Source organism: Hydractinia symbiolongicarpus, chromosome 3, assembly GCF_029227915.1.
Source record: "Hydractinia symbiolongicarpus strain clone_291-10 chromosome 3, HSymV2.1, whole genome shotgun sequence".
NCBI lineage: Eukaryota > Metazoa > Cnidaria > Hydrozoa > Anthoathecata > Hydractiniidae > Hydractinia > Hydractinia symbiolongicarpus.
In genome coordinates this window covers 21519874-21630603 of record NC_079877.1, presented here as the reverse complement: position 1 = coordinate 21630603, position 110730 = coordinate 21519874, and the positions used below count along the sequence as shown (strand labels likewise).

The 110730-nt window shown below is 35.9% G+C and overlaps 5 protein-coding genes across 5 annotated transcripts; 4 read left to right on the top strand and 1 right to left on the bottom strand.

Annotated features, from left to right (window-relative positions):
* Window positions 1–3135: 3135 nt before the first annotated feature.
* Window positions 3136–25024, bottom strand: LOC130636189 (coatomer subunit delta-like). The gene is made up of 12 exons (XM_057445829.1): window positions 24860–25024; window positions 9433–9472; window positions 8784–9007; window positions 7078–7257; window positions 6774–6991; window positions 6455–6543; window positions 6219–6282; window positions 5927–6092; window positions 5670–5817; window positions 5459–5567; window positions 4491–4695; window positions 3136–3658 (listed from the first exon to the last, which is right to left on the bottom strand). The coding sequence occupies exons 1-12, from the start codon at window positions 24860–24862 to the stop codon at window positions 3569–3571; spliced, it is 1536 nt and encodes a 511-aa protein (XP_057301812.1). The 5' UTR covers window positions 24863–25024; the 3' UTR covers window positions 3136–3568.
* Window positions 25025–25541: 517 nt separating this feature from the next.
* On the top strand, window positions 25542–68614 carry LOC130636188 (ribosomal RNA processing protein 1 homolog B-like). The gene is made up of 14 exons (XM_057445828.1): window positions 25542–25711; window positions 35511–35590; window positions 43730–43790; window positions 43927–44012; window positions 50262–50323; window positions 50409–50460; window positions 50536–50613; window positions 50687–50754; window positions 50870–50969; window positions 54050–54147; window positions 54221–54249; window positions 66794–67419; window positions 67956–68031; window positions 68411–68614. The coding sequence occupies exons 1-14, from the start codon at window positions 25570–25572 to the stop codon at window positions 68524–68526; spliced, it is 1674 nt and encodes a 557-aa protein (XP_057301811.1). The 5' UTR covers window positions 25542–25569; the 3' UTR covers window positions 68527–68614.
* Window positions 54268–64047, top strand: LOC130636186 (uncharacterized). Its single transcript, XM_057445827.1, has 3 exons — window positions 54268–61462; window positions 61638–61772; window positions 62000–64047. Exons 1-3 carry the CDS (start codon window positions 61244–61246, stop codon window positions 63899–63901), a joined length of 2256 nt encoding a protein of 751 aa, XP_057301810.1. The 5' UTR covers window positions 54268–61243; the 3' UTR covers window positions 63902–64047.
* A 7331-nt stretch (window positions 68615–75945) lies between the features above and the next one.
* Window positions 75946–77316, top strand: LOC130636938 (uncharacterized protein K02A2.6-like). The gene has a single exon (XM_057446788.1). It carries the CDS (start codon window positions 75946–75948, stop codon window positions 77314–77316), a length of 1371 nt encoding a protein of 456 aa, XP_057302771.1.
* A 20930-nt stretch (window positions 77317–98246) lies between these two features.
* LOC130636937 (tigger transposable element-derived protein 4-like) lies at window positions 98247–99686 on the top strand. Its single transcript, XM_057446787.1, has 2 exons — window positions 98247–98290; window positions 98486–99686. The coding sequence occupies exons 1-2, from the start codon at window positions 98247–98249 to the stop codon at window positions 99684–99686; spliced, it is 1245 nt and encodes a 414-aa protein (XP_057302770.1).
* Window positions 99687–110730: the final 11044 nt, after the last annotated feature.

Below are 110730 nucleotides of genomic sequence, written 5' to 3'. Positions count from 1 at the left end.
TCGATAAGAGAAACCTGAACATTTGCAGAAATTTATTTATGAAATATAGGTTTCTTTTTTTCGTGACATATTTAACCAACATGCAATGCCTTGCATACCTACCTAGCTATATACTCAAGTCTTGACTGTTCACTGTTATGGGAGGTCCAAATTGCTAGCAGGTAGCTATCTTTATTTAAAATGATAGAATGCCTTGAAAAATCTTTTGTGTAGCTAGCTACATAAAAATAATATATTTAGCTCTTGTACTTTATCACTTAATTATTTAATAACAAATGTGCCCCGGGAGTGCTGGCATGTACTAGCTAGGTAGCTTAAAATCACAAAATAAATATTATCCAGATGTGACCATCTCTCATCATCAAACATCAGAAAGGCGTTTCTGTTCTTTACTTCTCATTGTGGGGTACCTCAAATTCTTGTAAATCCAATGAAAAAAATTACTTAAAACTTCCTCTTCTTTCCCTTTCAGCACTCTTGGCATTTCTTAGCATGTCTTCAGTTCGAAGCCACGATTCCTTAGCTTCCAACTGCGTCTCGCTCACAAGTTTCAGCGCTAGCCAATATGATGGACAACGTTGAGGAACCCTGGGTAATTTTACAAAAATGTGGTTCTGCCTTATGATTTTCAGATTTTTGCTGCTGTTATCAGCATATTTTAGTCCCTGAGTGCCACACCTCCGTATTTATAGGAGTTAATTATCTTTAATTTGAGCACATTAACAAGTCTCAGTCTGTACTGAAAGGTAAAAGTGCCCAGCAAAGTGGGTTATAAAAAATACTTCTTTTTCAAAATCATACTTTTAGCCAAAAATAAAATTGAAATAAAGACTTGAAACTTGGTATGACATGTTTTTAGGCTGTTTGAGGAAAAAAGAAACACAAGATAATCTCACTATTATCATAGTTCCTAAGTTCCCTTTTTTAATCATTTTCAGGCACACTGATCAATGATTTTTGACAGTTTATCAATTTCGACATTATATCAATTTTGACAAAGATACATGTACAAAAAACATTAAGATATATTTTCATAATTAAAATATGTCAGAGTGTTATGTTAGGTTCTAAATAAAATTTTGTGCCACGTTTGATTAGTGCAACCCGGTTTTATCTTTCTAATTTTTGAGCGCATTATCTCACAGATAGACAAAAAATAATCTTCCATAATCGTGTTGTAAGATTCTGTTGCAGAATGCCCATAATAAAAATCACCAAATGCCAGCAGCGGGTAGGTTGATTTTATCTGCCCCTGCAAGAATGCGGTTAAGGTAGTTATGAAATTCATGGATTTCTCAAAGACACAAGATCCCCCTCCCCTTCCCCCCCCTTTCCCCCATGCCGCCCCCTTTCCAAGTTTAATAATTACATTCTCCTTTCTTAAATAAATTCTTCAATTTTCGGTTAATATTTGATAAATTTTTGCACATAGGGTCCAAAAATATACGTATTATAGGGATTTATTCTTGCGAGTCTTTGGGAGAAATTTAATTAAGGAAGAAAGAAAAAAAGTTTCTAGTCCTCTCTAAATTTTTAAATTTTACTATGAAAAAGTAAACAAAATACCGAGTTAAAATATATAAAGCTAGCTGTCATCAACCATGCATCAACACACTTGCGTTTCTTACCTCAGAAGCCTAACTTTTTATGCCGCTATCTTTTTTCTTAATGTACAACGCGACACAATGAACTAGTCAGTGATATTTTAATAAATTTAACAAAGAAAAACCAAAGTTTTTTATAAGTTTAACTACCTATAGCTTTACAACAAAGTTTTACTGCTTACAAATATAATCGACCACGGCTCAATGCACCAATTTATTATGGACCTGCAAAAGTGGTGACTAAGGAAAAAATCGTAATAATCATGCGAAAATGTAAAAGCCAATAATATTTCAATATCCGGTCAACGATACCAGGGTATTTTTGCCGTCATCTCTTATATCAACAAGACAGAAAACCCTGAAACCCTGACGACGAGGGTGGATGGTCGATAAAAGGCTACTTACGCGCAGCAGTGCAGTCAGTTTATGGGGTAGGCCAACCTCGTTCCCAGGGAATTTTTTCATTTTGGTATTGGCCTACATCTACGCCACGCGCAATGTCCTGATCATTTTGATTTTCGGAATAAATTCAGTCTTGATAAACTATGGTGGAAACACTTTTACGTTCCTAGTCAAATAATGTTATTGAACCCTTATCTTAACACACGACTTCCCCGCTCGGTGCTCATATCTTCTCTTTATAAAAAACCGTCTAGCCCTCTCAATTTCAATAGACTACGACGTCCCAAGTTGTTTTCTTTGACCCCAGACCTTGAGAACATCGTCAACTACGTAGTGCACGTAATTGATATTTTGGCCCCAGGCCTTTACAACACCGCTAAATACGTGCACAGTCCTCTAAAATATTTAAAAAACCATTTTGACAGAGACCTTACACGTAAATCACGTTGTTGCAAGTGCAAAGGTAATAGTAAATCACGTGGTTCAACGCTATCAGGCTGGTGGCCATCGGTCTAATCTTTTTAATCGGAATGGACGACGTCCTAAGTTGTTTACCTCGGCTCTAGACCTTTACAACACCGTTAACTACGTGCACATGCCTCAACAGCCCGTAATATAGTATTTTGCTGTCTAGGAAGGGTTTTACGCGTAAATCACGTGGTTCGACGTACACATGCAAGTTCCCAGTCTCAACGGACTACGACGTCCAAGTCAGTTGCCTTAGCCCCAGGACCTTTACAACACCGTGAACTCTACGTGCACAGGCCTCTAAAGGCTGTAATATGGCCATTAGCAGCCTAATACGAGTCTTAGACGTAAATCATTTACCTTGACGGCATTGCATTAAAGCATTGTTGACTCTGAAGCCTGCAATGTGGTCTTTACAGCATAATGAAGGCCTTACGCGCAACTCAAGTGGTTCCAAGTGCCCAGATAGGCGACCATCAGTCTAGCCTTTCCTGTCTTATTCAAGCCCTTAGAACACCGTCAACGCTAACGAAAATAAACGTCGCCTACAAGCATAGTGTAATGAAAATGGTTAAGAAATTGATTTTTTGGTCGACGGTATACAAAATCTTATGCGAAAGTCATTGGCAATAGACGTTCTGAGGGGCGTAAAAAATATTGCTTCGGTCAAATGGATTTATTTGTACATAACAACTACCATAAAAATCTATATCGTATTGTACTTTGCGAGCGCGGCCACTTAAAAAAAGCTACACAAGGAACGGAAAATTTGAAGAATGAATACTACACGAGAATGTAACTTCATTATAAAGTAGAGTAACGATACTCTTGCTAGCAAAACTAAAAACTAACCAACTCTGGGAACAAAGAGGCGATAGCTTCTTTGTTGTGAAAACGGTTGTTAATATGACAAATTGACACAACAGTAGTTACATACACCACACCCAAAATCAGATATATACATAACTATATAACTTAAATTTCCAAAATAAAATGTGTTCTTTTCGTGTGATCTTTTTTCAACATGACACAAACTGACCATCTGGTCTAAAACATTAAATTGTTCAGAATTCTTTACATGATGTCATTCAAGCTTAAACAATCTCATAAGTGTCGACTAGTAGTGATCTTTCTTGCGAATATTTTACTAACGATTTCGTTTCAGCATGCTTGACTTCATTGATCTATGATATAAATTTGCAAAACAAATCGTGTTGATAATAAAAGGGAATGCTTAGAATAATTTCCAATAAGTGGAATCATTTTTCCTTGACATTTATGAATTTCCTATTTTTTCCAGATTATTTCCTTACTGAGTGGTCAACCATAGAAAACTTTTAAGAACTAACTGTTCTGTTAATCCTGATGAGAAAGCTTTCTTGCACATGTTAAGAATATGTTAAGAAAATTATAAGGCTTCGGGAAGCTTGAGTACCTATTCTTTCCCATAAAATAATACTGACTAGTCATTATATCTTCTTAGCTTTTTTCAAACAAAAAGTGATGACATAATATTTCTGATCTTTTTCCTAAGAGATATTATCTGCCAAGCTACAAGTAATTCTTAATTATTGTTGTAAGATTTTTCACGTGCTACACTCTTTGTAGCAATTATCAACGAAATAGCTGGAATAACAGATTTTAGAAGGTGAAAAAATGAGAAAAAAATTAAGGACATTTAAAGGCTTTCTTCAAGATGAACGTTCTTATAAAAAAAGATGTGTATCTTATATTTGTTCACGCATAAAGAGAAGAACCTATGTCATTTAAATTTAAAGTGACGTCACACATGTCTAAACAATTTTACAATAAATTCGAATTTCTTAAACATTATTGACACTACGGTAAATGAATAGAAAAAGCTGATTTTATTTAAAAAAAATTTAACGACTCATTGCGTTGAAATATGACGTCATATTTGTGCAAAAGTTTCTTATTTTAATAGCTTAATTACTTGCCAAACAAAAGGTAGGCCCAGCCAGAGAGGCTGCGGGCATTTTACGGTGCTCGGCTTACCTGTACATCACAAACAGTTTTGGTGCTATAAAAAGATACGTGGATAGGGAAAAAATCGTCAGGATGACCAGGGATCGTGAATTCTAAGCTACCGTTCGGATTTGACGCATCAATTGCAGCAAGTTGCCATTCAAGAACTGATTTTTTCGAATCGTAATGATAATCGCCATTAATGTCACCAATATTTGGTGCACCAACTCCAGACCTAAAATCCCCAATAAGTAGTAAATATAAATAACCATATCGTAATACACGAATTGGTGCCTCGCCAGAAGAGAAAAGAATCTACTTAAAAATTTTAGTTTACTCTTTTGTGCTTAATTGTAGGGGGGGGGGGTCGAATAAGCAGGGGGTGGGTACTCCGGGGAAAATTTCTTAAAGTGGGGGGTCATAATATAATGAAATTTTCTGTAAAATGGGGGGAGGGGGGATAAAACGACTAACTTTAAATAAACTAACAGTAGTGAAACAACTAAAAATAAAGATAACAATGCTTTTGACATGTATAAAGATTAAACTGTGCTGACCTTTTGTTGATATTTGTTATTTTTCACCTGTAAATAGTATTTGTTCTTGAGATTTGTTCCAAAGAGAGTTGTGTTTTGATTATAAGAAAAGATGCTGCTTTGTGATATCCAAAAAACTTATTATGGGGGGGGGGATTGATAATAAAATGAGGAGGTGGGTATCATTCTCAAATTTAAATAAAATGGGGGGGGGTCATTATAAAATGATTTTAGGGGTGAAAAGTTCGAAAAAGTGCAATTACACCCCCTGCCCTACAATTAAGCACAAAAGAGTAAGATCACACCTTCGCCTCTAAAGTCAATGTTGTAGATTGGTTATGCTTAGCTGATGCTAGTAGAAATATCCCAAGGACAAGGTGGTGAAGGGGAGGAGATTGCAACAAACGCATAGAAACAATTACCTTGTGAACATTGTTTACAGAAATCTAAATAAAAACTTACGGTACTGGTATAGAGATAGATACATCATTAATTTCTAAATCTTTCAGTTGTAGCTCATATTCTATCGTGACTTCACACTGACCGTCGTTCTCGTTGGGCCAGCAATTTACTAAACACGAGCAAAATCATGTAAGTCGAAGGCATATACATTTTTTTTAAAAAAAAATGACTTATTTCCTCTTTAAAATGAAAAACAATCATTTAGACTAACTTGTTAGCGGAATTAGATCTTCATCTTTCGTTTGAAGGCGCCATTTTAAGACACCGATTTCGCTGTTAAGTGGGAACCCCTTTCCGCCTTGTTTCAAGCCAATTATGGAGTTCTGGTTAAAGAGTTTTTTGTCAACATTTGGATGAGTCTAAAGGAAAACAGACAATAGACAAAATAGACTAAGTATTAAAAAGTGAGTGATTAGATTAAATATTAAGAAAGTAGAGATAAATTATAAGCGTTAATAAAATAGTTACCTGCATTTGGAAACCTCTACTGTCATTGTTTTCTAGCGCAATGCACAGTTTTACGAAATTAACATCTGATATACGTAAGAGAATTAAACCACGAACTTCCATATTTTGTAAGCCACCATGTCTGCCTGCAGTCAGTGATAGTTTTTCTTCTAATTTAATATGCACACTAGAAAACAAAACAAACAAAAATATAAATAACAATAAAAAACAAAGAAAAACGAGTAGCAAAAGTTATGATCACAATAAATACTGAAAAGATGTTAACCAAGAATTTCTTGTGTAGTATACTAACCTTGACATAGGAACAGCTGGTGTGGGAGGAGCCTTTGTAGCAGGCTTTGATGAGGAGACCACTTCTGTAAATAAATGAGACATGTCATGAGACAAAACAAGGTATTTCGCGTCACTATTTAAAAACGTAAGGATAAAACACGTCACAGCATTATAAAAATGTCTTTAATAGTTGCATGAGGTACAAAGGTAAAATTTTTATGGCTTTGTCGTTAAAATCCAATAGAAAATTCCAACCTGTTCCCTCTTCTCTCAATTTACTAACAAATGAATCCACGTCTTTCGTTTTCCCACCAAGTTTCATCGCTTTGCCTTTACCAGCAGGTCTAAAATTGAAGTTAGAAATGTAAATATCACGAGAAACTTCAAAGAAAAAAACATGGTTATTTTGTAACTCGTGTAATCAGAATTTTCCTTGAGAAAAACTTTGTGTCATGCTTGCAATCTTCCTCACATAGGAAGTATACAAAGTCACAATTAGCATGGCTGTGATCATCATGCTACACAAATAACAACAAATAGTTTACACAAATACACATGCACGAGAAAGTATTACCTGACGGGGTACGATTTTTGTGGTGATATGTCTTGTGTTTGAGCGTGATCGCCCACAGTTGGGTTGTAATCATTATGGGATGGTGCTGAACTTCCTGACCCACCCATCCCACCTGCAAACCCTTTTAATAAACTGCGACCTTTTCCAGCACTAATACGAGCTGCCTGCAATTCTTTTGCCTTACGTTTCATTGCTTCCTTAGCTTCAAGTTCTTGAGTCTACGTAAAAGCAAATATAGAGACATTCACACGAAAATGTTAACATGTTAATAACATAAATATCTTCCATATTAAAGAAACCACACCTTTCTAACAGCATTTATAACACGTTCTTCATGACTATCCATTTCAATAAATGTCCTTATTTGAGCAAGATTAACGTTTTCTCTATATCCAAGTGCTACTATTTCGTCAAACGCAAATATTAACTGAAAAGAGTTTTCTAATATATCGTTTTCTTCCAGCACTTTACAGTATTCAGGAACCTACACAGGAAAACAAATTTAGGCATTATACTATACATTAGACAATTTTCTTAGTTAAATAGTCATTTATTAGTAAATCTAATATCCTGGGGTCTTCGTTCTCAAATTGTAGGAAACACAAGAATATAAATCTTCATCTAAAGAACTTCAAAATTGCTGTTTTTATGTTTCCCACACATATGTAGTGTTGCTAAATAAACCTAGGAGGATAAGAGAAAGAGCATTTTTCAAATTTATTTTGCAACAAAATGGTCTTCCAACTGATCTTTCTTTTGTTCAAAACTAAAGACTTTGGCAGTTTAGCACATAAATTATGCTACATTAAAAAAAACGAAAATTGAATGGTTGTCATTTGATTTTCAAAAAACCTTCCAGCCATGGTTCGGGAAGAGGTTACTTTTAGCTCTTTTCTCCAAATATATGTTCCTGATTCTGGCATGTAGTCTTCTTTGTTTTTTAGTACTTTTCTTCTGAAGGATGTAATAAGATTGACTTTTTTTACAAAAGTAGAAAATAACGAGTTTCTGTGTCTTTCCTATGGAGTTTTACTGACGAAATCATGCCGCGAAATTTGAGGGTAACGATTATTCCTTCAACCTGTCGTTACCCTAACCTTCAATTAGCGTGAACGATTTTTCGTTGGCCAAGAATATTAATATTTTAATATTTAAATGTTTCGCAAATTTTAATTTCTCTTTTAATCAATCTGTGTTTCGCAACTCTTTCATTTTGTTTTCACCAGTCATGTGCCATCATGGAAGTTTTTCTTAACCATGATCACACATACCACAAATAATAAATGTTAGGCGCCATTAAAAAACAAAACAAGGCTGCGCATTTTAATAATGCCTACGTAGTCCTTTAACTAAGCCAGGAGTCAGTGAATTAGGTAGGATGGTCAGGTTGGCTATGAATAGGCTTGTTCACAGATTAAATGGACCACGACTATTCAATAGTTCTCAGGACTAAACAAATGGAAGTGTCAGACCAAGACAGAAATATATAAGACGTTTTGTTCAACAAAAGTTCAGAACGACAGGACATGTCTGTAGCTCGGAAACTATTTCGAGGGCTGTTACATTGTATTAAAAATAAAATTTCCTATTTCGAGAAAGAAAGAAAAAGAAAAAAAATTCTCATGTGGGCATTTTTCTACGAATACATGGAAAGAAAAATAATATTACAATTGCACTCAAGAATAATATTGGAAGTTGTAAAACCACAAGAAGAGACGAAATACACAAACCAAGCTTCAATAAAAAAACGTGTTGTGTTTAAATCGTTTAGATAAGAAGATAAATGTTCTAAAATAGCTTTGCAGATGACCATTGCAATTTTTAAGAGCGACATGCACTTTTTGCGTGTGAGATAGTGCACGTGCGCGTGTGCAATCGCATGTGTCTCATGAAATTATCTGTATTTAGCTCTCTAATTTAGATTATTCAATGTTAAAGCAGAGTGTCTTTTTTTCCATTTCGTTCCATTCAGTAATTTATTTCATTATAACTAAAGGCTTTAAAACTTACCACTCTTGAAAATAGTCGAAGTGTTTCTAAGTCTTCCAATATATTACTTGCTTTTGTTGTTATTAACAACATAAATAACTTGTCTAAAGGTTGGTACACATATCGGACACTTTCTGTTTCAACAAATGTATGCTGTTGGCCAGTGTTCATTAACTTTGGAAAAGCTGATAACAGACCTTCAATTCGAGAACGTGTCATTTCAACAAACTGTCTTGAGACCAATGCTACAATAATAAATGTAAAAACCAAGAATGAAAATAAAATTAATTTACATCAGGATTCCCACTCATTTTGGAACTAGCTTTTAAAGGATATTTCAGAGAATTCGGGAGGATTTTAGCTGTTTTTTATACAAAAATACAAAAATTTAGTGGAATTTGAATTAGTGATATTGTAATTTAGAACCACAAGAAGCAAAATATATCAAAAGAATAAAACATGAAAGACAAATTGGATTGATCGAAGTTTATTTTCCGCATTAGCTATTTGAGACATTCCCAAAAAACAATCCATTATGAAGATTAACAAATGGATGTTCTCTAAAAACATTTTTAGGAGTTTTCACAAGGATTATTAAAAAGGATTTTATATTTTTAGGATTTTTAGTTGTGGGAACCCTGTACATGCAAACGTGTCATACCAAATTTACCTTTGCCATTTTTTGTACATATTGCAGCAGCTAGAAGAACCTAAAAAAGGTAAAGGAATCTCAATAGTAATTTTGAAAGTTACCATGTTTTGCAATGCAAACAAAGTGAGAGAGAGAGAGAGTTGACTTTATTCCTAAGACTTTTAATATTCATTATTAATAAAAACAAGTTTAGCAAGTCGGAATGACTGCATGAATATGCAAGCGAAAACTAATAGTTTTAATAACCATTTTTTTAAATTAAGCAAAGACAATTCAATTAGTTATTCTATGTGCACAACCAACTGTATTTTTCCCGCAAAACTATATAATAATACAGTTTTTTTAAATTTATCCTCTCAAACTAGTGTCCTTTATCTTTAACTTACAAGGAATTTGGTCACATCGATGTTAGTTAATGTCAATCACTTCAAGGTCTTAAAAGATTCAGAATTATAATGTCAGTACAGAATTAAATTTAACTCAAGCTCTTTCCAGTGGTAAAAGTATTTTTTTGAGTATTTTTCAAAATGTCACTTGGCAAATAATTGCAGTTATAGTTCCTGCACTTATTAGAACACTGCATAAGTTTTGCAAGTCAGCAGATTTTTATTGACACATATATTCTCGATGTAGTCCTTTGGGAAATGGAGCTTTTCTATGTTAGCTACCCCTAAATTTAAAACAAAAACAGAAGTTAAATAGCTTTAAACTTTTTTAACTTTCAATGATTTTCTTATTTAGCAGAGTATTATTTATAATGTATAAGTAAAAACTATATAAAATAATATGTGATAAAAAAGAAGCACAATTTGCTGTGTAACTTTCAAAACAACACAAGTATATTCTGTATAATTTTCAAAACAATGCAAGAATAAGTCTTGCTATATAACTTTTAAAACAACACAAGAAAACGTTTTTCAGCATGCAAGTATTTTTACCTTTTCATCCTGACAGCTAGTTACAGTTCAAAACAAGGAAAAAAATTTATCCAAACATTTTTTTTAGCAAGACAAATTTATATTTTTTTCCTTTGCAACATAAAAATATTAACTGGGTGCGTGATGCGAAAACACAAGAACATATGCTTGTCGTAAGACCCTCCTCTGTTGTAGACACAGTTATTGAAGAATTAAAAATCTGACGCTTTGACACCATAGAAACAAGGCTAGGCTGAAAATAATGAAGGAAGCAACAATGCTTTCTTAGTGAGTATATACGTGAGTTAATGGCTTCGTAATCAACGTAATAAATACTTTTCTGTTGAAACTTCCACTATTTTTATTCTGTTAATTTTTTTGTAATAATGAATCAAAATGCGCCATTATTTTTGCTGATGATACAAATGCGGCGATTTACCATGTGCGAAGAATCAACTGCAAGTCGCCTAAACGGTTACCCATGACAACAAAAAGGCCTAAATAAACGTTCAACTGATCAGATACACTACCACCAATCATAGTGTGCATAATAAAATGAGTGGCAGTAATGGGGAGGTCAAAATTTCATGTGTCATATTAATTGCATTTTTAATCACATTTTTTGTGGGCACCTGTTGTTTGAATGTAGCAAATATAAGAAAGAAAAGAAAGAATGAATATCATTCAAACTAAAGTGTAACATTTTTTACTGTTTTTAACAGCCTTTATCAATTTAGTCCTGGGCCCACTGCCTTGTGAAATGTCAATAACACCTCAAAATGATACCTGCCATACTGCTTTATTACCAGAACCTAATCATTTCAACATGCTCAATGTGAATGCAAAGATATAAATACATTAGAACAACATTCAACACAAAAGAAAAATTGATCTCCAGAATTGTGTTTTAGAGAGAGTGAGGAAATTGTTATGGAGAAAAAAAAATAAAACAGATAAATGAAGTAAGTTCATATGTAACAAAAATTGAGAAAAATAACATTATTTTCTTCACATATTCCATTGAGCTTTCGGCTCTTCTAGAACCATCTTGAATGTGAAAAGAGAGAGTATTATCAGGCCATTTCTTGAATAAAACTATGTTAGAGCTACAAAAAGCACCCACTAAAAAAATTACGAGTGCTATGTAAGCAAAATTTACAAGTGCGATGTGAATATTTGCAAGTGTGATTCTCACTTAACTAATTTTTGTTTACCGCAACGTATGTTATTTAAGCTGTATAGAATTTTGTAAAACGTATTAACCACAAGTGCAAGGTTGAAACGTTGAACGCGATGATCAGGCCATAGAGATAGGAAAATGTTTCTGGGACAGTCAACGACGACAAGGGAAATTCCCTAAATTCCCGAAATCACCCCGAATCCCACAAATCTGACAATTCCGGGAAATCCGATAAAATCCCACGCATACGTAATAGCGACTAGATGGAATAATGCTGACATCAACAAAAATAGAGATTGCACAATTGAGTAGGGGAAAGTCCATAGAGTTATTACTGCTAGTTGTGGCTAGGATGTAATATAAATATGAGCCGACATCATGGTAATGTAACTCGCTATTATTTCAAAACCCAAGAAATGTGGACTCGGTCGGTTGAAGCAGCGTCTTTGATGCTCAAGGATGTTCCAGACCATTTCAAGACCCTGGAAATGTGTGCCGAGGCTGTACCCGCATATGCTCGAGTTTGTTCCAGATTATTTCAGATCCCAGGACGTGCCCCCTGGGGGTCCTCGTGGGATGTGTAAGGTATGGAGATCACCGACTATCTTACAACCCTGGGTTGTAAGATAAATGGAACAATGCGATGAGTGTGAACGAGTACTAGACACCTATGACAGATGCACCTGTGGACGGAGATTCTTCACAAAAGGTAAACTACTTTGCTGGTACTGCTACCAAGAGTATATCACGTATAATTGTGGTAGCTGTCCATGTGATGCTAGTTGAGGTTTTGTTTTCTACAATAAAATAAAATGTCTGACAAAATGAACAAAACACTAAACTTTTCTGGAATCGAAGTACCAACCACGAACATCTTATTTAATGTAGACTCGAAAATCATGAAACCTTCTGTAGTCGATGTGAACAAGGTCGTGATCTCATCGATGGTCGACTTTACAGTCCATAGCAACACAATCAAGTTTAAGCGCATCTATGTGGGATACAAGGAGTCGGATGACAAGATCACATCCCTCTGCATCCAGGCCCCCAAGCAGAACAGCTATGGTATCCAAAAATATAACGAGACCGCCAAGTGGAAAGTGTGCTTTATCATCGATCCTGAAAACCCAAAGCAGACCCATTATATCAAGTGCATGCAAAAGATCGACCCCCGGATCTGTGAGCCCGCCAAGAACTACAAGCACCCCATGATCAAGCACATCTCGGATAACTCCTCAATCAAGGAGACATCAATTCCCACCTTTTGCCAGCAGAGCACAAAGTACAAAGACGGTAAGCCAGTCAGGAAGATAACCACGCCATTCTTCTACAGGCACCGGCAGCAAGTGAATCCGGCGAATTATGAAGGGAAGAGGCTTTCTATGGTGGCAGCCATAACTTACAGAGATGTGTACCTTTCGTCTAACACCATCCCAGAAAGGAGCCTTGAGATTCGACAAGCAATCATCACCGGGGTTCACGATATACCAAAGCAGTCGCTGATGATCGATGTGGATGAAAGAGATTTTTCAGAAGATGAAGCCGACAACTTTCTACCATCTGACAACACCGTAGACCTCGAGTAAGAAACAGCCAATCAGGTAGTAGTAATCAGGTGAACCTTTGGGTTTACCTGATCAGCGCTCAGAGCGTCACTGAGTTGAGGTGGATGCAAAGGTTTGTATGGTTGGTATTCAGCCATAGAAACAAACATGAACGATGTTAAGGCACTGAAAAAGGAAGTCAAAGCACTAAAGGTTCGTATCTACTCAACTATGAATAAGGCCGACCTACTCAAAGCCATCCGCAAGGTCAAGTACAAGGACGCTTCAATACAGACAGATGGTCCTTATTGCGAACCCTGTTGCATTATTGCTTGGCAGAAAAATCTTGAGCACCTTCTGGAAGATCTCGCTCAAAGGCAGCAAACTATCATACACGATGGTGACTTGCTGATCGATGGTGATACAGGTGAAGTGGTTGGTATAGCCTAGTAGAGTTTTGTGGAAGCTTATGCAGAAGCTACCTCCAACAAAACGTACACTGAGTAGGCAGGTGGTTGTTCTAATTAGCACTTACATACTGTGCAGACTGAAGTTTTTTGAGAAGTTCCTCCCTAACCTCCTGTCTGTTTCTCTTGTATAATCATGGTGAACTTGCTGTCAGAGATCACACTATCTTGTATTGCTTTGGAGATCTTGTCGAACACGGTGTCCAGGTTGAACTCAGCTAGGAGTTTGATATATTCATGTTTGTGGACCTTAACACTTATGCGTTTTGACGCATTCTTCAAACCTCCTTGCCCCATGCCTACTGCAAGACCCGCTGCTTCCAGAGCTATGGCTATCTGAGCTCCAAACCCCGTTGCAAGTGTGGCAATACCAGCTGTGGCGGTTATCATAGTTACTGCGATCATTCCATGATCTGCATATCTCAACCCTATCCCCAAGACTTTGAACTTTTTGTACAGCGATTTACCCTTACTCCTCCTGTTACCTACATACGCAACAACAATACCTACGGCGGCAGCCATAGGCATGTATAAATGCTTGGCTGCAAATTCCACAATCTTAGCCACAACTCTGAAAAAGAACGACACCACGCTGCCAATGATGTCTGGAAGAGCTGCCCCTGCTTTGCCTGCTAGGTACTTCAGGAATTTTCCGAGTCCTTTAAGCTGTTTCCGTACAAAACCTTTCCCACCTGTACTACCTCCAGTTGCACCAGCTCCTCCACCACTTCCCACAGCGAGTACGATGGTGGATATGAGCAGACCGATAGCCGAGACGATACTCGCTATCGTCTAGCCTTGTTCCTTGAAGAGAATTTTGAGCTTTTCCACGAGTGACGTGTCATCCCCTGCGATCTTCATCAATGTCTCCTTGATGTGTAGCAGCTGGCTCTGAGTGTCGGATGATACTAAACCGTGCACTTTTGCCGTAGCCTCTTTTTGATCACATAGTCGTTCCAGGTCTTCCTTGGCCTTGGCTATATCCCTGTCCCACATAGCTAGCTGTTCCTCGGATTCTCTAGGCGTGATCTTTTTTCTCTCAAATCTCTTCAACTTGACTTCTGCTTTGTCAATTTCACTGTCGTAGAAGACCATCTTGCCTTTCATGTGCTTGAGGTTACCACGTAACGTTTGAAGCTCGCGGTTTAACCCTCTTCTTTCACGTTCCGTGATATCCCTGCCAAAGGAAGTATCTTCGATCAGACTCTCCGTCTCGTCTAGAACATTCTTGATTAGCAGCAGCATCTCAATGTCATCAGCCTTTTTATTGACATTATCCAATTCGTTCATAAGTTTCTGGGCCGCTGCCTTACTACCCTTGTGTGGTGTGCTATAGTCGGTGAAGCCTATGGCTACCATGCCTCCTTTACATAAACCTCTCGCTATTGCTGTAGCGGTTCTAAATTCACCCTCCTCCTTTTTCGTACTTTTTGTAAGCCTTATGTCCCCGTCTATGCCTTTGTAGAAGAGCTGATTACCTTGTAGTTCGAACCTGTCATAATGTCTCGCGTTAGGTTGCTGCCTCAGCCCCTCACTTAGGTGTTTGTAAAGCGAGTCGACCTTTCCTTATTCTCCCACCTATGATCCTCTGTGACGATGAAGGTCGGACTGACTTGTGGCATGGTTCCAAATGGTCTCCTGTCTTTCGTTTGAGTCTCAGTGTAATGCACTAGCCGAGCATAAGAGTGTCAGCATGAAGGAAAGGGGCCGACTTTAATGTTCTCTATACTTTTTAAACAAATCAATCACAAAGAAATGAATGTTATGTAATCAGCGTAATAGCATTTTTCATCGTTCTATAATATTTTAGAAAAAGAAAAAATTCAGGAGTGCGATAAAAATCACTTGTAAATCTTTTTACGAGTGTTGGGCGAGTGCACGTGTGATCACACTCGTCTCAAGGAATGGCCTGGATGATGTGTTGGCAGATCGCTATATGTTTTTGGCATTAAATATATTTCTAAACATTTTTGATTTCTCTTTCCCCTTTTAAAAAGATTTTTTAAACTTTATTCAATATGTTTTTTCTTTGGTATTACATCACGAAAACATTCGTCTGAAAGCTGTATTAAAGTACAGGACACCTAACCTCTACAATGTTCTGGTTATATTTAACTTGCATGGGTGCGTACTCTTCTCGAAGTATTCTCTGTGACGATGAAGGTCGGAGTGACTTGTGGCTTTCAAATGGTCTTCCGTCTTTCGTTCGAGTCTCAGTGTAATGCACCAGCCGAGCATAAGAGTGTCAGCATGAAGGAAAGGGGCCGACTTTAATGTTCTCTATACTTTTTAAACAAATCAATCACGAAGAAATGAATGTTATGTAATCAGCGTAATAGCTTTTTTCATCACTCTAGAATATCTTAGAAAAAGAAAAAATTCCACTCGTAAATCTTTGTGCAGGCGAGTGCGCGTGCGATCACACTCGTCTCAAGGAATGGCCTCTATTATAGTGACATTTCTTAAGAAGGTTTTGATGTAAAAGATAGATTTTTGAGGAACTTTTTTATTAACAAAATTGAGATTTGAGGGGAAAAACTTGCACTTGTAAAAATGAAGGAACCCACAGACTGGCATCTCAATATTTTCTTATATAAAAAAAAACAAGACGTATAATATACGTAAACTAGCTCGCCAACAAATTTTATAAAAAGCTGTCAATGAAATTGTGATTTCTGTTACGAAACTGGAGAGTATGCTGACTGACAGGAAGAAGAAAGACCACAAGCTCCACCTAAATTTTTATTTTTTAAACTTTATTCAATATGTTTTTTCTTTGGTATTACATCACGAAAACATTCGTCTGAAAGCTGTATTAAAGTACAGGACACCTAACCTCTACAATGTTCTGGTTATATTTAACTTGCATGGGTGCGTACTCTTCTCGAAGTATTCTCTGTGACGATGAAGGTTGGAGTGACTTGTGGCTTTCAAATGGTCTTCCGTCTTTCGTTCGAGTCTCAGTGTAATGCACCAGCCGAGCATAAGAGTGTCAGCATGAAGGAAAGGGGCCGACTTTAATGTTCTCTATACTTTTTAAACAAATCAATCACGAAGAAATGAATGTTATGTAATCAGCGTAATAGCTTTTTTCATCACTCTAGAATATCTTAGAAAAAGAAAAAATTCCACTCGTAAATCTTTGTGCAGGCGAGTGCGCGTGCGATCACACTCGTCTCAAGGAATGGCCTCTATTATAGTGACATTTCTTAAGAAGGTTTTGATGTAAAAGATAGATTTTTGAGGAACTTTTTTATTAACAAAATTGAGATTTGAGGGGAAAAACTTGCACTTGTAAAAATGAAGGAACCCACAGACTGGCATCTCAATATTTTCTTATATAAAAAAAAACAAGACGTATAATATACGTAAACTAGCTCGCCAACAAATTTTATAAAAAGCTGTCAATGAAATTGTGATTTCTGTTACGAAACTGGAGAGTATGCTGACTGACAGGAAGAAGAAAGACCACAAGCTCCACCTAAATTTTTTGAAATTCAGTAAACGCTACTTTTATTAGGGACCGTCTCAAAATGTTCGTACATAGTTCGTATAATTCGTATAAAAAACTTTGTATCGATTTATTAAATCCTTCGTATCATTTCATTTTTAATACGAACTTTTCCGTATCATCAAAATTACAAGTTCGTATAAAGTTCGTATCATTTACAATAAAGTTTGTATGTAGTTCAAAGAAAAATTTGCTTACACAAGGTTCGTTTATTATAATTGGACTATTATCTATAGTTTTATATTGAAATTTTTACAACAATTATAAAGTTAGTTTCGTTATACGAACTTCGTTTATTTTAATTGGATTTATTATCTAAGGTCTTTAGGGATCGTCTCCACGGCATCGTAGAAAGCAAAAACATCTCCGCAGATTGTTTAAAAATCATGAAAACAAGATCGTATAAAGCGAAAGGATCGCCGTAGATCGTTTAAAAATCATGAAAACAGGATTGTAGAAAACAAAAAGATCGCCGTAGATTGTTTAAAAATCATGAAAACGAGATCGTAGAAAGCGAAATGATCGCCGTAGATGGTTTAAAAATCATGAAAACGTCATCGTAAAAGCTAAGAGATCGTGGTAGATCGTTTAAAAATCATGAAAACAGTATCGTAGAAAACGGAAAGATCATCGTAGATCGTTTAAAAATCATGAAAACGGGATCGTATAAAGAGAAAAGATCGCCATAGATTGTGTAGATTGAACCTATGAATATGCAATTTTACTAGTCTTTTCAAAGAAGTCAACCTGGTATATTTTACTTTTTTTATTTCCGTTTTCGTTTAAAGTCCATATCATTTTTTTCGTCTTTTAAAAAAAATTGTTTATTTCTTTTGTTTCTAGTTTGGTATTGAAATCATTATGCACAATTACGCCGGTACTTTTAAAGTTCGTTTCAAGATCGTATAGCAATTTACTTTGTTCAAAGTTTGTATCATTTCATTTGGTACGCTAAAAAAACTTCGTTTAAGTTCGTATCATATATTAAAAAAGTTCGTATAAACTTCATTTACATTTTTTATTTTAAACGAAGCACTTAGTATGACATTCGTTTCATGAAAGGAAGTACTTTGTAGCGTTCATATAATTTTACGAAAAAAACAAACGAACATTTTGAGACGATCCCTTATTTTTATGACGAAAATGTATAGAAATTTATTAACTATATTAACTATTAACTTTATTAACTACACAAAATAAACTTAGTTGTAATAGATCATTTTCCTGATGACATAGTTGTTTTAATTTTATTTCGATAATGATTGGTGTGCATGCACTTTTGTAGGGTTAGACACAACAATTGTTTTTGCTGTGCGTATGATCGCACACCTAGAAAGTATTTTGGCAAGTTCTTAAAAGGTGGGGGCGATTTAACCAGTGAATCCTAAACACTGGAGACTGCAAAAGCCTTTAAACATAAAAACAAAATAAGCGCGTTTCTGTAGCTACATCTCCCCTATTATAACTTCAAAAATTAAAAATTGAAACATGCAAAATAACGAGATAATTCAAATATAATCTGTCTCTTTTAATCAACCTTCGTTCAGCATCTATTTTGTTTTGCTTTTATCTGCCATCATGGAAGTTTCATGATCATTGATAACACTTACCACAAGTAATAAATGTGTCAGGCGCTGTTAAAAAACAAAGTAAGGCTGCGCATTTTAATAAGCCAATTAAATTGCAAAAATGCCGTTGCTAAAGAAAACTTGAAACATATAAAACAAAATAATTTTTAAGTTTGTATTATTATTATTATTATTATTTGAAAAGTTATCACAAGTGAATAGGAAAAAATATGCTTATTATGTGTGTTTGTTCCGCCTGTAAGTGCAGTTTTGCAAACTTGCTTTATCCATGCTCCGGGGCTATGCAATAGAGATTCATGTCTACGTAGTTCTTTTAACAAAGTTGGGAGTCAGTTAATTACCTAGGATGGTCAGGTTGGCTATGAATAGGCTTACTCCTGGATTAAAAGGACCAGGACTATTCAATAAATCTGAGGTCTCACTTCCGTACAGTTTTTGAATGATACAAAAAAAATAAATGGACGCCAAGTATTAAGGTGTGTACAATGCACGCCTAACTTTACTTTATGGCGTGCGGTCTGTTGCACTCGCCAACAAGATTTTAGCGTGTGATGGACCGCATGCAAGAGATTTTAATCCTGTCCAGCCTGTAGGTAAAAAGGCAGGACTCTAACAGGGTAAAATGGCTATTAAAAAAAGTTCAGGCTTTTTTTAGTAGTACAAGATCCAAGAGGAACTCGAATTAAGTTTTACCTATATTTTTTAATTCTTCTAAAGAAAATTCTCTAATCTTAGGCGAATGTCTTTTTATGGATAGATTTCTTCGATTACTGTGGTCTGTTGTTGCAAGAAAACCACAAACCATTTAACTTTAGTAAACATTGGCAAGTCATCTATAATTTACTCTTCTTTTTCTGCTTTAAGACTCAATTAAAGGAAAACTAACGAAAAACACTATATACATATATGTTTTTAAGAATTAAACATTCTCACATATCACAAAAATATTGGTTAGAGCAAGAAGATTATTTTAATTTTTTTCATATCTGCTAATACACTCCATAGCGCTTCTTCCAACATCCATTCACTGATGTTGGAAGTTAAATGCTCTTTTATCCTTTTTTGAAGACATATTCTTAAATGACTCTAGTAATGTTTATTTTTCATAGAAACTCATATTTTCTAAATCTACATTTGAGGTACATATTTTAAACATTTTGATTGGTGAAAAACCTTTTATATAATCGAAAAAGTGATACAGGTCTGACTTTTTAAACATTGGCATGACCGAAGCATAAGATTTTTACATGATACATGATTCAATTTGTTTAATTTTACAAATTGAATTCAATTAATCGAATTGTGTATCACCACCTTCACAGGAGGCAGAGGTTAGCATCCCTTGCAGTGTTCGAATTATACATTTAAAGTGATCCGCAAAAATTACAATTATTTTTTTCACCTGTTGAATATTTCGCAACAATAAAGAAACACTGAAAATAAAATTTGTGCGCAACACACGTTTTAAATATTGAGTTTCGATCTGCAAATTTCTTGCTAATCAGGCAAATTTGATCTGTGAAAAAATAAATTACTTGTGATTTGAGATTCACGGCCTGTTAATTGGAACGCTGTCTCGTTCGTTCATTCAGAGTTCATTTGTTTACATTCCATGCGGACTTGTCACACCAGTTACTATTTTACTGAACAGAAAGTCCTATTCGCGACACCTGTCATGGCAACAACTGTAGGACTACTTTGACCCTAAATATGTGGAGAATCAAAGCTCAGAATTATCAATCCTTAGTTCTCCTTTCATGTGTTTAGCATGTTCAAGGGGCCTTTTTGTCATACGAGATAACACTAAACTAGGCTTAATCTGAAAAAAATAATATCTATATAATATCGACAGGAAAGCATGTTGTAAACACAAGAAAATAGAGCTTTATATTTGCTTTATTATTTCGAATTTCAGTTAATCATGATAACTTACAAACTCTTAACATAGTATAAACAAAGTAAGATAAACTTTTAACTTTTTTTTTAAGTAGGAGGTAAGCTTTAAACAAGCGAACAATTTGACAATAAAAAAAAAATTGGTTAGCGAAATTTTAAACAGTAATCAACGTGATCATTCAGTTGAAACGTGTAAACATGTGGAACCGATTAAACAGCATAATCAATGGAACAACGTAATCAAAGGTCCCTCAAGGTTTTCTACAAATAAAGTTAATAGAAATGAAGAATTACATCATAACAGATTTAACGACCTAAGAGTTGAAGTTAATGACGATTCTAATCAACAAAGTTGGGGTGATCAAGATTGTAATTTTACGAAGGAGAGTCAAAATACGCACCACGTAGATGTTAACAACCATATTCGTTCGTCAAATATCTTTAAAAATAATGTAACACACAGACGAAGACCCAACCCTGTTATCAATCCGTTTCCCGAAAGAGATCAATTAGCTACGAATCTTGAGCATCAAAATGTACACCATTCTAAGAAGATACGGATAATGACCGATAGTATACCAAAAGGTATTCGAGTGAAAGAATTTAATGAGCAAATAAAAAATGGAAATGTGAGATTTAAGATATTCCCAGGAGCAAGTGTCGAAAACTTAAATTATTACGTACAACCAACACTGGAACAAGAAAAACCTGATATTGTCGTTATCCATGTAGGAATCAACAATCTTTTATCAAGTCATCTAAATGCAGCGTCAGATAACAAAATTGCCGAACAGATCCTGGACATCGGGAAAAAATGTGTGCGTAACGGAGTAGAAAAAGTTTTTATCTCTGCCTTGGTTACGAGCAGACGTGTCGACTCTGATAGAATAAACAGTATTAACAAACTATTAAGAGAAGGATCCGATCTACACGGTTATGGCTACATCAGACACAACAATATCAGAGAAGAACACCTATGGAAAGATGGCATACATTTACGAGAGAATGGTAAGATAATGTTAGCACGAAATTTTATAGCTTTTATAAATAATTTTTTAGATCAGCAGGGGTATTCCATAGGCTTGGACTAGTTTGCGATGATAATAAATCTGATATTCCTGATGAATGTGTTGGGAGTCAATATAGAAATGATCAAAATCCGACACATAATTCTCACCAAAGTTCTTTAGATGAAATACATAAATTACGAATTAAGTACCCTTCCAATCCTCTTTTAGGCTATTTAAACATTAATAGTCTCAGAAACAAAATAATTGATGCAAGAGAAATTCTGACAAAATTTTCACCTGATTATTTTGTATTTGCTGAAACCAAACTAGATGAGAGTTTTCCAAACGAACAATTCTATATTAATAACTATGAAATTAGAACTAGAAAAGATAGGAACAAAAATGGAGGAGGGTTAATTGAATATGTTAAGAAAGGAGTAGCCTGTAGACATGTTAATGATTTGGGTATAACAAATAATGAAATCATTTGCTCAGAATTAACGATAAGAAATAAAAAATGGACAGTTATCAGTATTTATAGACCACCTCATTATTCAAACTTAAACAACTTTTTTGAGGAATTAGAGATAGCTTTAAATAAAGCTCTATCTAAAGTCGAAAACATAATAATTATGGGTGATATAAATATCGATTGCCATAACTCGAACGATTCTGGTTTCGAAACCTTAAATAATTTCTGTGATATTTTTAGTCTTGAAAATCTTGTCAAAAACAAAACCTGTTTTGCTAGTCCTAACGGAACAGCTATAGATGTCATTCTTACAAATAGACCCAGATGTTTTCAACACACACTAACATGTGAAACAGGATTAAGTGATCATCATCAAATGGTAACAACATTTTTAAAATCTCATTTAGCACGCTTAGCATCCAAGAAAATTATTTACAGAAGTTACAAAAATTTTAATGAAGCCAATTTTTTACGTGATGTTGAGAACGCAAATTTTATTTGTAATAGTAAAGATCCTGAACTGAATTATGAAAACCTCATCAATGTTTTCACATCTATCATAGAAAAGCATGCCCCACAAAAGCAAAAAACTCTGCGTGGAAACGAGGCACCATTTATGACAAAAGAGTTAAAAAAGGCAATATATACAAGGTCTAGGTTCAAAAATAAATACAATAAAAATCCTACTTCTGAAAACAAAATCACGTACAAGAAACAGAGAAACAAGTGTGTAAATTTACGCAAAAAGGCTATCAAAAACCATTTCAAAAGGGTAACAGAATCAGGTTTTATTTCCAAAAAAACGTTTTGGGAAACTGTTAAACCCTTGATATCAAATAAAAGTGGAATAAGCAAAGGAGATATAGCGATCGTTCAAAATGAAAGTTTAGTTACTGATAAAAAACAGTTAACCAAACTTTTCAACGAATACTACATCAATATTTTAGAAAATTCTTGTGGCATGAAACCAAATCCTATAAAATATAAGAATGTAAATGATAAGTCAAAAATGATTGAAGAAATTGTTGATAGTTTTGAAAATCATCCAAGTATCATTAAAATAAAGGAAATCAATGATTCTAACAACAATGAGAACTTCACATTCCAAGAAGTTGATGAAAATACAATTTCTAAACTGTTTAATGATTTAAACACCAAAGTATCAACAGGTGAAGATACAATACCATCAAAGCTGGTAAAATTAGCAAAAAGGCACCTAGTAACGCCACTAACAGATGCTATAAATAGTAGCATAGTTTCAAACAAATTTCCAAGCAAAGCTAAGCGAGCTGCTGTAACGCCATTGGATAAGGGAGGAAAAGATAAAACTAAAATATCAAACTACAGGCCTGTCAGTGTTTTAAATGTTTTTTCTAAATTTTACGAAAGGGTTATGAAAGAACAAATAACCGCTTATATGGAATCAAAATTGTCGATTTTTCTCTCCGCCTATAGGAAATGCTATAGTACCCAACAAGTACTAATTCGCTTAATAGAGGAATGGAAGAGTAAACTTGATAAGAATTATGTGGTGGGTGCGATCTTGATGGATCTTTCAAAAGCTTTTGACTGTGTACCACATGACTTACTAATTGCGAAACTAGCTGCTTATGGATTTGACAATAAGTCTCTTCAATTCATTCTATCTTATCTTACTGATAGAGAGCAAGCCACTCGAATAAATGGGATCTATAGTCTATTTCAAATTATCTTATCTGGTGTACCACAAGGTTCTATTTTGGGACCTATCATATTCAATATATTTATAAATGATTTGTTTCTTTTTATAGAAAAATATAAGCTACATAATTACGCTGATGATAACACAATATCCAACTTCTCAAATTCTATTCCTAATTTGATAAATACTTTAGAAAACGAAGCTAAAACTGCCCTCTCCTGGTTAAAAGAGAATAAAATGATTGCAAACCCTGAAAAGTTTCACTCGATAATTCTGACAAAGAATAAGGCAGATAATTTAGGTCTAAAATTTAATATAGGAAATAAAACTATTGAAAGTGAAAATAACGTGAAATTACTAGGTGTGACTATAGACAATAAATTAAATTTTGACAGACACGTTAGTGATTTGTGTCGCAAAGCATCAGCCCAACTAAATGCCTTATTTCGATCTAGAAGTTTCTTATCCTTTCAAGCAAAATATATTTTAGTTCAAAGTTTTATCTACGCAAATTTCAATTATTGTTCCATTATATGGCATTTTTCTTCTTCTAAATCTTTATCTAAAGTCGAAATGATACAAAAACGAGCATTAAGATTTCTGTATAATGATACGGTAAGTACATACGAAAATTTACTTAAAAATTCCAGCAAGAGTCACATGAATGTAAATCGCTTACGGTCATTGTGTATAGAAATCTCTAAAACTATAAATAACAGCAGCCCTCTTTTTATGAAAGATATATTTTGTTTAAATGATAACGGTAGGACAGTCAGAGAACAAAATACAAATAATTTGGTAGTCTCAAGGAAAAGGACCGCGACTTTTGGAACTAATAGCTTATCAGCCCTGGGACCAAAGATTTGGAATAACCTACCATCACATTTGAAACGATGTGACAACCTTAAAGTTTTTAAAAGCATGATTAAAATGTGGGACGGATCTAAATGTAACTGTGATGAATGTAAGGTCCTTTTATAGAACTTTGTTGTTATTATTGTTTATATATATAAAAAAAATGATTTTATTTAATTGTAAACATAAAAAAAAATTTAGTCGATTTAGATTAGTTTTCTTAATTACTTTTTTTTTGGAAACTATTGTAAATATGTGAATAATCGACTTTAAATAAATTGAAAAGAAAAGAAAGAAAGAAAGAAACAAAATATTTAACTTACCATATTGACGGCCAAAGGCCTTAGTACGTAAAACCTTCTCTCTTTCGTGCACAAATAATCTTATTGACACGATTATTGGACTAAAATGTTGGTCCCTTCATACTATACAAAGACGGTAACCTCCGCCACGTTTACAATACGAACTATGTTCACGGAGAAGAAATATGGATACTCGGCCCAGCCTGTGCAAATATGACGGCAACCGACAATATCGTTTATAATGGTCCGTACATACTGGGAGTTACCACTACATTTTAAACGCTTTGTTACCACCAGGTGTTTGCATTAAAATTCTCATATCATGTTTTTTTCTAAGCAATGAATTTTGAGCCAAAAATTGTGCTAAGATAAAGTTGAAACTGAAGGAATAGTTTAGCAAGATAAATTCTTTTTACCCATTTTGACAGATATATAATATTTATGATCAACATTATAGAAACCAGTCTATTCTTCTATTTTTTCTATTTTTTCTTCTATAGACTATGTAGAAACAGATCAGTAAAAAAATATGGCGTTGGACTATTTGGAAACTGTTTTACATGTGTTTTCTTTGACTATAGTGATCAGCAAGCATCCAATAGCAAACTCTGTGCTACAGGAGAATTTTTTATTTAATGAAGACATGTCGATAAAAGATTTATGAAATTTAAACAGGCCCTTAACCATCTTTCGCCATCGTTTTGCACATGTGAGTGGAATTAATATCCATAATGGCGCCGGGTGCACAAACTGAAATTGGCAGTGCAGAAATATACTTTGCTAAAAAGCTTGCGAACAACGATAAAAAAGTAAGAGATAAAGCCGTAAAAAGACTCAAAATATGGCTTAATGGCAAAGAAAAGTCGAAGAATGGTAAGGATATATAAACCGTAAAAACAACAAATTAGGCTACCGTAAAAACCCAAGGTAGGATAGCTAGCTATATAAGACAGGGACATAAGAATGGGGGGAAGTCACTTCTGGGTTTCTTGTCAGCATAACTTTTTTAATTCATGCAGAAATTTATTTATTTATATATTTATTAATTTGTTATAGTCATATAGCTAGCTATATACATCACTCTTTACTTTTGCTGTCAGTCCAGGGATAACCGCAAATTAGGCTATGGTAGTCTAATTAGTTTACAATAGCTTATTTAGATGATTTATCTCTCTTAATTAGGCTATCAACATGGTTTTTGCTGCCTATCGCTGTTCTGGTGCATAGTCACAATGATTTTATTAGCTAAAAACATTCTATAGAACCTCCTTTTGATGGTCCAAATATACTTTTCTTTGTTATTTGCGCTGTCAGAAGATATAGCGTTTAGTTTGTTTTGATTAAAGAAAAAGCTCTGTGTTACAGCTTCTTTGTTTTACGACCACGGTTGGTTCTGGAAAAAGACTAAATTTCCCGCGCGCATAATTTCAACATGGTGGCGCATAGCCTAAATAGACTATTTCTCGTCTAATTAGCCGGTCCAAAGACTTTTGACGTATAATTTTAGTCTAGTAAAGCAAACTATAAAAAATTTTGCTCGAATGAAGATGATGTAATGAGCAATAAAACAGCAAAAAAAAGATGGCGCGACAAGACGTGGTTGTCGAGATAATCATAAAAGAAGAAAACACATCTCCTAAATAGGAGATGATCTCCTAACTAGTCTATGGAAAATCTCCTAACTAAGCTACTATCTAATTTGGCATGATAGCCTAATTTGTGGTTATCCCTGACTGGCTGTTTGTCAGTACGGGATCTTTCCCCCGATCAGGTGAGTGTACCCCGATTGGGTAAACAACTTGACCGAGTGAGTTGGCACTGGCGGCAATTTCTCACAACCACTCGATTGAGTGAGTGAAGGAACACTTAGGCTGTCATTAAAAATATGTTGTGTCCTCCGACCGACCCACTTTTAGTAATAAAAACCTGAGTCGGTAAGTCGGGAAAAAAAAACGGAAAAAAATTTTGAGAGATATTTTTCAAAAGAAATTTTCACCAGAACTAATTTATGCGAAATTGACAAAAAATTAATTCCTTTAGGGCACTCCTGTGGCTACTGACAGTTTACAGGGTGGCGAAAAATGGTCTACAAACGATGTAATGTGGCACTATACTGTTTTGGCCCTGGGAACGCATTTGCTTGCTCCGATCTGAAAATCCCGAGAAAAAATACGCCTGACTGCTCGCCTGACTCATTTTTGGCAGGTCTTCAGGATGCGAACATTGCATTTTTTTGATGGTGGCCTTAAAGGGGACCTCCTACCTCAAAAAAAACTTTTCTCATATCATGGACCATTTTGAATGTTTATATTTTCTGCGGTAAGCCCTTCTGACTGTAACAACTGCGTGGGCAGAAAGATGTGGAAGCTTGCTAAAGAAAGGTCTTTTTCAGCCTTTTTGAAGCCTTAAAGTATTATTGAGTGTAGATTGATAACTTCTGATTTACATGTATTTATATAAAGTCGTAATGAAACCTTTGAGCGAAGAAACATACTAAAAAGGACCACACTTCACCTAGCGCTCGCATCTTCTTCTGAGCCTTGGCCATGTTCTTGTTCCAAATTTTGGCTGCACTCTATTCAGCTCTAGTTCCTTTACCTTGACCTTCTCAATTTCTCATTGGTATTGATGGCAATAATATTGATGGTAACATTAAAGTGCTTGCTATCCAGCACTTCAATGCTTTGCATTTTCAGGTTGAACACCCTGGTGCTCATGATCAGTAAATTATTTGCTGCCAAAGGAAGTCTCTGTCTTCACCATTTTAGAGTACGAGGGTGCCGACTCACTGGAAACGTCTCAAAAACCACAGAGGCTGTCGGACAACTTCTGGCGTTTTAAAAAAACTTAAAATTTTGCCCGGAGAAACCCGAAACAACATTTATTTAAACATTTATTACCATGTATAATCTATTCTTTTAATGTCGACCAGTGGTAGTGGAAGAGTTCTGAAAAAAACTGTTTTTTACATTATTTATTCAATAAATAGCTGTAATAAAATCCCACAAATAATAACCTGAGAGTACAATGACAAAATAGCACCTTCCTTCTTCTTGACAAATTTTAAATAACTACAAAATGAGCTTGTGTGCGTTGCATTTCGGGCACAATTTGGGCGGTTTTGGACGGGTCCAGGCGGTTACAGATGAAAGCCTTGAAAAAACCGTAAAATGCCCGTGGCCGCTCTCACATATACAGCGCTTTTGGCGAGTCGGCACCCTCATTGTAGATTCCTTGGCAAAAAATTAAACTTCTTTAACCTGTCGTCCCAGGCTGGGTATGATGCTTAAGTGAGTATTGCCAACCTTGTTCTCAACAATCCGTGGGGACGATGTTGCCTAAGTTACTCAGTAGATGGATATATTTTTTATTAAAAAATATTAAAAAATCAACAGAAAAAGCTACTACTTTAATTCATCCCACGATACAAAAAGAGCTAGAATTTACTGTCTAATTAAACTTTGTTTTCCTGATATTATTTTTAATATTCTTAATGTGTAGCGCAAACATCAACGTAGTCTAGTAAACTAAACTCATCATTTTTCCCTTCTGCGATAGCGCGCAAAATAAGTAGAGTTACAAAAGCAGGACAGACATCTAATCGCGAAAGCAGAAAAGAGAGACAGGTATTCTGTCTAACATCAACGCTGCTCTTAAATTTTGCCGATCTTAAGCAAAAAATAGGTCGGCAAACCGATCTGACAGGTCGGCACAAGCAAGCCTATTTATAGCCAACCTGACCATCCTAGCTAATTCACTGACTCGTGACTTAGTTAAAAGAACTACGTAGACATGAATCTCTATTGCCTGGCCCCTTCGTCGTTCGTAACCAGGTCTTACACAAGAAATCCAGCCATGCGGTTCTTAACTAATGCGGAGGTGAACGCCGACGGAGCACGGATGAAGCAAGTCTGCAAAACTGCACTTACAGGCGGAACAAGAATTATATCATGGATTTAATTGTAGATAAAACCTGTCGCGGGGGATTTCTGTCACGGGGGCTCAATAAAGGGGATTTCACTTGTTAGGTAGATCATTTAGGCACCGTCTCAAAATGTTTGTACGTAGTTCGTATAATTCGTATAAAAAACTTCGTATCGATTTATTAAATCCTTCGTATCATTTCATTTTTAATACGAACTTTTCCGTATCATCAAAATTTCCAGTTCGTATAAAGTTTGTATCATTTACAATAAAGTTTGTATGTAGTTCGAATAAAGTTTTATATTGAAATTTTTTCAACAATTATAAAGTTTGTTTTGTTATACGAACTTCATTTATTTTAATTAGATTTATTATCTAAGGTCTTTAGGGATCGTCTCCATGGCATTGTAGAAGGCAAAAACATCTCACAGATCGTTTAAAAATCATGAAAACGGGATCGTAAAAACCAAAATATCACCGTAGATCGTTTAAAAATCATAAAAACAAGATCGTAGAAAGCGAAAAGATCGCCGTAGATCGTTTAAAATCCATGAACACGGGTTCGTATAAAACCAAAAGATCGCCGTAGATCGTTTAAAAATCATAAAATCAAGATCGTAGAAATCAAAAAGATCGCCGTAGATCGTTTAAAAATCATGAAAACGGGATCGTAGAAAACGAAACGATCGCTGTAGATCGTTTCAAATCTTAAAAACAGGAACGTAGAAAGCGAAAAGATCGCTGTGGAACTTTTAAAATTCTTGAAAACAGGATCATAGAAAGCGAAAAGATCGCCGTAGATCGTTTAAAAATCATGAAAACGGGATCGTAGAAAACGAAAAGATCGCTGTAGATTGTTTCAAATCATGAAAACAGGAACGTAGAAAACGAAAAGATTGCTGTGGAACGTTTAAAATTCATGAAAACAGGATCGTAGAAAACAAAAAGATCGCCATAGATCGTTTAAAATCCATGAACACGGGTTCGTATAAAACCAAAAGATCGCCGTAGATCGTTTAAAAATCATAAAATCAAGATTGTAGAAATCGAAAAGATCGCCGTAGATCGTTTAAAAATCATGAAAACGGGATCGTAGAAAACGAAACGATCGCTGTAGATCGTTTCAAATCTTAAAAACAGGAACGTAGAAAGCGAAAAGATCGCTGTGGAACTTTTAAAATTCTTGAAAACAGGATCATAGAAAGCGAAAAGATCGCCGTAGATTGTTTAAAAATCATGAAAACGGGATCGTAGAAAACGAAAAGATCGCTGTAGATTGTTTCAAATCATGAAAACAGGAACGTAGAAAGCGAAAAGATTGCTGTGGAACGTTTAAAATTCATGAAAACAGGATCGTAGAAAACAAAAGGATCGCCATAGATCGTTTAAAAATCATGAAAACGGCATCGTAAAAGCTAAGAGATCGCGGTAGATTGTTTAAAAATCATGAAAACAGAATCGTAGAAAACGGAAAGATTGTCGTAGATCGTTTAAAAATCATGAAAACGGGATCGTAGAAAACGAAAAGATCGCCGTAGATCGTTTAAAATCATGAAAACGGGATCGTATAAAGCGAAAAGATCGCCGTAGATTGTGTAGATTGAACCTATGAATATGCAATTATACTAGTCTTTTCAAAGAAGTCAACCTCATATATTTTACTTTTTTTATTTCTGGTTTCGTTTAAAGTGCGTATCATTTCTTTTCATCTTTTTTTTTAAAAAAATCGTTTAATTCTTTTGTTTCTGGTTTCGTATTGAAATAATTATGCGCAATTACGCCGGTACTTTTGAAGTTCGTTTCAAGATCGTATAGCAATTTACTTTGTTCAAAGTTCGTATCATTTTATTTTGTATGATAAAAACTTTGTTTAAGTTCGTATCGTATATTAAAAAAGTTCGTATAAACTTCATTTACATTTCACGAAACGAACTACTTCTAGCGTTCCTATAATTATACAAAAAAAACATACAAACATTTTGAGGCGATCCCTTAGGACCACCATTGGTAAGGCCCCTGGAAGTTAATTCTTTGTTCATGGTAATTTGTTGCAATAAAACTAAAATGCGTGGTGCGCTAATTTTGTAATCACAAAAAAAGTTACGTGGTTTAACAGAAGTTTAAATTTTTATGTGATTTATATAAAAAATTAGCTACTTTCGCTAAAATAGTTGATGAATCGCACGCCTAAACAAATATGCGCGTGTGTGGGGGCGTGCGCGTGCGATCGCACGCCCCTCACGAAATGGCCTGTTTAATATCCTTTGTTTTTGTACTCTCGAGCATAGTTACAGTATAAAACAAAGCAGGTAATTAAATTTCTATTATAATGACTTGTTTTTGCACTCCCGAGTACAATGAGAGTAAGAAACAAAAAAAGCTGAAAACTAGCTATAAAAGAGTTTACTTCTTTAGGAATTCATTATAAGTGTCTTCGTTTATCTGAGTTCACTATGGCATCATCATTTTTCAGTCAAACAAGAGTTAAAACATCAAATATGCATGCGTCTTCTTCGATGAAGATAAATGTATTGGTTCTGTCAAAACTAAAGATTTTGTAAATAGGGAAGAAAAGTTACTTAGCGTTGACGGCAATGTATTTGTGCGATGGGGTAACAGAAAGAATGTACAAAATCACAAAGCTACAATTTTATTTCTAAACAGTAAGTATAGTTTTGTAAACCTACAGTTTTTTTTATAAAAAAAATCCCTCACATTTTTTTTGTTGCTTCGATCTTTAAACATCCCCACAAACACAAAAAGATAACAGGCTTTGTGAGGTCCTGTTTCTACGGCGATATTTTAAAATTATACAGATTGTTGTCTGAGTTATAAAGCAATGTTTGTTGAAAAATATTCAGAAAGCAAAGTCTGCATGTGGCAATTGCATGCCTATCAATAAGAAAATAACACCAGAGCTATAAATCGCTCTCCCAAGGTTACATTAATTTAAACTGGGCGAGCAATCTGAATAAATGGAATAAGATTATAAACGCATATTTTATCACAGTCTTTTTATTTTTTTTATTTTATCTTTTTTATATTTTTTTACTGTAAATAATAAGAAAGAGAACATTGATTTCCATGTGAGATAATTAATATTGCTCAGCCAGAAAAACTCCTTTGGAATTGGGGGAGCAATTAATGGCTCCACTAGTTTCTCATTTTTCAGAATTGGGCGAGCCTTTGCGTTAGCAAGAGCAAGAGCAATTGCTCTCCCCTTATTGATAGGCCTGCAATTGACCACCATAATTATAACTAGATATCATGCTGACTCTGTCCTTGTGAAAGAACATGGTGGAAGTGATTTTACATAACGAAAATAGCGAAAGCATTTAAAGAAGTAAGAGATGGAAAAGTTGAACTTTAAAATTTATTTTTTAATTTTAAACTAAATTAAAAAAAATTAAATGGTGAATTAAAATTAATGTCTTATGTTTTCCTTTAATATAACTCGTGAGTAATACGATATATATTTTTTAAAGATTTACTCGCGAGTAGTTTAATTATTGCATACTTGCGTTATTACAAAGATTACTCTCATTTATTTCACTCGCACTCGCATTGTACTCTCACTCTGAACTATTTTACACGCATTTATTTGTACTGGCACTCTCAAAGATGTGTAGCTTTACTCGCGATCAGCACTGTAGTCGCCTAGATCTTTCTGCACAACTCCAATCTCAGTCATTATATAATGCCCTTGACCTTAGTCACCTTACTTGGAGTAGTAGTATATTTTATAAAGCCTATCGTGTGTAAGCGCCCAGCTTTGGCTTCGTCTTTATTGCACTGACTGATTGGAATCCACCAGTGGACTCTTTATACACAAGATTGGTTATATCTTCATGTTTAAGAAATGCTGATCTCCTAGTAGCTCAAAATCGACATATCACTTGCATTTGCAAGTCCTGGATCCTCGTTGAGAATATTGACCTTCAACCTCTTTTTGCTCCCTGTGTCAGGCCTTTCTTCTGCATCTCTTTCTCTTTCAGTGTCGATTGCCATGACAAAGTAAACCACAATCTTGCTAGTGTCATGGTATTGCAGTATAGGCACTTTGTACTGGTATTCGAAAGAGTACAGTACAGTCCGGATGCGTACGCTCAAGTTTCACAACTTTTTCTCGGAGGCGGTAGTTGTTTGTCTTTTGTTCTTATTAATTATTTTGCCAGTCTTGTAAGTCATTAACTTGCGCGTAATAAACAAAAGATTCTTGAAGAAAAAATAGCTTATTATAACTGCATGTAACTATTGTTAAATAGTGTTAACATTACAGTTAACTATTCCCAATAGCATAATTGCAAATTTTATCAACTCTATCAATGTGACACAAAGAGCCATTGTTTAATAGTTTTATTAAATAAAAGTTTTGCATGGAAACTAAATAAACTAGCGAGAAGGCTTGTGCGGATTAAATAAAGCTTTTAAGCGATAGAAATAATTATATTTTAACAAAGATTGAAACTTATTGTAGTTCTACAGCGAGATGTAGACCTCCAGCTTGCGATGTTTCCATCATATTTTTCATGACATCGTTCAGGTACTTTTCACAGACAATTCTCTATCTTTTTCTTCTTCATCTACCTACTTCACATCTTCTTTCCTCTTGGACAACTGAGTGTGGTTTAAGGTGTGTGTCTCAATAATTGCGTCTTCCTCGATTTCTTTCTCAAAGCTTTTAGGCTATCTAATTAAACAACACTCCCTACAGCATTTGCATACATAGAGATAGCATGCAAAGAGAGCGCTCGAGCCGTCTTTTTGCCATTCTTGTGCTGCTCCCATGAAACAAACTCTGATACGTCTTTTCTATCGCTTTATCAGGCGCTCTCCCTTTTCGCAGAGCTTCCATTGTGATTTGACATTTGTCCAAAGGCTTTGTTGATGCAATACTTCCACAGGAGTATCCACAATACTATACTTGCAGTCACATGAAGTTTTAACAAAAAGTGAACATATCATGTAGAATTTCTCATGCAAATCTTTTAGGCAAATCTAACTTGTAATATTTATGTGAAATCGAAATCAGATTCTACCAAATTAAATGTTTAAAAATAATAACATAAGGCAGTCTCTGCAAAATTAAAAGATAAGAGTGAACAATTGATATTTTTTTATTAGAAATAGGGGTGAATGCATTATTAAAAATGCTTGTGTTCTGAAACATCGTCAATGATGCTATCTGGAACTATCTGTGTCAATATCTGATGCTGCAAATTAATACTTTGTACAGTTGTGCACAACTCTTGGGGATTGTCTGCAAATTCATTTTATTTTTAAAACTAATTGAAACAATTTTCATGGTATGAAATGTCAATATCATGAAACAATGTTATTTTATTTTATAGGTTTTATTTTTTATTTACGAAATAATTTTGTTTAAACTACATAAAGGAAAACGATTTTAAAGCAAATTTTGAAACAGTGAAAATGATTTAAAAAATATCTAGAATAATTTAATATAATTGTCAAGATACTAATTGTAAAAAGATGAAAAGAAAATTTCCTAGCAAAGCTTAAAAGTCACGTTTTGCCGGCTTTGCCATAAAAGCATAGGCTTACACACGCAAAACCTCTAAGGCCAGCCATTAAGCACATGCATAAAATCGTATCAAATATATAGCTAGCATAATTTCTTTCTTTATGTTAATTTTAAACCCACTACAAAACAGGGCTTCGTAAATTGCGTGCACAGTGACGAACGTGTACCCAACGTGCACGTAACAGTTCAACAGCGTACACAAATTTTCGTGCACAACCTCAATATTGATGAATACATCTTGTTATAAAAATTTTAGAAGAAAATAAACAGCAAAAAAACTATGAGCAATCTATCGTCATGATACCATTACGAAATTACAAATTTACGAGACCGATTTCAAGATGATTTCTAAAGTTGCCTTCAAATTCTGAAAGTTGCATGCACGATTACGCGCACAGCGGCAAAATCACGTGCACGAAAATTGTTGTGCACAATCGTGTACGTAATTTCATGTCGCATACATAACTCTGTGTGCATTAAATCAAAATTTACAAAGCCCTGCAAAAAGATAATTTAGATATGAAAAATTTATTTAGAACAGAGTAGCTAGTCAATTAGCAGGGTAGCTAATCAATTCCCTTCTCAAATCGAGAATCGGTAGCAATTTATAAAGAAAGAGCATAATACAAATTTTTTTAACACCCTTTTTATTTCAGGAAACTTAAGGCCTTATGTAAATGATGCCTTTTTTAAAGGTGCTTTAACGTGAAAATATTCCAGTGAATAAATTATAAGGTGTAACCGAAGACTTACTTAACCCATTTTCCGTATTAACAGAAATTGTGTAACGTCTTAATATATAATTATCATTTATATAGTAAACCAGGGGGAGATATTATATAACGCTGAATTAACCCAGTAACTTTTCATGCGCGTGGTTCAAAATTGAGTATTAGTGAGAAAGATGATATCTATTTTTGTAAACAAGAAATAAATATTTTCTCAGTATTAATGAGCACCATATAGAAAGTTATCATTTCAATTTCAAGTAAGGTATTCTTAATAAAGTTTTTATCGTTCTAAAATATTATTTTCTTCACCCGACTATACCATTAAAAGCTGCAAAACAAAAATATATTAAGTTTAGAGGCTTTAAAACAATGTGGGGACCTCATGTTCAGAATCCATGCATCTTGTACTAAAATGACAAGAAAAATTCTGAACAAAAATATCTAATTGATACATAAACGTTTTTAATTTTAGGTCTTCTTGAAGTTGAACTGCTGAAAATATGGAAAGGTTTATTTTATTGCATGTGGTTTTCAGACAAGCCTTTGATTCAGGTATGTGCTATAAGTAAATAGTATTTTTCATAAAAATAATCTTTGTAAGCATGTCAAACTGTCTAAGAGGAAAGAACTAATGGTGTTAAAACATTTTTAAAAACGCTTGTGGTCACAAAGTGTAACCGATACACTTTTAATACCAATAGTTCCACGTAATTATATACCTTCATGTCATTAACAAGTTATTAAATTTTATTACTTTGTGCTTTCTATATCGCATTATCATTTTAAAGTAATAGACCTAATAGTAATATCCATTTCCATAGGTGATAAGTTTTTTGTTACCTCCCTTAGGAAGTTAGTATACTTCACATGCACACACCCTTTTTTCAGTCAATGTTGACAAGACTCTGGAAGAGTAGGGTGTACCTGTTGGAGTATTCACTTTTAGTTCGTTGTTGTGCACTGTTGAGTGTACAGTAAATGAATTATTCATTTACCCACCCTTTTACATCCTTTGGTTGCCCTTTTGCTCACTTGTGGTGTGGTATAGCCACTGTATTTCTAGTGAGTTGTTTATATACTTGTATTTTTATATACTTTTGAAAGGCACTTTATTCCGCCATTTTGTTTCATAAGTTTTGCTCTGACCTTGATGTAGCTTATGTATTAATGTTTTAGCAAGTTGCAAGACACTCTGTTTAGAAATTGGCTTTGTCAATTCCCCTGCATCCACAAAAGTAGAAATACAAGCAACATTGATTCGTCCGAGTATTTGTTTAGAAGGATGTCAGTCAAGTATTACAAAGACCTTGACTTGTTAGTTGAACCCAGACAGGTTTAGAAAGTTGACCCAGGGGTGCTGCCCCAGGGAGTGTTACCACCAAGTCCAGATGGGCTAATAGGAGATGCAACTGATGATCTTGACATGAATCATGTCAGTCACAGAAGGTCCAGTAAACCTACAGAGAAAGGGAGAGTGTATAAGTTACAGTGCTTGACTGATGACAAATTAAGGATTTGTAAAAGGATCTCTAGGCGCTGCAGAGAAGTAAACGACTTGCTACCGTTGGGTAATGTCATTGCTATACAGGAACGAACAATGTATACAATTATCAGACCCCAATGATAAAACCGTGCATGATTGGTATGATAAAAAGGACGAAGAGATATTAATCTTCAAATGTGGAGTAATCAAGGAGCTACAAAGGTTGAAGCAAGTTGCAGAACATGATGACACCTGGAGTAGAGCATCATCTAAACGCAGCACTACCTCATCATTTAAGGATCAAGTAGCCAAAGAAGTTGCTAAGCTTTCCGTCAGACTAGAAGCTATGGAAAATCAGTCAGACCATATGTTCATCATCAAAAGGCGAGGTTTGAAAATACCAAAATACCTTATGATACAAAACCATCCAACACAGGATTGAGACATAAATCATACTCCAGAGAAAGTCTAGGATTTAGAGAGCATGAATCAGAAGATATGTTGTGTAAACTTCTCAAACAACAAGCGTCTCCTGAAGTGGATATAGAGAAATTTAGAGGGGACCCACTGAATTTTCATTATTTCACTGCATGTTTAAGGAAGTGGTGGAATCTAAAATTGATGACCCTGTTAGACAACTCACCAGGCTTATTAAGTTTACTGCTGGAGAAGCACGAGAATTAATCACTGTATACATTGACCATCATACATTGGCTACAACAATGCTATGAAAATATTAGAAAAAAGATATGGAAACAGCCATACCATACTAGCCAGCTATCGAAAAGAAATTAAGAATTGGTCTTCTTTAAAATACAGCGATTCAAAAGAATTCAGAGACTTTCACACTTTTTTCATAAAATGTGAAAGTATCTGCATGGGTCAGCACCTACACGTTCTCAACAGTCCGGATATAATCGGCACATTGGTGTCAAAATGACCAGGTGGACTTATTAACCGTTGGAAACGTCAAGTTGCTTCAAAGCGGATAAAAGGTAAAGGTGAACCAGTCTTTGAAAATTTTGTCCAATTTGTTAATATGGAAACTGCACTGATAAATGATCCACTGTATTCTCGTGATGCTGTAAAACAGTTTGTCAGCAAGGAAAAAGACGCAAAGGGAAAAGGCCGGAAAGGTTACAAGTGTCTCTTAACCGTTGCACCACCGTGTCCTATTTGTAATGTTAATCACGATCTAGACCATGTGAGATATATCTAGAGTATAACATCGACCACCGCAGCAAGTTTTTGGGAAAGAAAAGACTCTGTTATGGCTGTTATCAACCAATGACACCAAGTCACAGTGCTAGAACATGTAAAAACCGACGTAAGTGCAGCACATGCAAGGGAAACCACCCAACTGAACTTCATGAATTTAGATTCAAAAAGAAAAATAAAGATGATAAACCTGAAGGAGATAAAAAAGATGACACTCTTAAAGACATGACACCAAATCCAGAATTATCATCTTAGGTGAAGTTATCAGCATGTATGTAGTACCAGTCAAAGTCACGTGCAAATCGTCTGGTAAATGAATCGATGCTCTTGCCATGTTAGACAATTGTAGTCAGGCCACCTTGGATTAGTCAAGAAATTAAATGTTAGTGGTATCAACACCTCAATTTAAGTGAAGACAGTAAACAGTGTAAGTGTACAAGGTCAAAAATCATTAATGGATTATACGTTGAGGGAATTCATGATTGTTGCAGCAGTATTAAGCTACCAAAAACGTACACTAGTCCAGAGCTCCAAGTAGATCCAGAAGTGTTGATAAGTTATCAAATTGAAAGTATTTGGAACTGTTGAATCCTTATTTGAAATCAAATGGACATCAAGTTGATCTGGTGATAGGAGCAAACTGCCCCAAAGCTTTAGAGCCAATCGAAGTCATTCCGAGTCAAAACTCTCCTCCATATGCCTACAGAACCATGCTAGGATGGTGTGTCGTTGGTCCTATAAAGGGTAGTCATCATAGACAGAAAATTATTATATTAGACAACAGGGCATAGAAAGACGTCACGAAAGTTGAAAATCACTACAAATTACCACTACCATTCAGAAATAAGAATGTGACAATGCCCAAGCAATAAAGCTCTTGCCATTAAACAATTATCACACCTTAAATGCGATTTATTGCTGACAAGAAATTCTTCGATAACCACAAACGATTCATGGACAACCTTTTGGAAAAAGGATATGCTCGCGAAGCTTCCATCAAAGAACCCAATGTGTACAGTAAATGACTTGTTCATTTCAGTTAATGACTTGTTCATTTACCCACCCTTTTACATCCTTTGGTTGCCCTTTTGTTCACTTGTGGTGTGGGAGTATAGCCACTGTATTTCTATTGAGTTATTTATATACTTGTATTTTTGTGTACTTTTGGAAGGCACTTTATTCCGCCATTTTGTTTTTTGACCTTGATATTTGTAGCTTATGTATTAATGTTTTAGCGAGTTGCAAGACACTCTGTTGAGAAATTGGCGTTGTCAATCCCCCCCCATCCACAGAATGTATCAACAAAATGACTTCCACAACTGGCAGTTTTACAAAATCGTAGTTAACACAGTTGTAAAATGGGTATTGTTAGTGGTAGCGTAACAAAAAGATTAAAATGTTGCAGATTTTAAGAGCGTATCTTTTAGTATATGTTCGATCTAAACCTAAAACGTAGCCACGTTTTTAAAATAAAGTGAATATATTTTTATTTGGATGAGCACACGAACCACAATAAAATCGTGGTCTCCATGTATAATAAACATTCAAGCATTCTATCGTGGCAACCACGCTAATATTATTATCTCCACGGAGGATTGTGTGTCCCACAATTATTTTGGCGAGCTCTAGATTTCAATAGCCAGTATAATTTAATTTTTTTCTTTTTTTAAAAACGTGTTTCATTAAAGGTAATTTGTTTGTTTCAGGTTTTACCAAGTTTAACGAAGCATAATTTTAGCTTTTGCTTGGTGTATACTTTTTCGTCATGGTCGCGATTGTATTTTTACCAAATGCCATTTTGTTTAGAAAAGTTATATTTGTCTAAACATAATCAAGTTTCAGTTTTTAGAAGTTTAATGTCTATATGCCTGTGAAACACATTTCGTTGTTTTCCCGATTATTTTTTCGTCAAAAGAATTCTGTTCAAGAAAACGTCAAGCCGAAAATATGTGCAAAATATTAATTCTAATTCATGGTTTTGTGCCGATGAAACTAAAATGGGCGATGCGCTAATTTTGTAATGACAAAAATAGTTTCCTTAGTTAAACAAAAGTATTTATAACACAGTGAAAAACAAAACAGATTGTTATTGCAATAACACCCCTCTTTCGTTATGATTATTAATATTATATATGCTTAAAATTTCACTAGCTAAAATGCAATACTGCAAGACCTTTAGTCGATACCATTTAGGAAAAATAATAAAAATAAGGTAGAATACACTTGTCGTAACACCCTCCTCCGTTATTAATTTTTAAAAAGTAATTTTAATGCCACGAAAGATTTTAAATATGGTCAACTGAACTATAGTCCGTACAAATATGTTGCACTTAAATTTAATTTTTTTTATAAGACTGCCCTAAAGATTAAAAGAACAATTTTTTTTATCAAAACAGGCCTTGCCATGAGCAAATAACCTCCAGAGCAATTAATTGCTCGCATCAGAGTGTCCACGCGAGCGATTTTGCTCGCCATATTTTTCGCTAAAAAACTTTACTACATTTAGTCTCTCAGGGCATCTTTTTCAGGAGAGGCGTGCGCCTGGGCACACACCTAAATTGTTTCAGGCGTGTGATTAAACTGCCTGCCACATTTCCAGTTTGGTCAGACATGTCCGTGGCTCGTTTAGAACTTTCATCAGTTAAAACGTCCCATAGATTTTCGTCTTGGACAGACACTTAGATCTCAGAATTATTGAATAGTCCTGGTCCTTGAAATCCACGAGCAAGCCTATTCATAGCCAACCTGACCATCCTAGCTAATTCACCGACTCCTGACTTAGTTAAAAGAACTACGTAGACATAAATCTCTTTTGCCTGGCCCCTTCGTCGTTGGTAACCAGGTCTTACACAAGAAATCCAGCCATGCGGTTCTGAATTAATGCGGAGGTGAACGCCGACGGAGCATGGATGATGCAAGTCTGCAAAACTGCACTTGCAGGCGGAACAGACAATTTATCATGGATTTAATTGTAGATAATTTTTTCATTTGACGAAACAATTTGAAACCATAGCAGGTCCAAATTTAATGGATTATTTTCTTTATGCCGCAACTGTTATTTAAACAATTTTAAAAACGAAAACCATGTGCGGTATAATTTTTTTTTCTGTATAAATTTTATATGCCTGACGTGTTCCTGAACTTTCCGAATGAATTTGGAAGTTTTATTTAAACCATGCAGATAAAGATTTTTTTTTAATTTGAAAACGAAGCATATTTTTTCCTATTTGCTGAAAAAAAAACAATAAATTTATGAAAACTACAGTATTGTCATGCATACTATTTCGGACATGTAGAAAAGGAAGTTAAGATTGAGAGAGTCTATATACCAGTAGACGCTCGATCATCGTGTTTGGGGTTCACGATTTATAACGTCCCCCACTTTTCTACTGCAAAATGAATGCACAACAAAGATTAACCTTAATGCCCGTATCGCAGGCGTTTTACAAAATGGCAAATAAACTTTTGAACGATGGGTGGAAAATAATCACACCAAATATCTTTTCAATTTCAGGAAAACGTTTACAATTATCTCAAAATGTTAATATTTACGAGAGCAATAGAACGCTTGGGTAACGAGCATTTACGCGAGCACTACGCGGGCACGAGCAATTGCTTGCGACTCATGGCAAGGCCTGCAAAATAACTTTTTTTTATAATTATTATGGTAAGTGGGAGAATAATAACCTGCTGTAAAAATTTGAAACAGTGCAAATGTAACTTGCTGTATAACTTTTAAAACAACTCAAGTATATTTTTAATGTGTAACTTTCAAAACAAGTTTTTGAGCATTTTTATCTTTTCACCTTGACGGCTAGTTACTTTTAGTGAGACAAGTTGTTATTATTTTTCCTTTGCAACAAAAAAATATTAGCTCCGTGCGTGATGCGAAAATACATTGGAAACAATGCGTGTCGTAACAACCTCTGTTGTTATTTTATATTATTTTTTTTCTTGTTGTTCTGACCATACATTTTTGATAAAATTATTTTTATTTCGCTGACTGACCAACCGTAAGCTATTATAACTGGAGACACAATATATATACCAGCAACATCACCAATTTTGGTAAACAGCTTGAAATTTCACGTTTGTTTGGAACAAGTCAGCCAGCCAACTAGCTACTCATAATCATCATATTCAAAGCTAGCTAATACCTAGCTCATTTAACACCAAGGATAATAAACAAACCATTTAATAGTTCTAATAGGTTGGCAGATACATGCTATTAATGTTTGGCAGATACATTGTATTATCCCATATTATTACCAAACTAGCCGGGAAACCCGGCGTCGAAATGCCGGGTTAAGCCACAAGTAAAGGTGTGATCCGGCATTGAACACTCTGTGGAGCGCTTAATAAGAGCTGTAAACTGTCCCACACGATCAGGTGGAGCGCTTTAGTACAGGTATACAGTATGTCGTTAATCTTTTGAAGCGCATAAAACATTATAGTGTGCGACTGTAACATATTTTTCAAAAAATAACTTTCCCGCAACGATAACTGATATAAAAACAGAGTTTACAAAGTGTTGTTACTCCATCATAGCAAAAACAATCGTCAATTTTATTTCATTTTGCAGAATAAATTTTTGCGCAAGTTAAAAAATTAATCGTGACACTGGGCTGAGCGCTTAGTACAGTTAAACCGTGTTGCACAGCGTATAGGAATAATACCCTTTTGAAAAAAACTTTCTCGCAGACATAGGGCTGAGGGGTTAGTCCAGGCGTGATTCCCAAGAAAGTTTAAAAATTAATTGTCACAGTGGTGGGCTGACCTTAGTATATACAGGTAAACGGTGTTGCACATGCCCATAGGCGTAACAGCCTTTTACAAAAAACAGTCTGTTTTTAACACTGGGCTAACCGCTTAGTACAGTTAAACACAGTTGAACAGGCGCATAAGGCGTATTACCCTTTTCCAAAAATGTTCATTGCAACTTCGGTTTAAATAAAAACACAGGGAACAGCCTGTCGTTACTCGTCCAGCCAAAACAATCGCTCAGCCATTTCATTTGCAGAAAAAGTTTGCAGAAAAATTATAAAATATGTAGCTATACCTAGCTAGCTAACTGCATTTAGCATAAAAATTATGTATTGCTTAAGAATATTGTTGTAGCCAAACTGCATTTTTATACTTTCACTTTTTAAATAGCCACAGCCTCAACATAAAAATAAATGTTGGCTAGGATAAAAAGCTCTTATACCAAACAGAATAGCAATAAGTGAGGCTCTAGCTAGCTAGTAGCTATAGCTAGCTAATCTTCGTTCCTAGCCAAACATCCTAAAACTGGTGCGTTTAAGATCTGTACGTGGCTAAAAAACGTGACAATATATTTATCCTAACATTGAAAACAAACAGAAAACAAATATTACAAATATATAAGGCTTTTAGAAGATAAAAAAGTCAAACAGGCCTACAAACCTCACACACTGACCACAAACACGACCATTATCAAAATGGCCTTCGTTCCGCGAAGATCTTGGATTCTTTCTGGTCGCGAAAATCTTGTTTTTTTTTTAAAGAATCAGGCGTTGTGAATGGTATTCTACGCGCGAGCGGTCAAAACAAAGTCGGTAAAAATATATCGCATTTGGTATTCGTGTTTCCGTATCATCATTTCCTAACTCAGCGGGGGGTCCGCGCAGAGACAGACAGACGGAGTACGGCTATTATAATAGTTATTACCAAATATTAATAATCTTTATGACATATTGATTTTGCAAATATAGCAAGTAAACAAACCATATCTGCAATACTTCGCTGCAAACTAAATATTTGCTCACATCTAATCTTGTTTTCATGTTATTCATTATTTTGGTATGTACATCCCGCGGGACAAAAAATGGATATAGAAATAGTTCTAAAAATTAAAGGGATTCCGTTTTGCAAGGAAAGGTTTGTATAAAGCGTACGCAGAAGCTTATATTTGGACTGTATTTTAGGTAAGATGCATTGTTCATATTGAGTATAAACGTTTGTTGTTTCAGGAGGAACTTGCTGAAAATTTATCCAATGGCATTCATTTATTTGGTCAATGCTCCATGACAGGTCAGTTGTTTAAACTTAGAGTAACACCTTTTATAAATTGTTTTCTAGTTTTGTGGGGGTATATCATTATTTCAATATGTATGTTTCAATATATTTTGTCTCATCTAATTAAAGTTTCTTCTCTTAACCTTTGTAGGTGTACTGTTCTCCAAAGTCTTTTTCATAACAATGGGTAGAGAGTGGCTTGGTATCGATAGACTTAGATTGGACAAGTTCTACTTGGTATAATGTTATTTTTCTGCTAGACTATTTGCAGTGTAAATAATACAGGACACGCAGGGATAGTAAATGTCACACAAAACTGTTAATACGTTATAAATACCTAAACTTGTATGTTCTTATAGTGCTTTTCAATGCATTTATTCAAATTTCTCAGTTACACCTAAAAGAGAAAAGAAGGTTTTATGCATAGTGCAGGGTGACTCGACATTGAATGCCAGTTTGAGCGCTTAATTGTAGGTAAACCATTCCACACATCCAGGTTGATAGACCAAATAAACTTTGCATTGCACATCTGGTAACAGATGTGCAATGCAACAGCTGTTTAAATAAAAACACAGAGTACAGCCTATTGTAAGGTAGTCCTCGCAAAAATAGTCAACCAACAATTACTATTTTACAAACTGTGTTGTCATAAAAGTTCCAAAATTGCACCCTAACTTCGATTTAAAACACAGGCTTTCTCCTCACAGTATAGTTTTCCATTGAACTATAGCAACGTTTTCGTGGTTGGGGCATGTCCGGGCAGGGTTTTAATTATTTTTGCTATATTTTTTATTCACAAAATAACAACACCTTTCAAAAATAAGTGTTTGGTGTTAAGTAGAGCAGAGAGGCCTGTTAGCATTGAATTATGAATAAAAGTTAGGAATTCATAAATACTTTTTAAATCGTCCTAACAAACACATTAATAAACTACTTGTTGGGAAAACATCAGTAGTTAAATTCATAACCTAACAGTAAATAATAACTCTCCCCTCTTCCTGAAAAAGTTTTCTCATCTTTTTTAGTTGTTTCATGTTACGCCTTCTTTTAATTCACTGCTATAAAAAAGAAAGTTAATATTATTTTTAAATTTCATAGCAAACGGTTTCTTCTGTTTACGGCAGCTATTTTATTCTAAACATCTTTTCTCTCAAGTGGTTTCCATTAAGTTTAAACTCAAGAGCAAAGTGCTCTGAACTTTTTTTGCTAGAGTGGAAAATGCGGTCGTATGGAAACCTACCTTTACGTTCTTATTTCCACTGCATCTAATCATCAGGTCATCACTTAAAATATGAATGAAATATACAATAACAAGACGCATTCAAGCATATGCTCCAGGCTTCTTATTTTGTAAATATGTGCTTACGTGATCAGGGTACGCGATTTTTAAAATGGCTATTTATTTGTTTAATAATGCACGACCATTTTTAATTAGGAAGTAATCTGTCAACAGAGGTACATGGTTCTTCCTGTACCTTACTTAATTCAGCTACGCGATAGCGCGTAGGAACCGATCGCGTATATACCTCAAAATGAGAAGCCTGATGCTCTCTATTAAAGGAATTCATTTTATTGTACTCACTATAGTTGTTGAGATAAAAATAGATAATAAAAGTTGTAATTAATAAATAGAGAATTACTCCAGCGTTGTTGTTATAAGCTTTACTCACATGCAGCAGTTTAATCTTTTTAAACTTTTTAACACTGATTCCACAATATTATATAAAGGCCCTTTTAGCGGCGAACTATTCGATAAATTATACATCAAGTTCACTAAAAATAGAATACTTAACAGAATGGTTGATAGTGTATTTTACCTAAAATTATTGAAAAATTATTACCAGAAGTAAAAAAATTGTTTAGATTAGCTATGAATAAAATTAAACCATTTTGATTTTATTCAGCAATAGTCTAGCAAAGATGAAAGAATACCGCCATCCGGTAGTACATGTGGCTCCAAATTTAGCAACTTTGCTAAAATGAGTGAGAATGAATGAAGCTTTGATGTAACAAACTCAACAGATGATGAATAATTTTTTGAATAACTTATAGTGTTTTTGAATGTGAATTAAATTACTACAATATTTTTTCTATTACCATATTTAGTAACTTTACGTATAATTTATCGTCTAAAAAGACCTTTAGAAACATTGCGTTGTTTTTATTATTACAATTATCATTACTAAAAATTTGTTTAACTATAATTTTTTGTTTGTCCCAAAAACTAAAAAAATTTCACTTATGTAAAAATCAAAATCAAGGGAATAATAAGTTTTTTATTCTCTTGTTTTCATTGTGATATCGCAAGTCAATCAGACAAAAATCTCATTTAAAAGTTAATCATCCAAACAAACAAAGTTACTATGCTCCAATATTTTACTGTGTTTTCATAAGGAAAATAAGTAGCGATAGAGATTCTTTGCACATTCTCTGTAACATTTTCTCTGTGTGGCCATGTTTAAAACATATACCAAGTGATAATATAAAAATAAGCTACACATTATGTATCATGTAATTAAAAGTGTCACTGGATTAACTGAGAATTGAGGACTACATTTTGCTGACAACCCAGGGTCGTTAAAATTGAAAAAATTTAATAATAGAATTTCAGATCATTCCTACATTTAAGTTCAAACAGCTTGCCATATATGGGTTAGTTGATGAAATATGTTAAATAAACTTTGATATAGATTAAAACAATCTTTCACTTGTATTATTTAACTTTGAGGTTAAAGTAACTGATTCAAGAAATGACTTAACATTTGAGAAATGGCTTTACATTTGAGAAATAGCTTTACATTTAAATTTAGAACAACTGACCTCTACTACGGTCTACATGCAAATGAGTTGTTTCTGAACTTGTCAAAGCTTATATATGGTAATTAACACATGATGTTATATGTTATTTAATAAAATTATTATAAATCCCTAAGGAATTATATAAAGACCAAATTTTAAAAGACTTTGACAAATAAATACATAAATGAAACTGATAATTTACAGAACAACTATACATAAACAAACATAGGGCAACATCAGACAGCAGATATGTACCACATCACAAATATGGACCAACATGAAACAAACATGGGACAACAAGAAACAAACATGGGAACCAACTGCAAATTTGAATATGAATTATGCAAAAACAAAGAACGGTTCGACAAATATTTATTTTTTGCCTCTTTCCAGAAGAAAATTAAAAATACTATTTGTGATACTTTCTAGCAAAATCGACCACTTCTATTTGAAAGCCTATCAATTTATACTTGTAAAATAATAGAATTTAAGAATAATACGTGTTTTATGTTATTATTTGCTGACTGTGTAACTCAAAATAATTCCAAACAATATGTTTTTGTTTTTTTAGTACAGTGATATTTTTAAGATTTGTAATATCCCCTTTGGATGATTTTAAAACGTAGTACACCAATGTTTAACGTTTACAGAAATGTGTTGTAGTTATTTCAGCACAACAATGTTTTAGCTTTGGTCTTATGTTTTTCACTTTAGAATAAATTACGCCGTCTTTAAAGTTCCGCATTAACCCATTTTCGTGGTTTATCCCAGTTTATCGGAATTACGAAAAAGCGAAATATCGTCAATGGAAATCTCTTTTTTTCAGAAGGCTATTTAATCGATTTGTTTTACTTGTGGCTGCACTTATAATATGCTCCATTCGGTAGCGTTTTTGTGACTTTATAAGTCAAGCTTTATATATAAATATCTTAAAGATTAAAATACTACAATATTTTAATCTTTTTATAGTCGACTTTTAGTAAAATAAACGACAAAAATAATTAAGATAAAATATAATTAAAAAATAAAAAAGGAATGATTTTCATGATCCAATTGTAGCCTTGTTAGAGTTGTATTGTTGAATGTCATTATCATTGGCCGTTCAACTTTCCATAATTTAATTTACATTAAATATTGTTTGTCTGTGCCACAAGTAGTTACAAAGTTTAATTAACGACTTCACTCAAAAAAAATATAGTATAATAATGCCCGTATACGTCTGTCCGTCCGTCTGTCTGTCACGCAAAATGGTAGCTTAGCCGCGACGGGTGAACCCGTGGATTTTTCCACGGGCTAACGACTAGTATAGTATAATTTCTTCTTAACTCAAGTTTAAAAACAACTTGCTTCATGCTCTGCTTCACGTTACTTTACCTGCTTCTGCTTCATAGATGTGGGCTGAGGCCATAGCGCATCATGCTCGCTATGGTTAACTCATCGTTAGCCCAAAGTGACAGCCGAGCTTAAAGCACAACTCACCCCCCATATTGATTAATATGCTCTTGTTCTGCTTAATGATCTCACCCACAGATGATAAACAGCTTCGATACAAAATCTATTTTTTTTTCAGAATATCTAAAAATAGTTAGAGATTTTGGAGCGTGCAGAAGGTTTGGACAACTTGTACACACGGATACCTTTTAGACCCTTTACTGTGTTGTGTGGGAGTTTGTTTTTTGTTTCTTTCATTTTTGCATCCTTCTTTCACTTGGGCCGTTTTAATGTGTGTTAATTGATCTCATAGTAAATTTGTACCAAATTCCACAGTTCTTTTTGAAAAACCCATGATTACTCTGGAGTCTTCGGTAGTGGTCACTGTTATTAATAAGGTTATTAATAATACGCAGGTAGTTCTCAAGTTTTTTTGAAAATTGTTTATCTATTATTAATTTTCTTTTCTTGATATAGAAAGTAGCAAATTGATGTATTGAATGTTTATCATCTTATGTGATAACACTTGCTAAAATTATGTTATTTTTGAACCATTCAAGATGTTCTTTTTACTCATTTTAAAGTTTTGAGTTCAACCCGAATTCGAATTATGGAGTTTCGAAGTAGGGGAAGTGAATCATGGGAATTTGTTAAGGGATTTTGATGGGACCAGAAGATTTGTTCGAATTAAGGAGAGGTTCGAATCACAGAGAGTCTATTGTATGCAATCGCTTAGTTCAGTATTACTAGTAGAATTGAATATTCCAAAAACATCATTCTCGAGTCAACGTTTATCTTAACATTTGCTACACCGTTTCAAAGGTAGCAGACAGGTAGGAGAAGATTTATTCCATTTTTTAAGGAAAATTTTAAGTGGCATAATTCTTCAGCCAGGCAAGATGTGTTTACGAAAATTTGCCAGTGCAAACTATTCATGTATAAATGTTATTAAAATTGAAAAAAAGTCAATGAGCACTAGAGAAAGAAATATTCTAAGTTAAAGAAGAGGTCTTTTAGAACAGAGCTGCAACGTACGTATTCATAGTTGCTTATCTAAAACTGGGTAGTTCTGGCATGCAAAGAGTAAAATAAAGGAAAGGTAAATTCAAAAAACTCTCATCGTGCCCATCTGGCAGAGGATATTCCATAGCAATTAGTTCATACATAGAAAGAAAATAATAACACAGCCAGCTGGGAAATCACAAAGCTTTCTAGGAATATCCCTGAAAAAATTTTGATGGTTCTAAATCATTTGGTAGATTTGAAGTATCATTTAGGTAGGGTTGAGAGCTATTTCGAAAGGAATATTCCATTTCAGGCGTAAGTTGATAATAATTAAGTGTCTTTCATACGTTGGTGTCTGCCTGACAATAAAATAAAGGAACACACAAGTCCAGTTTCAAATATGAAAAAGATATCTTCTAAAAGGATAAAAAAAATAATCCTCGATAATATCTGGTTGATAGCTACTTTTTAATTGATTGTTCTACCGCAAAATATGTTTTAATGAAATCCATTAAACACTTGTGGCTGGCTTAAATTCTATGTAACAGAATCTTCCTTCATTTCTTGCTTTTTAACGTTACGATTTGGTTTGTTTATTTGTTTTCAAGTCTATTAAGGCATGTCAGGTTAATTTAAAAGTTCATGTATAGTCTCATTGTAGTTTTATAATAAAGTTCCAAATAGTTTTAATTGCTGAAAATTTTGATTTTTCTTCCCTGAATGCTCCTAAAACCCCTAATTTAATAAAAGAAAACTAATAAAACATAACATAAACCTCTACTAGAGGCAAAAACCCATTTTAAGGCATTTTGGAATGTGTCTTCCTTAAAAGCTGTTCTAACTTTCACACGTTACTTTTAGTAACAATAGCAACATACAGAAAAAGTATCTTGCTTTTGGATCGAGTTATTTAAAAAAATGTTTATTTTAAAAATTCTTAGAATTGCCTTTGGGAACATCCTTAAAAAAAACACTGACACAGTCTCTGACATGGCATGGCTGGGAATTGAGCCAACAACCATTTGCACTGGAGGTTGTACAACTTGTATTTTGTGTCCACTAAGCACACTTATATTGGGACGTCAAAGAAATATAACATAACAGTAAAATTTATTTCGTGTAAAACAACTAAAAAGTACAAAGTACATAAATGTTAACCAATTATCCTTATTTAGACTAATTATTTTCTTACTGTTTGTTCAGTGTAACATAAGTCTTCAGCGAACGTAAAATTTATATATTGTATTTCAGCTTACACAGAAATTTCTACATGAAAGTTTGGTGTTTTTATCGCAGTCAACCTGGAATGAAAAGTATGTATGGTGTTGACAGTTTTTATTACATAACTTGGACCTAAGTTCTCACTAAACAATTATTTTATGCCTAAATTTCTTTTAGATTGACAACTGAATCGAGCAAGTATTTCAGTGACTTACTAAATGATCCACTGGTTAGTAAGTTGTTCTGTTCTTCTGAAGCATTTTTATCTTATTATATCATCACATTACTGTTGCAATATTTCTAGTATCCAGATGGATTAAAGATGTTTCTTGCTGAAAAGATTTTTTCTGAATTATGGGAAGTGTGCAAGATAACTGCTAGGGTAGGAACTTTGCATCAATATTTATAAGAACGATTTATAAGACAACGAAAAATAAAAACGTTAATTTTTTTAGTTGCCAAATGAAGATGCATTTTTACTTCTTCTGGAGCCATTTTTTTTGGCTGTTGCTTATGGTGACAGGTAGGTATTGACTGGACTCGATTTTTTTTAATGGTTTTCCAGATAGATCTGCCCTGTTTACTTTGATGTAGAAAGTTTTCAAATTTCCTGTTTTAAGTTTGTTATTTTTTCTTAGTCATTCAGTTGTTAAGACAGTTCGTGATGAAGTATTATTGAAATTACTTAACACTGCGATCCGTAAAGAAGAAATTGATGGTGATAAAGATCTGTTTTGTGTAAGTTGGTTCTTTTTCACCTCAATATTTAAACTGATTTTGCCAATTTTATCAAATGTATTACCTTCAGCAGTAATGGCAACCTTCGTTTTCTAAACGATTTAGTTCAGCGGATGCCAGAAAAATGTAAACGGATGGCCAAGTACTACTTTAAACTGAAACTTTTTTAACATTGTAAAACCTAATTACAGATTCTTGCAGCCTTTTTAGGGTGTTTAAAACTTCAACTGTTTCTCTGTAACGAGTGCGAAGAAAGCAAAAAGTTACTTTTAAATAAAATCCCTAATGACTTAAAAATTATAGATTTCAATTGAGTGACTTTACAAGACAATACACAAATTACGCGACACAAACTCTGAACTGAATGAAACGTACCGCACGTTGATGAAGGAATGAAACTCGAAACAACAAGAAAGCTGAGTAGCTTTAGAACTCGGGTACTACTGATCAGCATTAAAAAGCATTCCTTCGTTAGAAATATGCTGTTTGTTGTCGTTACCAGTGTCCTTTGTCAAGCTCAGTCCGTACTACGCTCTGCTGCGTAAGTTGATAGACCATGAGAATGCAGATAAATGTTCTATGGGTAGGCTACGACCGTATAGCCAAAGAAATATCGAGGAATAACAATGCCCGGAGGATTGACTTGGATTTAGAATTAAAAATTTCTATTTATAATTATATTCCAGGTGTTTAATAAGTAATTTTTAACGCGATGGGAAAATTCATAAAATTTTTGAGTTTAAGAATGGCTACTATCTCTCGCAAAAGTTTATTCGAAAGAAGTGCAAAAGAAAATACTATATTTTGCACATGATAAAAATGAAAATAAAATGATGTATATGACTGTGTGAAGGTCTTTTAACACGAGCGTTAATTGTCTGGTATTGAACAAAATAAAAACGGCAAAATCATCTGTCGATTAGCTAAATAAACATACTGCACTAAAATATTGCAAGTTTTCATATAAACTTGGATAATATAATTACCTAAATCATGAATTTCTCCAAATTTGACAATAATTGTAGTGCCATTAGATAATCCCTGGTGATCTCGACTATGGTAATCCACTAGATAAACAAATTGAAAAAAAAAATAGAAATTGTAAATCCTTTTACTATGAATAGAATGCCATCATTGTTATGTTGACACAAGTAAAGTTTTGCAATCAAGTTTGGTTTTTACAATCAGAGCCGCTCCGCAAAAATCAAAAATCGTTCGAAAGAAATGTTATGGTGATGTCTTGTGACTCTACTTGTATTGACAAAGGAAGCTCAGGGCGTGATAAAAATGATGTAGTATTCGCACTATTGTACAATAAATCACCTTTCTCCAAATCATATTTTAGATCATCTTAATTCCAACGATTAATGGTTTTGAAAACCGAAAACATTAAAAAAGATATGCAAGAGCCAAAAGGATCAAATTAAAGATCTCTTTGGTAAAATGAACCTTAAAGAATTTTTAAATAATTTAGGGAACTAGGATTTGATTCAATATCACCTGCAGGTAACAGCAAAAAATCGAAAAAAACATAGGTTTGTACAGAACATATGACAAAATCAAACAATGCTGAACATGGCTGCATGGATGCTAGGCAAAATGTAATAGAATATATTCCACCATTGCATGAAAAACAGAATTATTTGATTTACCTCCCGGTAATGTCACGGATGTGTGACATACTTTATTGCAACTTTGGTTAAAATAAAAACAGGAAACAGTGTCCGTTGTTACCCCATACAGGGAAAACAATCACTTTCATTTCCCAATTTCATTTTGCAGAATAATTTTTTACGACTATAAAGCGTAAGAATTACTAATTAAGAATTTTGATGTAGTCAAAATGCATTTAGCTACTTTTACTTTTTAGTCAAGATGTAATAAACAGCTTGATAGCTAGCTAGATAGCCATAAACTGAAACATAAAAATAATAATTTTGGTCAGGATAAAAAGCTCTTATCCGAAACTGGTTAAAAAGTTAAAAATAATAGAATAATTTAGGCTAGAGCTGGACTTGAGCATGCTCCCTCTACGTTTGTAGCCAAAAGCTTGAAATCGGTTTGTTTAAGATTTATACATGGCTAGAAAGCGTGACAACATTTTTATCCAAACATGTAAAACATATAAAAAGCACAATGCAAAACTTTTGAAAAGAAACGACCTACAAACTTTCAAAATGACCACCATTACATTAGATCGTCCACCAAGCACGCCGTCATCGCTAAAACTTTAATCAAAAAAAAATAATAATACAAAGGATAACCATGACAACTTCGTAACAACGGTGGTAGTGATACCAAGTATGTTGAACACTGAAAGGATTGGGAAAAAGCTCGCGAGCAGCATTTCAAAACAAAACATAGCCGGAACTAGAAACTAGGTACCCCAGTTAATTAGTACACTACCATTGTCGTCAAATTCCAACTTCGTTTCCAAAGCCTGTTGTATTTTTTTATATCTACACAGTGAGATAAACCTTCCCAATAATTTCTTAACTTGCTGTAAGGATTCAGAGTACCGAGCGTTGATAAAAGACATTGTGTGCGCCAAAATTAGCCAATAAAAACTGTCTTTGTCACAACGATGTTGATCATGTAAAAGTATGGTTCTGTAGGTCCAGGAAAAGCAAATTGTGAGAACAGAAAGGAAGTTTTTTGTCATTTTTTAAATATGGACACAACGAATGCTTCGTATCCGGCATGCTGCACAGTCACTACTTTTGCACACACATAGGGCAGGTAGACAGTGTTGAAAATTTTTCCGATTCTATAAATATAAACGTTATTTCTGAAGGCTGACCAGTTTCTAAGTAAAAGCTATTTTCAGGTCAATTTTCAAATCAAAAGCGTCATTAAATTATATTTTAATAATAATCCCTGATATTTGTCGGCCAGGAAATAGGAAAAATGTGAAGAATAGTTCTTTCATAAGCTGGATTTTGATGATCTGACTGTAAGGTATTCACATTAGAAAACCTTCCTTGACCACACTTTCTTTTGAATGTTGTCTTTTGCTTGCATTTAATATGTCAATTCATTTTGTTCTTGATACACATCAGTCAATCTTTTTCACATTTTAGATACCATATCATAGGATTGCAGACAGGTTGTGCAAACTTGGTACTGATAAAAAGATACAAACGTTTAATCGAAAAATAATATTTTCTTTTGTTGAAAAGTGAGTTGTTGTTGTTCTTGCTGGTGCTGCTGTCGTTTCTCCTGTTTCCTTATTATTTTATTTACGTTTTTAGATACCAAAAACGTTCTGATGAAATTGACGGTGAGCATCAATTAATTTCGTAGTATTTATTTATTTCGTTTTAGTGTGCTTAAAGGAGAGGTGAACAAAAAACTATTTTTGTGGCAGCGACAAAATAAATTTAAAGGGAGGTATATATCAAAAATAAAGGAACGTCTAAATCCCAAAATCTAATAAAATAACTACTATTACGACACACAAATAACTATGTTTCATAAATAAATATCGATATTCCTTCCTAGCAATATTTTTACTAAGTTTTTATGGCTGCGTAGAAGCAAGTTTGAGATGTACTTACCAGTAAACCTTAAAAATAAGATCCTTAACTAATATAGATAATAAAAATAACCAAGAATATTTTGCATACAATCATCGTGTCAGCATTTTATAACCTTCATTAATACTTCTTGAAACTTTATAAACATCCGTCACAACCAATAACAAGAAGCCCTGTGGGCTCTAAGAATTTCCGCTCGCTACTAAAATATTTGATGAAACCTGCTAATTCGTTGTGTTATCGTGCCAAACATTCGAAGAGGTTTGGTGCATGAAGCTTTGAAGATAAAGCACACAGGTGACAATATATCTTACAACAAACACAAACAAAACAAAACGTGTCATAATAAACTAACATTTTAAAAGAAATTGCTAACAAAAAATACAGCCTATCATTCATGGTTGAAAGTTTTGCGATTGAAACGTTTATGGTCATTTAGTTGACAAAAAATCAAAATTTTGATGTGACCATTATTTTCAGCATACTGTTTTTATTAACTGTGCCAATTTTTAACTGTGCCAATTTTTGTCGAAAATAAAATAGTTTTAATTTTTGGACAAATTTTGGTCTGAAATTACATTTAGGTAACAAGAAATCAAAATTTTGATGTCACCATCGTGTTCAGCATACTTTATTTGTTTACTGTGCCAAATTTTGTTGAAAATAAAGTAGTTTTAATTTTTGGACCAATTTTGGCCTACAATGGCGTTTAGGTAACAAGAAATCAAAATTTTGATGTCACCATCATGTTCAGCATACTTTATTTGTTTATTGTGCCAAATTTTGTTGAAAATAAAGTAGTTTTAATTTTTGGACCAATTTTGGCCTAAAATGACAATTAGGTAACAGGAAATCAAAATTTTGATGTCACCATCATGTTCAGCATACTTTATTTGTTTACTGTGCCAAATTTTGTTGAAAATAAAGTAATTTTAATTTTTGGACCAATTTGGGCCTACAATGAGGTTTAGGTAACAAGAAATCAAAATTTTGATGTCACCATCATGTTCAGCGTACTTTATTTGTTTATTGTGCCAAATTTTGTTGAAAATAAAGTAGTTTTAATTTTTGGACCAATTTTGGCCTAAAATGACAATTAGGTAACAAGAAATCAGAGTTTTGATGTCACCATCATATTCAGCATACTTTTTTTGTTTACTGTGCCAAATTTTGTTGAAAATAAAGTAGTTTTAATTTTTGGACCAATTTTGGCCTAAAATGACATTTAGGTAACAAGAATTCAAAGTTTTGATCTCACTATCATGTTCAGCATACTTTATTTGTTTACTGTGCCAAATTTTGTTGAAAATAAAGTAGTTTTAATTTTTGGACCAATTTTTGCCTAATGACATTTAGGTGACAAATATCAAAATTATGATGTCACCATTATGTTCACCATACTTTTTTTGTTAACTGTGCCAATTTTTGTCGAAAAGAAATACCAATTTTGGCCTGAAACGTCATTAAGATGACTTCCCAGTACTTAGGGAGCTTGGGTACGAAGTTTAACCCTGTGACGTTGCAATTGACTATTTGGGACAGGGTTAGTTAGTTAGTCAGTTATGCCAATACTATCCTCCTCTCAGAGGAACGTGAAATCCCAGGGTCGATTTTTTAAAAAAAATGCTCCGAAAGAAAAAAACGACGGTTTTAAAGAATTTCTTACGCCTTAGGGCGCGGAAATTCAATAATATTTTTTCGTAATTTGGTTCGCTTTTTCACAACATACATCCAACTTCGAACGATTAAGTTTGTTGTGATAGATGGCGCCAAATTTGATAAATACACAGACCGGAAACTTTTAACAACAAATCGAATGTGCAATATGGCGGTTTCAGCTTTGTTAAGATTTCGGATTACATCCGAGATCTTATAACCGGCGGTATTTTTCTTCTTCTTCAACCGATTTTTTAACCGATTGCCGTAACGTCACGACTTTTGAAGTCCGACTTGACCCCGCGACCCAGCGCTACTCCAGCTGTGTGCGTATCTTGATATTCGTTAAATTGGGGAAAGAATTTGATCACAAATATTGTTATAGACTGTTATTTTAATATTATAATGAGCTATGCTAGATACTCCTTCAAATTTTCGTTTCCAGTTATGTTTTTAACCAGGCGGATTTTGTTCAACTAAACCGAGTTCTAGGGGTTAAGGTTCGAGTCATTTCTTTAGAGATGCAGGTTCAAGGAGACTATATTTGTTATACTCAAAGGTCTCCACCAAGCTGCAAATCAAAATTCAAAATTTTTTTGAAGAGAGAGGAAAATTTGGTTGGATTAGTATAATTATTTAACTGCCTAAATCCCAGTTCTATCAACGTTTAAGATATTCTCTTCATTGTGTCTATGTTTTCACATATTAAGATGCAAATATCATCACGTTTTCTAGCCATGTGTAAATCTGAAACAAACCGATTTCAAGATTTTAGCTAGCTAACGTAGATTTCAATGCAGCATCCTGCTGATCCAGCTAGCTGTAGCTAGCCTTATTTATTCTTATTATTTTAAAGTTTGGTGTTTTTATTATTGTTATTTATTGTCATGTTGGGGTTGTGGCTCTTCTAGCTAGCCCTTTAGCTACTTCTGGCAGAAGAGTAAAAGTAGCCAAATGCAGTTTGGCTAGCTACAACAAAATTCTTAATCAATATTTCTTATGCTAAGTGCAGTTAGTAGGTAGCAACACCTTTTATTACTGTCATGAAAACTTACTCTGCAAAATAAAATTGGTTGTGATTTTTTTAGCTGGACAGCGTAACGACAGGCTGTTTTTCCCGTGTTCTTATTTAAACCGAAGTTGCAATAAAGTTTTTTTGAAAAGGGTATTAGCCTAAATGCATTGACGACACAGTTTACCTGTACTAAGCGCTCAGTCCCATGTTAATGATGGCGGTTTCCTGAGTTTGTGTTTATCCGAAGTTACGATAAAGTTTTTTTTCAAAAAAGGGTGTTATGCCTATATGGATATGTGTCATTGTTTGCCTGTACTAATCCCTCAGCCCGGAGTAATATTTATTTTTGAAGTTTTAGCGGGAACGTTCTCTGAAAATAAAAACAGATGGCTAACTGTTTAACAGCGTAGCAACGAGTTGTAAACTGTGTTTTTATTTTAGCTAAAGTTGTGAAAAGTTATTTTATGAAAAATATGTTACACCGGAAGACCATAATATTGTGCGCCTATTTTTTTCAAAATATATTACACCGGAAACACCATAATGTTCTGCGCCTCACTAAATTTATGACATACTATGAAGCACTTCACCTGAATGTGTGACACAGTTTACAGTCTTATTAATCGCTTTTTCAGGCATTCAACACCAGGTAACACAGTTTCTTGTGCCTTAACCCGGCGTTTGGACTCCGGGTTCCCCGGCTAGTCTAAATGTTAATACCACGGAATCCCATTTTGGATTGAGTCTCTATTGGTAATTTAACTTTTTGTTTCTTTCGCCTACTTCTATTTCTTTTTTGTTTGTTTTTAAACTTGAAGGATCCAACTTTATGGTCAAATCTTAGATATCTTAAACTGGATAAAGATTTTAGTCATGTCGCAGGTATAATAAAACATTTCCTAAAGTGTAGTGCAGTATTGTTCAAGTATTAATTCTTACAAAGCACTTTCTGTATATTTGAACTGCATGAAACATTTTGCAAGTTCAAGATAATACCACGGGATAATACCTATTTCAAATAACGGAACAATGTAGAAGTTCTGTACAAAACAGGCTACTGGCGACCTAAGTATAGGGAACAAAATGACACACGAACAAGAATCTGAAATCTTTTAGCCTACAAGGGCTTTTCATTTGCAAATCTTTTTGTACAAAATGCAAATCTCCATAAAGTATAAATGTGTGATTGTGCCCAGCACACCAATACTTCATGTGAGCATCTTAAAAAGGAGGTTTAAAAGAGAAGATACAACTGGGCGATGTCTTGTTGAATTTCCGCGCCCGAAGGCGTAGGAAATTCTTTAAAACCGTCGTTTTTTTCTTGCGGAGCATTTTTTGAGAAAAAATCGACCCTGGGATTTCACGTTGGTCCGTCACAGATGTAAACTTCGTACCCAAGCTCCCTAACTACTGGGAAGTCTAGTATTGACGCTTCAGGCCAAAATTGGTAATTGTTTTCGACAAAATTTGGCACAGTTAACAAAAAAAGTATGCTGAACATAATGGTGACATAATAATTTTGAGTTTTGTCACCTAAATGTCATTTTAGGCCAAAATTGGTCCAAAAATTAGAACTACTTTATTTTCAACAAAATTTGGAACAGTTAACAAATAAAGTATGCTGAACATGATGGTGACATCAAAATTTTGATTTCTTGTTACCTAAATGTCATTTTAGGCCAAAATTGGTCCAAAAATTAAAACTACTTTATTTTTGACAAATTTTGGCACAATTAACAAAAAAAGTATTGTGAACATGATGGTGACATCAAAATTTCGGTTTTTTGCCACCTTAAATGTCATTTTAGGCCAAAATTGGTCCAAAAATTAAAACTACTTCATTTTCAACAAAAATTGGCAAAGTTAACAAAAAAGTATGCTGACATAATGGTGACATCAAAATTTTGATTTTTGTCACCTAAATGCCATTTTAGACCAAAATTGGTCCAAAAATTAAAACCACTTTATTTTCGGCTAAATCTGGCACGGTTAACAAATAAAGTATGCTGAAAATGATGATGGTACAAAAGTTTGATTTTTTGTCACCTAAATGTCATTTCAGGCCAAAATTTATCCAATAATTAAAACTGCTTTATTTTCGACAAAAATTGACACTGTTAATAAAAAAAGTATGCTGAAAATGATGGTTACATCAAAATTTTGATTTTTTGTCAACTAATGCCGTTTAAGACCATTTCTCAATCGCAAGACTTTCAACCATGAATGATAGGCTGTATTTTTTGTTAGCAATTTCTTTTAAAATGTGAGTTTATTATGACACGTTTCGTTTTGTTTGCGTTTGTTGTAAGATATAATGTCACTGATGGGCTTTATCTTCAGAGGTTCATGCACCAAACCCCTTCGAATGTTTGGCATAATAACACAACGAATTAGCAGGTTTTCATCAAATATTTTGGTAGCGCGCGGAAATTCTTAGAGCCCCCAGGGCTTCTTGTTAAATTTTATTCCAATTTTTATCGTTTACGGGATTCACCGCTTTTGCTCTATTTTTGCAGACCCACAATGACTTATGTGTTTTGAAGACAAAACTAATGTTTGAAAAAGCGTTGAACTATAAGATAATAAAAACATGGTTTGTTGAACTGTGAGATAATAAAAAGATGGTTTGTTGAACTATAAGATAATAAAACATGGTTTGTTGAACTATAAGATACATGGTTTGTTGAACTATAAGATAATAAAAAGATGGTTTGTTGAACTATAAGATAATAAAAAGATGGTTTGTTGAACTATAAGATAATAAAAAGATGGTTTGTTGAACTATAAGATAATAAAAACATGGTTTGTTGAACTATAAGATAATAAAAACATGGTTTGTTGAACTATAAGATAATAAAAACATGGTTTGTTGAACTATAAGATAATAAAAACATGGTTTGTTGAACTAAAGGATTCAATTTTTTCCCCAATTGGAAAAGAAGTCGGCTTGCGTTACCCTCATGTGCTACTTGTTTCTAGGTCTTCTTTTTCGTTTTCTGCACGCACATGCCAGTAAACGAAAAAGCAATAGTGATAAAATAGGGTGAGAGAGAATTTTAAAAAGTTCGCTTGTGTTCTTGAAAAGAGTATTACCCTTAATAGGGTGCACTGATGTAAGCACTTCACACAGCTGTGCGACACAGTTTACCTCTGCTAAACGCCTTTATTTCCTGGTTTCATGATTTTTTTTTTTTTTTTTTTTTTGAATTTTCATGGGTACTTTTTCCACTGTACGAAAAAATGCTGGCAACCTGTTATTGCTATGACTGGGTAACAACAGATTGTAACCTGTGTTTTTATTGTAGCTAAAGTTGTGGTGCAGTTATTTTTTAAAACTTATTTTACACCTGAAGTACATGAATATCTCCTTAACCGCGGATCAAAACCGCGATCAAAAAAGTAATTCCATTTTGCCAGAAGGAAGATCGTGGGTTTACTTTATTTACTTAACGTGATAAATTTCATAATTTGCTGAAATAATTCTAACGGCTGGCTTTCCTTGATACAAAAAATACAAATGTAACGGTTTCGACATCTTAAAAAAAGTAAAAGCAAAAATAGTCAAGTGGAGAAGTAAAGTGGGGTTAAAAACTATATTTGTAAAAGAAAGAAAACTCGAATTGAAAAAGTAAAGTGTGGGGTTAAACGTAGAAGTAGAAAAGTGAAGTTACCGGCAGAGAGTTTGTAGCGGGTTAGAATGTACACAAGATTAGAATTCAGAATAAGTAAGAACTTTTGATATTTTTAGAATTTTTCTCTATGTTAAAGGGGAAGTCCGGTCATTTTTCAAAATTTGTGTGTTGAATAAACACCATCGTGTTATTAATTTCTGCAAAATCTTTTTTAAAAATTCGTATTACAAATGATATAAATGTCTATCAAAGTTTAGGATTGTTACTGTTTTTTTTCAAACGACGCCATCTTTTTGTTGTAATCATCGAGGTCTGGGCTCTAATGTTTATCGTGACGTATTTTATGACAACAGCTTTCTGCACGCCGGAATACTTCAGTTGTCGATTACACCACTTCAAACAAGTCATAAATGTACCATTGATTTTACTGTTATCATGGTTACTTGTGGTGCTTTAAATTGTGGTAACTCTTCCACCAAAAAATCGGTAGCTGATGTAAAAGGGTGGCATAACGTTCCCACCGAAAAAGAAAATAAACAACGTCGTAAGAAATGGCTAGCAGCTATGAAGCGAGATCCACCGTATCCAGCAGACACGAATTTCGTTCTTTGTGGTATGCATTTCACGTCCGAATGTTTTCAACGCGATCTCAAGGTATTTCTTGCACTTCTTAAATTTTTCTTGACTTCTTTTCACATTATTTCTTTTGTAAATAAGCTTGTTGCGAAACTGTATTCACCTTCAATAATTTTCTGAACACCTGTCTTTTGATCTTTTTGTCCATAAATAACCAGGGGGTAAAAATACATTTTTAAATTTTATTATTTAGGCGGAGCTCTGTGGCTCTGTGAGAAAGTTTATATTATTACCAAACGCTATTCCATCGGTATTTTCATTCTCGAAACCGCTACCTGCAAAGCGTTCTGCATCCATTGCAAGAAACGAAAGAAAAACAAAACGCCAGGTAACCCAGCAGGCCAATCGTGGTTAAACATATTTTTACACGTTTTTTATAAGAACATTTAAATTTTACCTCAGTCTGGTTGTTCTTTTTTTTTACACTTTTTCAGCCTCGAATGTCTTTTTTATGTGCTCTTCCAAAAAAATGATCAGATTTAAAAATCTTGGAGTTGGAAAAAATATTTGTTCTTTTAAGGAATAAAAAATTTCTTAATGTGTTCATAACTTTAGATTGTGGATGAAGCTTGTACGGCAGAAGAAAACTCAGGTGGCCCGGAAGCACCTTCCCTAGAACTTGAGCCCCTTTTTAAGGATGCTATTACGCAAACTGTTGATGTCGTCATGATCAACAAAGAAGTTAGCTGTGCTACACCAATGCGAACAAAGAGCACTATGGTTCCTGCTGTGTTATGCAAATCAATGTCTACTCAGATGAGTCCAACTTTGTCTTCGACGAACACGCAAACTGTTATATTAACTCAATATGCTAGCGTTTCCACAGTCAACCTTATTGCGAAAGAGGGAGATGAAATTGGAGATTGCTCTTCATTTTGCGCAAGTGAAGTAGAAGATCGCGCTGATCCGGATGCATCTTTCAATGTCAGTAGCGATGTTGATACGGTCGATAGTAGTGCCGATACGGCTGATAGTGATGTTAATGAGCAAGATGTCGATGTTAGGGAAGGTACGCAGTCGATTGCACCTTCAACAATGTTTCTAGTGTACTTTGAAATGCTTAAGTCGCTCTTCAAATTCTGCTTTGAATGCGGTGAGAAAGCTACTATCAAAAAACATATAACTAAGGGTAGTATGCTTATTGTGAAATTGGTTTGCGCCGGTAACCACGAAGTGACTTGGAGATCACAACCTTACTTAAATCGAATTGCGGAAGGAACGGTAAGGCTGTCTGCTGGAATATTGTTCAACGGATTAACATTTCAAGGTGTGAAAGAAGCATTTGAAACTGCCAATGTTAACTTTATAAGTAGGTCGCAGTTCCATGAACTTCAGCGAAGATTTTTATTCCCAGCCATAAATAGCATTTTTACGCATTATCAGGAAGCCACACTTGTTAGACTCGTTGCGCTTGAGGGTGTCGATTTAATTGGAGATGGTCGCTGTGACTCACCTGGATTTAGTGCTAAATATGGTACATACAGCCTCATGGACGCCATGACAAATGAGGTGGTGAACTTTTTTATTTCACACGTTCGTTTAGCAGGAAACTCGGCACGCATGGAAAAACATGGACTTGCTGAGTGCTTGGAATTTATCGACGAAGCTGGCGTAATAGTGGACACACTAGTTACCGACAGACATAGCCAGATACGAAAGTTTATGCGCACCGAACATGAACATATATCGCACCAGTTTGATGTGTGGCACATGACAAAAAATATCAAAAAAAAGATTTTGAAAGTTGCAAAAAAAAAGAGCTGTCGTGACTTGAATGACTGGATGAAGTCTATCATAAACCACTTCTGGTGGGCTTGTTCGACTTGCGAAGGAGATCCAATATTATTGAAGGAAAAGTGGCAGAGTTTACTCTGTCATATCCGTGGGGTACATTATTGGGTAAATAATACGCTATATCATAAATGTGCTCATGAAGAACTTACCCTGCTACAACAAGCTCAGAAGAAGTGGTTAACTGAAGAAAGCCCTGCTTACATCGCCCTGGAGAAAATTGTTAATGAAAAACAGCTACTAAACGATTTAAAACACGTAGCTGATTTCAAGCACACTGGACAGCTCGAGGTTTACCATTCCCTGTTGAATAAGTACTGTCCCAAACGCTTAGCATTCTCGTACGCTGGGATGGTTGCTAGGACGCAACTAGCTGTGCTTGACCACAACTCGGGTGTAGAACGACAACAAGCCACTACATCCGATGGGAGGTTGAAGTTCAAAGTTTCTTTCACCAAAATTACGAAGGAGTGGGTGGCAAAAAAAGTAATGGATCCGAAAGAAAAGAAATACCAAGAGGACTTGATGAAGGAAGTGTTTGATTTGGTTCAAAAAATCAAAGCTCCTATATTTTTTAAGTTGCCTGAAACACCCAGAAATATTGCATTAAAAATAAACCCTGGGAAGGAAGTTGTTGTCTCGAATATGCGTTCAAGATTTACCTAAAAGTAACCCCCAGGTTTATAAATGATATTTAGCATTACATCAAGAAACGCTTATTTTACAATTCCGGGGGACATTTGTTATATTTTAAAAACATATATTGTAAAAATTTCATTCATCATCTTTACAATTATACATGTTCTTATACATTTTATGTGTCCAAATCCATTCCTGATTCTGTGTATGGCACGTATACCCCATCGGGCTGCGGGTATTCATTACGGATTACCCACACAACACATGATGGTATAGGCTTTCGATAACCTATGCCCAGTCTTCCATACACCCACCATATATATTGTTTATAAGCAGCAAACCGATATGATCTGTTGCAAAGTTTATGACGAATCCCTCTCATGTTGTGAATAGCACCTAGTGCTGTCCGTAACACGGGTTCCGGCAAACAAACCATTTTGAATTCATCCGAATTTGTAACACACGTATGACCTAAGCGAAAAAAGAAAAAAGATCTTTAAAAAGGCGTACCCCCGTGTGTAAATAAACAACGTTTAGCTTTCTAAAACTTTGTTGTGACAGAACAGAAAGTGATTGATGTAGCAAACAAGGAAGTAAAATACACGATAAGAAGATATTTTAATCAACAGAAACCTTGAAAATGACCGTCCGGAATATCATTATTATCACGACAACATAAACTTTCCGTTTCAGTGACCATAATTTTACACTTTTTGCACTGGCACCACTCAACATTTCCAACACGATTTCCAGCTTCAACATTGCAGTTTTTAGCACCAACGTTGTTTCCTAAAGCTTCTAAAGCTGCAGCCACTTCACTTTGACTCCGTTCCGGTTCGAACATGAAAGGAGATAAACCAAACTCTTCATCTTCATTAAATTCAACATCGCTTACATCAGAAGAGGAAGATGACATAACTACTTCAAGATAAGTTTACTACTGCAAGAAAGTAACGCGCCGAATGTTGTTGTCACGAATGACGTCAGAAGAATATTAGTGTCCAGACTACTCGTTGCGGAAATATATCATGAAGTGAAAGTAGAAATGATATGAGGCAAAATTGCTTTTTTCATGACTTTTAGAACTTTTTAGCTGAAAAATTTTTTTTGGCTGTTATACAGACATGTAATATTGTGATTTTAAAAATTTTGAAAATTTACCGGACTTCCCCTTTAAGCTACATGTTACTTTTTTATGTAGCACACTTCAAATGTTCAAGCAGACTCTTATTTCCAGAAGAAGCCCCTTAAAGCCTCAAATTTCAAAAGTTTTAAATTTCAATGCGTTTACATTTTTTGCATAATAATGTGTTCCCTGATGAATATATTACATATTTATTCTAAAATTCAAAATGATACTTTAAGCTGTTAGTGGCTAATTTGTTGAGCCTGCTGCAATGTTACAATTTTGACATTACTATTGTTGTATAAGAAAGTTAGATTCCTAATTTTTATACCCATAGTTACTTTCATAGTTCCTTTCGTTTTAAATGTGATTTCATAAGTATAAATAGCTAGCTATATCTAACTGGCTGTCTTAGCTACTGTAGCTAATGTTAGCTTTATGCTCTAGGGTTCTTTTTATTTGCCTATCTATAGCTACCTTGTAGTCATGCTCAGACCCAACTACGGACACCGGCCCAACTTTGAACGCGGGACTGGCCCGTCTTTAGACAGGACGGCCCCTCAAAAGACGGGTCGGTGCGTTCGCAGTTGGGATGGCCCATCTATTGACAGGCCCGGCCCAACTTTGGACAAATGTATGCAAATCCGTTTTAAGTTGGTACAGGCCCAACTATTGACAAAGGAATCTTTCGCGTTTAAAAGCCGTGTCATCGGATGGGACAAACTCAACTGTACACAAAGGACTGCTGCAATTTTAGAAAATGTGTCATAAGATGGGACAGGCCCAACTATCGGCAAAGGACACTTGTGCTTTTAAAAATCGTAACAAAAAAAGGACAGGCCTAAATTTATGGGTTAGTCTATAGACTCCCAGACTAAAGTTAAACCTTGTCCAGGCAACACACTGTTTAGAATTTAAAAAAATTGAAGACAGTCCTGGCCCAACCGTGTCTATAGGAGAGGACTAAAGAAAACAAAAAAATGTATGGAAGAGAATGATTCACGTTTTCTCTAAATATAATATAACAAATATAGCTATGGTAATGAGCAATACAATTAACATGTCATAAATTTTGCTTTTCTTAAAAATTAAACTAACACAGACATAAATTGACAAATAAATTTGATAAATGGGGATTAGTAGCACAGTCAGTAGAGCGTTCGACTCATATCCAAGTGGTTGTGGGTTTGATCCCCACATAAGGCTCTCGTTCAGTTGGGCAAAAATATCAAAAAAGGTTTCTGTAGCTCAAATGTAGCTTTGAAAACTCTAGAACTGCCTTTGTTAACCACTCCTGAAAATAATTGAAAGGGTGTATTGCATATGACGTCGTTTTTGATCTCAATGGTGTTATTATATTGCTTTCCTTACCCCGAACATGTACCAGTTTTAATGACATAAATATTTTTGGAATTTCGTACAAATATTATTACATTTTTATTCCTAATAACGTCATTAATTTTTATTTGTATAAAGTCACTATTTTCTATTCAGCGAATTTAACTGGTGCCGTAGCGTGTGAGAATCAATTTACATATTTTTCATCAGCATAACATTTGTAGACAATTCAGGATTAGATTTACTATAAAAAGGATATACTCAGCTTAATGGTGAGCTTCAGTTCTGCAGATATTCTATTTCTGCGTCATTTTAAAGTCAGTTTTTTATGAAAAGTGAGCAGTTTTCCACACCAGAAGATTGTAAAAATAAAGTTTGTTAAGCAATTCGGAGCCTGTGTTTTGATGTGCAGCAAATAAGGAAATAATGTACCGTATGTCTACCTTTTATTGCAGTAATTTCTGATGGAGCTGAAGTAGTAAAGAAAAATCGAAAAAGGAAAAAGAATGTTCTTTTAACAGTCGAATTAAACAATGGCAAAAAGGTTGGAGTAAAAAAACAGAAGAGAAAAAGTAAACTAGTGGAAAACGGAATAATGCAAAAATGCAACTATACCAAAGACGATATAATACTAAACAGCGTTTTATCTGATATGAGGGAAGACAAAAAAAATAATTTCACAAAGAAAGAGGAGAGTCGCGAATCTGTGGAGAACGTTATTCAGGAAATTGAGTACCAGGCTGCAGCCGTCAGTAGTAATGTTACAGCGGGGAGCTTGTTTACTGAAGAAAGTGTTTCTCTGGAAGCTAATAGCGTTGACAATGTCAGGTTAACTTTGAACTTCTCCCCGGAAGAAGAAGCCGAATCGAACAATGTTGAATCACGGAAAGCAAAAGCCAAACAAAAACAGATGACAAAAAAACAAATTAGGAATAAGAAGAGCAATAACAAAAAAAATGCAAACGACGAGCCGAAGCCAGCCATGTCATTTGTGAAAACTCCACCTCCAAATGCATTTTTTCGTAAAGCTTTGCTGAAAACTGAACCGACCAAAAAGAGAACAAAAATAGTAACAGAAAAGGTACGGGGGTTTTAGGCGGGATTCAGAAATGTGATGAAATATAGTGTTACAATGTTGTTGTAACAAGACTATTATCCAATAAACAAGCTTTACTGCACGTATAACACATTTTTGTATAACAAACTGCATAATTTTGGATATAAGCAACAATTTATTTTTGTGACCATGTTTTAAAAAATACATACTTTAAAAGGTAAGACAGGTTTAAAGGTTTCGTTTTCCCAGACATAATCTTTTATCTGCATTTATGAAACACTTCTTTCCCTTTTCCTGCTTTTCAATCAAATAATTATTTGATATACGGGTAATTTTTGAGGAATTTAACATGAAATAAAACAATTGTACAAACAACTCTTAGCAGGATTTTTAAGTAATCTTCAATTTATGTTTGGGTGAGATATGCACAGATTACTTACAACAAAATACGTGTATGCGAAGATTAATTTGCTATTTAACAAAATTTGTGAGTTAGTTTTGGGATAGTTGTAAAAAAGTTGTACCGAATTCGCCTAATTTAAACTTGTTGTTGATTCAAGGCTATCATCACTCCACCATGCTCTGAACCTTGCGAAAAAAAGGTTAGAATAGACGTTTCTCGCAACATTGCAGTAGGTGAGTAAATTTTGTCAGCTTGGCAAAATTAGCTATTATTAAATTTATAACCTTGTAATACATTTTTACAGCGCTCAGTGGTCGTGGAATTTTTTGATAAAAATAATGTAAAAGTCATGCAATTTCAAATTTTTGTGGGAAGAAATTTTTGAAGTAGAAAATTGCAAGCCACAAACTTCGAGTCAACAGCAACAAAATATAGACGCAGATATTGATCATGTTTCTGTGGTATACAAAAGATTCTTCCTTTGAAGAAAAAACGATGAACTTTTACTTAAGATTAAGTTTTATCCGCCACGGAAAATGTCACCCTGAAAAACTTTTTGTCGTGTGGAGCTTATCTTTACCAATTATTGACGTGGTCTTCTGTCAATTTTAGGTCACCAAGACTTAAAGATTAGTCCGATGACGCCATTTTCACCAACACGTAGGCCAACTAGAAGTGCACTGAGAACACCAGTATCCACAAGACGAAATGCTGAAGATTTTTTTTAACCTTGTAGTTTTTTTTAAAAACTTACTTCCCTACAATTGGATGAAAATTTGCTCAAAAAAAACACTGGGAACTTTTCCTAATAACAAACTCTTTTAATTTTATTTGTTAAGGAAAACGAAGGCGAACTTTAATCAAACCTTTAAATTCGTCAGGCGCACATAAAAGTCGATTTTTTTATTTTCGCCACGAAAAAACAGGCTTTAGGATAGGCACGCAAATTCAAATCTGAGTATTTCTTTTCCAGGTTTTAGCATTTATATTTCCATTGTTTATGCTCTTTAATGTTCACTAAACTCGACACACAAAAAAATGTAATAGCGCAAAAAATGCTACGGCACAAAAAAAGAAATCTTCCGGAGGAAGAGCGCAACAGTTTGTATTTATTTATTGATCGACAATTTTATTGATAGCACAAAAAATTATAGGCTATCATTTCCATTTTGCTGCATACTCCGCTACAATACAAAGATTTCTGCTCTCGGGTGCATAAATCAATTTCCATCATGATTCAATTCCTCACGCGAGAAATAAAATTCTCAAGGCGTTATTGTAGCTGTTGTAAACAAGAGATAATCTATCAGATATATTTTAAGATTAAAATTACTATATAAAAAGGCAACAACGCAGGAATATTATATCCAAGAAAAGAGAATATTAATATCATTTGATAGTTGTTTTGACAGAGATTGTTGAAAGTGATGTTAAACTTTTGTAAAAATATATACAATTTATAGAACAGTGTGTAGTACATTATAAAGTCAAAAAATACATGGGTCAGTCTTTTACGCGAATTTTACTAAATTTGAAAAGTAAGGATTACTGGAAATGACACAAAGTGAAGGCTAGAAACACTTATAGTGTACAATTATTCAATCAAAATCTAAAGAGAGATAGAGAAATGTATGTTCTAGCACAGTCGCGCACGCACATCTCGCACACACATGGTTAAACCCAACAAGTCGCGATCATCCAAGACCTAGTGGGGTAAGTCCATAATATGTTAAGTCATGCATGGTAAAGTCCCTATCATACTGCAAATGAGTAAAAAAGTTCTAGCGCACCTAGAGGGGGAATTCCCTTATATAGTGATGACGTCATCAAAAATCAACGCATGCGCAGTCAAAGGTGAACTGAAGTAATAAATGTGCATCAACTGTCAAAGAAAATTCGATATATTTGGAAGTGCAGTAGTCATGACCTTTATAGCCGGTATTGGTCTCTCCCTGCCACTAATGGCGTTGGCCCTGGTACAAGAATCAGAGAAGGATAATAAACAGAGGATTTGACCTAGAGGATCGTCCTGATGTCTTAAAACCATAAGATAAATAGAACAATGTAAGGACTGTGAAAGGGTACTTGACGAGTATGACAAATGTACCTGTGGGCGGAGGTTTATGGTAAATGGTAAAATGTTGTGTTAGTACTGCTACCAGGAATACATAACGTATAACGGGTGTAGCTGTGTATGTAATCCTCTGAAGTCGTTTGAATTTCAATAAAGAAGATGCTACAATTTGAGAATGAGCTTGTCAACCCTAAATTATTCTACTCATTTGCTGCTACCTTTACGGACATCAATAATATCAACGTGGACTATCTAACAGTGTCGGATCCTACCCCTGCCAATGGAGGTAAGGATAATCGGTACATTATATGCTATCATACACGAGACCTTGTGGTAGCCCTTATGGTAAAAACACCAAAAATCTGGTCCCCGCATGGGGTCACCCGGTACAACGCCAATGCTGTACCAGCGATAAGTCTTGATTTTGAAGAGTACCCTGATTGGGTTGCGAAGTATCGTCAAATCTGGTCCAAGATCGAAAAGCTGATTTCTGAGCAATTGACGACAGAGCCTGTGAAAAAGGACCGTTACGTGAACGCTAAACTCAAATACTACAAGGATGCAATCACAACTAAATTCCACGGTAAGCCAGTACCCTACGGTGAACCCTGTCAATCAGTGCCATCCTGGCTATTTCATCCGTATACGTGCAAGGTAAAAACTACTACACTCGGGTACATGTGGTATGCCGATATAAGGACTTTAAGAAAGAATGGTTGCTGAGTGAGGATTAAAAAAACCATACATTTTATAGGCCTACAGGATGCTTTTTGGATTTTACACCCAGCCTTTTTGAAGCGTTTCTCAGTCCGGCCTGACCGATTCTGACGGCGATGGTGATCCCACCCATGGCTATACAGTTGACTCTCTCTATCTCGAACTCGCAAGGGACCAGAAAATTTGTTCGAGATAGAGAAAGTTCGAGATAGAGAAAAATTGACAAAAATTGGATTTTTTCGTAAAAAACGTATTTTTAACCTTCAGTGTATCGGGAGTTGATAGAGGTCAATGAGAGATGTTAAAATAAAAGCCTCGAACCTCTTTCGAACCAGACGCGGTTTTTTGTTCTTCCAAGCTTTGTAGGATCTTATGTTTTTTTTTCATCCAAGTTGAAATTGTATTTTTGGGGATCCCGTATTTTTCTGCTGCCTCCTTGTTTGACATTCCTTTCTCGATTTCCCGAATTATTTGATATTTTTGAATTAAAGAAACGTTATTGAGTTTTCTTTTTAAGCCGACATCTTCACCTCAAGAAGGTTTCTGGTTCAAAACACTGTAAACAATGTTTTGTGAGTGACTTTAGAATTCGAACGTCAAACATTTTCGTTCGAAAATGGAACATTTTAATTCGATTTTTAGTGTAAACAGGTTCTTAAATCCGGAAAAGTTCGAGATAGAGAGAGAAACAGTCAGACGGGACCGAGATTTTGGTTCGAGATAGAGAGGTATTCGAGATAGAGAGGTTCGAGATAAAGAGAGGAAAATAGCTTAGAGCCTACTCAAATGTCCAAGGGACCGAGACTTTGGTTCGAGATAGAGAGATGTTCGAGATAGAGGGTAGTCGAGATAGAGAGAGTCAACTGTACAGATCGGAATAGCGAGGCCCGAGGCTAATGCCCGAGGTGATAATGCTGATACTCGGCAGTCCATGGTCACAATACCTCACCCAGGTCCCCATGCATCTTGAACTTCTTTGCAAGTCTATTCCGCTCTTTAATCTCATCCCGCAGGTACTTTTCAATCTTTCCGATCTTCCCAAGTCTATACTTTTGGCTTTCCTCCGGCATATCGGCGCTTTGTGCAGGTGCACTCGGTAAATTCGGGTACAGCTTGGCTATATCGCTCATTTATTCCATGAGAATACCCATTGTGAGGCCGGTGAACGAAACGTTCTTCTCATGGTGATAGACGTCCGTTAACATGAACTCTAGACGGTCTGTCGAGTCTTTCAGGGGTAGGTAGAATGGAGTGTCAAAACTCCAGGTCAGCATGTCCCCCCAGGCATTCAACTCTTTGGTGGGAAGCAAGGCCAGAATTTTGGATTTTTTGCCATCCAATAGGCAGTCGTCTTCATCCAAGTGGGGACAAATACGGCGTAGTCGAATATAGAAGTCGGTCCTGTAATATGCATCATAGTCACCCTTCATATGATTCATATAGTACTTTTCGCGGGATCGTAGGGTAGGCCAAGGAGCTCTTGCAATTGTTGATTCATCACCACCGAGTACCCGTCACTGACACGGAGCCCAACCTCGTTCCCAGGGCTTTTTGTCTCTCATCGGCGCGCTGCGCTTATTGATATAGGTCTGACAAAAAAGGCCCTGGAAGAGGCTGGTTTTATTCCGTGCCGTGATTGGTCCAGATTTTTCATCTAATTATGCGTAGGATAATACGTCACTCGGTCCGTAAAATATCTACGCTTAAAAATAACTAAATAAAAAAGATGGCCGACACTGCATACATGTGCATAAGAAAAAAATATTTGGAGAACACATTTTGGCAGATTTTTATGGTTTTTTTTAGGTTTAAGTAGCTAGCTAACTCTTAACCCAGATTAACTTGTGGGTAGCTACATGCTGCTTATGCTTGAATTAATATTAGTAACTGAGAAAGACATTGCATATTTTTTATTCAGAATAATATTATTATTATTATTAGAATACAAAGTAAGCGTTACATAAACAAAAATACAGATAAAGGATTGCATGAATTTGCCATGCTAATTTCACAGATTTTACATGTTGCAAAAAATCTGTTTAGTGTTACTTCTAAAAAAGTAAGGGATTTTAAATTAAAAACATAAAGCTATATTATATACACACATAAAGCTAGCTATATTAAAACAGAAAATTTATGTTCATAAAAAAATATTTAGCAATATTGGAAAAAGAAAAAACATTGAGTATAAAACTGTTGCACTATACCACTATTACGGCTACCATTTTGATATATAATAGTTATACGAATTAAGATAGTAGTACGAATTAAGATGGCGTCTAGTTTCTCATCCTTCTAAGTTGTAACTTGGTGTCAGAAGTAAAAATGAATACATCACATAAACGACCAGAATTGAAGTTAACTGGCAACATATCTGAAAATTTCAAGAATTTTGAACTTAGATTCAATGACTATTGCATTCAGTCGAACTACAGAAATTTGGAGAAAGACTCACAAACTGAGCAAGCAGAACATTACAAGCAACCTTTGTTGGAGATCTCTGCACTGAGATCTTCAATGCCAGATGAAGCTCTCCAGGTGATACGTTATACCATTGAGCCATCCATTCCAGTAGATGATAAGAAAAAACCGTGGATTTGGATGAATCGTCTACGCACACATTACACAGGAACAACAGGATCTACCCTAATGACTGATCGGTTCAAATTCTGGCATTCGTCCCAAAATCAAGATGAGACAGTCCAGGATTGGGAGGTCCGAATACGACAAGCCGGAAGCCTGTGTGAATATGGAGAAATTACAGACATTATGTGTCGTGATAAGTTTGTCTTTGGACTTTGTGAGGACACAGCACGAACTGTTAAAAACACATCTGAGAACAGATGGCACACAGAAAACAATGTCAGATGTTGTCGCAGAGGCCAAGTCAATGGAATCTGCTCGAGTGACAAACAAACTCATCAGTGATGCATCAAAAGGGACAGAAGAGAATGTTCACTGGACAAAAGCAACAATACCACCACAACAAAGGAAGAAACACAGAGACATGAAATTGAGACGTGAGCCAAATACTTGCCACTGGTGTGGAGACAATAAAGGACCACATCCTTGGGCAACTTGCCCAGCTAATGGACGTAAATGCACAAGGTGTGGTGGATTTGACCACTTTGCAAGAGTATGTCTAGAACAACAAAATGTTAGCCACCTTGGCAACAAAGGATACAACAGACCCAACTACAACAGAAGAAATAACCAACGTCCTCCACAACCAAACAGCAATCCGCAGGGTATGCAAAAGTCGACCAACCACCTTCATGCAACATCAACATATCATCAACCAGAAAGCAGAACAGAATCACCTGAGCAGCAACAACCAACATACTACACTGATGAACAACCACTGTATTACAGCACAGCGTACGCAACAGATCAACGGAATGGACAATCCCAATCAAATCAGGAAAAATTTTATTCAAAGCTTTTGTGTTCATCAACAGGGAGAAACTTTGTAAACCTACAGTTCCAAATCGACTCCGCCGCTACATCCAACACCATATCGCACCAGGTCGTCCAGAAATACTTTCCTGATATCGAGCTTCAGAAATCACGTTGTGTATTACTTCCTTATGGGAACAAAAGTGAGCCAATCAGACCCATCGGGAAAATCACCCTTTTGTGCGAAAAGTTCAAAAAGTATCATAGTCTAGTGTTCCAAGTCCTTGACTCGAAGGACATGATCGGAAAGCCAGCTCTCCTTTCCGGTAAAGACTGTGTAAACATGAACATCATGACAATCAACACAGGGGATATCTACTCTCTGCAACAGCAAGGCAACCTGAATCAGCCAACAACCACTAGCCAACCAAAAACACATGTTAACAAAACAAAGCCATTAGATACAATCCATCCGCTGACCAAGGAGTCATTAATTGAATGCTATAAAGATAGCTTTAACGGTGTTGGCTGTCTCCAACCACCAGTATTATTCCGGGTAAAAAATGATGTTACACCAGTTCAAATGCCAATTCACCGAGTACCAATGAGCAAACGTGGGAAAGAAAAAGCAGCTATAGACAGATATGTCAAAGAAGGACTACTGGAAAAAGTGACACAACCAACTCCATGGTGCTCAAACATACTTTGCAGAGAACAACCAAACAAATTTCGTGTATGCATAGACCCCAGCCAAACAATAAACAAAGCAATAGAACGACCTGTATACCAAATGCCAACACTGAATGAACATCCACACAAACTGAACAATGCAAAATGTTTCACATTAATTGATGTAAAGGATGGGTATTTTCACGTGCCATTAGATGAAAAATCATCAGATATGACAACAATGCACACTACCTATGGACGTTATCGATGGAAAAGACTTCCATTTGGCATCAACAGTGCTCCAGAGGAATTTCAAATGAGACTCATGACAGCGTTAGAAGGACTAGAAGGTATCGCACCCATAGCTGATGACATCATAGTATATGGTTGTGGGGAAACATACCAGACAGCAGAAAGGGATCATGACAAAAATCTCATTGCACTAATGGAAAGAGCTAGAACCAAGAACATTAGATTCAACCCAGCTAAACTCAAATTCAAGCAGAAAGAACAGAAATTTGTAGGACACATTCTTACACAAAATGGCATCAAAGCTGATCCGGAGAAAACTGATGCCATCCTACAGATGCCAAAACCACACGACAAAAAGAGCCTGCAACGCTTCATTGGAATGGTCAACTACTTATCACCTTACTGCCAGAACTTGAGCACTGTCATCCGGCCATTGACTGAACTAACAAAAACAGACATGGCGTTCACATGGTCTTCAACACAACAGACTGCATTTTCAGATGCTAAATCACTTATAGCATCTACACCTGTCCTACAATACTTTGATCCAGCTAAGAAGGTGATACTCCAGGTTGACGCAAGTGACAAAGGTCTTGGAGGAACACTTCTACAAAACAACAATCAAGAACAGTTACAACCAGTCGCATTCACGTCTTGTACTCTCACTGAAACTGAGAGAAGATACTCTCAAATTGAGAAAGAGTGTTTAGCTATATGTAATGCATTCTCCAAGTTTGACCACTGGCTGTACGGACACAAAAACATTGAAGTACATAGCGACCACAAACCTCTGGAAATCATCATGAAGAAGCCACTCAACCGAGCACCGGCACGACTTCAAAGAATGCTATCCAGACTACAGAGATACTAATTTACGGTAACCTACAAGAAAGGAACCACACTCTACATAGCAGATACCCTATCCAGAGCACCACTCACCAAACCTTCTACAAACACAATAAATGCCTTTGAAGTATTCCGCGTTGATACAGAGTCAGAGTATCCACAACACCACCATCAGCTCAAAAACGACACGGAAATGAACATCCTATCAGCTACGAAAAATGACCCAACCTTTCAACGGCTCTACACCCTGATACAAAGAGGATGGCCAGATGAACCACAACAACTTGATCAGGATCTCAAACCATACTGGAACTTTAGAGACGAACTGTCCATCAACAATGGTTTTATATATAAAGGACACTGTACCATGATACCAAACGGACTGAGAAATGAAATGCTTCAGAAAATACATACCAATCACATGGGTGCAGCTTCCAACACGAGAATGGCAAAAGAAGTACTTTTCTGGCCAAATATGGCAAGAGACATTACTAACATGTGTCATGACTGCTCCGATTGTGCAAAATACCAAAGATCAGCATCTAAAGAACCGATGCGATCAATTCCTGTTCCGTCACTCCCTTGGCAAATTGTTAGCCAAGATCTGTTTGAATACGAGAATAAGGACTATCTGGTCACAGTATGCCACTTCTCTGACTGGATTGAAGTTGATCACTTACCAAACACCCTTGCCTCTACTGTTGTAAGGCACACCACAGCACACTTTTCGCGTTATGGGATCCCTGAAATATGCCATACAGACAATGGACCACAGTTCATCAGCAATGAGTTCAAGAATTTCGCCAAACAATATGGCTTCCACCATACTCGCTCTGCTCCATATTTCCCAAAAGGGAATGAGCGTGCTGAAGCTGCAGTCAAAGTTGCAAAAAACATGCTCAAAAAGTCTCAAGACTTCCAAATAGCGCTTCTAAACTACAGAAATACTCCGCAACAGGGACACTTGAGTTCCCCTGCACAAAGAATGATGAACCGAAGAACCCGAACTATGCTACCAACCTCAAAGTCTGCACTTTTACCATCACCCATAGACGTAGCCAATACAACACAACAGATAATTGACAAACGAAGAACAGCCAAGGAAATATACGACCGTCATTCAGGACCGGTTCACGACAAACCAGACGTTGGCACATACGCATATGCTAAACCACCTCCACAAAAACGGGGACAACCATGGACGTATGGACGAATAATCAGAAAAAATGACATGTCGTATACCTTGCAAACACCACAGAATACCATTATCACAAGAAACCGGGTTCACATCAAACCAGCGGCAGCACCATCCGGGCCACTGAGCATACATAAAACTGTCATCGTACAACCTCAACATACCACAGTCAAACCACGGTTGGATCAAATAACACCTGCACACAATCAAGCACCTATAACCCATGTAGCACGACCTCTTCCATCTGAACGACCACGCAGCAGTCCACAAGCAAAGCAAGCCTCAATCGAAGATTCGTCCATGACACCAATAAGGCCACAGAGAACAACTAAATTACCAACTCGCTTTAAGGACTATGTCATGTCGTAAAGAAAAATAGGACAGTACTTGATCAAAAGGCCATCGTTTTATTGACTCAGACTCACTTTTCTTTTGATAATTTTTTTTTCGGTAGGGAGGTGTTGCACTATACCACTTTTACGGCTACCATTTTGATATATAATAGTTTGTTTATATATATGTCGGTCACGGCAATTCGGTAACACGTTTGTAGTACGAATTAAGATGGCGTCTAGTTTCTCATCCTTCTAAGTTGTAACTAAACTAGACTAGACAAACATGTTGGTTAAAGAAGACAGAACTGGATCCTCTTCTAACTGTTATATTGTCAAACGTGGCATACACATGGAAAATCAAAATATTTAAAAGGAAAATAATAAAATCTAGAAAGCAATTATTATTCTTAGTTGAAATTCTAAGAGATACTGTGTGAGATGCAACTTTACCGTGTTTGTATACATCAATATTGGAAGGATAGGAAATACGTAAATTTCGAATAGCTGCAACCTGGGGGAAATAAGATCGAAGTTTTACCATTATATAAATGCAATTTGTATATACCTTTTTTGTATGATGCATCAAATTCATTATTTAGAGTTAAGTTTTGTCGAGCATGTGTCCAATGTAACAGGCGTGTCCATTTAAAATATGCTCATCTAAGTGTTATTAACGACTTGATTTCTGTAAACTGTAGCTACCATTCTCCGAAATTCTCCGGGGAGAACACGCAGATGAGCTGCAATTCTCTATGAAGTTCCAGAACGCATCACCTCTGTTTTCAACTTAACTTGATCTATCCCAGTTAACGGAGTTAATTGGGATAGATAAAGAGGATTCTGGATGGTCAAATAAAATCTTAACATTTCAGTTGTTTTCCTTTCCACTGCATCACACTTCCAAACAAGCTCTCATCTGCTTCAAACTCCCCCTGTTCCAAGTTTAATACAGCAGCAGATTAACATTAATTATTTTACCTGATCATTTACAAAGGAAGCTTAGAGGTGATGGCCAAAACAATATTCTTTTTATTTTTAACTGGGAAGAGATCAACAAGTAGCTAAATAAAAAATAATTAATTTTCCAAATACATAGGCAAAACTGCCTTTAACAAAGCGACAAAATATATGATTTGCGTTGTTTTCAGGCAATATTTAAAAACATATGCTTGCTTTAAAAGAACAATATGTACTTTAAAGCCACCTCCACAACTACTTAGTCTTCACAGTGCATTCTTCACTAAAAAGTTCCATTTTTGAAGATCATGATAAAATCCAGACCCTGATAATTAAATTGAATCTCGCTGTGCCATCCCGCGATGTCTGTCGACCCATGTTGTCCGATATTTTGAACTGTATAAAAAGACAATATGGGCAGCCCTCCGCGGTTGTTGTGTGTGGATCGTGGGTATTGTGGATATCTATCTAGCTATATTTTCCTCAGTTTGTTTATATAAGTTTGTTATTTTACTTTGTTTTTTATCCTTTTCAGGGATAATTTAGATTTGAGTTTTTAATGGAGAATCTTTTGCCTAAAAATGATCTGGGAGAACAAAAACAGTTCCAGGCCTGGTTGGAGGTGGAAGCGTGCAAAAAGAACTCCACAATAATGTCCCAAGAGACCTATCACGACATTGTTTTATACTTGAAAAAACAAAAGAGCGATGTATCAGAAAGTATTGTAAGGCGTATCAGACGAAACAAGTATGTTTTGATGAGTTACCGTACACTTGGGTTGGTAGATATTTTATGTGTTCCTAGCACTACATTTGATGTAAGTCATTTTTTATTGTTCTTTATAGTTTAATTATACTGCATTTTATTACACATACATGTACCTAGGTATATATTATATATATACTTTTTTATACTTTTTATGGTGTTTGTAATTTTTTCATTTTCTATTGTGAACAATGCTTAGCTATTTGTCATCTCTAAAGGCCAAAAATATGAACAACAAACTACAATAGCAGAAGAGTAAAGATGCATGTTAGTTAATACCCATGGATTGTTTCGTTGGCAAGTTCAGTTTTGGCATGACCTGTAAATTATGTTTCAGTTACTGTGGTAAACTGAGATGGTTTTTTATCCTGTTATGTAACTTTTCTTTTTTTATTGTTATTTCTGTAGCTATATATACCATAATTCTTAGATAATAAAATCAAGATTCATAGACTGGAAACTTAAACTAGGAAAATGTAAGTTTAGTTTCATATATGTCTATTAACTTTGACTTTCGATTCAGTCATCCAATTGGTAGGATGTCCTGTTAACAGGATAATGCAGGTTCGAATCCTGTCTGAATCAATTCTGTTCTTTATAATGGCTATATACAGTAGATGTTTTTGTAAGTATGTATATACATAATCGTTGATTTGACATAATATTTATATATATCTAAATGCTTTTTTCAGTGCAACACAACTCTGGGAAATTTTAAGAGGGTATGCACAGGAAACTAACAAGATGTTTGACATAATTGAAAGAATCCATAGCAAGGAACTCATCCATTGTGGTTCAAGAAAAACTTTTGAACAGGTATTAACGCCTATAACTATTTTTGACCTTACAGGAAAGTGTAATTAGGAAATCAAACATAAATGTAAGATAACAAGGAAACATTGTCAGTTAATAAAGTTGTTAAATTATAAAAAAATAAATATGTTTAAAAAAACAAGCCTGTCAAATCCTAATCAGATTCTGTATAATTCCTTCACATGTTTCAGATTAGTAGAACATACAGCAACATTCCGAAAGAGGCTGTGGAGTGTTACACAAGGCATTGTACTGTCTGTGTCCAACTGAAAAAGGCTCCTCTGAAGCACATTATCTCAACTGGTTTTCTTCAAAGAATTCAGGTAACATTGTAAAAAAACTGTTTTAGTTGTATCTAATTACTTTTACATATAATGCTCAAATAGAAGTTTTTGATATAAATTGGTATCATAGTTACTGTTCCCTATATATTGGCTTAAATTTCAGATTGACTTGATTGATATGAAATCAAAACCTGATGGAATTTACAAATATATTGGTCACATAGTTGACCATTTTTCGAAATTCCGTGTGCTGTTCCCTTGGGTAAAAAAACAGCTGAAGAAACATCCGAAAGATTTAAAGATAGGTTTTTGAGTGTGTTTAGACTGCCAAAAATCATACACTCAGACAATGGGAGAGAATTTGTTAATGGTGTCATGGAACATGTCGCTGCATCCTGGCCAGGAAAAACAACATTCGTTCATGGTGCTCCTGGTCATTCCCAGTCCCAAGGTTTTTAAATGTCTCTATTGTGTTAGGTGTTTTATGTATTGTGCACATATTATTTTTTCTTACACATTGTTGGTAGATAAAGTTTAGGAAAATATGGGTAGAGGGTATATGCCTGCCCATGTTGTCCGAGATAGTTTAGGACAATATGGGTAGAGGTTATATGCCTGCCCATGTTGTCCAAAAAGGTTTAGATGAGGACGTGACTTGCGTTACCTTGTAAATTTTGTTGAAAGGTCTTACCCAGGGTGTCAACAATCCGCATTAACAAAAGATTAATTTTCTGAAAAATAATCAAGCGATAAGTGTATTTTACTTATCCCGACAATATGGGTTGGATTCGGACAATATGGGTTGTTGCCGTTCATCGGACAACATGGGTCGGCCGGACAATATGGGTCGGAACATCGCTTGAAGGACTAAACGAGACACGATGGCATTAATTAAAAATCTGCGAAAACCAAAGATTTTTGACCAGCCTTCACCAGGGCCATGTTCGTCTCGCCGTCCGACATGCAAAAGGAGACAACATGTCCTGGGATCGAGGCAAGTCGTCAATTTATTCGGCAGCCACGACTCTAACGTCACGATTGGGCAATTCTTCAATGAATGGTACGCGTTATTTATCCATTTCCGGGCCTCCGCTGATGATACCCTACATGGCTCTAAAAGACCCCTGCATATGCTTAGTGACAGCATCACCCTCCCCAAATGACTAAAAAAGCCGACGGCACCGGAGATTTCAGGTGCTACGTGTACTTGCTTCAAGACGCCCAGCTGAACATACTAGACGGCCGTTTTCATAGCGTGGAGTATAATATAAAATAAAATGGCTACATTGGCAATTATGGCAGGGTGCGCTAATTAACGCCCTGGCATTCAGCGGCACAAACTTCTTGTTTTCTAAGCTTGCAGGGCACGGCGAGGCCGAGAGGAGAAGGCACGATGAGGCAATGGAAAAGCTCCAACATGCCCAGGTTCAATGGGTACGGGACAGACAAGCCAAATTGGACTGGTTTAACGAGCAAAGTAATTTGCAACTAAAGGCTGGTAAGAGTCTGAGAGAATTGGATGACGACATGTATAAATATTATATAGCCTCAAATAGTAAGGTACCTAAGCTGTCCAACTATTATACGCCTTCTCCCTAGCAAAAAGATGGGGAACTCACGTTCATTGTTGGATCACTGTCCCTGTTGTTTGTGGCGTACAAGTATTTGTAAGAACGTTTTTAACATGTATAATAAAGACGTGTTAAAAGCATTACATATTGTTACGGAAGAAGAGGCTGAAAAGCTAAGCAATATATATTATACCCCAGAACATGTGTGGACGAGGCGAAAGGCCATCAAATTGCTCGCGAAGGAGAGCGGCCTCTCCAAAAAGCTAGTCACTCATTGGCTGTCTCGTCAGTTGCTCTGGCTGATACATAAAAAAGGCCTGAAACGTATTGACTACCCGCATTTTACCATTACGAGACCGAATGAGATGCATCAGTTTGATCTAGTGCACTTGCCCCATGATCGGTTGTATGGTAATGAGTACAAGTATATTCTGACAGGCATTGACGTGGCTTCAAGGTACAAAGTAGCGAGACCTCTACGTACCAAAAAAGCCAGCGAAATCGCGGACATGATCAAAGACATCTACAAAGCAGGATCTTTACGATACCCAAAAACCTTTCAGTGTGACAATGGTTCCAAATTCAAGTCAGATGTAACGAGGTTGCCGGGGGACAAGGGTGTGAAAATTAAACGGGCTACCACCAAATATCAACATACGTTCACGGCCTTTGTAGAGTCGTACAACAGGGTACTTGCCGAAAGACTCTTCAAGCCTCAAGATGCGCAAGAGTTGGTCTCTGAGGAGATCAGCAGTATATGGGTGAAAAACCTATATACTATAGTCAAAAGTCTCAACAATACAAAGCGATCAAACTCGATGAGGTACCGCTCGCGAAAAACGAAGAATACTCAGAGGAAAAACCATTACCTGACGATGGTTTGTACTTGTATTTGCTACAACCAGGAGAGGAGCACGGTGATGCGAGACGACGTGCTACAGATGCTTTCCGGAGCAGGAAAATTTATAGGTTGAATCGTATAGCAGGCAGTCGCGTGCTGTACTATTTAAAAGACGGTCCTGATCGTAGCTTCGTCTCGGAGGAATTGATGCTTATTCGTGAAGATGCTCAGGTACCTCCAGATGGTGTTAAAGAGTGGTAGACCCCCTCACTTTTGCCTATCATTTTTACTACCCTCAAGAGTAGTAAAAACTGTGTTCGGTTGGGTGTACTCAGATCTGAGTACACCTCCGGGACCAGTAATAGCGTCATATCATTCCGCGAGCCCTAGGAGACGTTCATGCGTGTAGTCTTCACCAAGCCTAAAATGTCTCACACCCTCTGGGTTTACCTCGATACATCCACGTTCCCGAAGCCAGTTGTAGTGTACAAAAGCATTTGGAGTCTCTGCAGTACGACAATCTCATCCTTTGAGTAGTCAACAAGCTTGTTCCGTATTTTTTGCGCTACATACCCCTGTTGACCACAAATGGCAAGGTATTGGAAGGGATCGTCGTTGTTCTTCTGGATAATTACCATACTGTTATCTTTTCCGGGATCTTCGAGGTAGGACACGGCACGTTGCTGGAGCTCATCAATTTCATCCCCGAGTGCCATGAGTTGGTTTTCTCTATCGTCTAGATCGTTCTCGAGAATGGTGATGTCTATATTCCTGTCTTCGATGGTCTGGCGATGCTCTTTAATTACATCTTGTAGTTTTTTTCACACCTGTCCTAGCCAGCCATTTGATTAGCCCTACAGCCTTTGGTTTCCGGGAACCACGGATAATCTCTAAGGCATCATCTAATGTCACGAAAGCGTCATGCTATTTTGGGACTCATTTAGTGGTGGGTTCCCAACCCCTCCCCTTATAATGTCGTGGTCTCAACATCTAAAAACATGTGACGAATATCAACGAGCCCCAAAAACCTACCAATATCGACACGTTTGAACATAGGTTGATTTTGATTGCTAGATAGGGTCTCGATGGCTCCTGCGTTGAACATAACTTTCGATGACATCTTTCTATATACCAATGTTCAGCTAGAGGTTTTCATCGTGGTTATTCAAGGATTTTCCAAGTCCTAGGATGTTCCAACCTCACATACAAACACCCATGTTTGGATTTTTTCAGATCAGCTTTGATCTCGCCCCAGTCCGAATAAGGTTGGTTTCCTCGTCTACCATTTTCATGTCACTCCTCTCATTAGGATACCACAAAAACAAGGCTTTTTTCTGTCTCCTCAGATTCCTGGGGAGAGCTGTATATGACTGCGTTAAGAGCCACAAACTATGCCTCCTATGCCTGCCCGAGACCGCCAATTCAAGTAGGGGTTGTCGAAGCTTATCAAGGCTATCGTCAGCTATCATATCGTCAACCACAAACAACGTCTTTTCACCTGCCAGTAACGACGAAAATTTCGCTATCCATTCAAACAATTGATTCTTAGGATCGATCAGAAAGACATAAGAGCGATGCCCTCTCTAAACAGGTGGTATTCCACCGTATAGTAGGGCATAGTATCACAATATTGTGATAGTGCTTTTTTTACTCCTGCTCGAGTAGGTCCAGGACACGTTGCGTTTTCCCGCAGCTTGTCGGGCCAGTGTAGATTGCCGTGTGGGGGTCCTTCACGACGTCTAACATTTTATTGGTAGGACCAATTCTTTTTATGAACCTTCGGGTATATCGCGGCTCATGCAGAACACATTAACACGCCGCCGTGATTGTTCAACAAAGACCCCCGGCAGGCAGGACATAACTTGGTATTTCGAGTCTGGTATTCGAGGATTAGTGGAGGATAGGCTATTTTTCCTTGTAGACACTGCAGTACCTTGCGGTACCTCTCAACAAGCTTCACCTTTTCATGGCTGACAAACTCAGAAGGTGCTCCGATGAATACAATGTACCGGGGTATGATGTTTTATGTGAGCAGAGTGTAAAGAAGCATGTAGTTATCATCCTGTTGAAACCCTCTAATTTCCCTGTCAATATTAAGAGGGTCTACCTCGTAGTCAATGTATTTGATGTCTTTGGCACTCCGCTTCCCCTTCGCTTTGTCCAGGCAACCTATACAACTCTTCTTTCTACTATTGCCCCTAATCTTGAACATGTCCAGGGTTAAAACGTGTCTGCACTTCGAACATACCTTTTCCATTTAGTTCTATTCCGAGACTCGTCTTGTGTAATGCCCTAGCAACATCAGCAAGCGTCGGATACCTCCCTGTTTCTATATATTTATAGGGTATCTTGTGATGAATATGAAGAAACTCGTAGTGTTCCCAGTTCATCCCCTCGGAAAACTGGGCTTCAATATGACCCCTATATATAGCCATGAGCTCATGTAGAGGCTGGCTGCTGGGGCGGAACTTTGTTGTACGCTCCTTTGACACTTTCTTTTTATAGAGGCATTTGATGCATGTTCTCGCTAGTTGACAATTACGCTTCATCTTGAAATTGTCCATAAATAAAAGGTGTTTACATCTCGGGCAACCATTGGTTCCTTCCATAACTCGTTTTTGTCCTTAGGGACAAACACGAGTTTTATCGGACACTCTATTTTGAGGGTTTCAATGATTTCTTATACCAACCCTGCTGGATCGCGTATTCGTCGAACAAGATCGCTGCCGTCGTATAGCCGGCGAGCTTCAGGTCGTCTTCCAGGTCCAACATTGCTCCGGGCCTGGAAACTCTCAAAACATTTTTTTCGCCGATGGCTATCAGGATTGTATACGATACCAGCCTGAAGGATTCCCATAAAGAGTCAATAACCATGGTCTCCTTCGGACTAATGTTGCTATCCATGTGCGCCTTGCTTGTTGCCATTTATTATAGCATTTTGAAAATCTTAATATGTGGCTGAGTTTTGCCCTGTTTCCCCTGCTGAGGCTCTGCTAAGGGGTTTTGAGATTCATTTTGGCCTCTACCAAACCTGTACCATATACCAACTCCTATGGCAAGCACGGCCAGCTTGCCTACACCATACATGTAGACTGACTGTACGGAACCGGAACCGGAAGAGATTTTGACTGTAGGCTCTACAGTACCCTCTTGTTGTTTCATTTCTTCCTTTCTTTTCTTCATCAGTGCCGCCAACTTGTGTCCTTGGGCAACACACCCCGGATGCTTTACTGGCTTTGTGATGACTCACTCTTCTTGTTTCTGTTCTTCACTCCTTTATATTATAGCACCGCCCATGGATCTTCCTTAGCATCGGCCTCCTCCTCCTCCTTTTTGGTACTGATATGCTGGGCTGTATGCCCAAATACCAAGAGGGGTGCTAAACATTTCCCCAGCGTGCAGTACACAAGAATGCCAGGGTCTGCCATGGCATCTCGGACAACAGGGTCCTTGTTGATGTCCCTGCGAAGATCCTCGATATTGTCGATGTCCACGAAATTGGCCACCGGATTAGTGTATACATGGACCGCGTGGGTACTTAAAGCTTTCGCTGTTTTTCCACCCTTTTCGTGGAGTTCTCTTTGTACGTACTCAGCATGTACCTTTTTTACCGCCTCATCAGGGGCCTTGTCGACAAAGCCTTCTGTACATATTTTAGGTAGGAGATGCCCCTTGCCTTTGCGTATGGCTTCCTTCAAAGCTTGGCGTTATCGATGGGTTTCTCTATCTGCTCATAGGTTTCTGCGGAGGCTTCGTCGAATACTCGTGCAAGATCTGACATTCTCTTTATTGTACGGCGATATCGAAAAAAGCAAAAAGCAATCAGGGTATAGGGTAGAAGTATAGCGATTAGTAGGCATATGTCCATTTATTCCCGGGCGGACACCAGGCGGTAATGGCCACGGGCAAGCGTTGTAATCTGGTCAGATTGTACAAGACTTTTATCATCTGCCCTATTGATACCTCTTGGGTATATATTTGATGCTTCTTGTTCTGAATCAACACTTGATTTTTGTATATATCAACGCCCTCCTCCAAGCATCTTCTATAGACAGACTTCTTGGTTACGCATCTTTTAACGGCCTTTGCTTTGCAATCACCTTATAAGCATATAGCTTGGCCCTCAGAGTGATGAACTCTGTCATAACTTTGCCCGCTAATTCGTCCTTCATGAGACCTACGACCTTCTTGTTCTTAGCCATAGGAAGAGGTCTCCTATCATCTGGATTATAGCCACTCGTGTCGAAACGTGTCTCGACATCTTGTGCAATGTCGCGATAAAAGTCCTCTGTGTGGATGTGATACACAAAGCTGTCTGTATCCATGTAACAGAGCTGTAGTTTGCTACCATATTTGGGCTGCATATAGTCGTAGTGGAACTCGTACATCACCACCTTTGACATGTCCAATATGGCCTACCCTATACATACAGGTTTGTTCATCTTGACCTCCGTCTTGCCCATCTCTACACCCAGGAGGTGCTTGCTAAACCAGCTTCCACCCTTGAAATTTGGCTTCATGACAAGCTTCGTATACTTGTCCTCGTTGGTAACCAGCTGGATGTTGCGGTGGTTTCTAATGTTCTCCATGGTCTTGCCAAACACTGAGAGGGTCATGAGCTTGTAAAAGTCTTTCTCGAAGTCATTGTTGGCAGCTGTTCTTAGCCTCCTATTGTAATCGATATACCCTTTCAGCCACGCCTTCTGGTTAAACTGGATGACCCTGTGCACCCTCTTCAATTCAAGCCCATGTTTTATAGCCTCGTAAAGGGCTTTGATATGTACCATATATCCACGCTTGTTTTTCAAATTAGGTACCAGTTTTTCAACCTTTTTAATCACCATACGTTCCGGTAAGAACAGCAACTCATTATGGGTATCGTGTAGCCTTGAGGGGTAGTTGATGTCAACTTCTAAAATGTACCCATACTTGTTCTTTTCAACGAGTTTCGCGATTCGCCTTTCTGTAAACTCCTCAACGTTTGGCACCCATTTGAAGCCATCTGTTGGCAGGTCTTGACACATGGCATGGCCGTAGAGGTTGTTGGCGTCGAGGTACTGCAGGTAGGAGGATTCAACCTCTGGATCGTACTGATCTCCCATAGACTTGTTATTAGCCCTCGCATAGCGATGCACGGCCTGGGTTATACCTCCTCTTATACCATTCTCGAACATCAGGAGCATATTAGGGTCCGTGAGGAGCTCCAGCTTAATTCCGGTATACTTGACGGCTGCTTTTCAGGCAAGACCTGGTGCACTGTAAAAGTGTGCAGGATCAAGCTTATAGTTTGTCAAGCACACGTCTCGAAACGTTTCGAATACGTCGGTTAATAGCAGGACGTCCGTGGTCAAGTAGATATCATGGTAGTCGCCCATAGTAACCTTATCACCCTTCGGGGTGATACAGTTCCATACCTTTTTAGCGTATTTTTCTCAAACTCCAATACCTAAGCCATAACATGGTGCTAACAGAAATTTTTCCCTTCCTGGTTGGTACTTGACTACGGAAGCCGAGAGGGGACACTGAAAAGAATGTCTAAAGGGAGAAAAAAGAATTTGGATCGAGAAAAGAAAATTCAAATCTTAAAAATAGAATTCGAATTCCAAAACGAAAATTTGAATTGAAAACTAAATTTCTTTATAAGCAATAAAAAAATTCCGATCGAGAATATAAAATCGAAATCGAAAAAAAAAAAAAAAATTCACCAATCAAAAAAAGAAAAAACAAGTACAAAAAAAAAATGGAATAAAAATATTTATAAGTAAAATTAAATGATATGAGCATGGCACTGATCCGTTTCTTCTCCATTCATTCTGTACGCAGTGTGATAGGCAGTTATCTGACGATTTATTATTTTGTACTCAATGTGGATCACGAAAAGACTTATGTACTACCTCAGACAGTCCTTCAGCTACAGCAGATGAGCGAGAATTGATAGTTTATTAGCGTAATGCGGCGCAAGACGGGACATGGGGTAAGACGGGACATTTTTATATTTAATTCGCTTTTCTGTCGTTCGGCAATTTACAATGTGTTAAAATAAAGAGCTGCCGTGGAACACGTCATTCTACTTCGTGTAAGTAACTGAAACTTTCTTTTTTTATATAATTTTGTGAGGAGGGTGGAATGTGCGATAAATTTTAGCTATGTCTAAAATCTTTTTAGTTTTTAGAATTTCTTGTGTTTTGTTTTATTTACGGTTTTAAAAGTTATTTATGTGTTTTTAGCTAGAGCCAGGGTATGTCTTGAACTTTACAAAATAATTTTAACTCAACTGGGCAGTGGTACCTGGAAATTTAGGTTAACTTTAAGGTTATGATAGTGGGGCAAGATGGAACAAGAGTATAATTTTTCGGGCCTTATTCTAGGTTTGTTTTTGTATATGATTTGGTTCCGAACAACTTAAGTTTATTCCTATATTTTAGATTACAATTCAAAATGGTTAGAAATTATGTCAGAAAAACACAGAGATGGCTGTGGTCTGAAGATTCAATGCTGGAAGCCATACGAGCTGTCAAAAATAAAGAGATGAGTTTACGTAAAGCTGCAGATGCATTCTATGTGCCTAAAAATGCTCTTCACAGAAGGGTAACTGGTAAGTTAAAGTTACTCATTGAGGATAACTTACATACAAAAATACTGGGTCCTAAAAGGACAGTTCTAACCAAGGACCAGGAAGATAAGCTTGTCAAGTATATTATAGATATGGACACTGTATTTTATGGTTTGACGATTAATGACATTCAACGTATTGTTTTTCAATATGTCGATAAAAACAAGATTCCTCACCCTTTCAATGTGGTCTCGGGTCTTGCTGGAAGAGATTTTGTTGAAGGATTTCTTAAAAGAAACCCAATTTTATCTTTACGAGAACCACAGGGCGTTGCTCTTAATCGAATTTATGGACTTAACCGAGAGTCTATCAAACTATTTCACCAATTTAGAAAATATTTTAGACACTTATAAATTTCGATCCACCAAATTTATAATTGTGATGAATCTGGCATAACAGCAGTACACAAACTAATAAAGGTGATTGCCCTAAAAGGCAAACACTGTGTCTCCTCAGCTACCAGCGGTGAGAAGGGAGTCACTACAACAATTGTGTGTTGCACCAGTGCTACAGGAAATTATGTGCCACCTTTACTGATTTTTAAAAGGAAAAGAATGAAACCTGAACTCATTGATGCCCCACCTGGTACAATAGGAGGGTGCTCGGACAATGGCTGGATAACAACTAAACTTTTTCTCACATATATCAAACACTTTCGTGTACATGTACGTTATTTAAAGGATCAGAAAGTCTTACTGATTCTTAATGGTCATGTTACACATACGAAAAACATAGAAACTATAGATTATTGCAGAGAGAATGGTATGGTTTTATTGTCCCTACCACCGCACACCTCCCATAAGTTACAACCTCTAGATCGAAGTTTTTTTAAGCCACTGAAGACTGCTTTTCACATAGAATGTAGTCTATGGATGAGGGAACACCCGGGACGTAAAATAAGTGTTGACCAGATTGGTGAAATTTTTTCAACTGCATATTGTAAAGCAGCGACAACTCAAAATGCAGTTTCTGGTTTTAGAACAAGTGGAATTGTACCATTAAATCGTGATGTTATTCCTGATAGTGAATATGCTGATGATGCACGTTTATCAGTCGAGACCACTTTACCCAATGTTACCACTGCACCTCAATCGTCCACTGTTACCAACACACCTCAATCATCACCTGTTGTGCTCTCTTCAACACCTGTTGAAGAACCTTCATCTTCAAAAGCTGTTCAATTTTCCTTTGAAACAAGTTCTGAAAACATTGTTCCTGTACCAAACGTTAAAATGCCAGCAAAAAAGGGTGAGAAATCAATTATTATAACAGCATCACCACATCGTAATATGTTGGAAGAAAATTTGCCGAAGAAGAACAAAATAAAGGAAAATATAAATAAAAAAATGCTTAAAACCAAAAAAGGATCGCGGGAAAGGTAAATCGAAAGCAAAAGTAAAGCTTGTTCTTGAAGACTGGGTGTGTTATGTTTGCAACGGACTGTGGAGCAATGCAAAGGAGGGTGAAAAGTGGGTCCATTGTGTATGTTGTGTGACCTGGTGCCACGAAGTGTGCTGCACGTTTCCAGGTGGTGAAACTCTATGTGACTTATGTTAATATATATATATACTTTAATTGGAGAAACTTTCGCGAGAGAAAGTTTCGCGAGAAAAAAAATTCGCGAAATTTTTTGGATAAACTTTCGCGAAGATAGAAATTCGGAAAATTTCGCGAGATAAACTTTCGCGAACAAGGATTTTTCTGTTAGAAAAAACTTCAAAATTCTTAGCATAATCGTCACTTTCTCTAGCCATAATATAAGTTTTCAAAAACTCTTATATTTTACAAAGATGTTTCGTCATCAAAATCGTCAAATAGATCGAATGCATTGGTATGATGTTCTTCAGGCTGCCATACTTCCTCATCATCTTCGTAATCTCCGTTGATATCTCTCTGGCTGCGAAATGAATCAAACTGTTCCTGGCGTAGCTGACAGACTGCGTCTAAATTTGTTGCAACAGTTGAAGGATTGTTACCCATCAGCGGATCAATATCATGAAAAGGATCTATGTTTGGTAATTTTTCGGTGCCTTGCTTTAAAGCATCGTAAGTGCCTGCACTTTTCCAACCATTCATGGCGACTTTTTTTCCTTCGCCTGACGTTATGTAGTTGTAGAAATCCATTATCCAACCCGCGTGTAGTGGTTTGAGGGTAGAAAGACGCAGTTTGATTTCGATTTCTTCCAATGACTTGCCAGATTCGAGCTCATCGGATATTGTTGCGAGTACCAGTTATGGAATTTCTTCGCAATAAATCTTTTGGCGCTCCCATTTACTGTAAGATCTAATGGCTGATAAAAACGGGTCATGTTTGCAGGAACATTGGTAACTAATATGTCGTTTTTCTCTAAAACTTCTTTGACTTCGGAAGTCATTTGCCCCGTGAATACGTCCATTATCACAAGTGCCTTTTGTCGTTTATCAAGACCTTTTAGCTCCCGCTCTTTTTTAACATACGGAACAATTACTTCATTCAGCAATTTAATGGACTCGGTGGTGTTGGAAAAGTGTTTCCTGTTTACACTTAAGGAAAAATCTTTGGGGAACTTGTAACGCGATAAACTTTGCAATGTTTTCCCACCGTAAATTAATTGCATTGGGAGAAATTTTCCTGATAAGGTAACAGAAAAAGTGGCTGTTATAGATCTCTTATCATCAGCTCCTACAATTGTAACTGCTTTGCTGTTTTTCTTTGCAAGGGTGCTGTTTCCACATTGAACCATTTTCAATGGTGTTTGGTCGAAGTTGATTATCAAACAATCTGGAATCGTGTACTTCTCCACTTTTGATACAATTTCGTACAAGAAAAGGTACTCGATCTCTTTTCGGGCAGATTCTGGGAGATCAATTTTGGCACAAGTTTTTCGGCGACGACAAAATCCCATTCTTCGAAATAAACTCTGCGACCAATACGAAGATTCAAGATTGATGTCTCCTATAATGTTAGGGTATTTTCTGATCAAGGCTTTAGCGGCGGCATTAGCGATAGACCAGGTTATAACAGCACCCCGATTGCTCATTCCTTCGATGTACGTTTGGACCATATGATTAAATTTTCCTAAGAGCAAAGGTCGTCCAGTCTTTGAACTGTACTTTTCGATCATTTTAGGTGGTTCGACATTTCTTTTTTTTGCTTCTTGAATAAGCCTTTCATACTTTTTTTTGAAATCCCTTACAGTACTTTCTTTTATGTTTGGGAATTGCTTCCGAAAATGCCGGACAGCTGAAGTGTTTCCATGTTCAGAGGCAAACTTCCCAATCGTATAACGGTTCTCGTCGGTCCATTTGATGTAAGTTGCAGACTTGGCAGCTTTTCCATCCTGCATTGTTTCAAAATCGATATCGCCAAGTGTAGTGTTGTTCGAAGCATTTCCTAAGATTAGAGTAGTATTTACTTAAGATTTGAGTAGTACTGTACTGTTAGGTACTTTTTAAGCGATAATAATCTCAAACCTCTAAATAAAGCAAAATAAATTTTCATTATGATTCATACCTTTCTCATTTCCTTCTTGTGAGTTTTGCTTTTCATTTTCTTCTTGAGAGTTTTGCTTTTCATTTTCTTCTTGAGAGTTTTGTTTTTCATTACTTTTTTCTGCAGTGATAGTTGTTTGTTTCTTTACAGAAGCTCTTAGAAACGACATCTTGTTCACTCCGATATGAAATTACGAGAGTAGAGAGTTTTTACGGAAATAAACAAACGTATCAATTTTTGGACACCCTCCACCAAAGGTAATAATGCTGCAAAATAAAGCTAACTACAGAAATAAGTCCCACGAAGGAGAGTCTCTTTCTATTGTTTAATCTCATCCTCTATTGTTTCAAAAATAACATTCGAAAATATCATCCTCTTTCTATTGTTTTAACAATAACATTCGAAACTTTGTTATCATTGATGATTGAAGAGGCCAGTAAGAATGTTGTCAAGAACATTTGATGCGGCTGTTCGTGGTTTCCATTATTTCAGAAAATATTGGTCTCCTCAAAAGGAAGAAAAGCTTTTTTGCCTCCACGAAGAAAACAATGCCTTCGACTATTTTGCCATCAAAACGTGTCAAGAAGATGGTACAATTGTTGGTCATTTGCCACGTGAGCTTTCAAGAACTCTAAAGTTTATTTTGGACAGAGGGGCAAGAATTCTGGCAGTTTTGACATCGACACACTACAGAAAATCACCATTGGTTCAAGGCGGCATAGAAATTCCCTGTAAAGTGACGGTGGAAATGTCTCCAACATTGAAAAATGGACAACTTCTTGACCGCCTAATGGAACTAGTAGACGCAGTGTACAGTGAACCAACAGCACCCATCATCCTTGGTTCTATCTTTGCGGACGAATTGGAGGTCGAATGTGTATCCCATGAGATTTACAAGAAGAATTTACCAAATGGTGAGAAAAGAAAAAAGGTGAAAGAGACAAAATCACATGACATAAGAGACATGTTATATAAAAACAAAGAATCGAAAAGGTCAAAGAGTGAAGACGCAAATAACGAAAACATGAAAAGACGAGACGAAAACACAGAGACTATCGTCATAGATTAATTTTTTTGTATCTTTGTATCAACACAGATATTAGTATTGAATACTGGATTCGATTGTAAATGTTATAAATTTTCTTTCTCGAAATAAGATTTCTAAGTATTTTGTGCGTTTTTGGTGAAAAATGATAAAATAGCTTACTGGATAAACTTTCGCGAATGAAGAAATTCGGAAAATTTCGCGAGATAAAGTTTCGCGAATTAAGAAACTCGCAAATTTTCGCGAGATAAACTTTTGCGAAAATGGCGAAAAATCGCGAATTCGCGAAACTTTCTCTGGCGAAAGTTTCTCCAATTAAAGTGGCTACTATTTTTTACCTTTTCGATTGACCACTTATAATATAACTTTTTGTAACATGCTTTCTTCTCTAATAATTTTGTGTGTGTTTACGGTAGGCATCCATGATATATTATTGTAACTTTTATTATAAAATAAACATGATCTGCTTAATTTAACTTTTTTTTTCATGTCCCATTCTACCCCGATTGCGGGGCAAGATGGGACAACACCTCCCCATTACGTTTTAGTCATTTTTCCCAAATTTGATGATAGTTTTTTGCTGATTATTTGGCTGCACATAAATTGTAATAGGTATAGGTTCATTTCAGGTGAAATTCTAAACTACTTCATTTTAACAGCAGGTGTTATTTAGGAAAATAACCTTAAGTGTCCCATCTTGCCCCGTATTACGCTACTTTGGGAAGCATTTCCCATACAATGCAATCGTTCTCTGTTTTTAAGAATATGTCAGCACATTAATGTCAAAGTCTTGGGTTGAAAAGGAGACGTAGTAATGTTAACGAGGCAGTTTTACGTAGTATAATTGAACAAGAACTACAAGGTCCAGCTGCAGTGAAAGGATACCAAGGGCTTTGGCATTCACTTCGATGTTCATAATGGCTACACGTGACACCGTGATGCAACTGCTAAGAGAGTTAGACCCGGATGGTACTGAACAAAGAAGATCGCGCCGTCTACGCCGTAGAGAATACACATCACCCGGTCCTAACAATTGCTGGCATGTGGATGGGTATGATAAACTGAAACCATTCACGGTTGTATTGATGGTTTCTCGCGAAAAGTTTTATGGTTGAAAGTTTCCAGGAGCAATAACAACCCACTAGTATCTGCTCACTTGTTCTTAGAAAAAGTAAAAGAGTTAGGGTTTTGTCCACTTTTAGTTCAAACAGATTGTGGTACCGAAAACGGTGTTATGGCTGATATGCGGTGTTACTTAACACAAGACGCTAACGCACACAGATATGAGTCATCGCTGTCCAATCAAAGGATCGAAAATTGGTAGTCCTTCTATCGACGATCTTTTACAAGTTGGATAATAATTTTTTTAAAGAATATGGTAGAGAAAGGAGTGTTATTGCCGGGGAATCACATTCATGAGGAATGTGTTTGGTTTGTGTTTTCTGATTTATTACAATCTCAACTATACCAGGTTCGCTACCAATGGAATACCCACTTTATACGAAAGTCCCGCCACGACAGTGTGAGTGGAATTCCAGATATCTTATTTTACTTGCCAACTGCAGTTAATGCTAATGACCAAAAACGCTTGATATCAGAAGATGATATACATAAATTAACATCGCAAAGAGATGTAATTTCAGAAGGTAGGAACGCTATGACAGAGGTCCATACTGAACTTCTTCAATATTTTAAATATGTGGTACAATCAGAGAACATGGAATATCCACCAAAAAAATGGCACAATGGTCAGGGTTTGTTCGAACAGATAACAAAACTTTGTGTATAAACTATGAACATAGAAAAGAGACATTTGAAACTAATAACATAATTTTCATCCATAGAAATATAACATAGTAGTATAAACAAGCCTATTTTTCATGTAAGTCGAATGATATTGGCGTGCAGTCAAACATAAGTAGTAAGAAAAGGAGTCTGCATATGAACATTAACAAAATTTATGTCAAACATAAAAAGTACAATATACTGTCTCTTGTGAAGACTTTTTTCAATATATATATAATATACCAAATAAATATATAATATACCAAAATGCAACTAACATGACATGGTGTTGAAGAAGTGAATAAACAAAAAATAATCGACTTATTCATATGCATCAGGGAGAAAGAGTAGTAAAAATTATGAGTTCATGTATTTAGGTGTTCGTGTATTCAAGAGAATTAACTAGCACATAGAAAAGTTATTTTCACCCCTTAATTATAAATTAAAATTTTCATTCCTCCCTGATTATATATATCTAAAACTCATCATAAATTATAAATGCAATAAAACCTTCAAAAATTTCTACACATATACTTCATAAACACAAGTTGATCAAATTTGTCCAAATCCAGGCAGATATCTGTACAAAAACTTTCAGTAAAATTCTCCAAGTATCTTGGTGTTACTGGGAATGTCATGATCATTAAGCATATGCTTACATTGACACATTTCCCAAACTGCTCATCATTGACATGATTAAAAGATATTTTCCCTTTTCCATACATTGATGACAAAACAAATTTTGAACCAGTACAAAATTGAACAACATCACTTAAAGTGATTACATGCTCTTTGTTTGACTCATGCCCTTTCTTCGTTCAGACAAATAATTTTGACTTTTTTTTATCCCTCGTGCTCTAAAATTTCTAAAAAATTTGTCCAGTTGTAACATATGTCTTCTTCTGCTTCACGTAGTGATTTATCTTCTGTATTACTTGTGTATTCTACTGTAGTGTAAATTTTCTATACATCTGAGGATTGACATGATTTGGAAATAGCGAATTCGATTTCACTTTCTTTGTAATGTGTTTTTAAAATTGTTAACATTCCAAGAATATCCAACCCACTTAAAAATGAGGCAATTTCTTCTGCACAAGTGGATAAACAGCAGTGTCTGATGATGTTAAACTTACATTGACTTTTGTAACTCCTAAAGCGTATCTCTCTGGGAATAGCTGTATAGCTGTCTTGAAGGCAGCATTGTCTGGTGGCAGCTAATATAGTTTTAAGTTTTTGTCGGGGACGTCATCGACTTTGAAAACTTCTGTACCACCATCCAAGAGCATCGATACAACACAAGGCATAAAATACCTTGGCCCAGCACAACTCATGATAAGTGCTAATGACACTAGGTTACCAAATAATTTGAAATGTCCTTTTTGTAATTTCTCGAAGTCATGCTGGAATGTTGAGCCATTATCACCTGATTGCAATAAATATTTTTTCACATCATCAAAAAGTGCTGCAAAGAGCTCTTTAAGTGGCCCACCACCATCTTGTGCTTCTTCACCAATGAATGTAATTGTAAACGGTTTAACACCTTCATGATACAGTAGAGTCTCCATAACTCGAACCTCTATAACTCGAATCTCTCCTTAACTCGAACAAATTCGTTGGCACCGTGAAAATTTCCTAATAAACTCTTATAAAAAAACCTCTACAACTCGAACCTCCATAACTCGAATCTTCCCTTAACTCGAACAAATTTTTTTGTCCCTTGGAGACTTTTCTCTCCATAACTCGAATTTTCTGACATCATAATCAAAATTCGAACAGTTTTCCTGATAAATTGGGTCTAAAAATCTTGTTAATACGTGTTTTGCAGGCCTTATTATTAATTCGAATGATTAATGATGCGTCATCCAAACCTTTCGAACGTCTTTTTCGAACGTTTTCGAGAAAATCTAAAGAATTTCAAAAGAAAGACACTCTCATAACAATGTCGTCTGTGGCAGGATCAAAGCGTCGAATTGACAATAAGTCGTGCAAAATCAAGTACAAAGCTCTTAAAGCGTTGGAAAAGGGTACTGCGCCAAAGGATGTGGCAAAAGAGTTCAAAATTCCTCCAAGCACCCTGTCAACTTGGAAAAAAAATAAAGAAAAGATTTACAAGCAGTTTAACAACGGGCAAACATCGAAGAGATCAAAGCCAGAAAAATTCGAAGATGTGAACAAAGCTGTTCATAAATGGTTACTTATGATGAGGAGTGAGAATATCCCAATCAGTGGCCCGATGCTGAAAGAGAAAGCTCTTGAGTTTGCCAAAGCGTTGGGTGTCGAGTCATTTCAAGCTTGTCAGGGGTGGATGGCTAAATGGAAAACCAGGTTAGTTGACTAAGATTTTGTTTGTTTATCTTCGTGAAGATAAAATCTAAAAAAATGTTACAATAGCTTTGGTAGTTGTTTTTTCAAAATATCAATAGACTCTCTTTCAGAGAGGAAGGATAATTTGCATGGGACTTTCATCCCTAATCCATCACCAGCATTCAATGACTTTCCAGTAATTGTTATTTTGCATACATTGAAGCTGTCATTCTTCAGAAAGTAAAATATGACTTTTGCAAAGCGTCCTGACTTTCCTAGTGGTAGATGTCCAATGATTTCTCCATCATTTTTCTTGACTGCAACTGCATATTTATCCATTTTATTTGTTGGTTCCATGAAACCATAAAATTCATCTCCAACAGAGGGTGTCCAATTACTTTTATAAACATGATACCCCATGACAAAAGCGTCGATTTCGTACGTAGTAAGTTTAATGATAGGAAGTTCTATACAACAAATAATGTCTGTTAATCTTTTGACTTGTTGGACTTTCATGGCTTCCATGCTTTCTTTCACTCGTCAAAACTTCGAAACTTGGTAAAAATCGAATCTTTTTCTATTTGAATTCTTTCACAAATCAAAACATGGTAACAATCGAATGTTTTCTATTCGAATCATGGCCATGGCATTCTAAATTTAGAATTCCATGATTCGAATCAAACAAAATGTAAAGCTCCATCTACACTAGTCACAACTACAGAGATAAACGTTTTTCTCATCCATTCCTTTCAGGTATGGAGTATCCTTCAAAACCATCGCTGGAGAATCACGGTCCGTCACTGAGGAAATGACAGCGCCATGGTCGGAGACAACATTACCAACCATTCTCTCCCGCTATCCTCTGGAAGACATTTTTAACGCCGACGAATTTGGGCTTTTCTTTCAATGCCTTCCCAGTAAAACTTTGCACATGAAAGGTGATAAGTGTTCTGGAGGAAAACACAGCAAAGTTAGACTTACTGGTTTAGCTGCTGGTAATGCCTTGGGGGAACGATTGCCAATGTTTGTAATCGGCAAGTCCGCCAACCCTCGTTGCTTTAAAGGTGTCAAAACACTACCCTGTCGATACCGTTCGCAAAAGAAGAGTTGGATGTCTGGAGAGCTGTTCGAAGAGTGGGTACGCGAGCTTGATCGAAAATTCTCTGTCTCTAAGCGAAAAATTGCTTTGATTATTGACAATTGTACCGCACATCCTCATGTTGAAAACCTGGAATGGGTAGAATTGATCTTTCTTCCTCCAAATACCACGTCCCTAACCCAACCTATGGACCAAGGAATTATCCGCGCCCTGAAAGCAAAATATCGATCGCTAGCAGTGCGGAAATTGATAAAAGCCTTGGACGAGGAAAAATCGACTCCGAAGTTCTCGATTCTTGGAGCTATGTACATGCTAAGGAAAGCATGGGATGATGTTTCCAACAAAACATTCACCAATTGCTTTCGAAAATCAGGAATTTCCCAAAAGGATGCAGAAAGAGCGATCAACGAAGATGACGACCCTTTTAAAAGTTTAACCAGCGAAGTAGAAGAAGACCCAATTCCAACCCTCGATGCTGAACTCTCTTACATAAAACGAAGGTTTCCTGACCACATTGATCCTGACTTATCAACTGAAGATTTCATTGATTTTGACATTGAAGTCAGTACATCCCATGGGCGTCTGAAGACTGCTGACATCATTGCTGAGATCACTGGGACTCAAGACGAAGAATTAGAAGAGGTCGACGAAGAAGACAAGGAGGAAGAAGATAAGATCACAAGACCGACGGCCGAGCAAGTGCGTACAGCTATCAACGTCTTCGAAGACTTGAGTATTTTTTCACATTTTGAAGAAGAAATGATAGCTTCCCTGAGGGACTTGAATCGTAATATCGCCAAAGATTTTGATATGAGTTGTAAGCAAACAGTTATCACCGACTTCTTTTCTAAATAAACATTAAAAAATTCATTAAAAGTGTATTGTTTTGACTTTCATTAACCTAATAGCCGCCTTAAAGTTAGACTTAAGATTAAATATAACGTTTTTATCCAGCTGGTTCACGTAAAGGGAGGATATTGCGCTAAAAGTTGAAAACCTCTACAACTCGAATGTCTCCATAACTCGAACGATTTCCTTTTCCCCGTGGCTGTTCGAGTTATGGAGACTCTACTGTATAAACGTTGTAATTTCTCTAATGTGTCAAGCCAAATTTTTCTCCGACTCACTGAAAGCTCCACAGTTCCTACTATTTTTAGAGATGCCTGCGAGTTTTCAAGTTTGTCTGTTAAAGATGGTCCATTGTCAATATAATTTTCAATTGAATAGATGTTGTTATCAAGTGTAAGAAATGCACTGTGTGTACTGTTATACTCTGTTGAAGGGATAGAACTGCAACCGTGTCCATCATTAAGTAAGCCGAATGGATTGTCTACATCGTCAATTGTTGTCAAAAAATTGTAACCATTATCAACTCTGGTGGACGTATTTTCAACATTGATGTAATCGATTTTGTCACTTTTTTTGCTATTATAATAAAATTGTGATGACAAACACAGGTAAAATAAAATTTGGGAATATGGTTTACAAAGGTCTTCCTTGTAGTCATTTAATTTAAAAGAAACACTTTTACCAGGCATACATATGACTTCTTGAAGGTTAGGTAAAGCTAGCCGTACATAACAGCCGTACCTAAGCCGTACCTTAGCCGTACGTAACTACACTTTTCTTTTTAAGGTGAGGTAATGTATTTTAATGGAGAAAAACTGAGCTAATCGTAGTGGTAAATTTGTTTTGTCACTGAATTTCTGTCTCTCAATCGCCAATGAACCCGCAAAATACGAAAAATGTTAACAAAACATCTTGCTCTTATAGAAACCAAACGGGGGAGAGCGCGGGAAGGTGATTCCCAAATCAACAATTTAAGTACGGCTGGCAATAAAAAGGTGGTTAGTACGAGCGGTGAACTTCAATGCGACTCATCAAGTAAAGTAAAATAAAGAGGATAGGTTAGGAAAAGAGAGGAAAAATATGAAAATTATAAGACAACATATATTTTAAGGTTGGGTCCTATCATATAAGAAACAACTTTAAAGGCTAAAATATGTTTAATAAAAACGAAATTAAGTTAAGTACGTTTGGCCAAAATAAGGTACGGTTGGAAAATATTAAGGTACGGCTAGGTCCTATCGTATAAAGAAACATCTTCAAATGCTAAAATTGTTCCATAAAAACGAAATTAGATTAGGTACGGCTATCCAAATGAAAGTACGGCTGCACATCTATTTAAAGTAAAATAAATTGTATAGCTGAAAATATAAAAAATATTACATAAGAAACGAGATGTTTCAACAAATACAAACAGGATAATATAATATAATATAATAAATATCACTATCAGTGTCAGATTGATTGCCTACATTCTCTAACGTTTTCCTAGGACCAAACCTGTAACAGATCTATCTGATCTTGATGCAATATATCGAAACGCTAACAACTGTAAAAGAAAGATGTCGATAAAATCAAAGGTCGAAAAGAGTGATTTAGAGATAACAAGAATAGATACAGGCCAGTTATGTTTATAGTCAGTCAGTGTGACTCTTAACCCAATTGCCAAACAATTCAAAAAAATACTGGGTAAGAACTTGGCCAGGGCTTCCTTCCTTGACGCTGCTAATGACATTCTCTCATATTACTTCGATATTGTCGACTTCTGATGATAGTGGCGATGCTTTTATCGAAGGTTTCATCATTGACTGTTGCACAACAGTAAGAACGTATAAAAGACGCTTCAGAACAAATAAATTTTAAAACATGCTTACATATATTTTCAGAAAGTTGATATAAAATATCATTTTGAAAAAGACGTTACATGTCTTTAACTACTTTCTTTGTTGCAATCTCCTTTACAAAAAGTGTTTCGTCTGATTCAACAAGGCACGAAAAATACGAGCTGGGATGGCTGTCCAGCGTGATCAGCTTTAAATATGAGAAACGGGACTCTAAAAGGGCTTTAATCTATCGTAAACAACCATCCGTATTCTCCAAATCGATTGCAATCAAACATTGAGCTACCAAAAGCAATTGCCGAAACTTGTATGGATAAGTCAGGATGTTTCTCTTGTTCAGAAGACCGAATAGCACTTCGCAACAAATAGCATGTGGTTGATGAGATTGAGATGTTTCATTTCCCGATTTTTTCAATTTAACAATAGAAAATGTATAGTAGTGTATATTTTGCTCTCGTAATAGAAAAAAAGAGTGTGTGAGGAATGAAGTGACAGTTTTTTTGTAAGAACCACCTAGACTTGGATTCTCTTGGTTATTATTTTTTATCTTATTTGTTAATGTGTTAGCGCATTCTCATTTTAATTCTGTCAAGAAATATTTCTTTATGTTTGTTGTTCTTTTTAGAAAAATGAGTTATTATTAATGTGGGCAAAGCCATGCGGGATGAGTACGGAGGGATGAGATTTGTTCGTGGGCGAAGACTTCCTCTAAAAGTATTAGAAGCATCTACTACACTCTACTACAGGCTACTACACTTTACTACAAGCTACTACACTCTACTACAGAGAAATACGCTCTACTACAGAAAAATTATTTTCTACTACGCTCTACTACAGGCTACTACACTCTACTACAAGCTACTACACTCTACTACAGAAAAATACGCTTTACTACAGGCTACTACACCCTACTACAGAGAAATACGCTTTACTACAGAGAAATACATTCTACTACGCTCTACTAAAGGCTACTACACTCTACTACAGGCTACTACAATCTACTACACTCTACTACAGAGAAATACGCTTTACTACAGAGAAAAACATTCTACTACGTTCTACTACAGGCTACTACACTCTACTACAAGCTACTACACTCTACTACAGAGAAATACGCTTTACTACAGAGAAATACGCTTTACTACAGAGAAATACATTCTACTACGATCTACTACAGGATACTACACTCTACTACAAGCTACTACACTCTACTACAGGCTACTACACTCTACTACAGAGAAATACGCTCTACTACACTCTACGACAAGCTACTACGCTCTACTGCAGGCTACTACACTCTACTGCAGGCTACTACACTCTACTACAGGCTACTACACTGTACTACAGAAAAATACGCTCTACTATGCTCTACTACAGGCTACTACACTCTACTACATGCTACTACAGGCTACCACCCTCTACTACAAAGAAATACGTTCTACTACGGCCTGCTATAGAAAATAACGTACCGCTACACATCGCTACGAAAAATTACGCTTTACTAAATTGTACTACAAGGTAAGAAAGAACTTGCTACACTCGACAACAGACATTGATGAGCCTCACTACAGTGTGCTACATGAAAATACGCTCCATGCTACACTGTTGTTTAGAGTCTAGGCTATTGTGTGCTAAAGTGGGCATATGGAGAATAGGAATTCGCTATTTCCATAAGGCTTGGGAACGTACATAGGTCTAACGCATGTTGAATACTACATCTCCTTCATATTCAGGAAGTAATACGTGGACGACTTACCGTTTGTTTTCACTGCGGTAAATCGCGCATGCGCAGAAAATTACCGTTAGTGATTAACCCGGATCCGAGAATTTTTATATCATATTTTTAGATCATATTTTAGCCTTAATAATTATATAGTTTGCTAGACTAGTAGATCTTGCAATAGGAATTAGTTGTAAAGTTTTTTATATATTTAGTCAGACATTGGGATCATCAGGTAACATAACGAAATCAAAAATTTCAACCGCCACAAAAACAACAACAAAAAAACACCATCAGTTTAACAGAAAAGGGGTAAATTATACTATTTAGCATTGATTAGTGTTCCAGTTCAAAAGGGTATATTTATTACAATTTATATATATTTGTGCTTCCTGTCTATAGGTCTAGGTGGCAAGAGGGTGACTTACTGATCGTGATGAAGGAGATATCAGTAAGAAACCCCTTTCAAACAAAGAAAGGATCAACGCAAAAAAGAATGGCATGGCAAGACATTGCAGAAAATTGCGAGAAGTCAAGCATAACAATTCCTGTTTCCGAAAGAGTGGTGAGAGAGAGGTTCCAGATAGTAAAAGACAAGTTTTTAAGAAAAATGAGGGCAGAAGAAAAAGGCAGTGGAATCACATGTACATACAGTGAGTTGGAGCAGTTGATGCAGGATTTAATTGATTTATAGCGCGACTGTGAGAAAGAAGCAACTGTGAGTAAAAAAGAAAACACAGAACATGACCGCGAAAAAGCTATAAATATAAGGAAAAGGTGTATGGAAAGAATGGGAGATCCAGGAAAAAGAAAAAAAAACAAGGATAATGACAGGATGGATTTTTTTAGAGAAAGGAATGAATCTATGATGAGAGATAGAGAGGAGGAAAGGAAGCTGAGAAAGGCGGAATTGGACTTAAGAAAGGAAGAGACTGGTTTAATGAAAGACCAGCAGAAACTTTTTCAAGATTCATTACTGCAAATGCAAGCTCAACAGAGCCAAATGATGCAGTTGCTGTTACAGAAACTTGAAAAATAAAACGTTTATGTATTTTATAAAGAATTTATGAATTTGCTGTCCTTAAGCGTATAAATTAATGCAGGATAAATTTTTGCGATATTAATTTTTGGGATTAAAGGTCCAAAAAAAATGAGTTTTACGGGATTTATTTTTGCGAATTGAGCTCTCAGCAAGAAAATATACATTTGCCTCAATATTGTTTCTTAGAAGATTTGTGGCTATAAAAATAGCCGTTTTAATTTCAATCATCCAGATAAATACGCTTCTAATGTTGGGGGCTGGCAGTTAAAAAATGTTGATGTGCAAGAGCCATAAATACAGGTCCTTGCATTACTTAAGAGAGCAGATGCAATATACTGTTTTGAAACAGCACTTAAACCTATCTTTTGCATCTTTGAATAGTCTGTAAATTTAAATCTTTCGATAACATCACCAAACACCCATTCAACTGACACCATGACTGATGACATGCGCTCATTATAAACACGTTCTTCTTCCAATAGGGGATTTTTAAAACCTGTTTGTAGCTGCTCCCTATGAGGATATGCAGGGTCACCATAAACACATAAAACTGTGCCATCAGGAGCAATTGAATATCTTTAGAGAATATCCATAAAGCCAGATTGTGCAAGAAGGTAACAATCATGTCTCGAGCCTTCAATTGGACCAAACAAATTCACAATGAGACCATTGCGAGTGGAAACAGATTGCATTTTGTAGCCATGGTGTCTTTTATGGCCACTGTACATGGCTTTCTGATCTGTACCTGGTCGAGCAATCCCCCTTAAAGTGCCATCAATAAAACCCCAACGGTTATCAAGTGGGGCACCTTCTGCGTGTATACAGTCTGCAAAATCTTTCAAAGCATCCTTTGACAACCACGCCTGATTAAATGATGTGAGAAGTCGTCCAAATCTATTGTGTATGATATCCAAAGTTCTGTTGAATATGTAGGACATATCAGGTACAGACCGCCCAAACCGCGGAATAAGATCTGAAAACCTACATGGAAAGGCAAGGCGACGCAAACTCAAACATAAGGCCTCCATTGGGTCTATGGTCAACCGATTTTCTGTTTTAACTCTTTCACCTGACAACCCTAGGGCATCACACAAACATAACAAATCTGTCTTTCTAAATCTAAAATCTGCCCAACATTCATCATCTGACCAATTATCAAGAGAAAATTTATCTTGCTCCCAATAGGGAAACACAGGATTTTTCTTTTTATTTCGTGTTTCGTCAAGAAAAAAAAAATATTCTTCTTCATCAATGAAACCATTCTCAAGTTGGAACATTAACACATCCTCCATGTGTGTTTACAAGTTTTAAAAAATGTTTCGCGCCACCGTTCGCCACCTTTTGACTTTTGCGCAAGTTCGATTGTAAACATCAAAACGGACCGACGATCGGGACCGATTTTTTTTTTTTTTTTTTTTTTTTTTTTTTTAAAGTTATATAAAAGATACTTAAAGATATAAAAGATATCGGGACCGATTTCCGCGCCCCGGAGGCTCGTACGTTCGTAAAATAGGGGTTTGCGCAAGTTCCCTAATGTCTATTAGTGAGGGCCACTATGTAATTTCGTGTGCACATGTGTGTTAAAAGTGATTTTTTGATTTAAAGTTGTTCCTTAGGTCCCAAATTACCAAAAAAATATAGGTGGCAAAATTTTTTGTCCCATGGGACCAAATTAGATGACGTCATCACTTTTACAGTCAGCAAAAAAATAATTTCACATTTATATGTCATATTATATATCGTTGGAAAGAGGAGATCGAGTGGATCAAAAAAAATGTAAGAAGCATGTCTTCAAAACGTAACGTTCGAAAGATATTACTATTCAAACTTTGTCATACCGACTAGTCTCAGTGACCATGATTTAGTAGGTTGCGTACGAAAATTAAACAACAAAAAGTACACGTCAAAAACAGTCAAAACCAGAAATTATGCCAAATACAATCCTGATAATATGAATCGTGATTTTGAACAAGTGAATTGGTTGCCGGTATTATCTTTATCAAACGTTAATGACGCTGTTAACACATTTAATGGTATTGTAAAAGATATTTTCGACAAACATGCGCCGATCATTCAAAAAAGAGTGAAAGGTCGCCCATGCGCTTGGCTTAACGAAAACTTGAAATCAATAATGAACCAGCGTGATCAACTTTTACGAAAGGCTAGAAAAAGCAACAGTGCAAGTGATTGGAGGAAATATAAGGACTTAAGAAATAAATGCAACAATATGCAAAAAAACGCTAAGGCTAAACATCACAAGAACTTAATAGACGAAAACCGCACAAATCCCAAAGCTTTCTGGAAAGCAGTGAAAACTATATTTCCGACAAAGGCTAACACAAAAAATGCGTCTAATAACGAGAAAGATAATCAAACTCGCGCCAATGCCTTCCGTGATTACTTTTCAACAGTCGTAAATAATCTGAAGTCATCCGCATTTAAATTGAAGAACTTTATCTGGAAACCGCCAAATCACATTTGCTCCAGAACTAGAAAATCTTTTAATTTTCAATATGTGTCTAAAGTTTTTATTAAGGATTTTCTTAAAAAGAAATTAAAGAGAAAGAAATCCACTGGGCTTGATGAACTCCCTCCTGGAATGCTTAAAGATTGTGCGCAACATTTAATTGTTCCGTTACATCACATTATTAACCAGTCTTTACGCTCCAGTACAGTTCCGAACGCATGGAAACAAGCAAAAATCGTCCCACTTTTTAAATCAGGAGACACAAACAAACCTGAAAATTATCGTCCAATTTCAGTGTTGCCTATACTCTCTAAATTATTGGAAAAAGCAATACACACACAATTAATGGAATTTTTAGAAAATGAGAAATTACTAAATGACTCCCAATTTGGCTATAGAGCTAAACGTTCAACACATCTTGCAACAACACTACTTGTTGACGAAGTAAGACAAGCTGCCGAGAACGGAAAGTTAGTTGGAGCGCTGTTCCTGGATTTAAGTAAAGCGTTCGATACGATCAGTCACGATGTAGTCTTAAGAAAACTTTCATTATACGGTGTTGACAATGTAGAATTGTTGTGGTTTACAGATTATCTTTTTAACCGATCACAAGTTGTTGAAGTTGGCAATCGAACATCAGAAAGTTTTAATGTTGTAAGTGGAATGCCGCAAGGATCGATACTCGGTCCTATACTATTTTTGATATTTTTTAATGACTTCTCGGAACACCTTGAGAAAAGTAAGTGTATTCAATTTGCTGACGATACCGTCATCTATGTTGCAAATGCTGACCCCTATATAATAGAAACAACATTGAACGATGAATTAGAAAACGTATCCACTTATTTGAACGATAACGAACTCATACTAAATCTAAAGAAAGGAAAAACAGAAACTGTGCTATTTAGAACATCTAAAAGATTATCCCGTAAAAATACCAAAAATACAATCCAATTGGCAATGCAGGGTCAACCTATTCATCATTCCACGTCTTACATATATTTGGGAAACGAACTGGATTCGTCACTAACCCTGGTTGATAATTTCGAGAAGTCATATAAGAAAGCAGCCGGAAGATTGAACCTTCTTAGAAAAATGCGACCATTTCTGAGTTTTGAAGCTGCATATAAAATCTATCAGATGGTAATTGATACCATTTTGTTGTATAGTTCTCTTTTAAATTTAAAATTAACGATCACCCAACGAAAAAAGTTACAATCAATAGAAAATCGAGCCGGACAAATAGTTGGAGGAAAAAATACGATTGGGAGTATTGAAGGAAAGATGAAAGGACGGGCATGCGTTCTGGTAAAAAGCTATCTGACGAGCACTGTCTGCGAAAATTTCAATAATTATTTTGTTATCAACGAGCATTCAATTAACACACGGAATCGAAATATGTTAGTGAAATTACCTCGTATAAAATTGGAGTTCGGAAAAAGATCCTTCAAATATCTTGGTGCAGCATTATACAATGACTTACCATTAAAAATACGTTGTTGCGATAACTTATTTCAGTTCAAATAATTAGTTTATCAACATTTTATGTAAATATTCGCTTTTAAAATATGTTTTATATGTTTTTAGTAATTATTTAAGTAGCTTCTGTTTCTAACTTTTGCGCATTCTAGTTTCACATTTTTCTTTTTTCCCTTTTTCTTTTTTCTTGGTACGTACATGCGTTTTATATTAATTTCTTAGCTAACTTATGAGTGGTTATGTAGTAGATAATAGTTTTTGCTTATATTTTTCTTTCTTTTATATATTTTTACTGACAGGACACACGATGATAGCAGTAGTTCATTTTACTGAAGTGTAAAAAATCCTGTATAAATATTGTTTAATAATAATAATAATAATAATAATAATAATAGTACAAATTACAGACCGGTAATTTACTGACCCAGCACAAAAATGACTATAACCTGCTCAATAGCGAAGTTTTTTTGTTGAATTTTAGTATGGTATTGGGTCACCCTAATGTCTTTCTGTTTGATCAAAATTTATTGTTCAAATCACTTCAAGAGATAATTTACAGACCAGTAATTTACAGACCAAAGCACGTGTTTAGTTGTTTACTTTCTTTCTGGTAATTTCACAAAGTTAAAAAAATTGCTGAAAATAATGACAAAAAACAACTTCAGCAATGCTTGTACAATGTTTCATTCACTCATCATCACTAGAATTATATTCATCTGACTCGGATTCATCGCTTGCGCCACCACTGTTTTGACACGTCGTACATTTACACATGTCAGTGCACAAAGAACCATTTTTACGGCATTTACATCGGTTGGATATGCAACTTGTTTTGCAATTACAAGAACTTAACTCGATGAGTGCCAACGGTGCAGGAAGTTCATCAGTCATTATGGGGGATAAGTTACCGACTTCATCTGTATCCCAACCATAATTGACTGCATTCGGAAGTTGTTGAATGAGGATATGCGAGCTTCGTAAAACCATTGAAATGAAGTGACACCTGAATATTTTGTACTTCAATGCAGCTAATGTTGGTGGCAACATATCAGCATCACACTGGAATTTGGAGAATAAATGCCAACGCAATTGAGATAGTGATACCACGTCTGCAGGACATTTATTCCCCTTATACATTGAAATCACGAAACGTTCTAAGCTTTCCAGTGTTTCCAGATTAGGAAGTTCGACAGTACTTCCAAGTGTCGATAATGCCAGAACCACCTCATTATCTGCCTGTAAAAGAATCTTCAGCCAAGCAGACTTCGATTTCTTGTTGAAACGTCCAGTTTGGTCACACCCTGTGAACGTATGAAAACCAAGAATAGCTTTCGCGTGTACTGCACCAAGGGCTTCAAAGCAATTACGAATATCAATATCACGTAGAGTAGAACCTCGCCCTGTTCTAAAAATGGTATTTATTGGTAACATCTCATAGTAGTAAATTTGCAGTAGAAACACGTCAGTATCCGGAGAGTAAACAATACAACTGGTGAAAGGAGATTGTTGTGAACATCCATAGCATTATATATAAGTGCTGTGTCAGCTTCTTCGTGGTCGTGTATTCTGCAATCAACAAAATTTGATTCCATTTTAGTATCATAAGTCACTATATACCGAATATGCAATGATGAAAGAGCCTCCATCACTTTCTTTGCCAGGTAGATGGTTAAAGCTTGCTTTGTATCAATGTGGGAAAGAAATTGCTTGAGACTAATGGATGAAATATTGGTGTTGTCTGATACTTTGTATCGAACTTCATTACCAGATGTACGATGCTTTCTTGTCCGTGCTTTCAAGGAGTTTTCTATATAGCGATCAAATACCAATCGTATTTCATCACATCCTCTTGAAATTTGTAGTACACGTTCTGTGAAAGCTGATGCGAAATCCTAAAAAATTAACTAGTTTTGCGCACTCGAATATTGTAGCGACATCATCTACGGGGTTTTGAAAGTTCAACTCGATTGCTTTTGATTGCGTCTGGGTTGTACAAATTCTTTCTGATTCTGTTCTTGATGGAGGTCTTGAAAACACTATGTCCTCAATATTTTCTGTTAACAAGTGCTTTAAATATCGCTTGTAATTGATTTGGTTGCTTTCGGAGTTTCCCATTAAGTTGTTGTATGTATAGTTAACATCGTTCATACTTATTACGTTGTCGTGTGATTCCCCCAATAAATGTTTGATTATGTTAATTATTTCAACATCTGCAAGTGCGCGGTCTGTATCTTCCATATTTTGTAGCTGTGATATGTCTTGATGTAATGCTAAAGCCTCTCTCTGAACCTTCACCCAACATGCTAAATGATATTGGGCATCATTTGCTATAGCATCAGCGTTAGGAATATTGTTCATACGGATGAAAAATGATTTATTTGCTATAAGCTTCGAGACCTCCAGCATCTTTGTTGCTACCGTCTTAGACATAACTTTATATATCTTTCCTCCCCTTTCTTGACAAATAATGCAAAGGTGTTTTTGAAACATAATTCCACTTGAGC

Excerpts from the sequence above, each read along its gene's own strand:
- LOC130636189 (XM_057445829.1), bottom strand. Across the intron at positions 6,283-6,454 it reads ATTGAGAGAAGAGGGAACAG|AAGTGGTCTCCTCATCAAAG; the intron begins GTTGGAATTTTC and ends ATTTATTTACAG. Across the intron at positions 5,568-5,669 it reads AGATCTAATTCCGCTAACAA|TAAATTGCTGGCCCAACGAG; the intron begins GTTAGTCTAAAT and ends GCTCGTGTTTAG.
- LOC130636186 (XM_057445827.1), top strand. The coding sequence starts at position 61,244 with ATGGTTACTTGTGGTGCTTTAAATTGTGGTAACTCTTCCACCAAAAAA. Across the intron at positions 61,463-61,637 it reads GTTTTCAACGCGATCTCAAG|GCGGAGCTCTGTGGCTCTGT; the intron begins GTATTTCTTGCA and ends TTTATTATTTAG. Across the intron at positions 61,773-61,999 it reads AAAGAAAAACAAAACGCCAG|ATTGTGGATGAAGCTTGTAC; the intron begins GTAACCCAGCAG and ends TCATAACTTTAG.
- LOC130636938 (XM_057446788.1), top strand. The coding sequence starts at position 75,946 with ATGAACATCCTATCAGCTACGAAAAATGACCCAACCTTTCAACGGCTC.
- LOC130636188 (XM_057445828.1), top strand. The coding sequence starts at position 25,570 with ATGGCGCCGGGTGCACAAACTGAAATTGGCAGTGCAGAAATATACTTT. Across the intron at positions 50,461-50,535 it reads ACTTACTAAATGATCCACTG|TATCCAGATGGATTAAAGAT; the intron begins GTTAGTAAGTTG and ends CAATATTTCTAG. Across the intron at positions 67,420-67,955 it reads CAAAAATAGTAACAGAAAAG|GCTATCATCACTCCACCATG; the intron begins GTACGGGGGTTT and ends TGTTGATTCAAG.
- LOC130636937 (XM_057446787.1), top strand. The coding sequence starts at position 98,247 with ATGGCTTCCATGCTTTCTTTCACTCGTCAAAACTTCGAAACTTG. Across the intron at positions 98,291-98,485 it reads CGTCAAAACTTCGAAACTTG|GTATGGAGTATCCTTCAAAA; the intron begins GTAAAAATCGAA and ends CATTCCTTTCAG.